The sequence below is a fragment of the Mauremys mutica genome, chromosome 2, assembly GCF_020497125.1.
Source record: "Mauremys mutica isolate MM-2020 ecotype Southern chromosome 2, ASM2049712v1, whole genome shotgun sequence".
In the NCBI taxonomy this organism is placed as follows: domain Eukaryota; kingdom Metazoa; phylum Chordata; order Testudines; family Geoemydidae; genus Mauremys; species Mauremys mutica.
The window spans coordinates 205,134,161-205,256,056 of NC_059073.1; the positions used below are offsets into that span (position 1 = coordinate 205,134,161).

General features: G+C 41.6%; 1 protein-coding gene across 1 annotated transcript; it reads left to right on the forward strand.

Moving 5' to 3' along the window:
• Nucleotides 1–18,213: 18,213 nt before the first annotated feature.
• Nucleotides 18,214–121,508, forward strand: DPY19L1 (dpy-19 like C-mannosyltransferase 1). The gene is made up of 23 exons (XM_045007557.1): nt 18,214–18,716; nt 21,634–21,702; nt 31,315–31,339; nt 32,591–32,678; nt 33,331–33,468; nt 37,357–37,477; nt 39,332–39,425; nt 53,689–53,746; nt 60,637–60,728; nt 64,788–64,887; nt 68,760–68,837; nt 75,253–75,339; nt 76,917–76,976; nt 79,529–79,609; nt 83,915–84,016; nt 85,038–85,109; nt 85,855–85,904; nt 92,681–92,705; nt 95,542–95,661; nt 107,955–108,129; nt 109,972–110,071; nt 113,965–114,090; nt 119,438–121,508. Exons 1-23 carry the CDS (start codon nt 18,407–18,409, stop codon nt 119,592–119,594), a joined length of 2,328 nt encoding a protein of 775 aa, XP_044863492.1. The 5' UTR covers nt 18,214–18,406; the 3' UTR covers nt 119,595–121,508.
• The last annotated feature ends 388 nt before the right edge of the window (nt 121,509–121,896 follow it).

The window sequence follows — 121,896 nt, forward strand, 5'->3', positions numbered from 1 at the left end:
CTCTTCTTACTGGGCTTCCAGAATAACAATTCAAAGAGCACATGAACTGATTGATTTACTTTGCTTGACCCATGGTCACATGACTCTGTGATCCTCTATACTGATGAACTGTTGTGACACAGGAAGCTAATTTTAAATCTGAATTTGAGATGGCTACCCTCATCTAAATCTAATCTATAAACCAAAACGTTTCATTTCAGAATTAAGGCAACATTTTCAAAAGCACCCAGTGTTTCCAACTCGTGATTTTTTCACAAGTCTTGTGATATTTGGTATGTTTTCTTAAAGCTGCAGCTGCTGGAACCAAGACTTTCAGTTTTCATTAAATACACCTCTACCTCTATATAATGTGACCCGATATAACACGAATTCGGATATAACATGGTAAAGCAGCGCTTCGGGGGCATGGGGCTGCGCACTCCGGTGGATCAAAGCAGGTTCGATATAATGCGGTTTCACCTATAACGCGGTAAGATTTTTTGGTTCCTAAGGACAGCGTTATATCAAGGTAGAGGTGTACTAAATTTCTAGCCCTCATAGTTGCAGAGAAATGCTGGAAAATGTGGACCACATGCACCCTAAATGTTCAGAAATGAGAAGGCAAATAAAAGTACCCCCAAATTATTATTTTTTAAATCTTGTGATTAAGATAATATCATGATTTTTAAGGGGTCCTGACTCATAAGTTTTGAATGCTTGGGATGCCAATGCTGAAGTAGAAAGAGTTTGCTGATATAGTTCAAACCAGTTTCCTGAACAAAATAAGCTATATCAGCAAAATAATTTTTTCTCTTATGTGTCTACATCACTTTTGAAAATGGGATATAAGATCCTAAATCACCTAGCCAAGTTTGAAAATTTTCCCTGTAGTCTGTATATTAACAGTTTCTTTATAATATTGTGATATACAATATAATAAAAAAATTGTACTGAACTACAGTTTTGTTTTTCGCAATGTGTGTCACAATAAATGACTGCTTTAGTGTTCATTTGTAATTATAAAACTAATAAACTGTAGGAAATAAAATCTCGGTATGGTATTTCTCCTTGCGTACTAATGTTTTCAAATTAACAAGTGCCCCCTGAAAAGGAATGAATAAATATTTTTAAATTACTATATTGTGTTTATGCAGTGTAGTTGTAGCTGTGTCAGTCCCTGGATATTAGAGAGACAAGCTGAATGAGGCAGTAGTATCTTTTATTGGACCAACTTCTGTTGGTGAGGGAGAGAAGCTTAGAGCTCTTCTTCAGGATTATTTATTTAACAGACTCCCAGTGCCCTCTGCTGGTTCCATAATGCCATTTCACATGTAATGATTACAGACAGACCTACAGAGGCTGTGGAGCATTCATTATGTAAGCTCTATGCATAGTGGATTAGGTGTGCAACTCCTATTTTTATTTTAAATTCTATTGTACACTGTTCAAGGGGGAGAGTGGGTAAAATATGTGCAAATAGAGGTGTTCCTGCACCTGAATCAAAAAATGAGCTCACCAGTTTATTACTAACAGTAATAAATATTTAGCAGAGTGCTACTTAAGTTCAAAGCACTTTACAAATGTTATCTAATTAATCAACCTTGAACAGCACCAAACAGCCATCAAATGTTTACTGTTCACTTTTAATTGTTACCTACCTAGGCCATGTCTGAGCCAATGATCAACTTTGTAACCAACTGTCAGTCCCCTCAATCATCAAGTCCCACCAAATGTACCTGTGCAGATTCTGTACCAGATCTTCAGCTGCTGTAAACCAATGTAGCAATGTAGTGTAGATGCGATAAATCGATCCTCGATTGCTCTCCTGTCAACTGCTGAACTCCAGTTCGGCAAGAGGCGGAAGCAAAGTCGACAGGGGAGCAGCGACCATTGATCCCGCACTGCGAGGATGCAAAGTAAGTGAGTCTAAGTCGATCTAAGATATGTCGACTTCAGCTACGCTATTCTCATAGCTGAAGTTGTGTATCTTAGATCGATCCCCCCTCCACCCCACCACCCCGTAGACCAGGCCTTAGTATAGCAAAGCAAAAATACTCAGAACTGACACAAAAGTGGAAGGCAACACAACAAAGGCACACATGCACTAGTTCATCAGATGGCTTAAATGTGAGATGCTCTAAGCTATGATGGTATGTATGCATTATTGGTGGTAAAATATTTGTAATTCTTGTACATTTTAGAAAATATTAAACATCTATAACAAAAGCTATTGAAAGATGTGTGAGGTAATATCTTTTATTGGACCAATTTCTGTTAGTGAAAAGCAAGCTTTCGAGCACTGAGTTCTTCAGGGCTGGTCTCTTTCACCATCAGCAGTTGGTCCAATAAAATATATTACCTCATGCACCTTGTCTTTCTAACATCCTGGGGCCACCACGACTACAACAAAATGGGTCTCCAGTTTGCCAGTCACTGCCTTGCTTCTTGTATCAGGTAGGACATCAACCTCCCAAAAATTGGAATTCTAGTCCACTGTAATCAAGTACTGCTTTTTCTTGATGTAAATCTGTCCTCTCCCACCTTTTCCCAAGATTGGATGGGCAGATCATGTAGTACAGGGTCTTTTTCTGCTGGCAGTTATCACATATAGTTATGTATTCATTCCCAGCCAGTAAACTCACGCTCAATCCTGTCTAAAACAGCTGTCCATGCCTAGGTATGGGGTGTGTATTTTTTGCATGACATGCATCTGACGAAGTGGGTATTCACCCACGAAAGCTCATGCTCCAAACCGTCTGTTAGTCTATAAGGTGCCACAGGACTTTTTGCTGCTTTTACAGATCCAGACTAACACGGCTACCCCTCTGATACTATTTTTTGCATGACATCCTTTTGTAATGAGGCAGGGACAACAGGTTTCTGTCCTTGAAATATGACTCTATCCTGCACACTCAGCTCATCTTTTATTTGAAAAAATGGTTTTGCTACTACTGGTACTTGGTTTTGTTTTCTGGTCACCCTTCTAGTATTGCTCTCATGACTGTCTGTACAGTAGTTGAATGTTCTTTTCAGTATCCTCTTTGATTTCCATCAGCTTCACTGTTGAAACTGGAGATAGTGCAGTGTGCTGATGGTGTCAATGTCCTGATCTCCTTCCCATAGCTTGTTGATGCTGGTTATGTATGCCCTGTCAGGGGGTGTCAGATAATACCATCAATTGTCCAGGACAGTATCCGATCTCTATGGGTAGCACTGAAGGGACATCCATATTGTGACCCTCAGAGCATCGATGTCAGATGGCAAAGATGTCCCCAGTATGTAACAATAAAACTCTGCTGGCTCTACCAGCTCAATAAACCTCACACACACTGTTGGCATGATATTTATTTAATGTCTTGTAATGTATCACTTGAAAACTAATAACACGCTGGTCAGCAATATCACTGCAACATGTATGTAATGATGCTCTATGTGAAATTAGGGATACACTCTGATACTATGTTTTGGAGATTGTAAACAGGCAAAGAAGGCAAAACAGTTTTTTCCAGACAAAGAGGAAGGCAAAGACCACTTTGACTCAGGTGTAAACCGAGCCAGGTGTGACCAGACACAGAAAATGGACTATTCATTTTTATCGCAGACTTCAGGATGATCATTTGCAATGTAAATCACAGAAGACTGAAATATTAACATGGCATCAGCTCCCTGGTCGGCAGAGCAAGCTGAGCTGAGTCCCCAGGAGAGCTTCCTGATTTTGAAGTCAAAGATAAACTTTGGGCATATAAGGAACTTTGGGGCTCCATCTCCTGAGGGAACAAAGAAATCAGCTATTTGATTTTGTGATGGCTGGATCCTGGCTGGAACAGCCAGTCATGCTGGAGAATGCCAATGACTTGGTGTGAGAAAGAAGTTATGTTAGACAAAGCTATATCTTACTATAATTGTTGTAGGCTCTGGAATGTGTGTTTGATGCTGGTGACCAGGAGCCAGCTCATGTCTTCTAAGCCCCCTGGGTCTAGGTAGTGACTGATCACTGTTCCTAGCTCTAAGGGTCTCAGGCTCACTCTCAGATGAAGGCCCCACGCCTAACACCTTTGTTGGGCAGGGGGACCATGCAGTCCAGCCAGCTAGACCCGGTACCCATGCCTCAGCCTTCCAAAGCCCCTCAGTTGATTAAAGACATTCTCCCAGAGTGATGGAAAGTGGGTCAAGTTGTTTTCAATAATGAATGTAATAAATGGGTGCAAGAAAACCAGACAAAGAAACTAAAGTAGTCCAAAGAAAAAGCCATATTGATAAAATTAGAGGACTATGTTGAAATCATGCTTAGTAAAAACAGAAGATGTGGAACCAGAAATTAATGAACAAAAATTGGTGTGTCAAATACGAGGCCTAATTGATGGACAAAATAATAAGGGAATGGACTAGTCAAACCATCACTCCTGTTTTTGGGTCCTTACAGAAAGAGACTTTGGGGGGATTATTCAGAAGAACACATGGAGACTACCAGCGCGAGTTTCACCCTCAGGGCTGCCACCCCCACCATTTCCTGGACCCCAGACCTTCTTCTTCTTAATCCAGAGGGATATCCTGACCAGACCAGGCTAGAAAGAGGGACTCAGATGACTTCACCACCCCTATCAGCTCCCGCTGAATGCCAAACACCACCTGAAATGAACTGGGATCAGACTTTAACAGCAGCAGCAACAACAGCTTCAGCTCATCTCAGCTAACTTCTCTTTTACCCTAAAGGAGAGTTATTACCATCTTTGATACCATCTAAAAGACTGTCCAACAAGGGAGCTTTTTCCTTCTAAAATTCTCTGAGCAGTGTAGTTAAGCCAACTTGAGTCCCTGTGTAGACAGTGAGGGGCTGACAGAAGAATTCTTCTGTAGGCCTAGCTACTCCCTCTCAGGGAGATGGATTACCTACACCGATAGGAGACTCCCTTCTGTTAGCATAGGTAGTATTTACACTGAAGTGCTATAGCATTTTAAGTGTAGATAACACCTAAGTAAATGAGATGTAGGTCTGACATATTTGAGAGCTGACTTCTATTCCCAGCAGTGCTTTATACAATGTCTGAGCTATTTTCTTTATAAAAGCTGTACAGTGTTAATTCCCTGCCATTGAAGTTGAGGTATGAAGTTTAGTCAGTTGTAATTGCTATGAGTGAGGTGCGTACAAATACTCAAAGAAATCAGATGCGTATTTTCCTTACATATTTTCCTTTGTGGGTTTAATTTAAAGTAGCTGCGATTCTGGCAAAGCATTCTTACTAGGTAGCAAATAAGCTCCCCGCAACATCCCATTTTCTGGACAGTAAAAAAATTGATAATGCTCTTCAAGTTAGGTACGTAGTTGCATGTAAATGTATCTTGAGACAAATATGGATGTTTTGTCCCAGAATATTTTGTATGCTCCTGCCTGTTATTCTTTATTGAGTACATTAATCACAAAATCAAAAGCTGCAGCACTCTGTTTTACTTGTAAGATGATGCATAACACTGTCTCAGAAATAAAGAGGATGCCTTTATCAGAAAAGGACACTCTAACTTCAAAGTACGCCTAGAAAGCAGCCAAAAGATTCTGTCTGTCAGCTCATTTTGCTGAGGCATTGACTCAGATTATCTCAGCTGAAAGAAAACAATAGATGTTTGGTTGTCTGTGGTTCAAGAAATTGCTTTATTGGTGGGAGAAAAAGAGAAAAGGCTGAATAGGCAGTATATTGGCAGACATTTGGACTTCATAAGGATAATAAGTAAGCTAATTGTTCCATTTAGACACCATAATGAAAGTGACAAAAATGAAAGTAGAAATGTGTTCAGACAACTTTTTAAATATATGGGCATAATAATTTTTTCAACCTGGCTCTAAGGGTTTGAATTGTTCAGGTCATGGGACCCATAATGAAATAATCAGCAAGACAATTCAGACACAGACTACCAGGCTAGTGAAAAAGATAGGGGGTATTTGTGGTGATGATGGATGAAACTGCTGACATTAATCATCAAGAACAAGAGTTCAATGTGTGTTTGATTTGCAAATAATGAATGGAAGGTAGAAAATGTATTGTCTGTAGTCATAGTAACTGAGGCAAAAGCAGCTGCACTTTGCAATGCCCAGATCAATGTTCTTGGAAGGCCAAGATTATGATAGAATCATAGAAATATAGGGCTGGAAGGGAGAATGAAGGATCATCTAATCCTTCTCCCCATGCTGAGGCAGGACCAAGTATAGTCAGACCATCCCTGACAGGTGTTTGTCTAACCTATTCTTAAAACCCTCCAATGATGGGGATGCCACAGTCTCCCTTACTAACCTATTTCAGTAATTAAGTATCCTTATAGTTAGAAAGTTTTTCCTAATATCAAACCTCAATCTGCCTTGCTGCAGATTACGGTGATTACTTGTCCTACCTTCAGTGGACATAAAGAACATTAGACCAGCGGTCAGCAACCTTTCAGAAGTGATGTGCCGCATCTTAATTTATTCACTCTAATTGAAGTTTTGCATGCCAGTAATACATTTAAATGTTTTTAGAAGGTCTCTTTCTATAAATCTATAATATATAACTAAACTATTGTTGTATGTAAAGTAAATAAGGTTTTAAAAATGTTTAAGAAGCTTCATTTAAAATTAAATTAAAATGCAGAGCCCCCCAGACTGGTGGCCAGTGTGAGTGCCACTGAAAATCAGTTTGCATGCTGCCTTTGGCACAGGAGCCATAGGTTGCCTACCTCTGCATTAGACCATGGTTCTCTATATAACAGCCCTTCAGTCTTCTCTTCTCAGGACTGAAAATGTCCAGATTTTTTAACCTTTCCTCACTGGTCAGGTTTTTTATTTTATTTTTTTATAATTTTTGTTGCTCTCCATTGGACTCTCTCCAATTTGTCCACATCTTTCCTAAAGTGCGTTGCCCAGAACTGGACACAATCTTCCATCTGAGGCCTCACAAGTGCTGAGTAGAGTGAAATAATTACCTCTTACATATGACACTCCTGTTGATATACCCCAGGATGATAGCCTTTTTTTGCCACTGTATCACATCGTGCTGCAATGAAAGCACAATGTGCAACTTTTTTAAAGTGCATATACAGCATGGAAAATAAGAACACATAACAAATGTATACAACAGTTGTACAGATTTGGATTGTTTTCCCCTACTCTGTCCTTAATTTGTTGATGGTCTTAGCTGCCACCCAGTTCCCCCACAAACAAATGGAACTGACAGTACTAGTGCCTATTCATCTCCCTGTGAGGGCCTGACAATATCCTGAATAAACTTTACTGAATTAAGTTAAACCTTATTGAGTTAGGTTTAATACCTTTGGGGTCCATTGTATTAAAAATGTAATTGTGTATGTGTTATTGTATGTACCTTCTCTAGTAAGAGGGGGATGCTAATGTAATTCTTCCAGTATCAATGCTTTGAAGTTACTCCCCACCCCCAGAGAGGTGTGCATATATTAGTTCAAACTGAATTCTCCAGGGAACAACAGATAAAGAAAGGATATTTGGATAAATAGTGCGGTATTAAACTGGTTCAGGGCTACCTTCTTGATCCAGCAAATGGACACGACCCCTGGTCCACAGATGGCCCTAGTACTTAAAGAAAGGTTGGAATGATTTGCCCTACGGAGGCCCATAAGACTGGGTGCTTGTTCTCAGCTGTTGCTATGATGAACTTGTGAGCACAAAAGAAACCTCTTGAGAGGGGTTTGGAAAGACTGTTCCAGCCGGAGCCCATGTTAGGGTTGGAGTGATCTCTGGTAGGCTTATTAGCATGTAGGTATTTTTTGTTTTTAGTATGTTGTCTCTGGAGAGCTTTTACTTGAATAAAATAGGCTTGTATAGAAAGAACTGTGGTATTTATAACTGTTGATGATCCCTCTGTTAGCAGTTTCTGAAGAGAAAGCAAGCGGGTTTGCTTGCATAGCCTGTCTCTCTGCTGGAAATGATAGGATGAAGGCAGGGAATTGTGCAGGCTGGAAATACCCTGGCCAGAATGGAGTGAAGTGCCAAGAAAGGTAACAGTTGAGGCGTTGGAAGCCCAGAGGGGGTGCCCTTGCTGGCCCACCGAGAGGAAATACAGGTGCAGTTGCCCTGAACTGTGATACACCCGGACTACTTTACTTGCATGTTGTATCCTGCTCTGCATCTTTTTGTTGGTTCCTTATTTGTTATAGATTGTAAGCCATTTGGGGTATGTACATCTTATGATGTACAGTGCCTAGCACATTGGAGCCCCATCTTAATTTTAGGGTCTCCAGTAACCCTCACAGATCAGATTAATAATAATTTTATTTTCTCATCTTTTACATCCACGGAGCTTCAATGAAACTCAGTGAAGCTACTCGTTGACTTAAATGGAGTTCCTCCTGATTTGTGCTCATGTGAGTGATTGAAGGAACAAAGGAGTTTCCCCTTATTCTGGGTATGTTGTTCGGTTATTATAGTTAAGATTGTTTTGAAATCACCTTGGCAAAAGGACTATGTGGCTCTTGTTAACCTTTTGGACCATTTGTATTTGCTGGAATCACTTTTTAAAAAAAATCAACTTTGGATAAAAGAGAGGTCCCATCCAAAATTACTTCTTGGGAATCCCAAAAAAACCATGTAATGAATGGTAAGCCGCTTCAAGACAATAAGATGCAGCGGGCATTGGATCAGGCACAGTAGCAGTACAGTACAGGTGCTGCTCAATTTAGACTGTATAGAAGAATGACTAAAATGTCATCTTGCTCAGATCTCTAGAGTCTAGCTGTAACTTGCACAATTCCCCATTGTAGATCATTATATACAATTGCCTTGAGTCTGCTAGTTATATCTGCTTAATGTGAATACCATTTTAGCAAGCTGACTATTACTAAGAACAGGTTCTAATGGTGGTAGTTGAGCATTAGAAAGACAAGGTGGGTGAGGTAATATCTTTTATTAGACCAACTTATGTTGGCGAAAGAGACAAGCTTTTAGAGCTACACAGAGCTCTTCTTTAGGCTAGTAGAGCATGACATTTCTACAAATTTGATACTTAATGCACTCACAGATCCATTCAACCTTGAAAATCTGACACTAAATATTTTAAAATATAAAGATCTTAAATGTAGAAAATTCATTGACAGGTATTTCAGTCAGTTTCATTTCCAGCTTTCATCCATTAGACTTGATTTATTACTGCAGGTTAGGGTGCAAATTACACCTGCAGTAGTAAATCAAGAGGGAGATTCACTCTCCAGGGAAAGATGCTGATGGTACTTTCCCTAATACAGGGAAATACAGTAAGTGGTATTTTCCCTAGTTACTCTTTTCTTGAATACAATGGGCTAAATTCACTCCTGATATCACTCTCCATTGGTATCAGTGTGGTTGCACCTGGGAAGAATTTGACCTAAATTCTATAATAACTGGAAAATCTCTGACTCAGTGGATTTTCATGCTAAAAGTTAAGCCTGTTTTATTTACTCATTAATTGAGGAAAAAAATCAGCTGCAACTCACTGATGAATTCTTCTTGCAGCTCCGGTTTCAAAAAGTTGGAAGTCTGGATCAAGAAGAGCACAGCTGGATGGAGGATCCCCACGCAGAAGAACTAGAGACCCCTCACTAAGCCAGGTAAAATGGGTACAGCCATCTTTGTTGTTATTATTAAGGATATTACAAGATATTTGGGCAGGTTTAGCCTATCACTCATAAATTCATAGAATTTAAAGCCAGAAGGGAACGTCAGATCATCTAATCTGAGCTCGTGTATATCACAGGCAATAAAATTTCACCCTGTTACTCCTGTATTAAACCCAAGAACTTGTATGACTAAAGCAAATTTTCCAGAAAGGCATCCAGTTTTGATATGAAGACATCAAGATATGGAGAATCCACCATTTCCCTTGGTAGTTAATTCCAATGGTTAATCCCCCTCATTGTTAACATTTAGTGCAGTGATACGCAAACTGAGGCTCAGGAGCTGCAAGTGATTCTTAAATATGTCTCCTGAAGCACATGATATTAAAACTGATTTAATTATTCGGCAATCTAAGTTATTCACCATTTACTATGTTATTAACCAATTGTAGAATTTTTGGTCAGTCATTTTCCTGTGAGAATATATATGTATGTAAATGAAATGAATTCACACAACTGTGGTTTTTTTTGGATAATGTTGATGGCTAATTTGGCTCCTGAACCACTGAGATCTGAGTATCACTGATTTAGTGCCTTATTTTCAATTTGAATTTGTCTGGCTTCAGCTTCCAGTCATTGGCTCTTGTTACGCCTTTCTCTGCTAGGTTAAAGAGACCCTATATTGCAGGGGTGGGCAAACTACGGCCCATGGGCTGGATCTGGCCCGTTAGGGCTTTCGATCAGGCCTGCGGGATTGCCACGCAGGTCCTGCATCGCTCCTGGAAACAGCTGGCACCATGTCCCTACAGCCCCTGGTGGAGGGGGGTGGGAGAGGTCTCCACGTGCTGTCCTCGCCTGTAGGCACCGCCCCCCCGCCAGCTCCCATTGGCTGTGAATGGGGAACCACATCAATGGGAGCTGCGGGGGGCAGTGCCTGCAGATGAGGGCAGCATGTGGAGCCCTCTGCCCACCCCCACAGGGGCCTCAGGAACGTGGTGCCAGCCGCTTCTGGGAGTGGTGTGGCATGGGACCAGGGCAGACAGGGAGCTGGCCTTAGCCCCACTGCCAGGGCCGGCTTCAGGCACCAGCTACCAAGCACGTGCTTGGGGCGGCACCTTGGGGCGGGGCGGCGCTCGGTTTTTTTTGTTTGTTTGTTTGTTTTTTGGTTTGGTGGGGCGGCGCTGGAGGGTTTTTTTGGTTTGTTTGTTTTTTGTTTCAGTCAGGCGGCGCTTGGGGGGGCGGGGCTTCGGGTGGCGTGGCGCTCAGGGGGGTGGGGGCTTCGGGCAGTGCTCCAGGGGGCGGGGGCTTCAGGCGGCATGGCGCGGCGCTCAGGGGGGGCGGAGGCTTCGGCAGCACGGTGCTCGGGGGTTTCGGCGGTGCGGTGCTAAGGGGGGCGAGGATTTCGGCAACGCGGTGCTCGGGGGGGGAGATTTCTATGGCACAGCACGGCGGGGGTTCGGTGCCGCAGCGCTATGGGGGGGGGGTGTTACGGCGGGGTGGTGCTTTTTTTTTTGCTTGGGGTGGCAAAAATGTTCAAGCTGGCCCTGCCTGCTGTGCGCTGCTGCCACCCCGGAGGCACTCCAGTAAGCGGTGCCGGGCCAGACCCCGCACCCCAAACCCTTCCTGCATTCTGCACCCCAACCCCCTGCCCTGAGCCCCCAACCCCTTACCCTGAGCCCCCTCCCGCCCTCCGCACCGAACCCCTTGCCCTGAGCCCCCTCCTACACTCCGCACCCCTCCTGCACCCCAACCCCCTGCCCATAGCTGCCTGCTGTATTCCACACCCCCTCCTGCATCCCAACCCTCTTCCCGGAGCCCTCTTGTACACTCTGCACCCCTCCTCTGCCTCAACCCCTTGCTCTGAGCCCCTTCCTGCACACCACACCCTCTCCCACACCCCACACTCCCTCCTGCACCCCAACTCCCTGCCCCAGCCCTACATTCATGGCCCTGCATGCAATTTCCCCACCCCAATGTGGCCCTCGGGCCAAAAAGTTTGCCCACCCCTGCTATAGAATCTGGTATTTTCACTTTGTTAAGGTACTTATATACTGTAATTAAGTCATTTACAAATTTTCTTTTTAATAAACTAAACAGATCAAACTCATCAAGTGCATTGTAAGGCACTTTCTCCAGATAGTTTTTGTGACGCTTTCCTGCACCTTCTCCAATTTTCAACTCTGCTTCTTAAACCGTAGACAACAGAATTGTACATAATGTGCCAATATCAGTCTCACCAAAGCTAGATACAGAAGTAAAATCACTTCCCTCCACCTGCCCTTTTTGCCACAGCATCGGACTGGGAGCGCATGTTGATTTACTTGTCCACGACGATCCTGTGGGACAGTGCATCAGCACAATGACTCTCCCTCTGGACAAGCATGGCACAGCACGGAGGCTCACATAGCCTAGCATGACTGTCAGTCTATTCCTGGTTCTCAGGAGTCTGAAAACTCGTTCTTCACTCCCAAGTCCATTAATAGGGGAACTCAGGCCTGCCCACTCCATTGGGTTCCAGCTCAAGACTCTCAAGCTAGATAAGTAGGATCAGTGTTCTTCGACTCTGACAGTGCCCTAAGCATCTTTCTACATTCCCCTGAGTTTCTGCAGATTCTCCGGCCTGTCGGTCAGTTTGCCCACTTCTGGGCAGCTCTTTAGTAGCTTGCTGGCAGGGGCTCCTTTCTCACTCCTCTGGTAGCCACCCATAGATGGCTGGTGACCCGGCCATTGGGGGAGGCTAGTCCCCCGGCCCTGCCCCTTGTGTCCGATGCCCTGCCACTTCCCCTCCCATTCTTTCCCCCTCCCCCGCAGAAGCCCAGAGCACCCTCCAGCCCCAGTCCAGCGCTGGGCAGCCAGACAGCGTGGTGCAGTGCCCCCAGCCCTGGTGCACCAGGCAGCCAGCTCCAGAGCACCGGGCAGTAGCACAGCCAGTCCCGGAGTGTTGGGTGGCAGCTCCCCCACCCCTGGAGTACTGGGCGGCATAATACTAGTGCCAGGCTGGCAGCGTGGCCCCAGCGCCAGCAGCTCCGAGTTTCTGAGGGAGGCAGGCCAGCCAGCCTGGGCCAGGGCAGAGTGCCAGGAACTATAGGAGGGGACGTGGGGGCAGAGTGTGGGCAGGGCCACACCAGGCTGTTTGGGGAGGCACAGCCTCCCCCAGCTGCCAATACCCGCTGCTCATGTAGCCACCCCATCTGTCTACTTTCCAGCCCTTTTTTCCCTGCTAGCTGCTGTGAGACTGCCAATCAGCAGTGTCTCACAATGCCCGTATTAACTCTTTGGTTGCTGGCCTAGTGTCGGGTACATACACCACATGACAGACCCCTTAAATCCTTTTTAGAATAGCTGCTTTCTGGGTACAGTCACCTACTCTGTAGATGTATAATTTTGTAATTTGGCTATATTAAACACATTTTGTTTGAATGGGTCCAACTTAACAAATGATCCAGATCACTCTGTATAACTCATCCTCATCATTATTTATCACTCTGACAATCTTTGTGTCATCTACAAAATTTATTAGTGGTGATTTTATATTTATTTCCAGATAATGTTGTATAGTGTGAGGCCTGGTACTGATACCTGTGGAACCCCATTAGAAATACCCCCATCTTATAAGGATTTCCTACTGACAATTACTTTGGGATGTCGTTTAATGTTTGCTTTATTGCTATTGTATTGTGCTAATTTTAAAATCAGAATATTGTATATTGCTAAGTCAAACACCTTACAAAAGTCTATTGCATCTAAGTAGTTTCCTTTATCATCCAAACATGTAAACTCAAAGAATGAAATTAGTAATTGACAGGACCTATTTTCCATAAAATTATATTGACCACAATGAATTGTATGCCTTTCTTTTAATTCTTTATCAACTGAATCCTATATCAGTATTTGAGTATTTTGATGAGACTGATGTCAGGCTAACCAGCCTATTGTTACTTGGGTCATCCTACTCATCCTTTTTGAATATTTGCATATTACATGCTTCCAGTCTTCTGGAATTTCCCCCAGTATTCAAAGATTTATTAACAATTAACACCAGCAGGCCAGTGATCTCTTCAGCAAACTCTTAGGTCTTTTGCATGTAAGCTGGAGCTATGGATTCTTCCTAAAAGTGTGTGTATGGGGGGAGGCCCCAAATCCCGCCCTCTGTGGCTCCACACCTGCCCTGCCTCTTCCCTGGAGGCCCCACACCCAGCCAAGCCAGAAGGCAGAGCTGGAGCGAGGCCATGGAGCCCAGGCCCCTCCACCTGCCTGGGTTGGGGGGCCAGAGACCAGTCCTCACCTCTCCCAGGGCTCTTAGAGTGTCTGTGGCTCCTCACAGCTGCCCGCATGGCTCTTACCTTGACCTGGCTCCAGCTTCTGGCCTGGGGGTGGGGCCTTGGGGGCCAAAGAGCCACAACTGGGGCATAGTAAGAGCTGCCCAGGCAGCTGTGGGGAGCTATGGACCCTCCACCTGCCCTGGATGGGGACCCGGTGGACACGAGCTGGGGGCTGCTCTTGGGCCATTTCACTCCCTTCAGGATATGAACAATTCCAATTGATTTAAAGGGGAGTTATTTGTATCCTGAGGGGGAGAATTGAACCCCAGGTGACTATGTAAGAGTGTTCTGATCTCTGCTGTCACAAATATACATAAAATTGCATCTCTCTGCTATTTCTTTTAAAATAATAATTGTGATTAGATCTATCGACAGATGGCTGCTAATTTAAAAAAAATCTGGCTCCCATTTTAAACTGATGGAATAGTGAGAGTGAGTATATGACTCAGCTGCCTGTGCACCAGAACACCCTCCAGCCAGAGGATTCCAGTCCCCTTTTTTTCAGGACTTCAATTTTAATTCTTCAGACTAGCACAATGTCAATTGTATCAGACATGTCCTTTTCCCTTTGACCTAATCAGTCATATATAAACTGGGTTCTATCACCTGACCTAGGAACTCCCGCAGGAATCTGCTCCTCCCTACAGTTCAACTGAGCTACTTGCTGGTTTTTATGAGGACCAGGTGATCTGGTCAAGAGCAAACATAGCTATGGTTTAAGGCAAAACAGGATGACAAAAATCAGATGACAGGAAGAGTAGAATAGAATTTTGCAATATTCTTTTTAGCTGTTTGGTTTCATAAATAGCCTTGTTTTATTTCAAACATATAAAATGCTTTAATTATTTTTCGTTTGTATAGGCTTCATATCTAATAAGTTGCAACCAAATGGCAGAGAAATCTATCTTTTGTGTTTGATGACCACAAGTACAATTTGGAGAATCATCAGTTTAAAATCTTAGGCTCCGAATAAGAGAAATCATTTAAAAGTCCTGGATTCCCATTTCCTGTTCCCCATCTCCTATGGTACAAACTGTTGGAAGCTTTACATAGCCATTAATATAGGTTATATGCCATCACTGGACAGATAAATGCATGTGCACAGAGCTAAGACTACCAGAACAAACAGCAAGTGGACAGAGATATAGGGAAGATAGGACGCAAGGATTGCTGCAATTGTCCAGGAGGATGGGTTTTTACTCCCTCTTCGGATACCCCTTACAGCACAGAAACACAAGTCCTTAGCACTATCTAGGCACAAATTTAAGAATAAAGAGCCAGAGTGTTATTCTGGGCTCTACTATGGCCCCTTACGCTACTGTGGCAGTGCATGGGAGCTGTAAAGGGCCTGTAGCGAGCAAATGGAGAGTTACTCCAGGGCAGACATTGCATACGGCAGCTGCAGTGTGCTCTATGTGGCTTTTCCCATAAGCTCCATGCTGGGCCCTGCCAAGGTTTGTTGCGGCCACAACACAAGGGTAGTACTGTTGCTCCTAGGCTGGGCTGATTAAGTTACACAGTGGGCCTAGAGCAGGCCAGAACTGGATGTGCATATATCCACCTTTGCTGCCTCTTCCCTTTGGGCAGGAAACTTCATGTGGTGTCCCTAAGAGCTGCAGCAGAAAACTGCACTCCCAGCTGGTAAGTAAACTGGTGCTCTCCAATGGTAAGGTCTGACACAGTGTCTGGCTGGCGTTCGGGTGTGAAAACAGGTTGCAAGGTGAATGGAATGATGGTAGGGAGGGAATGTAGTGGAACTGAGGCTGGAGGCCCATGAGGTGGGGGACTGAAGCAGACAGAGAACTAAAAAAATCAGCTAGGCAGGAGCTCTAGAGTCTGACATGGACAGACATGGGTTAGATCAAAGAGTTGCAGAGCTGAGTGAATTACTGCACCCCTTTGATGTTCAGATGAGCAAGGGGTTCAGGAGCGCCCAACACAGAGAAGACCCCAGTTGGCATTTGCCCACTATTAATTCTGCTCCTACCAGTACTCCATCTTTTCTTTCTCTTTTTCAATTGTCACAGAAACCGCTGGTCCCATGTAGCAGAGGGGTAGCCATGCTAGTCTGGATATGTAAAAAGTGAGAGAGTCCTTTGGCACCTTATAGACTAACAGATGTATTGGAGCATAAGCTTTCGTGGGTGAATACCCACTTCATCAGACACATGTGGTGGAAATTTCCAGGGGCAGGTATAAATATGCAGGCAAGAATCAGTCTAGAGATAATGAGGTTAGTTCAATCAGGGAGAATGAGGTCCTCTTCTGATCTGTTTCTTATTAAAAAAACAATGCTACCCTCCCACTCCCAAATATTTTCCTGCTATACAGTTAGACTCTAGAAAAGAGTTGTTCAAAGTATGGATGCAGGGAGTGTGTGATTTTGAAATTGAAACACAGAACTAGGAATCAGGAGAACTTAGCTCTGTGATGGATTTCCTGTTTGACCTTGGGTAAACCACATACCTTCCTGAGGCCTCACTTCACCCAGCTTCTCATCTTAATCTTTTTACTATTTTTGTTGTCTTATATATTTTTTTTATCTTTTATAATGTACTCTTTACCTTGCTAGCTGAGCCTGAGATGCAATGGTTCACTCATGTTGCAGATGATATCATGCATTGATGGAATTTATTGGTGAACAATATGATGTTGAAACCTTGAATTCCAACTATTTTGTAAGTTTTAGAACAGGTTGCAAAACTGCTGATGTGGAAGGAAAGAAGTGCAGGAACTAGAAAACCCAGAAGCAGGATATAGTACAGAGAGAGAAAGGGGACCAGAAGATAGGCTGAACAGAGATAACATACAGAACAGGACCAAGGAGTGTAAGTGGTTGGAATAGACATAAGTTACAGGATGGACAATAATAAGGGGTCAGAAAGAAACAATGAAAGGAATCTGGAGGAGAAGCTACAGTAAAGGGATATGTATTTGTGGGTGGGGGCCCTAGCCTGTGTTCTAGTTAATCATTCTAAGATGTAAATTAAACTATATATTTTAACATTGCTTTCAGATCTGATACTATTTGGCCTCACTAGTCCCCTGGCCAAATAAGCACAGTTGGTTGGGATGGAGAAGGAGAGTTCTGCTGCAACACAATCTCCTGTCACCGTAGTGCTATATTTGTGCCTCTGGAGAAAGAGGAATTGTAATTCTTAGTAATTGTAATTATTGGTGTAGGAGGTGCAGTGATAGCTGTTGTGATTTACTTAAGAAGACTGATTTAGAAAGTTGTGAAATAGTATTTCAGGTTCCAGAGGTACACATACACAGCAACCAGACAGAGACTATGTAGGATTATCCATGCCATGTTTCCAGGCAATCAGTTATACTGTGTGCTGCTGTTATGCTATTCTCCCCATCCCCTGAAAATGAAGGAGTCAGACTGCTTAGTAAAGAAGCCTAGAACTCAGATATTCTTTAATACGGTCTTCTTGTACCCCAACAAGTGTCCCAGTCCTACAGCACAGTACACACTATAAAGCGTTCTCTAGATGTGACAATGTGCATGAGTGGGATTTTTTTTTAAGAGAGAGAGGCTTAAAATGATTCACTGATACCCACTTGCAAATAAATAAAAATCAATTCCTTTAAATCCTGGTCCAAATCCTTAGCTGGTGTAGCTCTATTGGCTCCTTTGGAGCGCTGCATATTTACCCTAGTTGAGCCTCTGGCCCTCAGAAACCACACAAAGCTCTGAGCTGCGGGCGGACATAACTAGGCTGTTGCAATCGCTGTAACAAATGATCGTGTAAACCACAGCCAGCCATATAAGGGAGGGCCAGGGGAGCCATCTCCTGTGGCTGGGGAGCTATTGACCATTTCGCCCCAGGCCACATTTAAAAGCAACCCAAAGCCCAGCCCATTCAGGGTTGACCAGATGTCCTGATTTCATAGGGACAGTCCCAATTTTTGGGTCTTTTTCTTATATAGGATCCTATTACCACCCCACCCCCTCCTGATTTTTCACACTTGCTGTCTGGTCACCTTATAACGAAATCGACCAAGCGAGAGGGGGGCAGGCAGCGGTGTGGGGCAGGTGGGGAGGCGACGTCACAGGGGCAGCCCCAAGGCCGGGAGCGGGCCCAAGGCGGCCACGGGACCAGGACAAGCATCCCAGTAGCAGGACTGAGGCCAGAGGCTGAGGGGAGCAGCAGGGGCCAGGGCAGGCAGAGCCGCACTGGGGGAAGGCGGCTGGCGGGGTCAGAGCAGCGCGGGTGGAGCGAGAGGAAGGCGGGGGCAGAGCCGTTGGGCTCGCGGGCGGCACGCGCGCGCCCGCCCGTTGCGGTGACAGTTACCAGCAGAACGCCCGGTGCCCGTTGGGGGGAGGGAGCGAGACTCGGCTCCGGCGCCCCGCCTGCTCCACGTGGCCTGCGGGGCGGAGCAGGCGGCGCGGCCCGGGCCAGCACCAGCGCCACCCATTGAGCTCCGGCAGGGCAGGAGCGGAGCGTGACCGCCCCGGGGCGTCGCCCTTCCCCGGCCCCGCCCCCACCCCCGCTAGCAGGGACTATGCGGAGATGGTCGTGCAAACCCGAGGCAGACACAAAGAGTCGCCGCTCAAGTCCTCCGGCGCTCAGCCGCCCCCGCCCCAAGCCGCTGGGGCGCCCCAGTCCGGAGCCAGCCCCAGGAGCGGCCGCGGGCTGCCGCAAAAGCAGCCAGGCAGGCAGCTGTCCTGCGGGGCCGGCGCCATGCGGAAGGGAGGCACCGGGAGGAAAGGGGCCAAGAGCGAGCCCCAGAAACCCTGCCGCCCCCTGGCCCAGAGGGTGAGGGAATTGCTGGGCCTGGGCCAAGAGGGGACGCTCCGGGGCTGGAGACACGGGCTCCAAGGTGAGCGGGACCGGGGGGAGGGGGCTGTGCACAAAGCCGCTTCCATCTTGGGCCCCCGCTGGGAAGGGGGGTTAAGGGGATTTGCTCCCCGCAGGGAGCATCAGCCCCGAGGTCCCTCTCCCAGCCACGGCTCCGTGCTCCTGGCCCCGGCACACTGGGGCGCTGCTGGGCCGATGCTGCCCCAGACACACGCCGCCACCCGCCCTGGCAGGCAGCGCAGCCCCTGGGGCAGGAGAGGCTTTAACAGCCCCCATGCCCCACGCTGTCCAAGGGCCGCTGGCAGGTTGGAAACCAGTTTGCCTGGAAATTGTGTTTCAGGGTAACTCTCTAACTGAAAAAGTGTGTGTGTGTGTGGGGGGGGGTGTTTCTTTCTATTCCTCCCCCGTATATTTAACTGGAGTTGACAGCTGTCAGACGTGTGTGGTCAGTTTCACTGTTCCAACTCCTATGCGAGTCAATTGCCCAAGGAGAAAGGACCCCGAAAGTAGCAGCGATGAAACAAGAGGAAAAAAACCACAACCTTATAATGTTGAAGGTTTTTATGAAAACAATACAGGACATTACACACTGTTTATACAGCATCAGAAACTACATCTTTTAAAAAAATGCTAATTTTATTTAGCTTCATGACTATTGGGATAATCTACCTGGCACTTGACAGTGCCTCGATGAAAGGATTGGGGGAATTGATTGGTGCAAAAGACAAAAAGTCAAAACTTTATTTTACAAAGTTGGACAATTCAAATGTAAATCTATTTTGTTAACTAGTCTCTCTTTTGTCCAAAATGTCTTTAAAAACACTTCTGATGAACTCTGTAGAAATAAAATATTTATTGCAGTCACCTTGATTTTTGTTTTTAAATATGTTTATTCACTCTGTGACCAGTTTATCTCAGCTGTTTTGAAGTCAAGTCAAGGTGGCTATAGACTATTAATGGTGCAGCCTGCAACCAGTCTCTTTAAATGAAATTGCTTTTAATTGTTTGATGTTTAAATCTAAATACTGCTAAGACAGTTATTTTCTTTTTACAAAAAGAACAGGAGTACTTGTGGCACCTTAAAGACTAACAAATTTATTTTAGCATGAGCTTTCGTGAGCTACAGCTCACTTCTTCGGATGCATAGAATGGAACATACAGACAGGAGATATTTATACATACAGAGAACATGAAAAGGTGGAAGTATGCATAACAACAGGAAAAGTCTAATCAATTGAGATGAGCTATCATCAGCAGGAGGAAAAAAACTTTTTGAAGTGATAATTAAGATGGCCCATAGAAGGTGTGAGGAGAACTTAACATAGGGAAATAGATTCAATTAGTGTAATGACCCAACCATTCCCAGTCTCTGTTTAGGCCAGAGTTAATTGTATCTAATTTGCATATTAATTCGAGTTCAGCAGTTTCTCTTTGGAGTCTGTTTTTGAAGTTTTTTTGTTGCAAAATTGCCACCTTCAAGTCTGTCACTGAGTGGTTAGAGAGGTTGAAGTGTTCTCACACTGGTTTTTGAATGTTATGATTCCTGATGTCAGATTTGTGTCCATTTATTCTTTTGCGTAGAGACTGTCCGGTTTGGCCAATGTACATGGCAGAGGGGCATTGCTGACACATAATGGCATATATCACGTTGGTAGATGTGCAGGTGTACGAGCCCCTGATGGCGAGTCCTATGATGGTGTCACTTGAATGGATATGTGGACAGAGCTGGCATCGGGCTTTGTTGCAAGGATAGGTTCCTGGGTTAGTGTTTATGTTGTATGGTGTGCGGTTGCTGGTGAGTATTTGCTTCAGGTTGGGAGGCTGTCTATAAGCGAGGACTGGCCTGTCTCCCAAGATCTGTGAAAGTGAGGGATCATCTTTAAGGATAGGTTGTAGATCTTTGATGATGCGCTGGAGAGGTTTTAGTTGGGGGCTGTAGGTGATGGCTAGTGGCGTTCTGTTATTTTCTTTTTTAGGCCTGTCCTGTAATAGGTGGCTTCTGGGTACTCTTCTGGCTCTGTCAATCTGTTTTTTTTTCACTTCAGCAGGTGGGTATTGTAGTTTTAAGAATGCTTGATAGAGATCTTGTAGGTGTTTATCTCTGTCTGAGGGAGGGATTGGAGCAAATACGGTTGTATCTTAGAGCTTGGCTGTAGACAATGGATCGTGTGGTGTGTCTGGGATGGAAGCTGGAGGCATGTAAGTAAGTATAGCGGTCAGTGGGTTTCCGGTATAGAGTGGTATTTATATGACCATCGTTTATTAGCACAGTAGTGTCTAGGAAATGGACCACTTGTGTGGATTGGTCTAGGCTGAGGTTGATGGTGGGATGGAAATTGTTAAAGTCACGGTGGAATTCCTCGAGGGGTTCTTTTCCATGAGTCCAGATGATGAAGATGTCATCAATGTAGCGCAAGTAGAGTAGGGGCGTTAGGGAACGAGAGCTAAGGAAGCGTTGTTCTAAGTCAGCCATAAAGATGTTGGCATACTGAGGGGCCATGCGGGTACCCATAGCAGTGCCACTGACTTGAAGATATATATTGTCCCCAAATGTGAAATAGTTGTGGGTGAGGACAAAGGAATGGTTGGGTCATTACACTAATTGAATCTATTTCCCTATGTTAAGTTCTCCTCACACCTTCTATGGGCCATCTTAATTATCACTTCAAAAAGTTTTTTTTCCTCCTGCTGATGATAGCTCATCTCAATTGATTAGACTTTTCCTGTTGTTATGCATACTTCCACCTTTTCATGTTCTCTGTATGTATAAATATCTCCTGTCTGTGTGTTCCATTCTATGCATCCGAAGAAGTGAGCTGTAGCTCACGAAAACTCATGCTAAAATAAATTTGTTAGTCTTTAAGGTGCCACAAGTACTCCTGTTCTTTTTGCGGATACAGACTAACACGGCTGCTACTCTGAAACCTTTCTTTTTACAGTATTTATTGAAGAAAAAGGGGCCTTCCTCGTGAGAGCAGATAGCAAGATATGGTTCACTTTTATACTAGGTAAGGAGACAAACAACAATTCTTAAGGTCTCACTTAATGTACTATATCCAAGTTTGTCTGGAATGTAATTGGGGGGCGGGGAAATACCCTGATTCTTCTTTGCATGATAGTTATCATTCCTGTTGCATTGTGTGTATGTGTCTCTGGTGCCCGTGAGCCACTCACTCACAAATAAATATCTAGGATGGGCTTCTCAATAATGTTTAGTGTTGACTTAAATGAGAGCACAGTTAAGCCAATAATAAAATCCTTTATGCAAGCTAAAATGCAAATTTCAAAACAAATGTATTAGTATTCAACTGATACTTGTTACTTTTTATTAGGTGTGCATATATGTGTGAACATGTGCATATGTGTGTACACTTCTGATTTTTCATAATTCCTTAGAAATGCATCTGGAACTTGTAATATATAATTAATTATTCAGTCAGTTATATCTTTTTATTCCTAACATTACAAACATCCTCTTCCCCTAACAACTTATGAAAATTATTATTCTGTTAGTGTAGGAGTTCAGAATGTAACTTTGGAAAAGGAGGGGGAAATAGCCCCATATTTTTCAAATTTTTCAAATTTATGTGGTAGTAACGCCATTGTCCCAGGACACTTACAGGAGAAATTAATAACTGGCTGAGATTAATGGCCTAAGATGGAAGTTTAGGGTCATCAGCTTTCCTCTAGTCAGTCATTATTTTCCAAGACATGCCCTAGCTTGTGACCTTTATTGCTTCAATACCGTAATCTCTGTAACACTTTGTTAGTTGGCATTATTAGCTTAAGAGCACTTAACTATACATGGATATAATATCAAATTTATTATATTTTTGAGGAGGAGAGAAAGATGATTCCTTGATATATTATGCTTATGAGACAAAAATTAAATTTATTGCCACACTACTGGAAATGATTATAAAATATGTTTGTCATGTTAAATGAAAATGCTGGATCTTAAAGTTAAAAAAAGTAAAAAAAAAAATCAACAAACATATCAAATTATTTATTTGTTAAATATCTTTGAAGTTATTTGGTGTTAAAATAAGATTAATGTATTGAAAATTTTTGGGTGATATTGCTGATAGTGGTATTTGATCTTACTGATATCTCCTAAGGGCTCGTCTACACTACCGCAGGGGGGCGATCAGAGATACACAACTTCAGCTATGTGTCACCTATTCCCAGCTTCTGGCAAACAGAGACTAGGGACAGCATCCCTGCCCATCCTGGCTAATCGCCATTGATGGACCTATCCTCCAGGAACATCTTTCTTTTTTTAACCCAGTTATAGTTTTGGCCTCACAACATCCTCTGGCAAAGAGTTCCACAAGTTGACTTCATTGTGAGAAGAAATACTTACTTTTGTTTGATTTAAACCTGCTGCCTATTAATTTCATTTGGTGACTCCTAGTTCTTGTCTTATGAGAAGGAGTAAATAACACTTTCTTATTTACTTTCTCCACACCATTCATGATTTTATAAATCTCTATCTTATCCCTCCTTAGTTGTCTCTTTTCCAAGCTGAAAAGTCCCAGTCTTAAATCTCTTCTCATATGGAAGCTGTTCCATACCCCTAATACTTTTTGCTGCGCTTTTCTGAACCTTTTCCAATTCCAGTATATCTTTCCTGAGATGGGGCGACCTGATCTGAACACAGCATTCAAGATGTGGGCATACCATGGATTTATATAGAGGCAATCTGATATTTTCTGTCTCATTAGCAGAAAAATTTACATTTTACTGAATCCGTTTTTGAAGTTTGTATTAGTTGATAAATGCAAAATAATGCAGATTGGAAAACATAAAATGATGGGGTCTAAATTAGCTGTTACCATTCAAAAAAGAAATCCTGGAGTCACTATGGATAGTTCTTTGAAAACATCCACTCAATGTGGAGTGGCAGTCAAAACAGCTAACAGAAGGTTGGGAATCATTAGGAAAGGGATAGATAATGAGAAAAGAAACCTAACACATTGCATTAGTGTCTTTGCAGATTTTACAAATTTTATCGTTGCATGGGCAAATTTAAGTCCCCCCTTTTTCTGGTTTTTAGCCAAGTAATGGTTCTTATACTTATTAGTGCCAAAGGAAGGGCATCTGGCCACTTTAAGTTTGTCTCAGCACAAATCTTGGCCAGTTTATTTTTAGCATGTTAACTCATTCTTTTTCCTTTTCCCATTTTTTTCTTTAACCTATAAAGGAAACTTTTACTTATACACCTTTTGTTAACAATAAACACATACACAGTACATTAGTTTTATTTAATGTATGCCACATATACCCTTTTACTAAAATAACCTTATTACAGAGCTTTAGAACAACAAGCCAGGACAAGCACACCCACTTTGATGAGTTCACTTAATATAACCTCTAGTCCAATAGCTTTCCACCATCCCAGCCCTCTGGCTAGAAGTCTGAGGTAGCCAGAGGGATCCCATGTACAATATGGGGAGTGGGTTAACTTTCCATGTCCTTGCTTTTAAAGACTGTTAGTATGCAAATTTTAATAACAATTCTCAATTAAAAGATTTGGCTAATAAAGTTTCTTTCTCTTACTTAAGAAAATGTATTAGACTTTAGTATATCACATTCTTCTGATATATATATCCAAACACTTTGTATTCTAAGTAAAACAAAACAAGTATCTGCATTTCAATTTAACACTACTACTTGATTTTAAATCAGACCATCCCATAAAAATATTAAACACAACAATTTTGGCCACGAGACAAACACCACAAGACAGAACATAGAACACAAAACATAATTGTTACTCTGTCAGTAAATGCATGATATGTTGAATGCTGTTCAGCTGGCATTAGTTTTCTTTGATTATCTGAAAGACAAAACAAAAGTCTACCCCTTCTGGGCAGTCAATCATTACTTAAAATATACAAATACTCTTGTTAATTCAGGAGAATTACCCCATATTTTCTTTGCCTGAATTTATTTACAAACATTTGAAAGACACCAAAAACTTCTCTTTAGCATTTTTACAAAGTTTAACTGCTGTTCCCTCCAGCAATTAAAGAGTTAACTTTTCACTTTCCCTTAAAAATCACATGCTCTTCCCTTAAATCACTTGCTTTTTCCTTCAGCAGCCACTTACCAATTCAAATCATCATTCCAAATATCCTTCTGAGTATTTGAAATTTCCATGCTTATACTCCCTTACTCCTTCTTTTCACTACACCCTTAAAAGTTTCCAACCTGTTTTCCCATCTCTCTGTTGCCTGCTCTCCTGGGCCCGATCCTGCTTTTCTCGCTGAACTGTTCCTATCCTGGACACAAACTTATTCCACTACCAGTTTAGCTAGGAGGGTGGGCTTCACAGCTAGCCCCCACCCTTCTGGTCTTTTCCCTAAAACATTTTACTCCCAAAACTACTCAAGTCCTCCCTAGTAAGGCTTGCCACCTGGGCAAAAATACATGGCCATTGGGTAAAGGCCATTTACTTAACACACAATCCAAACTCCTAAAGGGGGTCTACCCAGAGACCCACCCATTTGTCTGCTGACACTTAAACAGAAAAGAAAATTACACAGAGAGCAGAGAAAATTACAGTCTAAGCCAGATTTTTCCTACTTCTATTACATTGTCCGTTACAGGGGGGTGCGGGACAGTAGGATCCCAATACAACCTCAGAGCTTCATCGCACACATGGCTTCCACCCTGAGGAATTACGAACGAGAAGTTCAGTTCCGCCCACACACCTAACGCCCAAATGAACAGAGCAGAAAAACAACAGTAACCGGTTAAACAGAACAGAGCTAAAACTAGATAGTGCACCAAAACTAGATAGTGTTTCCTTATTCTATTAGGGCTCACCTTTAATCATACAATCCTTATCATATAACACCAACAATACCAAATAAAGCAAACATAAAATAACAAGGGTAAAACAGATAGATGGTGTAAATTCTGCAGGGCTTCCCCATTCTCTATTGCTCACCAAACTGTGACAAATTTCTGTTACCAATTATTCCTCATGTCAGGTGATCAAACTGACACTGCATATAATCAAATTTTAAAGCTTCATTAAAAATAATAAAACAACAATGGAGAGTATTGGGAACACTCCCACACCACTCAGGAAAAATATGAATGCCCCAAGCCTTAAGCCACTTTAATACTTACACATATCCAGACTGGCATGTCTGTGTAAAATGTTCAGAGAAGGGAAATAGGTGGACGGGAGATTATCCTGTATACAGCTTGTCCAGAATTTCCAACATGCTTCCACTCTTGGGATGGCTGTTCTTTTACACCCTGGACTCTCCTGCGGCGTCTCTTTCAGAGATTCCAGTTCAGGTCAGCTGCCCTATGGCTTCGTGGTTGCAAAAACTGTTGGATCTCACTGAACCGTTAAGCTTTGCAAATGCAATCTCAGTTTTGTAACTTGAACTGCCTTTGGTTTGCCTGTCTCTATTTTCCACAACCAGCTGGAGCTGAAAGCAGTTTTATTTAGCATAGTCTGTGTGCTGGTTCTTGACCTTGTACGTAGAGCAGCTCTCTCTTTATCTCTGGGGTTAGCCGAGTTTCAAATTAACCCGTTCCTAGACAAATTGCTCACACTGTGTCAGAGGCTTTTCTTTGTGATTAAAAGCTCCTCTGAGATATATGATCTTATCTAGATTGAAGATACCTTCTAATGGGCACTGTTTAGATGGATTTTCACACATGTGAAGATTCCAATTCTCTAAATACCTGCAGGTTTTAGGACCATAATGTACGTACATGTACTATGCTGGGGTACCCTTAGGGGGTGAGGTAGAATTTTTAGACTGTCCCTTACCCACTTTCCACTTACACACACAGAGAGGGTACCCTGTCCGCGCTAGCGGCTCATAAACTAAGAATCTCTCCCTACAGAACACTCACACAGGAGAGATTAACGAGGATGACTGACTCTTCTACATCTCCTTTCAGCAAAGAGCGTCGGCTAGTCTCTGGGAGACACAGCGCCGCATACTCTGATTGCATTCAATGAGATGATCAGACTGTCAGTAGCCCACACGGAAAGGAAGGGGGGGAGGGAAGATGGGTTCACACATTCCTAGACCCAGGCAGCTTCCTCGCCGGACGATGCCAGGCTGAGTCAGCCCACCGTGGGTCGGATCTCCTAAAGATCCACTAGTTACTGGGCTTGCGTTAGACTACTCCTGATCATTAGCAATCGCTTCACAGGGCAATCTGGGCGTCTTCCAGTAACGAACACTCACACAGGTATACACACACACACACACACACCAAGGCCATTGTTTCCTATTGCCACGATGCATCTTATCTTGCTGCACAGTCAATAAATTCAAATGGCATGAGCCCAGCAGAGACAGACATTCCCACGGACAGTTCTCCTCCCAGTGCAGCTCTGGGGCATATGATGAGGGATTTTTACAAGAGCTCTACATACAAACAGCTTCAGAAGCTACCCATTCGCTGACAAAACAAAAATAATTGAAGGATCATGTTGTAATTAAGTGATCCTTCTGGTGGCCACCTTTCCTGGCTCTCTAACTGATACTGAGGCCAGTCTACTGTATAAAATCTTTTCAGTTCACTTTTAGTCATTGGATCCAAACCAAATACCTTCCAATTTGCTAGAATGCATTCTAGGGGCGTACACCTTGCCCTACTAACCTTACCCTGTCCTTGCCCCATACCATGGGCTTGCCCTTGACCCACTATAGGACGCTCTCTCGTCTAGTGGGAATTACAACGGCTGGGCGTCCCCAGCCTCAGGCAAAAGTCCACACCACTGGACTGTTCCTACCTTATCCACAGGACCGGTTCCTCCCCGTCGCCCACAACTGCTTCTCCACTATCTGAGTGCGTTGCACCGTTGTGTCCTCCAAGGTCAGCCTGACGCGTCTCTGCCGAGGCCCCCGGTAAAGACACCAGTGCGCGCTAGGCATCGGCTCTGACCATCGTCCACCGGCCATTGGAGGAGTCCGGGCAAGGCACAATTTTGCCTCGAGCCCACCCAGGGACGCCAAAACTGTTGCCGGCTCAAAGAGCCCGAGGCGGAGCAACAGCAGGGTTCGTTGCCCGGTGTGCGTCGCACTAATTATCACACCAGGGTGGAGAAGCAAAACCAGGTTTATTTGAGCCCAAATATGGTGCCAGGGAGAAAAGCATTCTCAAATCCTGCACACCCGCGCGCAGGCGGGGTCCCAGCATTTATACCCCACTTGTTTGTGTAAGCCTTTTGTTCGGTTTTCCCCCTCACCCCTCCCTTCCCAGCAGCAGCTACATTAGGCATTACATTTCAGTGTGTTAGAAAAGGTTCTCATCCACAAGCTTATCTGTGGCCTTGACAGAACAAACGCATACAGATTTTCCTTCCCCCTCTCCCCCTCCTCCCCGCCGCTTCTGCTGTTTCAAACTCCTACATTTGCAAGCTGAAATTGCTGACAGTTACACATTTTGCTTGCAGTCTGTTAGCATCTTAGGCTGGTTAAAGTTTACAGCACGGAAGACCTCTGGTTTACTCAGGCCTGCAGTCACAACTTTGGTTTACTCAGGTCTAGTGGCACCAACATTATGGTCACTATTACCAAGTGGCTCAGCTATATTCACCTCTTGGGTCAGATCCTGTGCTCCACTTAGGGCTAAATCAAGAATTCTCTCTCCTCCTGTGGGTTCCAGGACTAGCTGCTCCAAGAAGCAGTCATTTAAGGCATCAAGAAATTTCTCTCAACATCCCGTCCTGAGCCTGAAGTGACATGTACCCAGTCAATATGGGGATAGTTGAAATCTCCCATTGTTGTTGAGTTTTTATAGCCTCTCTAATCTCATTGAACATTTCACAAATTACAGTAAGGGGGCCTTTTTTATAAATATACTAAGTATGTATTTCTGATGTAATTTAAAATATCCTGGGCCAGATCTGTAAATGGAAAAAAAAATGTGTAAATCTAGAATAATTCCACTAAAGTCAATGAAGCTACTCAACTTACAATGGTATAACAGAGCAAAATTGCTCACCCCACCTTTTGAAATGAAGATATGGAGGTAATGACTGAAAGCAAGCATGATATTATTGACATAGTTTCATCATATACACACAACAAGTAATGGCATTTGTGAAGTTGAATAAAAGATCTATAAGAAATTCTTGTAAAACCTTATGTGAGTGAATGTATTTACATTTTAATACTAATACAAACTTCAAAAACGGATTCAGTAAAATGTAAATTTTTCTGCTGAACTAAACAACATGCTTCTCTATGAAATATATGTAGTACCTTTGATTGAAGTGAAACACAATTTCAATGCTTTGTTTTAATATGTAATTAATTTCAGTTTTAAAATTGAAATACTGTAAAATTGGTTTTAATGCATTATGAAAAACAATTAGAGGTTGTATGTAACTATGTGAATCTTTTCTCTTTTTACACTGCTCATTGTAGATGTATGTAAGGTTAAGTTAGTGGGTCTAATTATATTAAAAAACCTTTGCATTCTGCAGCATCACGGAATCTACTTTTTGTCATAATTTTGTTTCAGAATCTAAGCTTTCTTGTGAGCGTGGTTGAGGAGAAAACATTTTAAGGTTAACTGAATATACAGTAATGCAGTGTTGTCTTACTGAGTTTGCAAACAGACTGATGTTGTAGCTTGTGGAGTTTTGAACTGCCCCATTCCTCTCAGCATAGTTAACTCTGAAACATACAGTTGGTGATTTAAATATTAGCTGTTACATTCCTGACACACCTTAGGTATAGCTTCCCTTGCAATCAAAACTTCCAGTTTTCCACTAGAATGCATGTAAATATTGTCAGTACAAAAATCTGTGACAAGCTGAAACTGTAACATTGAATTTAATTAAAAAATAACACAGGGACTACCAGACTACCCTTATATGTAATTTACTCCAGAAGTATTTGTAAAATATTCTAAAGTTAAATATTTTTATAAATTTAAAGTGTAGTGTAAATTATATGACCAAACATTTAAGTTTTTATTAAAAGCGGTATGTAATGTTATTTTCAGATAAATGTTTTTTTTCAGCTGTATTTTGTTTACTGGGGAAGGAATGTTTTTCTGTGTCATTTACATTATAGATTTTTATAGTACACCTCTACCACGATATAACGCGACCTGATAGACTGTAGGTTCGCATACAACACGGTAAAGCTCTGACATGCTGCTCTGAGCAGTATGTTAAGGGTGTTGGGGCAGGGGTTTGATAAGGGGCAGAGGGTCTCGGGGGTGATCAGGGGCTCCCCCCAGGGTCTGGGGGACAGGAGCTGTGGGAGGGCACTTTTGGGGGCCCTGCAGTCCCAGAGTGGCCTGGGGGATTAGCAGGGGGCCGGGAGCAGCCCAGTCTGCTTCCCTGGCCCTGGTCCTCGCTGTGTCACTCGGGGGAGGGGGCTTGGGGGAAGGGATTCCCCCTGCATTCAGCAGTGGCGGAAGCAGAGCAGCCCGGCCCCAGCCCACTTCACTCCGCCAGCTCCCAGCTGCAGCGCTCCGCTTCCCGCCGCAGGTGAATACGGGAGGCATCCTTTCCCCAACCTCCCTGCACTCACCTGCGGCAGGAAGCGGAGCAGCCCAGCCCCAGCCAGCTCCACTCCACCAGCTCCCAGCCGTGGCGCTCTGCTTCTGGCCGCAGGTGAGTGCAGGACCTTTTCCCCAGCCGCCCCCCAGCAACACGGCTGGGGCTGGGACAAGGAAAGCGGAGCAGGCTGGGGCCGTGTCGCTTTGCTTCCCGCCACAGGTAAGTGTGGGGGGGCATCCTTTCACTGATGGCGGGAAGCGGAGTGCCGTGGCTGGGAGCTGGCAGGGTGGAGCGGACGGGGGCCGGGCTGCTCCACTTCTTGCTGCTGCCGGTGAGTGCCTGTCAGGGGGTGGGGAGGGGTGGATAGGGGTCGGAGCAGTCAGGGAACAGGGGAGTTGAGTAGCGGGTGGGATCCTGGGGGTGATTAGGGATGGGGGTCTCTGGAGGGGGCGGTCAAGGAACGGGGTGGGGGGGCAAAGCAAATTTGATATAACGCGCTCTCACCTATAACACGGTGAGTTTTTTTGTCTCCCGAGGTCCACGTTATATTGGGGTAGAGGTGTAATTGTAAGTAACTTTTTTTTCTTTAACATAATACATAGACATTGTGCTTGTTTTTTCCTTTAGTCATATAGGCTTTGTTTTGCCTCTAGTTTTTGTTCAATACAAGGTATCTTGTGTCATAAAAGATGCTAACTGTAGAATATATTACTTTTAAAAAATCTGACTAGTATTGCTGTCTTAGATGTATTAAAGTGTACTGTGTCAGCAAAGTTAGTTGTGACATTTGGCTTTTAACAGCTTATTTTTCTTTCTTGACATTTGAAATAAATGGCTTGAATTCTAATTGGTCCATTTGAATGATCCATGGTATGTATTGAAGTATTATGTATTAATACTGTCCATTTAATTCCAGATGTTTAAGTGTTGGCCAAAAAAGTTCATCTCAAAAGCAACACAGGTTACTCCTATTTCTTCCTTCTCCTAGAAGCTGAGTTGAGCACTGTCCCAGTGTACAAGCCCCTGATAACTGTTCTGTAATTATTTTGAAGAACATTGTTTAAGTTTAAATGTTTGATAATGAAGACACTCACCTCCTTTTTTTTTTTTTAAACAGCTGCTTTTGCAGGAGTTTTACACTGGTAAGATTATTTTTATTGGCTTAAGGTAATTAGAAATATTACTATGTTAAAACAAAGGAAAGTATCATGTATATAGATGGATGGATGGATAGATAAGCAACCGGAGTTACTAATTTATCCGTTATCTTCATATCTTTCCTTTCAGTGAAAGTTGTTGTTTTTAACATAGAATTGTTCTGTTTTTGTGATTCTGGACTTGAAAGATTTCCCCTTAAACGTTTTGCTCAAGGGCTAAGTCTATTGTCTGGGTGAAAAATACCTATATGGCCGTGACCCTCAAAGCCATGCATATTTTCACTAGCACTCCTTCCTATCATCCAGTCAGTTCTGAGAGCCCAAAAATAAATCCTTTCTGTTCCCCATTTAATTCTGCCCATTAATAAATGCACTAATTCTGTATCCCATTTTGCCTCTTTTCAGGGCTTCTCTGCTTATGCTCGCTCTCTTGTGTACACAGTAGGCTCTTGGCCTCCCAGTTACTACTGCTCTTCCTAAGACCTCAGCTCCAGTCCCAGTACCCACTTTTTAAAGGTGCAATATCTGTGAAAGGATCAGTGACTGCTTTTCTATGTGTCTGGAAAAAACGGTCGCAACTCCAGCCATTCTGCTACCCTAGTCCTTCTACTTCCCTCCTCCAAAAAAAACCAAAACAAAAAACCAACCCACCAAAACCTATAACGAAACCCCCAAAACTAACAGTATTTAGTGTTGTTTCTCTTGCAACCCCCCTCCTCTTAATAAAGGGATAGAGGAACTTGGCTGTTCTGCTCCTTTCTCCTCCCCTCTCAGAGAAGGAGCCAACCCTACTCAGCATGCTTCCTCTGGCAAGTGCCCCGCCCAAGACCATTCACTGATTTGGTGGGCATACATCAGAATTTCCTTCCCTGAAGTCAGATTTGTTAGTTCTAAGAACACTTAGCTTTTGATGCCCGTGTCTCTTGCACTTTATTTATTATAAAATATTATTTATATATGTATTTGATTTTTTTAAAAAATCCCTTTTTAATGGTATTGCAAGAGACACTTGTAGATTCAAGTTCTCTTTATTTTAGTTAACTCACTTAAAATGGGTAGTGTGAAGAGAGAGAGTGGAAAGTAATCATCAATATGACATCAGACTGAATTACAGTAGCTGCATTAGGTCTGCTGTGTTTTCTGATGTGAAAATATTTACTAAAGGTTTCGGTATGTATAAATCAGTGCTGGTTTCAAAACCTGAACATTGAAACTGAATAGGTTTTGTTCATGCAGGTGTCATATTACAACTCTTTTTGAAAATGACCGTCATTTTTCTCACCTCTCGACGCTGGAAAGAGAGATGGCTTTTCGAACTGAAATGGTTAGATCATTTTTTTTCCTCTAAATAATTTAAATAAAAAGAGACACTATAGTCTTGGAAGCTTGTCTGCAATTATTGATTGTATAACTTTCAAAATTCCACAGCAAGAAAAAATAACACATACAAATGCTTTGTAAGTAACATATTTATATGTTTGTTTTAAGGTACCAATTTCTATATAAATTGAGTTCCCTTTTAAATGGGTTTCAAAAATATTTTATTTTAAACATATGATATTGTGACCTAATGTACAATAAAATATGTACAATTTTAAATACCCTATTTCATAACTTTATAAAGTTATTAATTAATGAAGCACACATTTAAAAAGTGAATATTTACCCCCATGTACCAGTTTCTCTGTCACTTTGTTAATGAAACGTATATCTTAACTGCATGGGATATTTTTAACTACCTTTCTCTATAGTATTTCATGCTTCTTTTGAGACAAAATGGAAGTTCTCTGGGTGTTTTGGACAACTGAGTTTCAAAATGGTATTAACATGAAGAAACTTGGAAAATTGTGTAGTTGTCTTGACTAGCTTTGTCTTAGTCTTATAATAATGAATTCCACTTAAAAGAAGGAATCTTATGTAGGACAATACAAATAGTACCACCTGATTAATTTCTGCTAAATTATGCATCCTTTTAGGGCCTTTATTATTCCTATTTCAAGACCATTGTTGAAGCACCATCATTTTGGTATGGAATGTGGATGATTATGAATGATAAACTAACTGAATATCCTCTGGTGATTAACACGTTAAAAAGGTTCAATCTTTATCCAGAGGTAAGCCATATTTTGAAAGGAGTACCTGCTTCTGTGAAAACTCTGGTTAATGTCCTAGTGTTTTATTTAAAAAGTAAAGATTGTGCTGAAAAGGGTGATACTGCTATAGGGCAGAAAGAAGTATTCCCTGAAATAAACATTTAATTATATTGTAACTGAATTTAAGTATTATATGGTAACTTCTTTGTTTAAATTAGGTAGCTATTATATGTTTCTATGATTTGGTTTCCACTGGTGTGTGTGCCCCCTCACTGATTTCAAGCAGGTAGCAGTCAATCAAACTGTAGACATTTTTTTCACACCTTAATTTTCCACTCTTCAGTTGCAATCTGTTTTCATTCTTCCCTTGCTTTCTTGTTTTTCTTCCCTCTACTGATGACTGGCAGGTTGGTGATGCTGCTTAACCTCAGGGTAACCTGTTTCTTTCATATCACCAACCGTTTCTTTAAGAAACCGTTTAGGAGGCACCGTTAGTGAGCAGGTTGTGTGCATGTGAACAACATATCTTGAAGGACTACAGTTACTGTAGAGTAAATAACAATTTTTTATAACAATTCCTGACACACCTTAGGTATAGCTTCCCTTGCAATCAAAACTTCCAGTTTTCCACTAGAATGCATGTAAATATTGTCAGTACAAAAATCTGAGACAAGCTGAAACTGTAACATTGAATTTAATTAAAAAATAACACAGGGACTACCAGAGATCACTGAGTGAGGATTTTTGGCCGGTGGTACACAGGAGATTAGATTAGATACTGACCTTAATCTATGAATCATAGTTTAACTTCCATGTTGAGAAATAAATGCAAAACATGGAACTCTTAGGGAAGACTGCCTGCTATTACTTTGTATTTACTAATATTTGAGACTATTTAATTATCTGACTAAATCAAGTTTTTTATGAATCTAGCTTATATACAAAATAGGAACCTTATTCCTCATACATTTTCCCCCTCCTTTGGTTACAAAACATGCCAGTGTATAACATTTATATGTTGTTCTGCTTGAGTGATGCAAAGTTCCTTTCATTCTGAAGCAGTAGAGCATTTTGACTTCAGCTAAAGAGTGACCTAGTGAAGTCTAACCTACCTGATCAAATGTGTATACTTAAACTGCAATTAGTAGTTAAACTGAAAGATGGCAAATAAGTATCCTAAATGAGGACATCAAGACATGTGTCATTCAGATACACAGTGGTGGAGTTCGCTATAAGAGCGTGAATAGGCAACAGTGCAAGAAATGTAGACTAGTTTATTCATTCAAATCCTTTCAGAATCTTGTTGGCATAACTCAAATCCCAAGCTTTCATTGACAAAGTACTTGAACATGGTCCAGGTAGCTAAGAGGCTATTGATGTGTGATTGACATAGCAGTTTTCCTGCATCTAATTTTCCTCCATTTCCATCAATCATTAGTAATGCTGCGAGTTTATCACGGATTCTGTGACCCCCATGACTTTTTTGCAGTGGCCGATGTGCCTCGCTCATGGGTAGTTCAGGCAGCCCCTGCGTCAGTCGCATCGGCTGCCGCTGGTGCACTCTCGCCCCCATCCCCCCAGCAGCAGAGTTTGGGTGTGGGAGGGGGTAGGGGCTTGGGGCACGGGATAGCATGAGGTGGGTTCTGAATGGCCCCCCAGGTAAGTGCCACCCAGAGCCTGCCTCACCTGTCCTGTGCCCCAACTCCCTGCTCCCTCCCACACCCAGACTCTGCTGCTGTGGGAGGGTGGGGAGAGCATGGAGCCAGGTAGGGAGCTTGCAGACCCCGCCAGCTCCCCAGCACCAGTGGAGGTCCCAGGCTGAGCACCACTGCCTGCTCCCCCCTCCCCTCAGCACCAGCGGGGGTTCCGGGCCACGTGCTGCTGCCTGCATCCCCCAGCCCCCACGGTGCCCCTGGGCAACCTCCACCCCCAAGTCACTTAGAATTTCTTGTGAAGTATTGCTGAAACAGCAGGGTGCGTCAGACAAAATTTTCAAAGGAGCCTAACTAAGATACTTACCTCACCAAGGGTATTTGAGAATCTCCTCTGTAATATTTACTGAGTGTGCAGCAGCGCTCAGTAACATTAGCTGATAACTCATTTCATGATAAAAGTATATCAGTGGCTCTTTAAGGTCTGGTTGACCATTTAGTCCTTTGAGAGGTATTGGACTTGGTAGCTAAGGAATCTAATCCTCACAAGTCTCAGGTTTCTGCAAAAAGGGAAATGTGCTTTTTAAGAATTTAAGATGATTTGTTTCTTCTGGTGCATACAAAAGGGGAACCTGTGCTGAAATCCTAGCTCCTCTAAAATCAATGGCAAAACTCCCCTTGCCTTCAGTGGGCCCAGGATTCATCCCTGAAGTGCAACTTTCTTTGAACTACCTCTTATGTTTGGTCACCGTTCTCATTGCTTGGAACTTTAATTATGAGTGTACCTGACATTCTTGAACTTCAGAATTTGCTTTTCCTCTGGTCAGTTTAGATGTTCTTTGTGATGGCAATTGGATAAATGATGGCCTTGTGATTAAAGGTCACTTGTGATTAAAGCACAGCTCTCAGTAATAAATAGCCTAGGTTCTATTTTCACTTCAGCCAGACTTTCTAACTTGCCTTGACTTTTGTGCCTTAGATTTTTCTATCTGTAAAATGGGGATAATACTATTTCCTATCTCTCAGGAGTGTTGAGGCTTAATTCATTCTTGGTTGTAAAATTCATTAAGATCTTTGAATGGAAGGCAGCATTATGGAAGTGTGGTATTATGGCAAATTCTGAGGTCCTTAGTCAGATAAATTCCAATTCTCTCTATAGGAATTAGCCTGAATAAGAAGGGAGTAAAAACTGAATACGGACTCAGGATTTGTCCATTACTATTACTATTATTCTGGCCATGCCAAGAGGCAGCTTTATTGTGTTCTCCTTCTTACTTAGTGATCCATAAAGAACATTATGCAATTCTTCATGTCTGTGTGATTATTTTCCCTAAAGAGATGTCTCAGTTTCATGTTAACCATCTCTCTGTGTCAGATATCTAGAGGTGTCCTGGTCAGATGAATTCAATCTTATATTAGAGGGGTGTGATTAGGGTATTTGGTTGTTTGACAGCTCCTTCTATGCATGTTTTGCCAACTTTGTGGGCAAAATTTGGGACCATCTGAGACACATCTGCTATGCAAAGTTTGGCCCATAGAGTTCTTTCAATAAAATGTTCAAATATACTAATTCCTGCATGGTTCTGAATACAGTGGTTCTCAACCAGAGGTATGTGTACCCCTGGAGGTATGCAAAGGTCTTCTAGGGGGTACATCAAGTCATCTAGATATTTGCCTAGTTTTACTACAGACTACATAGAAAGCACCAGTGAAGTCAGTATAAACTAAATGTCATACAGACAGACTTGTTTGTACTGTGCTATATACTGTGCACTGAAATTAAGTACAGTATTTATATTTCAATTGATTTTTATAGTGTTATGGTACAAATGAGAAAGTAAGCAGTTATTCAGCAATAGTGTGCTGTGACACTTGTGTATTTTTATGTCTGATTTTGTAAGCAAGTATTTTTAATTGAGGTGAAACTTGGGGGTATGGAAAACAAATCAGACTCCTGAAAGGGGTACAGTAGTCTGGAAAAGTTGAGAACCACTGCCTTAGGTTGATGAGTATATAGACTTCTGATGTTAAGCAGGTATAGTGTTAACACTAATGCTGAGCAATAGAGCTATGTTGGTATTCAGAGTGAATCATCCCCCAAATGCTTAGTTTTGTAGAAATTAAAAATGTAGAGCCTTGGAAACACTTTCATGGCATTTTACTGGTTCCTGGCTGTTTGAAAGGCTGCCTTAGGTATTGAGATAATCTCTAAATCTAAGTTCCTACTTAGAAACTTCAAATCCTATTTTCTACACAGGTGGTCCTAGCCAGCTGGTACCGCATATACACAGGGGTAATGGATTTTATTGGTCTTCAGACCAAGACATGCTGGACTGTAAACAGAGGAGAAGGGCTTAGTCCTGTTGAAAGCTGTGAAGGCAAGTTTTTTTCACCTAGTGTATTCTTGTGGTTTTGCATGTATTTTGGAAACAGTAATGTTAGTGTCTTCGTCACTGACTCATTTTCATTTAGTTAAGCCTGTGTTTTAGTGAATTTTGCAACATAGCATATGAAAAACATGGAAAAAGAGGGATTTTGTGCTATGCGTTGTAGAGGTATAGCACAGAACTTGCAGCCCAGGTGGTGAGAACTACGGGCTTGTCTTCACTGCAGCACTAGCTTGAGCTATAACTTGAGTTTTGCCTCTAACCCAACTCTTGTCCATGTGCAAAAATGTCTAGCTTGAGCTAATGGGCCAGTTGAGGAGGATGAGTTGAAGCCGCAATGTTGCGGACACGGGAGTTGGTAATGTAGTGGGGATGCAGCAGCTCGAATTGTAATTCCTCAGCTGCTAACCAAATTCCACTGTGAAAGTGGAGTGTTTTGCATTTTGCTCCGTCTCACTTGAGCTAGGCTAGCTTGAGTGCAGTAAATCAAGTGTACAAACTCAATCAATTGTTGTAGTGGAGGTAAGCCTAAATTGGTTTTAAGCCATCTTTGAGCCCTTCCAATTCTGGGTTGCTCTGAGGGCCACAGTGGCCACTGGCATAATTTAGACAAGCTTGTATAAGTTAGGCAGCCTCCCTGGGCTGCTGTCTGGGTGACATTGCTACTCAAATATCTGCAGTGCTGCGGCCCTGCCCTCTACACATCCCATACACCAGAGCTTGTGAGGGAGTTTCAGAAGGCAGCCTTCCATAGTGTTTTCTGTAGTGATTGCACTGGGGGGAATCCTCTCCTGGGGTAATCAGGATCTTTCACGCAGTTTAAATGGGCTGGAACGGATGTGAAGATCTTGTATCTGATCTTTAGTTCCCATAGCTCGGGCATGACCAACTGCTGTTTTAGATGTGGAGGAATGTGCTTGATAATGTGTGATAAAGCTTTTTATAATACCTTACATACAAAAGGTGTCTTGTAAAACAGCCTTTTCATTTTGTCTCTTGAAATTTAGAAATATGCTATAATTTAACTGAGCTGTATAAATAAGATTCACATTTAATTAAAAAATCTTTAAAAACTTTTATGAAACAGACTTTAAATTCAATTTTACCTTAGGAGGTATATCCTTTGTTTTTTAAATAAATGTAAAGGTTAAAACTACTGGTAATGGAATAAAAAGTTAATTGATTAGTTTGAATTGTAAATGTATATTGTGGGATTTGTGCATGTATGAACTGCCCTCTATTAAGAGAAACCTAATTCACTTCTGCTGTAACTGTTTTAGTACTTCATTATTCTTAAGCTACCCCAAAAAATAATGACTCCATTCAGAGACAGAACAATTCACGTTTTATCTAACTTAATCAAAAGCAAGATATTTTGAATTATTCTCCTGACTTCTTTAAGAGGTAATATATTGATGCTTATCAGGGCTTCCATACATGCCAGTCAATTCATCCTCAGTTTTGAAGAAATTCCCTCCTATGTTTTCAGCACGTAGGGAATAATGTCTGCAGACCCGGGTGTCATCTTTTCCTTGCCAGCCCTTATGTATTGAACGTGGCTATTTAAATTACCTTTATTGTGGGACTCTTTTAGTTTTTGAATGCCTTGAGACTGCATCTGATTCACAGATTTTTCTGGTGGTGCAGTCCTCTTAACTACTCCCTCAGTTAGCTTGGAGATATCAAAAAATAAATTATTTTTGTTTTTCTCTATATACATGTAGTAAGATAACATACTATATAACATGTTGTTCTGACTTTTTGTTGCTAGAATAGATAAACATTTAAAATCTGTCAAATTAGTATATTTTTGTCAATATCTGTATGTTAATTGCTGTTTGTTAGGATTGGGAGACCCTGCTTCCTTTTATGTTGCTGTGATCTTTCTTTTAAATGGAGTAATGATGTCATTGTTCTTCATATATGGCACATACCTAAGGTAAGACAGTTATTCTTTGAAAGTAATTTCAGTGGTAACAAGTGTTTGTTTTTAGTAAAATTATAGTGCTTGTAAACATTTTAATAACTTTTTAAAGTAAAAATATAAGTGTTTTTTGGGATATTCAGTGAAGCAATTATTTTGGGGCATTATTTACATGTTAGTATTCAACATATACTGTTTTTGAAGAGGAGCTAGTTAATCCCTTAATTTGGATGACAACTAAGCAAATAGGAGAAGATGATAAAAATATCAATGAGGTAGCATTTGGAAATCAGTAAGCAGGATAGTATACATTTTAAATAACATTTGACATCAACTCAGTTATTAATGTAACACATTTTCTTTTTAAATGTAGATGTTCAATTATGCCTCTAACCCAGGGGTCGGCAACCTTTCAGAAGTGGTGTGCCAAGTCTTCATTTATTCACTCTAATTTAAGGTTTCGTCTGCTAGTCATACATTTTAATGTTTTTAGAAGGTCTCGTTCTATGTCTATAATATATAACTAAACTATTGTTGTATGTAAAGTAAATAAGGTTTTTAAAATGTTTAAGAAGCTTAATTTAAAATTAAACTAAAATGCAGAGGCCCCTGGACCGGTGGCCAGGACCCGGACAGTGAGAGTGCCACTAAAAATTAGCTTGCGTGCTGCCTTCGGCACCTGTGCCATAGGTTGCCTACCCCTTCTCTAACCAAATCCAGAGTTTTATTTTGCTTTGGTTGCAGCTATACTGTGCTCTTTTGACTTAAACTACTTATCTAAAAACCATAAGACTGAAGTTTTTCCTTCTCAGTTGTTGCAATCTTACAGAAACAAAGAGTTGCATACATTTCCTCTTGTTGTGAATTTCTGTCTTTATTTACAGTATCTGTACGCAATTCAGGAACCAAAATGGACTTGGTTACGCTTCTGTTTTTCTATTGAACATGATGTACTGGTACTTCCCTTTATTCCCATAAGACTGGTGCAAAAACAAATAATAATTGAGTGGGCGATGGATGAATTGGTCTCTTACTTTATTTCTCTGCTCTTGGCTTTTCTGCTTCTGTACTCTTCTGAATATCAGCTGGTGGTATAGAGATAATGACTTGTTACACCCTGGGCACTCAAATTTCAGGGGTGATATTGTATTTCCTGTGCTACAGAGGGTTCATCTGATTTTTTGTGTGTGTATATTTGATATTCTAATAGATGAATGCAGCATGTTCTGAGGCAACAGATAACCTTTATGTACAAGAGAGGCCTATCAGGTTGAGGATACTGCAGGCAGCTTAAAGTGAAATCCACATTTTATTTTAATGTCACTCAAAGCTCATTATTGTCTTTTAAGTTCTCAGTATTTTGTCTCCTGAGTTGGACTCAAAGATTTAGTAGTGAAATTAAATAGTTTAATTTAAATACAAGCCACCTGAAGTTCAAGTTGTATAGAAGTTTAGATTTCGGAAGTGTTTTCTATTGAGACACAAGATAGGGTAGGTAATATCTTTTATTGGACCAAGTGCTGCTTTTGAGCTTCAAAAAGCTGATCCTCTGGATTTTCCATTGTCCTCTATAAAGGAAGGTGGTATATCATTAGTGTAAAAATAATGCCAGAGAGAAAATAAGGTGCTCCTATTTTCCCTCTCTCATAATATAAGAATAGGAGATCATCCAGTGAAATAAAAAAGCAACACACTTAAAACTGATGAAAGGATGTTTTTTTAAAACCTCCCCCTTTCCCTAATAACCAACCAATTGAATTAATTGCTACAAGATATGGAAGCTAATAACTTGGTAGTATTAGACATTTTTATTGAGTATGAGAGCATTCATACTCTCATATATACATTTACACATACATATAAAAAAAAGAAAGGTAAAGATGAAACAAGGGTTTAAATTCCTTATTCAAGGCATAATCCAACCAGTAGCTGCTAGGGATTATGAAAAAAACTTCCCTATGGCAAATGATTCCATGAATGTCCAGTAGGGGTTTCTTTTTTTTCCCCCGAACCATTTGTTGTTGTCCAGTATCCTCTCTTTGACAATGGGCTAGATAAACAATTGGTAATCTAGTATTGCTATAATTCTTGACTACTTGGAGATTGAGGGGGCTTAGACATTTGCGTGAGAAATGAAAAATCAAAGGGCAGACCATTCTGAAGTGATTAGAATTAGGTTGGGTGAGGTAATATCTTTTATTACACCAACTTCTGTTGATGAGAGAGACAAGCTTTCATGCCACATAAAGCTCCTCTTCAGGTCTGTGTGGCATGAAAGCTTGTCTTGCTCACCAACAGAAGCTGGTTCAGTAAAAGATATTACCTCACCCACCTTGTCGGTCTAATATCCTGGGTCTGTGCATGGCTACAACTACACTGCATAGAATCAGGTTGGCAGTTTTGGCTAATCAGTGATTGAGGAATTGAGATCAGAAGCTCAATTAACCACCAGAAGAAGCTTATCAATCTTCCTCATGCTAACTTCTGTTCATGAAATAGTTCGAAGGAACTTTCTGGTTGTAGGATGCAAATGATTCTGTTTGTAGGGTGCCCCAGAACACGGAGAACCTGGAAGGACCCTGTTGATTTTGTTCCCGCTGCCCCAGCAGTGAGATCTCGGCTCTCTCTCTTTGCTGCTCTTTCAACTGACTGAAGAGTTGCTTTTGGATAATGAAAAGTACCTACTCTAGTGCCTGTGCAATTTGTAGGGGTTTCAGTCCTTCTACGCCTCTAGCCAAAGCGGTGAAGAACAGAAAATTTAGGCCTTGTGTTGTACCTCAGGAAGCTACCACTCTTTGTCCTACTCCCTCCGCTACCTCTAAACTATAGCTTATTTTTTATGTTCTTACCATTACCTTGAATAATTAATTATAAATAATTTTTCTTTAATTAAATGTCTCTGAACTTCAGCATGTCGTATCTAGGAAGTCAAAATAGCAGTCCCTTAATTGCAACCAGCAAGTGGCCAACTGAAACTTACCTAATCAGGTCTTGTTATTTCAGTACAGACCACTCATAAATATGACTTAATTAAATAATAAAACTAAAATTTCTAGGTTTCAGAAACCTGTAGTATGCAGCTTCTGGCTGAAGAGCCTATTTTTTAAAGTCAGAAAAAAATTAATTTTGTGCCTCTCCTCCTTCAACACTAGCCCAGTATTTGATCAAGAGATCCACAGTGTGTATAGTTCCTGTCCTTTTTTATGTGCATGTGTGTGCTGTCCCCCTTCTGCAACTTGTGCATAGTAGTATGGCATTGTTATCACCAAACCGCCAAGTTAGCAAAGTCTTAAATATAACCTTCCTTCTCTTCCTCCAAGAAACACCCCCAACACTCTTCCCAAACAAACCCTGTAATAACTTTTTCCAGGAAAAGATTATGCTTACTGGGAGTTCAATACTATTCTGTGCTTCAGTATTCTAAACTGTCTTCCCATGTGGTAAGGTAATGCTCCCGGTAAGCATATATAATGCTACAGCATGCGTTATGCAATTAAGAGTTGGTACTTACACTGTAGTATTATATCATGGATTGTTTACCTTCAGTATATTCCTTAAACTATATTTATCTTTACTTTCCATAGTTCTTATTTTTAATTTGTTTCTGAAGGCAGCACCTTTGTTTCTTTGTTAATCATGTGTTTTTGATCTTGACATTTATAGTATTAATATAACGGAAAGGTCATATCTTAGATGCAACATTGCGTAGTTCTATAGATTTATTTTTGTGACTGTTTCAGCACCCTGTTGATTCGTTTAATCCTCCCCACAGAGTTGTACCCGGAACTCATTGATTCTGCATGACTTACGGTTTTTGGTGGCTCCAGGATCTTTGAGTATTTATCTGATTTTTTTTTTTAACTCCTAACCACTTCTACAGAAGTTTTTTTTTTTAAACTGCATTATTTTATTGCTTTTTATTGTAACAAAAAATAAACTAGGATTTATCCTTTGTTTGGTCAGCAGAATTAGTTTTTGTATTTTAAAATTGTATACTGCATAACTTAAGAGCTAGTTAACAATTGGACAGAAAGTATGCAAACTAAAAACACAAAGGAAAATACTTTTACAGTTCTTGAACACAGTTCACACTTTAAATGTTTAATATCCTGATCATTTTTACAATAATTTCCCAAGACATAAGTCCATGCTGTGTGGACTAATTTTGCAGCTTACAAAATTTCATTTTTAAAATCAGCAATTTTTTGAGCTGTTTAAAGACAAAGTGCTTTCAAAATAACCACTGTTTATTCTTGGGCAGGTTTTGTACTCTTGTAACTTCAAAACTAATGTAAATAGTACTGGTTTAAAAAAAATTACTCCAGAGCTAAACCTTCCTATCTCTCTTTTGACCCACAACACAATTATATTTCTGAATTATAAAGCAGTAAACCTTAATTTCTAGTAAAATGAAGACCTTATTACTGTATAGCAACACAAGAGGGCACTGCTGTAGTACTTCCATATTTCCAGAAAAACAGAACGTACCGTGTAGCTGCTTAACACTGTTTTTGTCCACATCACATTATTTTTTAGTCAGTCTGTTTCAGTACTAGATTTAGTACTAACGTTTTGGTGTAACATTCGCCTACTTTAAAACAAATTTGTTTGGTCTTTAGGTTTGTTCAAGTGGTTTAATGTGAAGATGATTTTTGTCAAACAATACCATGCTAACAAATTCATTGAATGTTAGTATGGTGTTTATTTGCAACAACTTTGGTTTTTTTGGGGGGGAAATAATAGAGGGAATATAGAGTAACAAAATTATAACATAAAAGCAACAACTATGGGGACCATTCATGGTCCAGTTGATGTAGGGTGACCAGATGTCCTGGTTTTATAGGGACAGTCCAGATTTTTGGATCTCTTTCTTATATAGGCTCCTTTTACTCTCCACCCCCGTCCCGATTTTTCACATTTGCTATCTGGTCACCCTAAGTTGAAGGTACTGGCAACAACTCACATTGACTTCAATGAAGGAGGCCTGGGCTTCTGTCACCAAAAAGTTTGATCCTAGGTATTACCACTCTACTGTAGCTCACTGTTCATATTAATATAATATACTCACATATTAGTCAATTTATGAGGAAATTCCGTGATCAATGACTTTGGATATTTTGGGTGAGAAATTTTTGGTTTTTGGCTCAACTTTGTAACACTGAAAGTATTGGTATCAGGAGTCCATTTCAACACCCAGAAGGAAGTTTCCCTCTTAGTTAAAACATTGTTCATGTTTGGACACACAGTACTCCTTTCCTTTCTGACTATTCTGCATTGGCAATTTTCCTTTGAAATACTGTATTAGTATTCTGTTGGACACTGGCAGTTTCTCTGGGATATTGCAGGTAGGAGATACTTGTTCTTGATGCATCAGTAAGCTGCGTGTTGCACTGTGAGTACAGTGGCACTTCAATTATGTGCTGCTGTTACTCCACTGAAACCATTGGATTTTATTTCAATCAAGTCACTTTGATGTAAAACTGGAGTAGTGAATCAGGCCCTTAAGTTTTTCTGTTGAACAAATGAAACTCTAGAGCCAACAAAAGTCAGTTCAGTCAGCTATAGGCCCCTTCTAAATGGTTAATCACAAAAAGTAACTTCCATCTTAGCCTCAGGTTTTCAAGATGCAACATCTAAGAATTGCAAATGTACGTTGTGTACAAGAAATGTGAAAACTAATTTAAGACTTTAATTACAATGTTGGCTATTTTTCCTTAAGAGTGAAAATTAGGTACCAGAATCCTAGATTAGGTATAAGAGATCATTGGCACAAAAATGCTAATATTGAAATGTTGTGTTAAACAGAGAAGTTTAATTTTTTTTTATTGTTCCTTTAATCTCCTAGAAGGCAGTGTTTGAAAATTATCTGGTGGCTTACTTTCAGATAAGTACTCAGAAAAACTGCGGCCTTCCACATTTTTTGCTTTCCCTTTCAAATTGGTAATTCATCAGTTCAATTTAGAACACAAAACTAATATTGCACTTTCTATCCCAGTTTTATGGGATATAAAAGAAGGTATCAGATATTTGTCAAAACATTTAAAAGCTGAACTTGCAGACAGTTATTCCCCATAGATAGTTTGTAACCTTCCCCTTAAATTTTTCTGTTTGTCTTGTAGGAACAGAATATTAAGCATAGGAAAGTGTGGGGAGGGGGGAGGGAAGGAGAAGGTGTTTTTTTTTTTTTTTCAGTAGTATGCATGTTCTAGCAAAATTCAGTTGTGGATATAACAAAATCTGATGAGCATATGCAGGTGTCACATGAGTAGAAGGTGAAGGGTGAACATTAAAAATATTGTAGAAAAAGCATATTTAAGTAGCTCAAATGCCATTTTATGTTTGGACATTTGATTATTAAGTTTAAAAGAAAAATACATTTTCAGACAGCCTTTAATATTTTGGTTGTAGTCTTTTTTGTATTTTATTGATTTGTTTTTATTTACTTAATCTTCACATTATAACAGCAAGTACACCCAGGTGTTAGGATATATCAGACTAATGTTGATGGGATTGAAAAATTTTCTCACCTATTCACTGTGGGTTAATAGAAGGCTTTTCTGAATGGAGAGGAGGATCACTGCCACCCCTTTCCCAGAATTGTGTAAAGATTTCAGTAAAAATAATGTCTAGGCCTTCTGGTTGCAAAGATAACTTAGGAAATATTAACTGACTGAATATATACTTTATCATGCATCTGCAGCCACAATACCACCATACCTCTGCTACCGCTCATAGTTCTATGAAGTGAAACCTAATCAAAACCTTATGTGCAGCACTAGCATTGATAATCATGTCAGTTTCACTCTGCTGCTTATCCTTGGCCGAACAATGAGGAAGGGCAGGTACTTTCTCATCTTTGGTGAAAAAGATCCAAAATGGGGATTGGAAAAGTCATGTAGAGTGATGTGGACATGCCCCTTGTAACTGCTAGGCTGCTGTGGAAGAAAGGGTAGAGTTGCAAGACAGTGCCTTGGAGAAACTGGGAATCTCTGATATATGGAAGACAAAAATTGAGTTTATTCTCTCACTCAGAAGCCGCCCCCCATTTGTCACACTTACTAGGCAGAGACTGATATCACAGATAGACAGCATCCTCCTTCTTCCCAAGAGGTAGGGAGGAGGCATGTGTGTGAGAGACAGAGATGGACAGACATTTACTATTCTTTTGTATGTGTATTCATAAATGTTTCTTTTGTATTTTAATGTAGAGGAGCCCAACAGTTTGGAGAAGACTGTCATGATTTCATTAACTCTCTTTCCCTGTGACAAGGTGCTCCACTCGCTAATAAGCTTGAATGGCCTTGTCCTAGCCTCAGGGAATTAGCTCATGAGGTCGATGACCCTTCCTACAGTCTCACACTGTCACTCCATCTCTCTCTCTCTCTCTCTGGTCTGTAGCTCCTCTCTCGCTCCTGGAACCACAGTATTCTCTTCGTGACTTGGCCCTCCTGCCAGCTCACTCAGTGTTTTTCGTCCCCTACCGAGATATAGTCTTTCATAGTCTCTGTCACTCCCACAATGACCAAGGGAATCTTCAATTTCGCTGCCCCACCAGTGCCACTTCCCCAGTAGTGGGTAAGGGAGCCCAGGCCTGCCCTCTGCACCAGGTTCCAGCTGACCTACAACAGCAGACCTACAACACACAGCCAAGGTCTGCTCAGTCCCCAACCATGCTGTTTACTCCTTGGGCTGCATTCTTACCTCCTGGCTCTCCCCACTCTTCTGGGTTTGCTAGCTTCTCAACACCCTTCTCCCAGGGAGCAACCATGGGCTACTTTGTCTCTCTAGCCCCCAAACCCACCTCCCTTCTCCCAGGGAGTGACTGCAGACTACCTTCCTGTTGCCTCTTTCCTGCTGTCAGCTTCCTGGTTTTATAGAAGTTCTGCCTGTTCCCTCACAGGTGAGCGTCCCCTATTTAGGGCTTTCCTCTCAACCTTCAGCCTAATAGGTTAATTGGCCCATCTGGCCTCCATTAACCCCTTCAGGGTGAGTGTGGGGTGGAAACCCGATCACATTCTCTGAAAACTTACACATACATGAAGAGAACCATATGTAGTTACAATATTGTATACAGGGTGTTACTCTCTGCCCAGTATAGAGTTGTGGAAAACTTAATTTTCCTATTTATATTTGTTAAATCCATATTGGAATATGGTGACTTAAGTATCCCCAGATTCTACTGCTTTCTCTTGTTTGTCTTGTTTCCTTTAATCTTCTTTCATTATTCCTTTAACTGGTGAGAGAGAATTTAGCACTAATGAAAAGTACGGAAATAATGGTCCTGAAAACTGAAGTCCTCTATATAAGAGGTACAACTAAAGCATTAACAGTACAAGATCCCCTAATGCCCTGTCAGCTTGCTTCAACTCTGATTGGGACAGATTGCCTTGTGATTGAGAGGGTCTTCTGTATCCATGACCATTCAAAATTTGACCTTTCAATTGAGACTGGTATCAAGGATGTTTTTTTGGGTTTTTTTTTTTTTGTTATTGTGGTGGTGGTTTCTGACAACGTGATTAAATTTCTGTCAGAATAGGCTGTGACCACAAAATTAGTTTTGTAGAGGCCAATAAACAGGTCTTGGATTGCCTCTGGCTTTGAACTGACAACGTACAGTTGGTGTGTTGCAAAGTTCCTTTCTCCCATTAATATTCCTCAGAACCGTCCATTGCTTCATCCCATCACTACTGGCTATGCTATAAAATGTGAATATCTGTGCACATGGCTCAGTTACAAAATCCTAGGATTATTCTTTGCTTCAGTGCTATTGCTAGTTTTTCCTTTGTTTTTAATTTTTTACTCATGCGCTATATCATGAATGATAACACATGTTCTTTCTCATTTCTGCTTGTATACCTTGTTTCACAGAAAACTATATGGTTTGGTTAACTTTGGAAAGCCAGAAATCAATATTAATATCTCCTGAATTACACAAATTTTCCACAACAGGTTTGCAAAATAAACTTGTATTTTTTCAGAGTGTTGGTAAAGTGTACATTCTAATTTCCATTTCTGCTAATTTAGAAATTGTAAACCTGTTACTCAGGTTCTCAATAAAGCAATTTCTATTATGGATGGAAAATTACTCACCATTTTCAACCAGTTAGCTAGGAAAGTGGGGCCAGATCCTTCAGCTGGTATAAATCAACATAACTCTGCTGAAGTCAATGGAGCTACACTACTTGTATCTACTCAGTTGGACACTGCTTTCAATCATAAATTTTGCAAATCTTGTTGGTTTTTCAGATGCAGTCTTTGCTTTTTAGCTTCTGACTTAAAATATCAAACAAATGACAGGTTTTGACTAGTATTCTTTCTCAAAATATATCCAGATGCCTTTGCAAACACATGCTATCATTAATTGTAGCAGAAATTTCTATTAGTGTGGAAGATATCAATGTTATTTATATATATTCAGCACCACTGCTGTTGTTTTTGTGCTGACCTTTATACCTTTTAGTGTTTTGTTTGGATACATGTTTGTGAATGAAACTTTGAAGTAATTTAGATCTTCTGTGAGCATTTATCATGTTCTATGAACTCTACAATCTGTCTTCAAAGGAAAACTGTTTCCACTTTGCACAGTTTATCAGTCTGAATTTTCAGAAGGTATGCAATACTTTGAACCATGAATAAACCTATGAAATAATTTTGAATATAATTTCAATTGGCAGGTGTTCCAGAACCTTTGACTGGGTAGGCTTCAAGCTAAAAATGTAGCCTTATTTTTGACAATAGCAAGGAGTGTGCTAATAAAATTTGTGGATAACACAAAGTTGGGAGGTATTGGCAAAACAGAGGAGGACTGGAATATCCTACAAGAAGATCTGGATGACCTTGTAAACTGGAGTAATAAAAATAGGATGAAATTTAATAGTGCAAAGTATAAGGTCATGAATTTAGGAACTGCAAAAATTCTTGTTCTCTATAAGCTGGGGATGTATCAGTTGTCAGTGACAGAGGAGAAAGACCTGGGTGTTTTGATTGATCACAGGATGACTATGAGCCATCAATGTGATGGGGCCGAGAAAAAGGCTAATGCAGTCCTAGAATGCATCAGACAGGGCATTTCCAGTAGAGAGATTGAGAGAAGTGTGGAATACTGTGTGCAATTGTTCTTTCCCATGTTTAAGAAAGATGAATTCAAGCTAGAAAAGGTGCAGAGAAGGGAACAGATATGATCCAAGGAAAGGAAAACCTACATTATGAGAGGAGACTCAAAGAGCTTGGCTTGTTTGGCCTAACCAAAAGAAGGCTGAGGGGAGATATGATTGCTCTCTATAAATACATCAGAGGAATAAATACCAGGGAGGGAGAGAAATTAATTAACGTAAGTTCCCATGTGGCCACAAGAACAAATGGATATAAACTGGCCATCAGCAAGTTTAGGCTTGAAATTAGGTGAAGATTTGTAACCATTAGAGGAATGAAGTTCTGAAACAGTCCTCCAAGGGGAGCAGTGGGGGCAAATATCCCAACTGACCTCAAGACTGAGCTTGATAAGTTTATTAAGGGCATGGTCTGATGGGACTGCCTACAATGGCATGTGGCCTATCTGTGACTGCCAGTAGCAAAAATCCCTAACAGCTGGAGACGGGACACTAAATGGGGAGGGCTCTGAGTTATTACAGAGAATTCTTTCCTAGGTGTCTGGCTGGTAGGTCTTGCCCATATGCTCAGGGATCTAACTGATTGCCATATTTGTGGTTGGGGAGGAATTTTCCACTGGGTCAGATTGGCAGACACCCTGGTTTTTTTGTTGGTTTTTTTTGCCTTCCTCTGCAGCGCAGGTCACTTGCACTGGGGTACAGATCACTTGCAGGTTTAAACTAGTGTAAATGTTGAATTCTCTGTAACTTGAAGTCTTTAAATCATGATTTGAGGACTTCAGTAACTCAGTTAGAGGTTAGGGGTCTATTACAGGAGCTGGGTGGGTGGGTGTCATAAACAGATAGTTAAGGTCTCTTTTACCTGTAAAGGGTTAACATGCAGTACCTGATGACCACCTGACCAGAGGACCAATCAGGGACCAGATAATTTCAAATCTCTGTGGAGGGAAGCCTTTGTCTGTGTTCTTTGTTAGAGTCTCTCTTGGGAGTTAAGAGAGGCCAGTCATGTCTCCAAGTTCTCCTGGAGTAGTTCCTACTATCCAATAGTGAGTATTAATTAGAAAGGCGGATTAGTCTTATAATTTGATTTCTACATTTGCAATTGTGTGTTTGCTGAAGGAAATTCTTTATTTCTGTTTGCTGTTACTTTGCTTTTACTGAGAAAGAAAGGAGGGGGGGATTCTCTCCAGAGATTAATAAGTTTAGACCCTGTGTATTGTTCCATCTTAGTATTACAGAGACAAGTTACTTTCTTTTTATTCTTTAATAAATCTTTTCTGTTAAGGACTTGGTTGATCTTTCCTTGGGTGGATTCTCAGGGAAAGGGGAGGAGGGAGGCATCCCTCTGTAGTTGGATCCCGGTATCTCTCCTAGGAAAAGGGAGGGGGGAGGAAGCAGGGGGGAATGGTTTATTTCTCCTCGGTGTAAGAACTCCATGGATTTGGGGCTCTTGGGATCCCCAAGGATTTTGGGGAAGGACTGTGTCCCAATACACGTACATTATTGGGTGGTGGCAGCTTTTACCAGATCTAGACTAGGATTTAAGTTTAGAAGGATCCATGCAGGTCCCCATCTTGTGAACCCAACAGCTCCAAGTGGGGGTGAGACCCATGACAGTGGGGTACTGTGACCTGCAAAGGAGGTCAGACTAGATGATCACAATGGCCTGACTGAGCCTTTGTTACAGGTTTTCAGTTAGGCTTTCATGCATTCTGTCATTGCTGAGGAAAGAGATAATTTAGCTTATAGGCTGATGGTTTTCACATGACTCCACTCCCATGGAACTCTGTTTGTAGTATACGCCATTTAGAAAAAATGTGAAAGAATGATGAGAAGGCTGCGAAGTATTTAATGTAGTCAGAGCAATCTTAATTCTGCCCCTTGCGTATATTTATTATGACAATCTAATTACATCTCATTCAAGGCACAGGATGTACTGTGCTCAACAAAGGAGGCAGCTGGTAATGATTTCTCTTTATATTCTTTTTACTCAACCCATGCCTCATTTACTTCATGCCATCCAAATGCTGCGATGAATATGACATTGCTTTTTTTCATGAACTTTTCTGTGGTGTCCATTAGCATGGCCCCCTGAGTGCCTCCCAAACATTAATGAATTTATCATCTTAATACCTCTGAAGTAGGGAAATATTATCCCTCACTTTACAAATGGGAAAATGAGGTGTCATATCCTAGCAAGTGGCACCTCATGCCACTCACTAGGGCTGTTATGAGTGAAATCCAAGCCTCTGCTGCTCTGGATTCTTACAAGGTCTCAGTGGGCTGCAGCCCTGTTTCCTCCTTTGGCTCCTCTGGCACATTTTCTGGGCACAGACTCAATCTGTTATGCTTTCATGGAAAGGATGGATCTCAGTTCATCTGTCTTAGGCCCCTAATGAATGCTGGCCCCTGAGATAACCCAGTTACTTAAACATACCCTTCTCCAAGGACTCCACACAAAAGATGTGAAGCTTCTAGTTACGTTTTAACGCTCAGGAACGTGCAGCAGTTGTGAAACTGAACACACACTCATACATTGCACAGGGCCTAACACATTTATGCTCTTTACTTAATCATGTAGAGCACCAGATAGTACAGGTCAGACAAAATAACAAACATCTGAAACCACAATATTCCTCACTAGCTCACCCTTCCTTTGTGAGCTCTTGGGGAACCATATGGGTACAGAAGGCAGCAGGCATTTAGGAAGCCCCCTCCTCAGACTATCCATATGCAACAGCCTGCATTTCTCCCTCTTATATACCCAGCTTGTGCAACCTTCCTCATTCCCCAGGCTTCCTCTTCCTGTCACACCCTTTGTTCCTGTGTGCGTGTATGTTTAAACCCCTCCTGGTCAGCTGGCCTGTTCTTCTACTGGTAAGTTTGCACTGCTTCTCCCTTCCCCTCTCCTTTCTGAGGAGTCAGCTAACATGGTTTTTCTAAGGGTGCAGCTCACCCATTGTCCCAGGTGTTTGCACCTGAATATGGTCATTGATAAGGCTAAGATTTAGTCATGGGTATTTTTAGCAAAAGTCATGGACAGGTCACGGGCAATAAACAAAAATTCATGATCTGTGACCTGTCCATGACTTGTACTATATATGACTAAATCTCAGGTGCTCTGGAGAGGGAGCGCCACGGGTGCTCGGTGGCAGCCCAGGAGCGCTGCGGAGGTGGGGGTTAGCCCAAGACTGCCCCAGCAGTGGCTGGTCAGTCGCACTGGTGCCACTGCAGAAGTCACGAAGGTCCAGGATAGTCACAGAATCCATGACTTCTGAGACCTCTGTGACAGACTCACAGCTTTAGTCATTGAGTCCTAAGCATTCCTCATGGTATCTGTCTGGTGTGTACCTGCTATAGGACCTGTCAGCAGTGGTATCTATATACATATAGGTACTCATAATACATCAGTTTTTTGTAATAGAACTTCACAGTATCAACCAGAATTCGTAAGTTGTACAGAGAGAGCCCCAGTTCATCACAAGGCACAGATTCAGACCAAAATTTGCAAAAGTGTCCACCAACTTTGAGTGTCCATTTTTTGGGTGCCCAAACTGAGACACCTAGGACCCGATTATTTTTTTTCCCCAGAAGTGCTGAGAATCTGCAGCTCCTATTGACATCAGCTGAAGTTGCAAATGATCAGAAGTTCTGAAAATCAGGCTCTGGATATGTCAAATTTTGGACACTCAGAAAATGAGGAACACCTAAGTAGTTGCAAAAAAACGAGGAGTCCGGTGGCACCTTAAAGACCAACGGATAATTAGTTGCTTCCTCTAAAAATATTGGTCTAAGAGGAAAGCCTGCAGTAGAGCTAGGTAACCAGATTATTCCACTGCATGTGTATTAAAGGTAAGGAAAATTCAGAGGAGTTCTGCAGGGAAGAGATGCAATACAAGGGTGCAGAACAAGGGTGGACTGTTCTAAAACTAATATTGGTTGCCTATCTAGGCTCTTAACTGGTTTACGTTGTAATTCTCTCTTCTACCTCCTCCCCTCAAAAAATAAAAAAAAAAATAAAAAAAATATATATGTCTGTCACTGTAGGTTTAAAAGTGAAAGATTAAATATTCTGGGGTGTGGAGAAATCTTGTGATTTTGGGTTTCAGAAGATATTATTTGAACATTATGAAATTCTGTTGCACTCACTTTTTATTTTCTTTTCACAGTGGGAGCCGTCTAGGAGGTCTAGTTACGGTATTGTGCTACTTTTTCAATCATGGGGAGGTAGGTCTTTTAGACTTTGACATTTTTGATTGTTTTAGACTAAATCAGGTGTATGATTTTTACTTGAAAATAGAGAATTCTTGTAGTTTACATCTTAGCCTAAGCTTAAAGGTAAGAAAACATTATTGAAAAGAAAAATATGCAGTATTTTGAAAGTACCTGTGAATGTAAACTTTTTGTGGTATTTAAGATACCATTATAGAAACAGCTTTTTTTTCACTGAATTTCAGTTTTCACTTCCCATATACCTATGTGTGGATAAACTCTTAATAGAAATCTTTAAACTCCTTCATAACTAAACATCAATCTCAGTAACTAATAATTGTGCACTGATGTCATTTCTCTTTCAGCTAACTTTTTTTTTAACGAGGGAAGGTAGAACTTATAAGAAATGTTGGAACCTAGAAACATTTGAATATAATTGTGAGAGCTTTCCATAAAAGTGTAGTTGGTGGTTTTTATTTGAATAATATTCTTCTGGCTTCCCTTTTCTCCCTCTGAAATATAAAGGAGATGGTGTTGGAAATGGGTTGTGGAGAAACATATCCTGATGTATGTGTCAGGTTGAGATTTTAATTGCACAAAAATCAGGAAATTAAAAACTGATTTCCATCTCCACCCAAGAAGTAAATTCAGAAGACCATACTGTGTGTGAAATCCCTAGCCCCCATGAAGTCAGTGGAGAAAATTCCCATTGACTTCTCAGAGGCCAGGATTTCAAACTATGTTTGCATAGTTATTGTTGCTGTAAGAACAAAAATTGTAGCTTTGAATACCATCACTGGCACTCTTAAAATGTGTCCCTAATGTTGCATTAACTTTCTTGTACCGAACATAGAGATGTTTGATGTATATTCATACGGTTGTATTATTCTATACGGCACTTAGACCACATTTTCAAAGGTATTTAGGTGCCTAAAGATGCAGGTAGGCACCTGGTAGAATTTTCAAAAGCGTGTAAGTAGGTGAGGTGCCTCACCAGCATAGGTGCTTTTGAAAATGTCACTGAGAGCCTGCATCTTTAGGTGTTTAAACATCTTGGAAATGTGGCTTGAACCCTCTGGTCAGTAGAGATTTCATAAATAAAAGTGTTCATTCTGATGTCTAGAATATTTATTTCTCTTATTAAAAAAACTGCACCTTTCAATCTCGAGATGCATGTACAAACCTCTAAAAATGACTCACACAATGAGAATTTTTGTTTGACAATCACCACTGTTGCCCATCAGTATCCTTCCAGATACCTCCTCTAACAATCCCTCATAATTTTACAAAACAAAATATATCTTTCTTCAGAAACACACAAATAGAGCAAGTTTGCTTTACACAATATCATTTTAGTTATCTGAAAGTCAGGAAGGGTAGATAGTGAATACATAATAGATAATTCAGGGTTCAGATAGCCACAGTTGAATGTATTTTCTGTCAGTATACTAATATTTAGTCTACTATAGTCTCTCTATCAGGCAACATATCATTTAGAAACTGTCTATGTCTATGCAGAAAAATAATGCTAAGCTTTTGAAAAAAGCTTTATTCCTTTAGAAAAAGATTTGTTTAATCCAAAATATCTGATTTTTTTTTCTACCACTATTGTCATCTCTCTTGTGTTTTGAAAGAATAAATGATTTTAAGTGCCCTTTGGCTATGTTTCTGGTTTTTTACTTAGAAACATGTGGTGTTCTTTGAGTGATTGTACGTGTGCATTCCACTGTAGGTGTTTGCGTGCCCTGAGCACAGAGATTTTTCCCCTCAGTGGTACCCACTGGGGCAGATCAAGTGTCCTCTGGGGTGCTGTGCACACATAGTGCCTGTATAAAGCACCCAGCCGACATTGCACCCCCTCAGATCCTTCTTACTGCCCATGACAGTCACTGGAATTATTCTTGCTTCAGCAAGCTTTCTCCGTGGTCTTCCTTTTCCTATAATTGTATATAGTTGTAAATAGTCAGTCAGTTTTTAGTCAATTTGCTGTAGCTTGTGTCAGGGTCGGTTAGTTAGCAGAGTTTGGTCCGTTATCTGGTGCTGAGGCATGGCTGGTCACTGGGCTTCAAGCCCTTTGCCTCCTGCAACAATGCTATATCTCCAAGTGACCCATACACTAGTTGCCTGAAGTGCTGGGGAGAGGCTTACATCAGGGACGGCTGCCAGATCGCACGAAGAAGGACCAGGAGGCCAGGCTGAAGTTTTTACTCATGGAGGCGGTGTTGAGACCTTCCTCCAAACTGAGCTGGTCAGATTTGGCACTGAGTACCTTTTGGAACCTGTGGAGGTTTCCCTTAATTAAGTGATCCTATTCAAGATCCTTCTATTTGGTGGCCTCCAAAAGAAGAGCATCACCCCCCCATTGGGCAACGCTCAGTCCAGACTTGGGTACTGAACTCAGTGCTGAGTTTCAGGAACTGTTTCTGCAGGACCCTCCGATGTGGAAAGAGAAGAAGAGTGTCCTCAGCTGGTGCTGGCCTCCTCCTCCTCCCCTGATGAGGCTGTGTCAGGAGCGGGCATGTCACGTCCCCAGGATGACTATAGGGCTCACCAAGAGGAAGTGAAGGAGTCCTCCCATAGTCTGGTTGATGTTTTAGTGGTGGCAGGCCCATCAAAAGTAGCCCTACCTCTTAATGAGGCCATTATGGACCCCATTAAAGCCCTGTGGCAGACTCCTGCTTCCCTTTCCACCCCCATATTAAAAAGAGCTAAGCGGAAATACTTTGTGCCTGCCCATTGCTATGAGTTCTTGTACACTCATCTTACCTCTCCGCACCTGGCTCCCTGGTGGTATCTGCTGCCAATGGAAGAGAAAGGCAAGGTCATCAAGGTGCAACACCTATAGCAAAGGACCCCAAGAAATTGGATTTATTAGGTAAGAAACGTTTATTCTACTGGGGGGTTTGCAGCTTAGGATTGCAAACCAGCAGGCCTGCTGGGCAGGTACGACTTCAAGATGTGCAACACACCTTGAAGAACAACAGGTACGGAAGGTTAGTAACAGTTTTTTGCCTGGCTTACCTTTGTGTCTTGTTGTTCAGATTGAATCTAGTTGCAGTATGGCTCCATCCTGAGTTGAAACTAGTGTTGCCTTTTCCAGTTCAGCTGAGCTTGGTAAAGGTCTTTGAGTATGTTCAATTACATTTAATTGCATTAGAGCTTCTTTAACTACTTGATAATGGATGTCAGATGTTATTGAAACAGTCTTGTTTTTAAGAGTAATTAAAAACCTGAGGAGTTAAATGGCTAATAAAATATCTTTCAAATGGAAGTTCAAAAATAATTATTCTTTGAAGATACCATTTGTGCAGGATTCTCACTTGTGTGGGACAGGCACAGCTTCCCAAGTTCTAAAAACATCTGATTACTAAGGCTAGCAGACAGGTATAAATGTGCCACACCCCACCATGGAAGTTAACCATTGTCGTTTGACTTTTCCAATTAGTTCCTTCTTCAGAGGTGCACACAGAAATTTTTCACAAAGTTCATAAAACCAAACCCCTTTGCGTCTGCCTCCTTCAGGCCTCCCCACCACCTTTCTCCTGGCCAGCTCCCCTGTGTGGGCACTCACCACATCTCCCTGTACTAGCAGGTCTTGAGGCTGTCACTAGTGAGTCCTGCGGGAAGAGCAGAGGGAACACAGCCGCTGGAAGTGGGGCAAAGCTAAGCAGGCCCCTGGTGTAGGAGCCAGCCCTCTGGTTGTGGTGAGGAGGAGCAGTGCTGGTTACTCCACTGCCAACTCAGTTTTGGCCCTGAGGTCTGCCTGTCATGATAGAGAAGCCACGGGCCAAACCTTAGTGGCACTGTGACTCCCATGCACCAGGTTGCAATGCCACTCACTCAATATTGATCTGATCGTCCGCCTCACTGTCATGACGGGCTGCAGGGCCAAATCTGAGTGGGCAGTGAGGTAGCCAACACTGCTCCTTCTTTCTGCTGCTGTGGGCCTGGCTTCTTTGCCAGGGCTCCCCATTGGCACCTTGCCCAGCCGCACCTTTCAGCAGCCTGAGCCCTGGGTTCCCTGCCAATGGCATGCACCATGTGTAACATGCATACAACTGTGGGTGCCACTGTCCTTGACCACAGATTAACAGTGTTACAGCTTCAACAAAATGCTAAAGGAGTCACATACATGTGTGTGTGTGGTGTCTGTGTGTTATATCAAATAGCTGTTTGGCATAAAATAAAATATTAATGTGCTGCTTTGGGCTATCTTGAAAAAGAAACATTTACCTTACAGCAATATTACATTTCAAGCATAGGAAAATGGCACAACTCATGGTAAAGTCAATATAGCAATAAGATAAATGCTCCCTTTTTTTGGTTGCTCATCCTATGTATCACTTTTTGCTTTTACTACTTTTTTCTTTCTGTATCTTGCAAATTAGGTACATTTTAAGTGTAGCTGTACTTTCAAAAAAATAACTAAAAAATGAAATCACGTAACAGTATATGTGCTTTTAACATAATATCCACTTACTTCACCAAAAAATAAGCGTTTTGTGCTGCAGAGTCAATATAGCTGAGAGTGAGCGTGATTCAGTTCCTGCTTGCTAATTCTTAAAAGAATTGTTTACTAAGTTCCAGTTGATTACACCTGTTAAAAATCATTTTGAAGACTAATGGGGTTATACAGATATTACTGAGGGTTTAATCTGAAGGTAATCTGGATGAACAGTTATAAACTGGGAAATAAATTTCTCTTAAGATTCTTTTATTACTTCAGTGATGCAAGAGTAAGAGAGAATTCAGGCTGACCCTGATCAGGAGTTGTTTGCGTGGCTGACAGTTAAAATAAATAAAAAGGAGAGGGGGGTGGAAAACATCTGTCAATTGAACACACTTGATTTGGAAATTAAGGACAAACATGGAGCAGCACAGTGTTGTGTTTAGTCACTATACTGAGTGGAACTGCACTTTAAAATGTTTTTATTATTATCTTCTTTTCAATAAACTTTTTATTTTCTAGTTTTGCCTCCGTTTTCAACAGCTTGTTCCTACTACTCCATCTGTGTGTGCTTCCTTTTTTCAGCTGATGTTTTAATATTTCATAATAATTTTCATTCCTTAAATCTGGATTTTGTTCTCTTCCCTTGATTAAAGCACTTCCTCTGTTTAAATTCTCTACCTTTCTCCTGCCTCCTTTGTACAGCATCTGTCCTTTGAACTCTGTGTCCTTCTCTCTTGCATGTTAGTAGAGGACATCTAACGACTTAAATTTGGTCCTCCACATTCTGCCAAGTTTGAGCTGCCTTTGGGCTCGTACTCTGTTTCACTGTTTTTTCTGATATTGGGAATTGCTGCTGTGTGGGAGCATAGTACATATAGCACTAATTGGCCTCTTAAGTGTGATTGGAGACTATCGTCCAATTTAGGGGGGAGTTTAGGCCCCTGTTGGTTAAGATACACATACTCTTGCTGCAGACTAAATGCTACCATACCTTATGCAGTCTAATCAGTTATTGATCAAGACAGACATAGATGGGGGTAGAGAGAGAATATTGCTGATACGTAAGTTAACGTGAGAATAAAAGTCCATAGAAACCCTTTGATTCTACCAGCAGTTCCTCCGTAAAAGTCTCGGTATTAGAAGAAGTCCACTAAAGTCATTCCCCTTCCACTGCCACAGTAAATGCATATAAAGGAGGGATGTACTTTTTCTGTTCAAGATTACTTTTAAAATTTTGGATGGGAAAATAAGTACCTGATAGGTTTAATTACCAACAAACAGCTTTCTTCTAGCTTTGCTTGTATATTTCATGTTGTTAAAAGGTTTTATATTTAGATACTGTATTGAATTTGTAGTACATCTTACAGCAGGTTTCTTTCAAACAAAAATTTTCTAACACAGTTAAATTGCTAATGTACAAGAAGGAACATCTTTCAAAAGTTGAAGTAACATGAAGCCTCTTGTGCATAATTGCACAATAACATTAATTTGAAATCTAAAACTTTATATATTTGACTTAACTCCTGGGTGGAATTGACTTTTGAAAACCAAGGATCTGATTTCTGCAAATCCTTGTATAGGGCTGAACCTAAAGGCTCAACCTAGCCCATATGGGGTGGCACATGCTTTGCTACCCCAAGAGCATTCTGAGAAGAAATTGTGGTTCAATCACAATTGGTTTGCCTTCTAATCACTTGCTCTGCGATGGGGGGAGTAATTTACAACAGCCATGTAACAGGTACACTTAGTTTCAGCTGCTCAATGTTACTGGCTTGTGTGTTGGTGGGCAGAGCCAAGTTTCTGTACATTCCACACAGCTGTTGGGTGCAGTGTCTGCTTTCTTCTCTCCATGCCTGAGCCACAGTGTGGGAGACTTAACGTAGGCATACAGGTGTGTTGGCCTCACCTTGTTCCCCTGCACTCTGTTATGTGTAGCTGTATTAGCTAGTCTTGCTGTTTGAGTAGTCCTTATTCACATGCATAATTAATTGATTTCAGCAAAGACTGTTTTTGTAAATAAGGGATTGCAAGATATGGCCATAATAAATAAGTGGAGGTGAGGAGAACCTGTGTTACTTTGGCATCTTTGTTCTTGGTGGACAAAACTGCTCCCAAGCTGTCAGATTTTTGTTTTTGCAAGAGTAAGATATCATTCCCACTGTAGTTCTCTCATGTCAAGAGAAGGAGTCAGTAGTAGTGGTTAAACCCTTCCTGCCCTCAACCATTACAGACCCAAAGCTGCATCTTCACTCAAGCATGCATGCTCCTTTCTTTCATCTCTTGTATCCTGGCTTATGACACACTATTTCGTTGACTTATGACTGAGTCTTCATCTAATTTGTTTTTGTACCATTTCAGTTTTCGTAGTTGATAATTTTAAATCATAAAATCATTGCGGGGGAAAAATGAAAATGTAGCAGAACATACTATGAACTAATTCAGTTCTTATTTTCAGTGCACGCGTGTGATGTGGACTCCACCCCTCCGTGAAAGTTTCTCATACCCATTCCTTGTGCTTCAGATGTTGCTTTTGACCTACATTCTCAGGTAGCTTCCAATTTATGTGTGGTTATTAAGAGTGAAGAGTTAAAAAACAGAATCCCTGAGACAATGCATTTATTTAGAGGCTATGGTCTTGTATATACAGTCGAACCCATTTATCTCGACCTCGGTTAACTTGCCAATCCTATTAAGTCGACGTTTTAGAAGTGGAACCGCCAAACTCCCTCTTTGTCTTATCGGTTTCTCATCGGTTATGTCGATTCTTTAATCTCGCCGAACCCTAATATCTCGAGCACAGAAGAGCGCCGAATTTGCCACTAACCGAGGTCGAGATAAATGGGTTCGACTGTAACTCCGGCGGCGGCCCTGCCCGGCTCCTGCCGCATCCCTCCCCGGCCACGCGACTCCTGCCCTGGCCCCGGCTCCCCAGCCGCGTGGTTCCCCAGCCGCCCGGCTCCCCGCGTCCCCGACCCACCGTGTCCCCAGCCGCCCGCTCCCCGGCTCCCCAGCTGCGCTGTTCCCCAGACGCCCGGCTCCCCGCGTCCCTGGCCACCCGGCTCCCCACGTCCCCGGCCGCCCGCTCCCCGGCTCCCCAGCCCCGCGTCCCCAGCCCCGCGGTTCCCCCCGTCCCCGCCCGCCCGTCCCCGCTTCCCCGGTCCCCGCTTCGCCGCCCGCCCGTCCGCCCGTCCCCGCTTCGCCGCCCGCCCGTCCGCCCGGCCCCGCTCCGCCCGGCCCCGCTTCGCCGCCCGGCCCCGCTTCGCCGGCCCCCGCTTCCCCGGTCCCCGCCCGCCCGGCCGGCCCCGCTTCCCCGGTCCCCGCCCGCCCGGCCGGCCCCGCTTCCCCGGTCCCCGCCCGCCCGGCCGGCCCCGCTTCCCCGGTCCCCGCCCGCCCGGCCGGCCCCGCTTCCCCGGTCCCCGCCCGCCCGGCCGGCCCCGCTTCCCCGGTCCCCGCCCGCCCGGCCGGCCCCGCTTCCCCGGTCCCCGCCCGGCTCTGGGTCCCCGTCCACGGCCGCCTGGCCCCGCTTCCCCGTCCCGCTTCGCCGGATCCAGCCACGTGCAGGCACCGCGGTAAGGGGGCAGGGAGGGGGTGTTGGAGAGAGGGCAGGGGAGTTCAGGGGTGGGGGGGTGGATAGGGGTTTATCTCGATCATCGGTTATCTCGACGCTTTTTGGCAAACCCCTAGGCCGGCGACATAACAGGGTTCAACTGTACTAGTTTTTTCCCCTCAGACATTACCCATTATTGCTAACACCCAAGGGTCTCCACCACTGGTAGTAATAGTGATACTAGTGGTTTAGGCTAGGCTCCCATTATCACAACATTTTTAACACTGCGCTAGTGGAGCTACATTGGTGTTGGTAACACTGGTAATGAAATAAACTCCTAGTTTAGACACAGCCTTACTGTACAAACCAGAAATCATATATATGATTTTTTGAGTGTTTGCCCTTGTCATTCCACCCTAGATGTGTGGGCACCAGTGCACTAGAGTTGGATAACTTTTTTCCCGTAGCATTACTCTTTTGGGGGCGCATGAACCCTCTGTGTGCTTTTGCTAATTGCCAAGAGCATAAAGGAGGAGGGGGACAGAGCTGCCCTTTCCCCCCCACCCTTCTCCACCCATCATCAGTTGTCATAACACGTCTGAATGCCTCACACTTCCCCTTTGTGCTTTAGAGACCTAAATTTCAGAATAAGCTACTGGATAAAGTGAACAAGGAATTTAAGGTTTTTATAAGTGAGGGTTGTTTGCCCACTCCTCTCCAGAGGTTGTGCTAGATGAAACAGACTCAGCAACTCGTGACAGCCATCACTATGCACCCTGTTTCATGGCACCAGGTATTGAGTGTACCAGCTGAAGTCCCACACCCTCTGAAGTTCAGATTTGTTTTGGGGCAAAACGGAGGAAGCTCTGAACACTAAAAGATTCCAGGATAACCCTAAAATCAATCAGGCCCAGCAGAGGTATCTGTACTACCCAGTGAGACAGCCCAAAAGCTCTAGAAGGCATCCTAGGTCTCAAAAGAAGAGACCACCGTCTCGACCTCCTTCAACTTCTGCGACCTTGAGACAACTTTAGACTTCCAAGCAGTCTTTTTGATTCTTTGGTTGAGGAAGGGATTTTGTTCCTGATATCTGTTTATTCTGAAGTCCAAAGGAAACTTCATTATGAAATCTATTGCCCAACAAAAGAGTGTAGGGCCAAGACACAGCCCTTCATGACACCAGATACTAATTTAAAAGGTGCTGACATCCGATTCTCCAGATGTACATGGGCAGTGGTTCTAGCTCGCTAATGAAGTCCAGCAGAGTGATTGGGACACCTACACCCTTTAAGGCCTTCTATAGTACGACTTGGTCAGCTGAATCAAATGCAGCCGTAAGGTCGACATATGCTACGTGCAGGGGTTTTGAACTCATGGTGTATCTCTGACAACAAGCGGAGGGCTGGTGGCATCTAATGTGGAACTGTTCCTCGTAAAGCCTGATTGCTGGGGGCAACACTGAGCAGGGGCTCCAAACGTGCCAGCAGAACATTTGCAAACACCTTCCCTGGCATGGACAATAAGGTGATCGGCCTATAGCTCTTACATTCACTGCTCAGTCCGTTGCCCTTATAAAGTGAGATCACAATACTGTCCTTCCAGCTTGTTGGCAAGGTTCCATTTCTCCACAGCAGATGAAAGATGGCCAGAAGATGGTTCTTCCATGAAACTTTAATTGGTGGTCCCTGTCACTCAGACAGAAATCCAGGGGGGCATTTTGAAACTTTGATGCTTTTTCATTATGAAATATTTATTTGATCACTGAGGTAATTGAAAAATGGAGTCCGAGGACACCATGGGTCAGTGCAAATTCAGATGAGAGTATTAGAATGTGTCAACTAGATACAGTTATTGCCTCACCTGCCTCGTAGCCTCATATATAATTTCATCCCCAATTGTCTTCTTGTGGAGGAGTGGAAGCATGGCAGCCATTTGTGGCCTACAGGGCTCTGCTCTCAGGAGTCATTGGCATCACAAAGGGGCATGTCTGTTGGAGAAGGAGTAGAAAACTTTCCTGCTGACTTGCAGCAGTTTGGGAAAACGGGAAACCATCCAAGAGGTTCAAGAACGTCCAAGGAAGGACATATGGGTCAATTCACACAAGTGATTATAACTACAATCCTCCTAATAGATGAAATTAAAGATGTTTGTGACATTAGACCCCAATATAAAGTCTGGCTGCAGCTGAGTTATCTAGTTTATTTCCTGTCTTCTAGCAGATGGAACAGTTTAGTCTGAATGAGCTGGGCTTTCATCTCTTTTTAGCATTCTATCCCATGGAAGCATGCTATCCCATTTATGGAACTGATTGTCCTTCCTTGGAAGTCTTCGAACCTCATAGGTGGCTGCCTCAGTTTTCCCAGACTGTTACAGATTGGCAAGAAAGTTTCTACTCCTTTTCCCATAGACATGCCTTTTTCTGATGCCAGTAACCCTTGAGGACAGAGCCCTATATAGTCCCAAATAATTGCCATATTTTCATTTCCCCATAGGTGGGTAGACAAGTGGAGATTAAATTCTGAACTGTTGTCAGCAAATACCATTGATATATCCCCTGTGTTTATTATACTGTACTAGAAGTATTGCACAAAATATGTCTGTGTCACTTGAGTAATGCATCTGGCTGTCATGTCATCAATGAGAATGAGGCAGTCTGGGTACCTTTAGAGAAATCTGAAGAGTTGGAACACTTCATAAAGCCTGAAAGGAATTCTAAACTAAATGTTACAGTTTTTAAGATGAATGTTCATTATGGCTTGCCTAGTGGGGCCACTCAGCACTTTTTTGTTTACTTTAACTTCTACTTTTATTTCAAAAGGTGAGCTATGAAATAGCAAAGGTCAGAATTAATTATTTTAATTATTCTTATATATTCTCATGGAAATTAATACAAAAGTTACTTAAACTGTTTTGTTCACCGTTGTCAATTTATATTGCAAGTCCAGTTACAAGGCAATTTTTAATTTTTTGATACTATTCTCTGATGCTCTTTTGGATGAAATGCAAAGGCCTATTATAGTTTAACTTACTGGTATGTATTCTATTTCTTTTTTCCTAAGGACTCCGAATATTAATAGAGGAAGCTTGATTGCACTGTGTGTTTCTAATGTCTTTTTCATGCTTCCCTGGCAGTTTGCTCAGTTTGTCCTTCTGACACAAGTAAGACAATTTTTATTGAATATCACCAAAATATTCATGGATATATTAAACACACCTCTGTTCCTGTACATGGGATGATAGCATAGTGTGTATGTAGCTTCAGAATAATAAGTTCAAGCTTTATAGTATTACACTATACACAGTATGTTTAGACAAGTGTGTAGGTCATTGCCAAACTTCGATTCAGGTAGAATCTTTATCTTATTTAGATAAATTAACTGCTTTCTACAGTCAAATGAATTCATAGAACTTCTGATGTGTTTTAGCTACCATTGTCATTCTGTAGCACAGTAACCAAAATTTGGTTTTACGTTCATTCTGAATATCTGTTCTCTAAACAGAGTCCAGAATGCAGCAGCCAGACTTCTCTTGCTCCCAGATTCATATTGCACCATCACATTCAGTGCTGTCCTAACAGCTCCAAAGTTATTTCAAAATTGTCCCCTTCTTGTCCCACAATCTTAACTGTGGGGTTTTTTTTTCTCTGAGGTGATGGAAAGTATACCAGAATGTTTGTCCTTATTTGAGCATAGGCCTGCCCATTTTGAGCCCTTCCCAGATTTTTCTGCCTCCAGAGAAACAGAAATAGTCCAAATGTAGTTTTGCAAAACCATATATGAAAACAAATGTTTTTGTGATAGTAATAAAATATTTCAGTTACAAAAATTTTTAGGCATGGAAATTTAAGTAATTTGCCTTTTAGTCCTAGAAATGCATATATTAAGAAAAAACTCCCCATCGTTAGAACCAGAAAGTGAAATTAACACGTTTAGTTTCACTGCCCAAATTGTTTGAAGTCTAAAAAGTAAAAATAAAAATCTGAGTACAATCAATTTATTAAAATTACAAAATTATGTTAATAAACTAAGGTGATTAATACAAATAGGGAACTATTTTAAAATGTCTTGGACATTTTTTTTATGTTTAACATATAATATTCCAGCATGAATTTTACGTGGATAGTGTTGACTTTTGGTGTACCTATTGCTACCAGGTACAGTAATTACTGTCTGAGAGCAGCAAAGAACTCGTCTGATTTAAGTACTCCAGAGGGAATTCTATGCCAAAAAATAAAAATTCTGTGCACAATATTTTAAAATGCTGCAAATGTTATTTGTTAATAAATAGATGTGGAGGCTCCAACATGGCAGTGGGGAGCACAGGCCACTGGCTGGATGGAAGTGGAAGATCACCCTGGAGCCCTCCCTTCCTCCCCCCAGGACAGGGACTGGGTGGTGAGGGTGCACCCAACCCTGACACAGCGCAAGGGTTGGGCCTGTCCCAGTAACACCCCGGGGTCCTGCCCCTCTGCACCAGGCACTCCAGGGGTGGGCAGGCTGGCTCAGCCCACCAGGATACAAGTGTGGCGGGGCTTAGTTTGGGGGAACCCAGGTGTGGGGTGAGAGAGTTCTGTGTGGGACAGTCTGGGAATGGGTGGCTCAGTGTGGGATCTGGATGCACAAGAGCTTGTTGTGGGGGTTCGGTGCAGGGACAATGGGACACTGTAGGGGATCCAGGTGAAGGTGGGTTGGGGCTCAGCAGGGGCCGTCTGGGTGTGGTGGGATTGTGCTTGGCAAGGGTGGTTAAGGTGTGGGGGCTCAGCCAGGGGGTCTGGGTGCTGGGGGAGTGGGGCTTATTGGGGTGGGAGTCTGGGTCTGGTGGGGCTCATTAGGGTGGTCCAGGTGCAGGAGGGGTGGGGCTCGATGGGGTGGGGGTTTGATGGGCCTGCTTAATGGGGGAGCTCTAGTGCTGCTGCTGAGGGAATGCTTCATGACGAGCTCCCCCTCTTCCCCATGTCCTATCCCTTTCCCCTTCCACTGCCACTATCCCTCTCCCTTAACTCCCACATTCCTCTCCCACAACTCCTTCATCCTCCTTCCTTCCCCAATGCCTATTCCCACCCCTTTCTCCCATTTCTCCTGCCCCAACCCACCTCTCTTGCCCTGTCCCACTGTGGGAACTCACCATTGTACAGAAAACAAGATGGCTCCCAGCATGCAGAAGGGGAACCCGACCAGCACTACGACTCAGGAGATGGCATCCAGCTGCAGAGTCAGCTAGCCGTAGCGGAACCCTCCTTCATCCAGGCAGCTCTGTGCTCACAGAAACGGGGGGTGGGAGCAGTGGCACGTGACCCCGCATACCCCCATGCCTTGCATCTGAGGGGACTATGCCCCCCAAACTATGCCCATGGGCATCCCCACCCCGACCCCTTTGGCGATTTACCTCTCTGCCAGCTGTTCTGGGCACTGGAAACCATGCTGGCATGTGACCGCTCTTGTGGCTTCCCTTTGCTTCCCTGCAGAAAATAATGGGGAGACAAAGAAATCTGTGGGGGGAATGAATTCTGTGCATATGCAGTGGCACAGACTTCCCCCAGGAGTATATAATGTAGTTTAAAAGTGTCTGTTAAATATATCTCTAGTCAGCACATACTTATCTTTATGCATTTGAATGTAAGCCCAGAAGTGCTAATTAGCACAGATTTAAAAAAAAGTTCTGTAATCAGGGCTTTTAGGAATTTTTCAGTCAATAGGAGGTAGATTAGGAAAAGTAAGGGCTTAGATTTCACAACACAAAGCATTGGTCATATCTAGCTTCCCCACTGAAAAATTACTCTTTGTGTGTAGCTTCTAAGTGCAAGTGCGTTGATTACCTGATTCAAAGGGTTGCTGCAATCACTGATCTCATTCTTAAAAATAAATAAAATATGGGGACATGGTGAATTAATTACTAGCCCATGTCAGGTTTTTTGTTTTAAACTATGTGTGACTTTTAATGCATTCTGGAGTCTTTAGGTAATTGTCCCTTTTGGAAGCAGAAGTCTTGCTCCCTATTTGGGTCTGCAGAGAACAAGCTGCTGTGTTAAATATCATCCTGAAGAAGTTGGGGTTAGAATGAGAGGCATAGAAAAAGCACTCATACCTTCCTAAGCATCTGCTATCCTGAGCTAGGGTGCAAAACACCCATGACTCTTAAATTAAAAGCTGGGAAATGAATGAATAACTGGATAAAAGGATAATGTGGAAAAGTAATTGGCAGAATTATTCCCGAGGCTCTCCCCCACAAGTATTTGTGTCCTCAGCTTTTCTTGTATTTTTGAGGAGCAAGGATGCCCTTCTCTCTCTCCTCTCCTTGTCAACCCAAGGTGCCTGGAATGCACGAGCTTTTCTTCTCTCCCATCTACTTTGGGCTGCTGTATTTTGAAGTAGCAGGTGCTGCTTTTGAATGAAACAATCTGGGCAGGGGTGGATGGGTCTCCTAACCACAAAAAAGAAAATTAGTTGCAGGTGGCCACCAAAAATGTAAACTACAGAATCATGTTTATTTTTAAAATGTTTGATAAAATGGCCCTCGTTTTTCAGAAAATCAAGGCAGAGGCAGCAGGGGTGCTCTGCTGGTTAAGACAGTGGACTGGAACTTTGGAGAGCTGAATTTGGTTCCTAGCATCACCATAAACGTTATCCATGACCTTGGGCAGTCACTTAATTTCTATGCCTCATTTTCCTCATCAGTGAAGTGGAGATAATATTTCCTGATTTTTAGACTAATAATAATGAATGCTCTTTTATCTGAAAATGGGAGGTACTATCTAAGAGCAAATTATTAATACAAGTGGGGATCATTAACATTAGTAAAGCAACTTATTCTTTTAATTTAAATCTTATTCTTGAAATGTTTACATGTTGTTTTGTATTCTTTGGGTGTTATACACAGCCCCACCTTCTTTCAAAATAAGCCATTGCAAAAATTCATAAGCCTTTAGCCATTAAAAGGAGCTACAGATGCTTGTGGGTTATTGCTGAATAATGTATTTATGCTGTATGTATGTATAGTTTTCAATTAGTTTAATCTTCTCTTTTTAATTCCAGATAGCCTCATTATTTGCTGTGTATGTTGTGGGTTACATTGACTCTCTCAAGTTACAGAAGATACTTTGTGCACATATGGTAATACTTCCTTTTAAAAAATTAATCTAGTCAAACCAGCTAGTCAAGAGAAGCTAGTTTTAGGTATTTTGATTAGTTGTGAGTGTAAAGAGTTACTGTCAGACTAAGAGTGAAGGGAAAAAAGGAATAGATCCCTGTCCATACACATACCTTGAGATGCACAAAAATGACTTTTTAAAATAGAACACTATCTGCCTTTACTAATTGTGTATTGGGGAAAAAAAGAAAAATCTACTGGTTTTAAAAGAATACTGTCAAACTTGGTAGACCAACATTTTCATCTGTCATAGAAGTAGATATTTTCTAAATTTCTTGCTAATAAATAAATATTTTTGTGATTAGACAAATATGTAAATGTAAACCAAGTATTTTAATATCCTAAATCATTAACAGTGCGCTGACTTGTTTTCCCTTTAATGAAAGAGCTAAGTTCACTTCTGCTACAATATCATGGCCAGTTCAAAGCTGTTAATTGGAACAGCTCATGAACAGGGCCACGGACTAACACGGGGCTTTAGGGGCTGCAGCCGAGGGCCTCTGACTAAGGGGGCCCCGCAAAAAATAAATCCATAATTATATACAATTCAGTGGTCACCAAACCGCCGATTGCCATCAACAGGTCAGTCCTGGAGCCTCTGCCACTCAATTGCGATCTCCGGGCCACTAAAAGTCTTGCGACGCAGCAGGGCTCAAGCAGGCTGCCTGCATGCCTTGGCCCCACGCCGCTCCCGGAAGCAGCTAGCTACTGGCACATCTCTGAAGCCTCTGGCAGTGGGGTGGAGAGGAGGTTCTGCGCGCTGCCCCTCCCCCCAGCACTGTTCCCGCAGCTTCCATTGGCAGGGGTAGCGCTTGCAGGTGCGTGCAACGCATGGAGATGCACTGTCCCCTCCAGGGACATGCAGAGACATGCCCGCAGCTAGCCGCTTCCAGGAGCCAGCGTGGGGTATGGCAGGCAGCCTGCCTGAGCCCTGCTGTGCTGCCAGCCTGGAGCCGCCTGTGGTAAGTGCCTCCCAGCCGGAGCCTGCATCTCGCACCCTCTCCTGCATCCCAACTCCCTCTCAGACCCCACACTCCCTCCTGAACCCCAACCCCTACCCCAGGTCAGAATCCCCTCCTGCACCAAACTCTCTCCCAGAGCCCACATCCCTCGTCCTCTCCTGCACCCCAACACTCTGCCCCAGCCTAGAGCCCCCTCCCACACCCAAAATCCCTCCCAGAAAGAAACTAATATAACAGCTGTTCTAAGATAAGTAGGCTATTTTGAATTAACTATATTCTTCATGTTTTAAGACTGATAGGTAACCATAGAATGGCTTTGCTAATGAAAAGGCAAGTTGAGTATAGTGTTCATACCCTCAATGCCATAATTGTGATAATTTTGTTTTAAATTAAGGAAAAGACTTTTGTATACAGGGGCCCCAGAGAATTTAATAGCCCCAGACTCACGGGAGAGTCAACCCAGCCCTGCTCATGAAGATGACTTATCCATATGACAGCCCCCAAAATGTTCTGGCACATACTTCAAAATAAGAAATGAGAAAATATTTTATGATTAAATTAGTCCTGAGCAAAATCTCAGGATGTTTTAGCTTGAGAAAACATGAAGGTAGGTGTTGATGGTCCTTCGCTTCTTTTCCTGACCACTTCCTGGTAGTTCCAAAGCATATAAGTAAATTACCTGCAAGCTTAATTTATTAGTTCTTATATTGCTCTTCCCAGATGCCAGGTCGGTCACTGCCAGGCCTCCTGCTAACCTCCCAGGCTGCCCTGGACCCTGTGTCCCCCTAAAGTGCAGGGCCTCCCAAGCGTGGGGTCCGGGGCTGTTGCCCCGGTCCATCCTATGGACGGGACGGCTGTGCTTGGACCTGTTCTGAGTACCACCAAAAATTATACAAATCTGGCACCCATGGATACTGGTCATGCATTTACAAGTTTCTGTGTTTGTGTATTTTGAGAAATAGCTGCTACCACATGACTTTCTGGATTTTTCCATAGTGTTCAGGCTCTTCCTGAAGAGTCTAATTGCTGTAATACACTTCATTGTCTGGGTATACCAAAAGAAGAACAGGAGACACTTGTTATGGATTTTAATCAGGCCTCAACTTTATTATATAGAGGTCTGGAACTAGCAGGCAGATAAGTGTACAGTGCAGGCAAATCCATATTTATTCAAATCATTACCTGGGGCTTCCATCAGCACCCTTCATTTTCCATCCAGGTCCCTCCAGCCAACACATGGCTTGGACCTTACTATCCACCCCTCTCATAGGAGGGTTAAGGTGGCTATGAGACCAGGGGAGGGGAGAGTTGGCTCCCTGCCGTACCAACCATAGGCGTCCCAACCCTCCGTCCCCGTTCTGTTCCTTTACCCGGTACCTCCTTTATGAGTACTTTTATCAGACCATTTATCTGGTCACTGGATGTCTTCCCTATGGAGTACCTGCACTGGACATCCACTCCACACTTACAAAATAAGTTGCGACATACAGCCTACTACCCTTTCTTCTTACCAGAAAAGGTCATCCCTGACACCCACTGTGGGGAAGGCGAAAAAACCTCACTCCCCACCGAAGCCAATCTGGTGTTGTGGGAAAAATTCCTTCCCAGCCCCCCTTAAAAAGGAGTGACTAGCACAATGTCCACAGCAGGTCCTAACCCAACCCGATATTTGCCTCCACTAGGAGAGGGAGGGTGGGTGCTGCCTTGAATGCCTCATGGAAAAAAAGGGCTTCCCACGCCAGGGCTTGCTCCTTCCAACCTCACATTCCTGGGAGGTGAGTCAGCACCACAAAACTAACCACCGTTCACCTTTTGCAGCAGTCTCTAACCTCACTCCCCATCCCCTTCAGCCATAAAGCACAGCTGCCCTCCCTCGGCAAGCCCAACCAACATTTCCTTTTAAGTGCGGTGCAGTCATTAGGACTTAAGAAATGCCCTATAATGCATTCTTGAACAATATTCTGGTTAGGAGGAGATTATTGAGAATCCAAAGATCTATAGCTCACCTACTAGAAGAAACAACTTAATATAGGCTTATGATTATCTTTCCCCAATTGGTTCTTTCTGTCCTTCTCTTACACACCTGATCTTGAATTCTTTTCTCTCTTCCCAGCAATTGATTCTCAATCACCATCTTCCACTTCTCCCCATTCCAATGTGTTATAGTGCCTCCCCTATCCCTTCTATGGCTTTAATGGTTTACTTTGTTACTCCATCCAGTGGATTTTAATTTATTCTTAGAGATTGTTTCCTTGCTAATTATGGTCTCTCACAGTGGGTTCAACTGATTCTTAAGGAGTCAGTCTCCTCATGGATTCTGTCCTTTACCTTCTAATGGATTCTGGAAGCACATCCCCTATTCAATATCAGCTGCTATAGCTTCTGAGACATTGGCTGGGCCTGTGAATCCATACATTTTTGTAAAATCCAGAATAATACTTGCCAGAACAGTATAGTTGGCAACTACAACTGCATAAGAAAATAGTGGAGAAAACTATGGTATGGTTAAGTATGTCTATGACCAAAGAAAATGCTTCATCAAATTTTTGGTTTACCAGTTTTGATAGTGTTGTTTATTTGAAATTTACAGCTTTCTGTATGGCAGAAATATGAAGTTGTTCTTTGAGTGTCCCTCTGGGTGCTTCAATTCAGGTGCAGATGCACCCTGTGCCTTTGATCAGAGATTTTTGGTAGTGTTACCTGTCTGGCCTGCTCATGCGCCCTACAAATACTCCTGCCCCATACCCAGGCTATATAGGGCTGTGTGGGCAAACAGCCTTCAGTTCCTACTAGTGATGCTGGAATTAGGGGTGCTGCCACACCCCCTTCTTGAAGTACTAATAAACACCAAATACATTCCTTCAGCAGCACCCCCACTATAAAAATTGTTCCAACATGCTTGGTTCCTTCTCAGCTGCCTTTGGCCAGAATTGGAATTTAGTGTGTGCCTGTTTTCTATTTAGAGTTATAGTACATAGTTTAGTACTTTATAGGATACTTTATATTTATTGGAACTGTTCTCATTTTCTTTCTCCCCTCCAAAAATTTTTTTTCTCATTCTGAGGAGTCCAAATTTTGTTCTTGAATATGGGATGCTGGGCTACATGGGTTTTAAGAGGTGCCTCTCCTTTCGAGGAGCCATTCCTGTCAGTGAGGAATTTTCCCCTAAATTGCGAATGAGACTTGGACTCTCAAGTCTCCAACAAAATAGTCTTAGCTTTGGAACCTTTTTGCCATTGCAGGCAACATGGAGTGAAGAAAATTCTGTTCTAAAGGACGACTCAGGCATCTCTATGGGTCTCTATGGGTCTCCACCAACTCCATTGCTTTTAAAGGTTCTCACAAGATCAAACACAACCAAGCCAGGGTCATTTTGATTACATCAACTTGGCCAAGACAAGTTTTGTTTCCTTACCTTGTCGGACTCACCCTCTGCCCTCTGTGACAACTCCCCATCAATTCTTGACTCTCTCAGGATGTGGGTCAAACACTTCACCCCAATCTGAACATTCTGCAACACCAAGCATGGATCTTCAGTGGCTCTCAGGATTAGAGGCATCCTGTTCATCAGGAGTACAACATGTGCTGTTAAATGGCAGGGAGAAATCTACAAGACACACTTACCTCCAGAAATGGAGAAGATGTCATCTTTGGTGTAACCTGTGTCATTTTTCACCTGTCCAGTCATCTCTTTCCAGAATCTTGGATTACCTATTGGAATTGAAAACATCAAGTCTCTGAATTCCATCAAGGTTCACTTAGCATTAATAACAGCTTTCTACTCACCATTAGGCAGTTTGTCAATTTCACACATCTGATCACAATGAGGTTCTTAAAGTCTTACAAACCTTTTTCCACAGATTAGTGATCCTACTCTCCTTTGGGATTTCAACCTTGTTTTTAACCATCCCATGAAACTGCCTTTTGAGCCACTAGCTGCATGCTCTGTTACATTTGTCCATGAAGACAGTCTTTTTGGTGACCTTCACTTCTGCACAAAGGGTTGGAGAGATTGGGGCTCTAATGCCAGGTCCTCCATTGAATATGTTCTCCAAGGAGCAGATATAATTACAACCCCCAGCAAAATTTTTAGCTAAGGTTTCTTCTATTTCATATTAACCAGACTATTCACTTTCCAGTTTTCTTTCCTAAACTGCATTATTCATTTACACAGGAAGCTATCTTCCATACGCTAGATGTTAAGAAGGCGTTGGCCTTTTACTTGAACAGAGCCAGAACGTTCAAGAAGTCCCCATGACTTTTTGTTTCTATTGAGGATAGTGTATTCCCTAGACCTATCTCCCAAAGAGACTCCCTGGATGTATTATTGCATGTAATGGTTTGGCTGATGTTCAAACTCCCCTGCAAGTGATTGCATGTTCTGTTTGATTGCAGTCTATGTCTGTAGCCCTACTCAAAAAGGTTCCAGTTGCTGAGAGTTCTGCAAAGCTGCAACATGGAGTTCAGTGCATACTTTTTCCAGCCGTTATGCTTTGATTCATGCTGCTAGATCAGATGCTGCAGTAGACAATACAGTTCTCTCTTCAGCGCTGGACTCTGTTCTAAACTTCCTGTCTCCTTGACCTAAGGAGTCACTTGAAGTGGAGCACCCACAGGGACACTACTCAAAGAAAGAGCGATTACTCACTTTGTGCAGAAACTGGAGTTCAAGATGTGTCCCCCTTTGGGTGCTCCACTACCTGCCCTCCTTCCCCTTTGCTTTGGAGTTTCCTTTGTGGGACTTTGCAGTAGAGAAGGAACTGAGGGTTGTTCCCCGTACGTGTCTATACAACCTCTGTTCGAGGTATAGCATGTGTAGTGTGCATGTGCAGGCCGAACAGGCACTGCTACCAAAAATCTGTGGTCAAAGGTATAGGGTGCATGTGTATCTGAAGTGGAGTACCCAAAGAGGGAGACATCACAAAGAACTCCAGTTGTTGGACAAAGTGAGTAACCTCTCTCTTTTTTTCCTCCTCAAAATTTCTTTACTACTTTGTCCACAGGATTCTGAGAGTCTGACTATCAGCATGTATAAGTGACCTAGTAAAATAATGTGAAAGAATGAATAAAACATCAGGAATAGCATTTAAAAAAATGAAAAAAGAATATCATTAGGGGTCGAAATATATTCTGTTCTTAAATATTTTAGTCCATGTTACTTACATCATCATAGTAGTTCACATTTGCTACATTGCCATCATTTAAAATCTTTATTACTAACCTTTCTCAATACAGTTCTGTAAGCTGGGTCTCTAGCTTAGAGAGTTGCTGCATAGTATATAGATATTGATATATTTAAAGAAAACCATGGTATTGCTGTCAGTTATCAATTATTTTATTTATACTATATGTTGTATTTGAGAGAATTACTTGATGATTTAGATATTTGGAGATGTTTTGTATTTTCTTATTTCAGGCATCTCTTGCACTGTGTTTCATTTTGATGTTTGGCAACTCAATGTTATTGACATCATATTATGCTGCCTCTTTAGCAGTTATCTGGGTAAGTTTTGGAAGAATTCATTTCAGATGCTTAGGAATGTATTTCTGCACTATTATCTATGGATTGGCACATTAAATGGAGAATTGTAACTTTTTTCTAAATAGTTAGAAAATATTATACTTCCATGAGATTGATAAGGTTAGTCTTGGGACATGTTTGGGGAATGGGGAAGTGTTAATAAAGTCAATAAAATGTTGACACATCAAAGCTTTGACATGACAGAAACTCAACATGGGCTTATATTTTTTCAGGTGTAAGGCTAAAACAATCATGTTTTACAGTGTACTAAAAGTTATTTATATGCTGGCAAATTTTGTAGAACATCTGACACAAGCTATACGTGATTAACTGATTGGACTTTAAAATGAAAGCTGTGGCTTAAGTAAATTTCTGTTTGAAGCTTAAGCGGTATTAAAAAAAAAATCTTAAAATGGATACTTTTTCCAAAACTGCAAATAGAACAGAACAGAATGACCACTAACAGAAGCAACAATAATCAGAAATTGTAAGTCAATATGAAAACAGTCTTGGAAAGTCCACTCACTCAGGACCACACTCCAAGCATTATTACAATTATTAAAGGTTTGTCATCTTCCTCACCCCCTCTTTTTTACAGAAAAAACTCACCTAAGCAAATCATGTACTTACTCCAGTAAGGAAGAAGACAAAAGAATTATTAATCAAGGCTAGTAGAAGGACACTAAAGAGAGTATTTCCACCTCAGTCTCTCTTGATGTTCCATTCTGGAAGCATGGAGGGTAGCCCAATGTCTTAGTCTTTTTATTTTAACTTTTTGTCTCTTAGATCTTTTCTGAGAAATAACATAACTATACTATAGGGATTCTGAGCCATGCTCCTGGCTCCTTCATTAGCTAGAAGCTAAAATGCCCCTACTTACAAAAAACCTTTCTGTTGTTTGACCATTTGTAATGAAATCTCAATGTCATGTGGACATTAGTCTGGTGTAGAGTAGGCTTCTTACAGCTCTTCAGTTAATGCCTCATTTCTCATTTTTATTGCTCGTAACATCCACTGATGGTAAGGGTTCTTGTATCATAAGATGGTGAAGAGGGCATACAAGAGGAAAATTTAGACCTTAATAACAAATTTGTAACTTAATAACAGAAAGCAGGGAAACTTAGTGATTCTGTGTTTAGTAATGTTTTTCTGTCATTCTACCTCATCTTCCCTTGGGGATTCTTTGTGTACACTTTTTATGCTGTAATTTAGTAATTATTCCTCACTTTGAAGTTTCTTGTTGCTGGTGAAAATAGCCAAGCTTTCTGTGCTTGTATTGCCTTTGATGTTTTTGCAGAAACTATGTAAAATAGATTCTCTCCCGGCAGAGAGAAGAGTGGCTCTAATTCAGTGTATGGAAACTGCAATAATAAGAGTATCAGTTCTTCTGATATTCAGTCATGTGGTTGACAGGTTACATGGGTTTGAACTATAATTTTTAAGGATGTTCATGTGGTGACATGTCAAGCTCTGTATAAAAAAATCCCTTTTTTTTGCATTACTGGAATATGATTGGAAATATTATAAAATGGGTGCATTAATTTTTAATTATTTTTTAGGGTATTCTTGAATTGAGTCCAAAATTTCTGAAAATGAGTAGAAGAGAAGTCAGTTTATGGGTAAGGATTGTAAAATAATAGAATTTATCAGAAAAGAACTACCACTTATTGGTCGGCCAAATCAGGAAATTATCCATGTATTTTTATGCAGTGAATATACGAGAACTGATCGTTTGAAGTAATATTTTGAATATCAATAAGGAAAACTGACACAAAAAGGAATAAAGTTAACAGAAGTTAAAAATACAGGAATTTTCTAATTAGTTACAATATTTACAAAATCCTAAGAATTGGACCGCTTAAACTAGGTTTATCTCCAAAACAGAATTATGGAAGGAAATTGCAAAATAATCCAATTTCTGATTTAAAAAGCAGATTGTATGCACTCTTATTTTAGAACTTCAGGGCAATATTGACAAAGTGAACTTAGTTTGAGAAACAGATCTGAACAGCAAATTTCTCCAGTGGATTGAAAGAATGATAATAGTACAGGTTTACCATCCTGGAGAGAATACCAGTGGAAAAGTATGATTTAAATATTTGCTCCTACCAGAGTTGAAAAACAAAATAAACACAGTAAAATTCTGGAGAGGATATGATGATATAGGGGATCATTTGCATATCTTAATCCCAGTCTTAAAGGATGCTGGTTAGATTAAAAAATAACAGATGTAAATTCCTGTTACTTTGAGGCTTAAAAAAAACCTCCCAATTTGTGGAAGTTAAACAAATCTGTTTAATTTCTTATAACTGCAATAAAAGTTGTGATGGGTTCCCCCAAGTTGCCACCTGGAACTGGGGTACCATTGAGCCCCCCTGACCCACCATCTGGGCACCCGTTACACTGTACAGCTGTGACCAGCCTGCCAAACCCTCTCCCAGGCTTCAGCACACATACAGGTAGGGACACACCCAGTTGCAGTACATACAGATGGCTGTGATCAGCTCTGCATTGGGGGGCTACAGCTAAGGAGCTGCTCAAGTGCCCATCTCCCTCTGGAGTGTAAACCCAAAATTATACCGTCTTGTGCTGCACACAGATCTGTAGAGCATAAGCTCATGAAATTCGCCCCCTCCCTAAATGTGGAGAGGAAATATACAACAGCTTTTTGCCCCAAGTTATGACTCCCACATACTGGTTTGTGATAAAACAAAAAATTATTAACTACAAAAGATAGATTTTAAGTGATTATAAGGAATAGCAAACAGATCAAAGCAGGTTACCTAGCAAATAAACAAACGCAATCTAAGCTTAATATACTAAAGAGGTTGGATATGAGTAGCAAATTCTCATCCTAAATGATGTTTCCAGCAGGTTGCGGAGATTCCTAAGGGACCAGCTGCACTTGCTTGAAAAACCCAGGTGTTACTTTCACAGGCTAAACATTCCTTCAGCTTGGGTCCAGCACTTTCCCCCAGTTCAATCCTTGTTCCTCTAGTGTTTTCAAGAGTCGTCTTTGGGTGGGGAGTCAGTGAAGAACCTCTGATGTCACCCCCTGCCTTAAATAGCTTTTGCATATACTTTGTCTCCAAGCATCGTTCCCACGCCAGTCAGTGGAAAAACACTGGTATTCCCAAGATGGAGGCCAGTACCAGGTGACCTGATCACGTGACCTTATAGGGTCCTAACAGCCATGGGTCAGAGACTGTTTACAGCGTCCTCAGGAAGGCCTCCCGTGGGAGATTAACCTCTTCCTAAGGCCTATTGTTTTCTTCTAATGGCCCATTAACCTGAATGGGCCCTTCCCAGCCAGCCATCTAGACTGAGTGTCTCTTGCCTAGGGAGCGTTCCCCAGGTGTAAACACATTTGTAATACAGATATATAGTCAATGTTCCTAATTTCAGATACAAAATGGTACTTGCATATAAGTAGGATAATCATATTCAGTAAATCATAACCTTTCCACTGATATCTCACATGACCTATCTTGCATAAAATACATTGTGATTGTCATAATCATATCATATAATCTCTATGAAGAATATGGGATGCAGTGTCACAAATGTATTTCATCCTTTTGAGAAATACCATCTCTAGAAAGGTAGTTAACAAGAAATAATTTTAAAAAATGGAAAGACACGCTACCTACATTAGATTAACAACTATTTCAGGAAAGGTGAACAAAATGGGATATATATCAGTTTTTAAAATTACAATATGTATGCCTCAATTCTGCTGTTTTCCATTAGCTTGTATATCATTCATTCTCTTTTAATACTTACACTGTTAACCATTATGTTAATGTTTTATAAAAAGTAGGTAAAAATAAGTTTCTGGAAACCTCATTTCTGCTGACTATACTCTTGCCGTGATATTGTTTCAATGCACTAGGAGAGAAGAGGGAGTCTTAACTGTAGTGCTTGGGGCAATGTGCATAAAGCAGTAGTAGATCTTTCAGTTTCAACAGGAAAAGATTTAATATTACTACTGTGTTCTCTAATTATTGGAGTGTACCTTGAGTTACAAATCAAACTTCTTGTGATTGTCTGTTGCTTTATTCTTGACCCTTTCCTAACATACAAGAGAACTTTTTCCACTAACTGCCCAACTCCAGTATGCTTTTTTCTTCTGTTCTCCTCCTTCAGTCTGAATGTATCCTTTATTTTGTAGGCCATTGAAGGATTTGCTTGGTTATTTGGGACAGTCACCTTGAAATATTTGACTTCTCTAATATTTGGAGTAGCTGATGATGTAAGTGCTGCTTTTTTAATGTTAGTCATTGTTAAAGGTTTTATTTTAGACAGTTATGTTGCTTCATATCTTATTTAATCCTTTAAATATTTTTTCTTCTCTGAGAAATAAAATATTTAAACTGCACAATATTTAAAATGATTGCTAAATTATTATTCCATTTTCCTTTCTTCCTAAATGAAATGGACTTAAACATTAAACCAAGCCAATAAATGAACGCTGTTACCTTTTGGTGAGCCAATGTAATGTTCCAAGAAATTGAATTAGCATGGAAAAGTGAAACTTTGTTCAGCTCTTAACTGACCGCCATTGTTGTAGGACTATGCATTTGCTAAGTAAAATTTTTGGTACATGGCAAACAACTTAGTAAAACTGTCTTCAGAGTTTTAAAAAAATTTAGTGACTTCTTTTTAAAAACCTATTCATGCTTTATGGGAAACCATGGGAAAAACTGAATTTATAAATTCTACATTTAGATTACATCGTTCTGCACTCCTACTTTATCATTAAGAGGTTTTGCATGAAAATGGAATTTAAGCATTTATGTTTTATCTATTTAGCATGTTTTGATCAGAAGCATTGAGGAAGGAAAAGAGAATGATGCTGTAATAAAACAGTACATTAAAATAACCAGCAAGTAACAAATTGGCAAATGTCATCCAGAGCTAGAATAAATTAACAATACAAAGAAGAGAGGAGATAGTAAGATTTATCTACATCTTCAAAAATAATGTTGAAGTTTTGGTTAAGATAATTGTGTCCCAAAGCCCTTACAAATTTTCTTAACGTTTCTATTTTGGCTTTATTATCCTTTATTATATTATATATTTGGTACTGTATTGTCATGAGATTTCTAGGATTACTTGCACAGAAGTGGGAGAGGAATTATCACTCCAGGGTTTTATGATTTCCATAGCTATCCTCCAGGCATTTGGTACAGAAGCTGATTTAAATGATGATTACAACCCACAGTTAGTAGTTCTGCAGTTTCACATTTGAGTTCCTTCAGAACTCTTGGGTGAATATCGGCTTAGTTTATCAGTTTGTTCCATAACCTCTTCTAATGACACCTCATTCTGCAACAGTGCCTCAGATTTGTCACTGAAAAAGAATGGCTTATGTTTGGGAATTTCCCTCACATCCTCAGCCGTGAAGACAAATGCAAAGAATTCATTTAGTTTCTCTGCAATGGCCTTATGTCCTTGAGTGCTCCTCTTCCATCTTGATCATCCAGTGGCCCCACTGGTTGTTTAGCAGGCTTCCTGATTCTTATGTACTCAAAAAAATTTTGCTATTGCTTTTTGAGTCTTTGACTAACTGTTCTTCAAATTCTCTTTTGGCCTTCCTAATTATATTTTTACACTTCATTTGCCAGAGTTTATGCTCCTCTCTATTTTCCTGACTAGGATTTAACTTCCACTTTTTAAATGATGCCGTTTTGTCTCTCACCGCTTCTTTACTTCATTGTTTAGCCATGGAGGCACTTTTTTTGTTCTCTTACTGTGTTCTTTAATTTGGGGTATACATTTAAGTTGAGTCTCTGTTATGTTGTCTTTACAGAGTTTCCATGCAGCTTGCAGGGATTGCACTTTTGGCACTGTACCTTTTAATTTCTCTTGTGCTAGTTTCCTCATTTGTATGTAGTCCCCCTTTCTGAAATTAAATGCTACAGTGTTGGGCTGTTATGGTGTTTTCCCCACCACAGGGGGGGATGTTAAATTTAATTACATTATGGTCACTATTACCAAGCGGTCCAGCTATATTCACCTCTTGGACCAGATCCTGTGCTCCACTTAGGACTAAATCAAGAATTCTCTCTCCTCCTGTGGGTTCCAGGACTAGCTGCTCCAAGAAGCAGTCATTTAAGGCATCAAGAAATTTCTCTCTACATCCCGTCCTGAGCCTGAGGTGACGTACCCAGTCAATATGGGGATAGTGGAAATCCTCCATTATTATTGAGTTTTTTATTTTTATAGCCTCTCTAATCTTCCTGAGCATTCCGCAGTCACTATCAGCCTCCTGGTCAGGTGGTCAGTAATATATCCCTACAGCTATATTCTTATTATTAGAGCATGGAAATACTATCCATAGAGATTCTGTGGTTCAGTTTGGTTCATTTAAGATTTTTATTTCATTTGATTCTATGCTTCCTTTCACATATAGTGCCACTCCCTCACCAGCGTGGCCTGTTCTGTCCTTCCGATTTATTTTGTTCCCTGGTATTACTGTGTCCCATTTATTATCCTCATTCCACCAAGTTTCTGTGATGACTATTATATCAATATCCTCATTTAATACGAGAACTCTAGTTCACCCATCTTATTAATTAGACTTCTAGCATTTGTATATAAGCACTTTAAAAACTTGTCACTTTCTGCCATTGCATAATGTAATTGAATGGGACTCTGTCATTTGATTGTTTCTCATCAGATCCTACCAGTATTTTATCGTTTTCCATCCTCTCATCTTTACTAGTACATAGGGGAGGATCTATTAATGGAGATTCTCTAAGGGATGCTTCTGTCTGAGCCACGTGCTCCTCTGCACCTTTTGGCTTTCCACCAGCCCTTAGTTTAAAAACTGCTGTATGACCTTTTTAATTTAAAGTGCCAGCAATCTGGTTCCATTTTGGTTTAGGTGGAGCCCATCCTTCCTGTATAGGCTCCCACTTTCCCAAAAGTTTCCCCAATTCCTAATAAATCTAAACCCCTCCTCCCTACACCATCATCTCATCTACATATTGATTCCCTGCAGTTCTGCTTGTTTAACTGGCCCTGCGCATGGAACTGGAAGCATTTTAGAGAATGCTACCATGGAGGTCCTGGACTTCAATCTCTTACCTAGCAGCCTAAATTTGGCCTCCAGGACCTCTCTCCTATCCTTCCCTATGTCATTGGTACCTACATGTACCACGACCACCAGCTCCTCCCCAGCACTACACATAAGTCTATCTAGATGTCTTGAGAGATCTGCAACCTTTGCACCAGGCGGGCAAGTCACCATGAGGTTCTCCCGGTCATTGCAAACCCAGCTAACTATGTTTCTAATGATCGAATCCCCCATGACTATTACCTGTCTCTTCCTAATAACTGGAGTTCCCTCCTCCGGAGAGGTATCCTCAGTGAGAGAAGGTACCGCAACATCATCTGGAAGGAGGGTCCCAACTATGGGATCATTTCCCTCTGCTCTAGTTGGATGTTCTCTTTCCCTGCACCTTTCATCCTCTTGAACAACACAGAGGCTGTCAGACCGGGGGTGGGACCATTCTATTGTCTCATCTATGTAGCTCGGTGTCCCTGGGCTCCTCTAGTTCAGCCACCCTGGTCTCCAAAGCCCGTACCAGGTCTCCGAGGGCCAGGAGCTCCTTGCACCGAATGCACACATACGCCATCTGCCCACAGGGCAGGTAATCATACATGCTGCATTGGGTGCAATAAACTGGATAGACCCCACTCTGTTGCTGGTCTTCTGCCTGCATTCTCTTTTTACTCCTGCAACTCGTTCCTTAGTTGATGTTTTGTTTTTATCAGGGGGTGTTTTGGCTTTAAATTTAAAGAATGTTGTGTATCTAGCCCCCCCGACACACACACTTCCCCCTCTAAACTCCCTCGCAAAACTCCCCTGTTAGCTGCTCCTGTTCCCTAGCTCTTCTGGTTGCTTAGGAGTAGGCTTTTTAAAGCTCCACCCCCTGGTTAAGGGTTAATGGGTGCTAAAGGGTGTAGGGATCAAAGCCTCTTTAAGAAGCTCTTAGTCTAGTTTAGGAGGGCGCTAGGCTCAGCACATGGTCCCCCAAACAAACAGACCATATGGTATATTTCAGTCAAGCAGCAAGCACACCACAAACACACGCACTACAGACAACAAACTTACCCCAAGGGTCACGTAATTGTTCCTCCTTTACCTGGAGAACTCTCTTGCAAAGCTCCCCTGTTAGCCGCTCCTGTTTGCTAGTGATGTATTCCAAGATGTTCCCAGAGTTCACGGGTACTAGATGAAGAGAGAAGATAAGAAGCAGGTATCCCCTAAGTATGAATATGCAAAGCTCTTGATGAACCACAGTTACTTGGTAATCAACTTTTTTCTTGTAATCTTCTGCTGTATGTATTTGAGCAAACCTAACAATTTTGTACCTGAAAATCTCATTTAATCTGTCCAAATAATGACTTGGTGCATTTACATTTGTACTATTAATAAAGAGTTTTTGTTGAACTAAATAGGAAAATGTTTATGAAAAAAGAACTTTGTTACAGCATATGAGATCAATTTCTTATTTACTGATGTTTTTTGCTTTATATTTCCTACCAGGCGCATATAAGTAACCTGCTAAAATCAAAATTTATTGGCTACAAGGATTTTGATACGTTAATGTACACCTGTGCTGCAGAGTTTGACTTCATGGAAAAAGAGGTAACTTATTAAAAATTGATTTACAAAAGAGATAACTTGTTTATATTTTACCTCAACTGTGATTGCTTCTACCAACAAATCTGAGAGCTGTTTGCTGTCATTGTAAGACTTCTGTTTCCACACTCAAGTGGAGCTAGATTTTCGTGAGGTTAGAAATAGGAAGTGTATGATTTCAGACTTGAAGGAGCTCTTAGATTTGGATGCGAGAGTAAGTACTGTATAAGGACAGATTCTTTAAGTTTTGAGATACTACTTGTTTTATATAATTAGCAATACATAACAAAAATGTTGAGGAGATGAAAAGTAGGTGAGAACCATATCTTGAGGTCCAATGTCTTGTGGTTTGTCTGCGCAGAGAATCACTTTGGCTGGACGAGTAAAAATGCTTTTAGGGCCATTAAACGTGTCTTGGTGCAGTCATAAATTTATGAATGTTAAAAAATGAATTGGCGAGTGTTTGAGATGATCCACAATTTAGTTCTAGCCTTATGACTGATAACTAAAGAAAATAAGCTAGAGATAAGATTGAAGCCTCCAAAAAGATGCTAAAGGCAATTGTAAAGTAGAAATTGAAAAGAACTTATAATAAATAATAATAATTGGAGATATACCAATCTCCTACAACTGGAAGGGACCTTGAAAGGTCATCAAGTCCAGCCCCCTGCTTTCACTAGCAGGACCATTTTTTGCCCCAGATCCCTAAGTGGCCCCCTCAGGGATTGAACTCACAACCCTGGGTTTAGCAGGCCAATGCTCAAACCACTGAGCTATCCCTCCTTACTTAAACATAGGAGGACTAATTTATAAATGCTGTATCAGTGTTATGAGTACTAATTAGGTAGCTGGATGGGGCTTGATGTCTTGAATCTCCTTTCAGTTCACCTTGTTTTTGCTATATGTTGAAATTTAAATCTACCCAGAGGAAAAATATTTCAGATATAAAGCATGGTAGCTTTCAGAGTGAGAATGGTAGTAAATTAAAACTAAATTTGAAGGAAATAAAAGTTTCTTTGCATTTCAGACTCCAATAAGATACACAAAGACGTTACTACTTCCCGTTGTTCTTGTGGTTTTTGGGGTAATCACCATGAAGGTAAGTGATTCATTTAGTGAGTTAACTAGTTCCTCTTTTGGTTGTGTACTGAGGGAGAGCAGTAAATTCATTCAAATGAGGAAGAGCTAGGTAAATTAGAGTAGAAATGATAGCCAGATTTTTTTTGGAAGAAATGCTGTACTGTCTTCTGTATGATATGGTTCACTGACCTGATCCTGCACCACCTGAAATGGATGCCAAAACTTCTGTTTTGCCTTATAAAAATCATGCCTGTGAAAACACCCATTTAAAAATTAGTGGCTAGTTTTTAACACATAGTATACATTTAGGACTAATTTGCCCTCCCTTATGTACCCCTTTTATTCTGGGGGCTTGTGGGACCTTTATAGTTGGGTGGGGCCAGAGTTATTCCTAATTGTCCTGTTCAACTTGAATATTTTTATTCTAAACAATTTAAAAATGAAATTTTATTAAAAATGTACTTTAGTTCTATTTTGCACTTATTCTGTACCTGATTGACAGCCTATATAACTAATTGTTTTTTGTTATTGCACATCGCAGTTTAATTTACTCAAGAACAGACAGGCTAGATGCAGGCTGCTTGTCTAATAAGAATTATTGGTTGGCATGTGTATCTAAAACATTGAATGAAAACTGCCTTTACTAATGTTTTAACCATACCATCTCGAGCCCTCTTAATTTAATTTTAGAATTTTAAAATGTTCAGAAATGCTTTAGAAAGATGCTAATTTGTCATATTTGTTAACTTTCTTTCTGTTAACAGGCAATTAAATATATTGTGTGGGTTTTATCTCAGAAAGACCTCTGTGAACGGTAAGTATTGCCTTTAAGATGTTAAACTTAATGATGATCTTTGAGTGGCTCTCCATATTCCCTCTTATAGGTACTGTGCTGCCTATTGGTGCCTAAAGATAGAACCTTCTCCCAGTAGTGTCCGTTAGTGTCCCTCCTACCTCTCCTCCCATATCTCTGAATGTTCTGAGGGCAAGGCCATATAAGGATGCGCAGCATCCTCTACCACTTCAGTTCCTTACAACCATGTGCCTGGATGGAAATGAATGATTCCGGTCCCCTTGGATCTGGCACTCCATGAGTGTTTGTTGTTAGTTGTTTAGTGATTTGTATAGGTAAGTAGTTAATTTGTTAGTATCTTAATTCCAGGTTATGGTGGAACTGAAGAGGATAAAACTGAGAATGAAGCGGTGTGTTTCATGCCCTGCTGTTTTCCCAGCATCAGACGTTAGGTGCCTGAAGTATCTGGGAGAGAGCCATTCTCCTTCTGGGTGTTGCATCTGCCTGACTTTTACACTCTGAGCTTACCAGGAGAGGCAGAATAGATTCCAGGTGCTGCTGCTTCTTCAGGCTAAGCCCTGTGGATCTGGACAGTTGTTGGATCCAGGGTCCAAGAGGCCAGTTTTGTCTCCTGTGATTTCCATCAAAGCAGTTGAAGGATTCCAGGAAGTCAGAACCGTGTTGGATCTGGCTTTGGTTCCCACTACTCCATCCGTCAGGCCCTCGAAGCTGCCTGTGTCGGAATCAAGGATTATGCTATCAGTTCTGGGTGTCTTGGTTCCAAAGAGGAAGAGGTCTGTGGATAAGAGAGACCCTGTTAGCAGTGCCGGATCATGTGCCTCATTATCAGATCCATCTGATTCCAACAGAGTCTCTATAGCTCCAAAATCAGTCTGTTCCGGTCTTGGCTTCAGGATCCAAAAGGATGGATTTGAGGATTGTGTCAGATCGGTCCCATTTAAGTCTTTGGGTCTGGCTGTAGTCCCATTTTCAGGTCCGTTTTCAGTTCCAAAGAATACTGTGATGGTGGTAGCTGATGTGTATTATACACCTTATGATTTTTCCTCAGATCTGAGTGAAAAACCAGAGGGTCTTGAGAACAGACGGGCATTGTCAGTTCTGAGGTTTGCATCTTCTTCACCTGACTAAAGGAGAAGAACAGAGGAGATTGTCTGTCAGTCTTTCTCCTGACCGTTTATAGCTCTTCCTTCTCAGACTTCTACACGAAGATCTTTCTCTCCACTTGTTTCTGGCCTCCCTCTGTCTCCAGTGCATTCTGTCATGGATGCAAGGCCAGGTTTGAATCTGTTGCTGGGGAGACTGGCAATCCTGGGCTCCGTGGCCTTACTGGGGACCACCATAGGAATTTTTCAGTTGTCCTGCATGTTGATGGAGAATAGTCGTGTGGCAGTTTTCCAGAATGGGCCATATTTTGGAATTTAATGTAACCACCATATGCTCATTACATATTCTTAATTGTCAAAGTATCTCACAAGTGATTATAATAACTTCCTTTGTTTTCAGTTGAAATTTGCTGACCAGATCAGTCTCACACTGAAGGTTGTGCACCAGTAGAAGTAGATTGTGTGCCCATTGTTTGTACATTTGTGCATAGTGGGTCAATATAAATGTACATGAATTCCTAATGTAATGCTTCTCCATTTGTAAGCTTTTGTATATATAGAAGAGCATCTAGTCTACTGGTGAAGGTAATTTTGAATCTGTCAAACAATGGTTGGTGAGTGCATCTGAGTCATCTTACAATTCAGGGTCACTGGATTTCTCAAAAGAGAAGCTTGCACCTTGTTTTGGAGTTGCAACACATCAATCTGGCCCTCAGATCATTCCTCCCTCACTTTCATGGGAGGGTTGTGCAACGAGTAACAGATAATACATCTGATATGTATTGTGTCAACAAACGGAGGTGCTTAGTCTGCTCTCATTTGTGCAGTGACAATCAAATTATGGAACTGGTGCATTCTTCACAACGTTTATTTTGTGGCTCTGCATTTGGCAGGAGAGAATAATATAATTGCAGACCGTCTCAGCAGAAACAGTTCTAAAATTCATGAAGGCCACTGAAGGATCAGTTGATTTAGGACATATTTTCCAGTTGGGATCACCCAGATGTGGACTCATTTGCAATTAGGTTCAACAAAAAGTGTTGACTCTTCTGCTCCAGAGCAGGCAAGAACAGTGAATCCATATCAGATGCTTCCTTCTGCACTGGGGAATTTTCTGTATGTTTTCCACCTTTCCTTTGATCCAGAAGGTGGTGAGGAAGATATGTTGGGATGGGGCAAAGATAATTCTCAGTGCCCCAGTTTGGCTGCATCAGTGGTGGTTTACTAATCTCCTTCAGTTGTCTGGTGGAGCCTTCATACATCTTCCTTTGTCTCCAGATCTGCTGTCTGAGATTCTCAATTTGGATTCACAGTCTCTTCATCTGATGGCTTGGATGGACAATTGGACTTAGACTCTGTCTACTCTTGAGCAGTCAAATTTCTTAACTCTAGAAAACTGTGTACCAGAAGGTGCTACCGTTTGAAATAGACCAGGTTTGTGGCTTGGATGAGGGAAAAATCTGATTCTCCTGTCTCAGCTTTTATATCTTGTATTTTAGAATATTTAATGCACTTAAAATCTGAAGGGGGTTATCTAACTTATCTTTGAACGTTCATTGGGTAGCTATCTCTGGTTACCATTTTTTAGTTGATGGTAGATTGTTTTTTGTGTATAACACAGTTAAGAAACTTATGTAGGTCTTGTCTAATTTGTATTCCCCTCAGGGCCGGCATTAGGGAAAATGGCGCCCTGGGTGAACTTGTGTTTTGGCGCCCCTGGCCCCCATGGGCATGGCTCATAGGCTCCCCAACCTCTACATCCCCACCCTGCGCCCACTTTGCCAGTAACCCCTTCATTGTGCCCCCTTTGCCCCTAACCTCTGTATAGTGCCGCCTTCACCCCAACCCTTGTACTTCCCTCCCGCCTGCGCCCCCAGCCCTGCTCTGCCAGCGTGTCCCGCCACACTGCCCACTTCCCAGTACCCTCTGCCCCCTTATGTCCAGCAACACCCATGCCCAGTGGTCCCTCACCCAGAGATCTCCACCACAGATCCCTATGCCCAGTGCTCTCCCACCCACAGACCCCCACCCCACTGCCCATCGCCCCTCTCACAGCCTCCTCCCCCCCCACAACTGCCCAGCACACCATATTCCTGAGGGATTTCAGCACCAAAAAAAATAAAAAATGCTGTGCACAATATTTTAAAATTCTACAAATTTTGTTTGCCAATAAATAAATGTGGAGGCTCCAGCATTGTCGCAGTGGTAAGCGTAGGCCACTGGCTGCACAGAGGTGGGAGATGACCCTGCAGCCTTCCCCCTTCCCTCCCCTTCTAGTATAGGGACTTGGCAGTGAGATACCTCTGTGCACATGTCAAAAGGCCACAGGGAAGCATTTTACATGATGGCTGGGATGTCATGACCCAAAATCTATTTGAATGACAAAAAAGAAATAGCAGATACCAATGGCTGAATCCAGCCCTCATCCAGGCCCTTGGCTGCCACTGCTCTGGCCATCACCTCCCAAATGGCCTTTAATTCTCCCAAAAATAGCATGTCTCTCTAATCCTGAAAAGTAAAGAGGTGCTTGGGACATGCAGCTTAATAAGAAAGGGAACCAATTCATCCTTCCTAAACATATACAAGTAACAGCACAAAGAGAATAAAGCAAGAAAACCTCAGTTTCCATCCTTCCCTTCCACACCTGTCTCCCCTCCCTCCCCCCCATTTAAGACTTCAATGCCCAGCCCATCCTCCCCACCCGCTCCCTGAAGTCCCTGCCTGGCTCTACCCCCTGAGCTCGGCTCTGCTCCACCACTTTTTTCCATGCCTCTCCGGGTATCCCCTCCCCCCTCTGTTCCCAGCCTTGCCCGGCTCCCCCTTCTCCCTCTGCCTGGCCCCGCAGGCTCCCCCTGCTCACTCACATGTCACGTCACATGGAGAGTTTCTGTCCTGGCCCCGGGCCCTGCCCCTGCTGGAGACTGAGTGGCTCAAGGAGGGTTGGAGGGACTCTGCTCCGCTCCAGGTGGTGGTGGGCCAGGCCGCCACACCACCAGTGATGGATTGCGCCACTCCGGACTCTTGGGGAATGGGGGACGGGTGGAACTGGAGCCCTCAGCTGGCCAACTGAGTGAGTGGGCGGAGGAGAGGGGCCAGGAGGGCGGGATTGGGGAGAAGCCTGCCAGCCCAGCACTAGGGAGGGGCCAGAGAAGAGGAATCCACGCTGAGGCCAAGTGAGGTCCCGCTGCAGCTAGCGAGGGGAAGCCTGAGCCCCGTGGGCCCAGTTTGCCAAGCCCTACTTTTCTTCTTTGTGATCTCAGTTTGGTTTTGGCTACACTTATGAAGTCATGTTTTGAACCCTTAGCTGAGTGTTTGTTATATTATTTTATTATTTATCTCTTAAGACATCATTTATTATTGCCATAACATCAGCCAGAAAGGTGAATGAATTAAATACCTTGATGGCTCATCTTTTACATTCCACCATTCACATCTTTTCATAAAGATAAGGTGATTCTTAGACCTGAATCCCAGGATTTTTCCAAAAGTGGTGTCAACTTGCTGGTATTTTTTCCAAAGCCACATACTAATGAGGATGAATCACCTTTATATACTTTCGGTGCAAGAAGGGTTCTTGCATGAAAATATCTAGATTAGATTATTCATATTTTACGCTAAGAATCATATGGGTTGTATGGTGTCTTTCCAGAATACATGTAGATGGATTAAACAATGTATTGTTGGATGTTACATGGTAGCAGAAATTCTTGTACTTACGATCATATTCCATTAGAGCTGTGGCAGCTTCTCTTGCTTGCCTTAAACAAGTGACTGGTGTTGAAATTTGCGGGGCTGCAGCCTGGAGTTCCATACACATTTAATAAGCATTATGCTCTAAATGTGGCCTGTAGGCCTGATGCTAGATTTAGTAGAGCTTTGCTTCAGTTTGTATTCAATTAGAACTCTGTTCCCTCCTCTGGGTTATTTTCAGCACTGCTTATGATACTATCCCATAAGTGGAAATATTCAGAGTCACTCGTTACTTACTAGTAACTGTAGTTATTCAAGGTGACTCTGTACCAGAGCCCTCTTTTTATCTCTTGGTTGGTGATGGAAGGAACTGAGGTGGTAGAGGGTGCAGCACCCCATTTTATGGCCTTGCCTTTAGAATGTGTTCAGAAACACTGAGCAGTTCAGCAGAAGGTTTTGTAGTTGTTGAGAGAGCACTCTAGAGGAGGGGTAGGTAACCTATGGCATGCGTGCCAAAGGCGGCATGTGAGCTGATTTTCAGTGGCACTCACACTGCCCGGGTCCTGGCCACCGGTCCAGGGGCTCTGCATTTTAATTTGATTTTAAATGAAGCTTAAACATTTTAAAAACCTTATTTACTTTACATACAACAATAGTTTAGTTATATATTATAGACTTGTAGAAAGAGACCTTCTAAAAATGTTAAAATGTATTACTGGCACACAAAACCTTAAATTAGAGTGAATAAATGAAGACTCGGCACATGACTTCTGAAAGGTTGCTGACCCCTGCTCTAGAGTCTAAGGGCTAGTCTACACTTACCGTCCGGGTCGACGCGGTGAGTTCGACTTCTCGGAGTTCGAACTATCGCGTCTGATCTAGACGCGATAGTTCGAACTCCGGAAGCGCTGCGGTCGACTCCGGTACTCCTCCACTGCAAAAGGCGGTGGCGGAGTCGACCTTGGAGCCGCGGACTTTGATCCCGCGGTGTCTGGACGGGTAAGTAGTTCGAACTAGGGTACTTCGAGTTCAGCTATGCTATTCACGTAGCTGAACTTGCGTACCCTAGTTCGACCCCCGCCCTTAGTGTAGACCTGCCCTAAGGGACACTGCTTGGAGAAGGTTTTACCACTAGGTGGTGTAATACCAGTAAGTGTGAATATGCAGAGCCATCTCAAAGAACTGTGGTTACCAGTAAGTAGCCTTCATTTTTGCTACCAAACAAATGTTAGGATTCTTTCTTTTCATTTGAATTGATATATGCCAGATGCTTTAGATCGAAAAGAGTGTATTGACCTGTTTTTGGAGAGCTGTTTGCTATTTACTAAATTGAACTTTTTTCTTTCACTGTATAGCATTCACAAAATAATATTTGTATTTGTGCTTATTGATAAGTTAAATTACCATAATTTCTGTTCATTTGCTCTTTTTTCTCACAAGTATCCTGCAAGAACATTAGGGATACGTGCATCAGTTTAGGAAAACAGACTTACAATAATTCAATAGCAAAGTTAAGGTTCTCTGGAAGTATCTCTTAAGGTCTCAATAAGCTTCATAAGTTGCTGTAAAAACAATGTTTTGTTTACACGGTTTCCTCCTAAGGAGCCAGAAACCATACATGTCATAACTAAGTAAATGGTTGTCTTGTTTTAACAATACATAGTAGGACATATTCTATGTACTTATCTTTTGTTAGGGAGTTTTTAGCTCTGTGTCCAAATAGCTAATCTGCTGTAAAGATTGTAGAAGTAATTGAAGTATTAAAGTGCATTTTCAGCATTGGAGATAAGCCAAAACATAAATATGGGACAAAGATATTTATCCAACTTGTAAAGAGCTTTGAAATCTGTGGCTGAAAAGGGCTATATAAGTGATATATATTTATCAGATCATTTCATAAATGTAAAGGAGCATTCTGTAGAACATATTAATGATTCTGTGCTATGAACAAATGTATTTGTGTGGTTTTTCTTTTTTATCCAGAGAGGATCATTTTAACCATGGTGAGGTAAGACTTCATCTTTATGATTTCATGTGTGACTCTTTAACTTGAATAAGTACTGGTACATTTTAAATATAATTTAAATGAGAATTCTCTTTGTATGATGATTCTCAAAAGTTTAGTTTTTTTGTCTAATTCCCTACTCCTCGGTTAGTTTCACCAGAATAACTTCTTCAAAATAACACATACAAAAGACATCCTATTTGTAATGGGGAAAAGTCTTACATTTTGTTTTAATGATATAAATAGAATATCCTGGATTCCAACTTTCATTTTTTTCTTGACATGTTTGAAGACTACCTCTGTAGTCTTGTTTGTTTGTAGGATTTGTGTGTGGTAGTTAAGCCTATTATTTTACTTTCTGCTCGTTGTCAGTTATTCCTAACATTTTATTAACATAAGTAATTGTAATTTTTTCAGTATTTGGTTGATTTTGTTGTTCTTGAATGATCGCTTTTCTTTGAGATTTTTTTCCATTTTAAGTTCATAAAGTCAGCCCAACTTAATATGACAGCTGCTTGATGAGGGGTGGAGCCATCAAAGTTTAGGTAGACAAGCTTATATCCCATCTTGGCATTCAAATCCCTAAATTCAAATTCTTTAATCCAGGAGGCCAATTGAAAGACTAGGGTAAAATGAGGGGTCAGATCACTAGAAATTAAGCAGTTCCTGAGGAAATGAAGTTTGCACTGAAGAAGCCTAGACTGAAGTACAAAATCCTTCCATATTTACTACAGTTAGAAAACTAATTAGAATCTAGGGGTTAGCATATAGATAATACCTTCCAATAAGCCTACACCCCGTAGACAGTTGCTTCCAATTTGGAGGAAGGAATCTCCTTCCATGCACAAAGAAAAAAGAAAAGTTTCCTAATGAGCTGCTTGGCACCCAATTATTTATTTTCCTGATTTATTTTGAGGCATCGTGCTGTTTTGCTCTTTAGAAACATCTTAATTTATCCAAAAATATTAAAATGATTCAAATAGGTAGAGATGTTGATTGGAGTGGCTGCATTTTTATCACAAGTTCTCAGGTAATGTGTGTCTGAGGTTATATGTATCAAGAGGTAAGAGTGTGGCACTGATACTCTGCTTTGAACTTATTGATATTTGATTTTAAGATCAATGCATCCGACGAAGTGGGTATTCACCCACGAAAGCTCATGCTCCAATACGTCTGTTAGTCTATAAGGTGACACAGGACTCTGTGCTGCTTTTACAGATCTAGACTAACACGGCTACCCCTCTGATATTTGATTTTAAGAGTATCAGAGCACTATGATACAAATAACTGGCCTTTTCACTGGATGCACAATTTTTAGTAATGGTGACAACTGTATTTGTCACACCTCTCATCTCTGGATCACTAAGTATTTTAGATACAGTAACTCCTCACTTAAAGTCCTCCCAGTTAACATTGTTTCGTTGTTACTTTGCTGATCAATTATAGAACATGCTTGTTTAAAGTTGTGCAATGCTCCCTTATAAAGTCATTTGGCAGCCGCCTGCTTTGTCTACTGCTTGCAGGAAGAGCAGCCTGTTGCTGCTAGCTGGCGGGGGCTTGAACCAGGGTGGACCGGCAGCCCCCCATCAGTTCCCTGCTCCCCTAAGTTCCCTGTGTGGCAGCCAGCCAGCAGGCTATCAGTTGTCTGCAGTTCAGCTGTCCCTCCCCCCCACTGCCATGTGCTGCCCCTGCCTTGGAGCTGCTCTCCAGAACCTCCTGCTTGCTGTGCAGGAGAGAGAGGGGAGCTAATGTCAGGGTGTCCCCCTCTCCTCTGCTCCCCACTTACACCATCTCCATAAGTGGGGAGGGGAGGGGAACGACACGACAGGGCTCAGGAGGAGGGAGCTTCATGGGAGCAGCTACTGTCTCAACTTGCTGATCTACTTAACAAGGCAGTGTACTTAGAGTGGTGCCCACATACTTCAAGGGGCAATGCACCTCTCTCACACGGTGTGTCTCTCTGACTGCCATGTTGTCTCCCCTCCCTCCAATCCTGCTGCCTTGTAGAATGTGAGGCTACATTAACAACAATGGATTAACCCTTGAGGGCTCAGCCAAAAGCTAGTTCATCGTTTAGCAGTAAGGCATTCCCTGGGAAATATCCCACTCTCTGACTTCACCACTTCAACCAAGCTTCACAATCATCAAAATAATCTTTTGTCTGGTGAAAATAAATGTCCTTGGAACCTAATCCCCCTCTATTTACATTAATTATTTTTGGGGAAATTGGATTAGTTTACCATCATTTCACTTAGTCACATTTTTCAGGAACATAACTACAACGTTAAGCAAGGAGTTACTGTATGTTAAATAACTAAGCCTCTTCCTGCCTATGAGGTAGGAGATGTCCATGCAGGGAACATTGCATCTATCATTGCCTGCCTGCCTGCCTTGCAGTTTTCCCTCCTGTATATCCAGCCATCTCTCCAGCTAGCCCTTCTATGCTGCTTTTCCTCTAGAGTGACCAGATGTCCCGATTTTTATAGGGACAGTCCCGATTTTAGGGGATTTTTCTTATATAGGCACCTATTACCCCCCACCACTTGTCCTGATTTTTCACACTTGCTATCTGGTCACCCTATTTTCCTCCTTCCTTTCTCTATCCACATGTAAGCATACTTAAAAAAACAAAAAACCTCTCAATCCTCAGGGAGGACAAGTAAAAAAACCTACTTATCCATTGCCATTGCTTAAATTTGGAAAATTATTTTACTTTGCAATACATAAAAAAATCTCTTAAGTTTTGCATTTTTCAAAATGTATTTTGAATATCAGATGAAAATGTATCAAAATGGTAGCTTATGCTTTTGTGTATGTGGTTGTTTTTTTTGTTTGGCAGCTGGTATACCATGCATTGCAGCTATTGGCATATACTGTACTTGGTATTTTAATTATGAGACTGAAACTGTTTCTGACACCTCACTTATGCGTTATGGCTTCCTTGGTTTGTTCAAAACAGGTAAGATGTTCTTTAACCCTGCAATTCTCTCAACCCTTAATGTTACCATAACACATTGTTCTGTGAACTCTTATCCAAAATTATATAAACTGCTCTATTATTGTTCATAACTGCTGAATCTTTTAACTATAATATTTATTAGTTAAAATGAAAACACAGGTTCATTTTAAAAAAAATCAGCATTCCACTTACAGTATTACAACTAAAACAAACACTTGGAGTAGTGTAACTACAGCATAAGTCTGTCTTATTGTGCCTTGTACTGAGCTTAGTTATAGCACGTTACATTTTGCTTTTAATTGTACATTTCATTGCTATTGCTGGTTTTGTATCACTGTAATTTTATAAAAAATTAATGTTGGTGTATAATCGCGTTCCATTTTTCCCTGTTAGATTCATTGCATACATATCTATTCTCAGTGAAAGTTCAGTTTTAGATAGGCTTGAATGTTGAAACCATATTGTTGCTTTGAAGTTGAACTGGGATGCAAAATAAAGATGATTCTTCTAGTTTTAAATCACCTATAGTGGAAGAGCAGACCAGATTTCTTCAGATGTGGAATATTTGTTGGAACTGGCTATTCAGACAAGTATTCTACATTTTTGAAGGGTGATCCTCACACCCAGAATACAGTTTGTCTTTAGAACCACAGCTAAATATCTGTTAAATGGACTTCTGCCTGATTGTCGTCATGTACAGTACACACAGTACTATAGTATGCAACTACATTGTTTTTATATGTGGGACATGGCAATTTCCAGTATATACCCTCTTTTCACTTGCTTATAACTTTGTCAAATTTTAATTGTTAAGATGAAATTTTCCATGCCTGAGTGTCTGTCTCAGGCTGTTTTTGAAAAATTTCCACCAAAACAGTTCAGTGGTTTCCAAGAAAAAAAATCCATGTTCAAAAATCCTGGCAAGCTGTAGCACCTCCATGCATTGAAACATGTCCATTTTGGGGCAGGGGTGGAGGGGTGGCCTTTTGCCATCTGTCACTGAGGGGCTGTCGCTGCACCCCATCTCCAAGCATGCACTGCCGCACCTAGTCTCAGTTAAGGAGATTTATGCTTTTATAACAAAGGTAAACAAACAGAAGGCAGACTTAAATCAATACCTGACCCCCAGACTTCAGGGCCAGCCCTCCCAGGGTCTTTGGCTCTCTAGTTCCTGGCAACTTCCTTGCCTCCTCTAACTCCTCTTGTTGCTGCAGCCATTGGGTTGCTTCCTTGGGTCCCTTAGTCCAGGGACCCACCACAGGAGTTAGCTTCAGTCCAGTGTGGCCTCTGCTGACCATGGCTCAGCCTGTCTCAGTTCTTCTTCCTCAGCTGTCTACTAGCAGCCCTTTATATAGGCCCAGCTCTAGCCCAGGTTCTGTAATTAGCCAGATTACGCTCACCTGCGCCAGTACCGGGGAGCTGGGCTCAGTCTATTCGCAGAGACCAGCTACCCTGTGACACCATCCCTGTGAAAATCTACCCAAATTTGACTACTACTATATTTGCCTTTGAGAAATCACAGTTCACACATAGAGACGACTTAGATTTTAGCAGTAAATCTCCAAAGATTTCATCTTCACTGAGCATATGTCTCTCTGTTTCTTGTGCTGACCAGAGTGCACGCTTCCTCCCTCACAACTCCTGTGTGTGACTCGACTGCACATGTGCCATTTCCACAGAACAACCAAACATGCCCCAGCTCCTCACAGCTTCTGTATGTAACAGGACTGCACATACGCCAGCCCCACAGAGTGACAGAATATACTTCAGTGCATGGCAGCAGGGTCAAAGCCAGACTTTCCCAGTAATGTCTGCTCCCAGTGCTCTGGGCTGGGCACTGGAACTAAGAATGGAGTGTCTGTGCCCCCTGTCCTATCAATGACCCCCCCCCCCCCCCGTGGGCACTCAGGCAGTATGGAGAAGGAAGCTGGTCTGATTCAAATGCAGAAGGGAAAAAAGCCAGCCTGGGGGGTGGAAAGGAATAAGAGTGTGGGACTAAGGGTGGTGGAGGAAGAGTAACTGTGACTGGGAGTTGGAAGGGAGAGACTGGGACTGTTCTGGCAAGGAGAATGGAACTAAACCTGGGAGGGAGGGTAATGGGTAGAGGAGATGGATCTGAAAAAGTGTTGGGGTGCAGGGGGAGAACTGGGATTTGCTGGGTGAAGAAACTAGGACTTGGATGTGAACCCTGAGTAGTGGAGGCAGGGACTAGGATAGACAAAGAGACTAGGACTAGAGCAAGGAGATGGTGTGGGAAAGGTGGGAGCAGATAGGGCAGGGAAGGCCTCAAGCTTGAGGGAAACAGGTCTGTACCCGTTAAAGCACACTCACTTCCAGAGCCTGGAATGGAACCCATGTTTCCTGAATCTCACCATTCCACTGCTATAAGCGCAAATATGTGAAACATACTGGCAAAGTGTGTCTCTCCTCCCACTCTAGTGCTGGTGAATGTAGTGATTAACAACCTAATTATTTTGATCAGTTTCTCTCCCAGTTTAAGTGCCAGAAGTCTGTGTAGTGGATCTACGTGTTCCAACCCTACTGATGAATCACATGGGTGTCAGTATATGGTATCACATTTGGAATATTTTTTTCCGTTTGTTTTTTTAGGAAACCTAGGCAATTAAACAGTAAAAAAAACGGTTAGAATATTATTCGGGTTTCAAAGTCAATCACTCAATTAGGAAGTGCCAGTATTAAGGTTGCTTATAATTTTAATTCAGCCCCATTGTGCACATGCATTATGATAGTCTTTTCTTTTTTGAGTGATTGCACATGTCCATTCCACTTCAGGTGTGTGCATTCCCAGGGCAGTTGTCAGAGATTTTTTTTCCCCCTCAGCAATGCTCATCAGGGCAGCACAGGTAGCTTCTGTTCCCTCATGCTGCTGTGCAGTGGTATAAAGGACAGAGCCATCCCCAACCCCATCAGTTCCTTCTTACCATCTGTGATGGTTGTTGGAGAGTGTGGTCTTACTATCACAAGTCTTTTCCTTAGTTTAGTAGTTTATAGTGTTAGGTAGTTATAGAAGTACCCATTCCTGGGTACTGCTACCTCTTCCGGGGCATGACTCAGTCACTGGGTTTTAAGCCCTGCCATTCCTGCAAGAAACCAGTTCTAGTGAGTGACCCACACTCCACTTACCTGAAGTGTCTTGGGGAGACTCAGGTCCATGTTTTGGTGCCCACCTTGCAAGGATTTTGAGCCAAGAAGGACAGAGAGGCCAAGCTTAAGTTTCTGCTGATGGAGGCAGCCCTACACTCATCCTTGGAGCTGTTTCACTCATAATGAGTACCAAACACATCTGCATCCATCAGAAGTGCTTCTCGTGGTCTTGCTAATTCTTGGGTCCATGCTCCTTCCCCAGTACTGAGAAAGAGGCACAGAAAGATGGCATCTAATCTCAACAGGGCGGTGCCAGAGTCAGTGGTCCTGCCTGAGCAGATGACTGCTTTGAAGAGCGCAGTGTCTCACCATCTAGAGATGATGCCAAGTTTGAACATGTGGTCCTTCAATCTGAGGGTGGATCGAAGTCTACCTGAATAAAGATTGAACTGCTTGTGAGTCACCAGAAGTGGAATGCACATGTGCAGTCACTCAAAGAAAAAACAGTTACTAACCTGTTCCCTAACTCTTGGTCTTCAAGATGTGTTGCATGTGTCCATTCCACCACCAGCCCTTCTGTATTGGAGTCTGTCTGGTAAGACAGAGGGGAGAGGTTGGAGCAGCTCCACACTTTATACCATCACGCAGCAGCATGAGAATAGCAGAGGGCTTGTGCGCCACCCCAACAGGTACCACTGAGGGAAAAATCTCCAACAGCTGTGCATTGGGCATGCATGCAGCTGAAGTGGAATGAGCATGTACCACACTTCTCAAAGAACAACAGTTAGGGAACAGATTAGTAACTGTTACTTATTATGTGACCACTTTTTGTGTTCTTTCCCTTCCTGCATTCCATTGCCTTGTTCAGTAAACAGGATAGACCTGCTCTGGGGGTTGTGTAGAAAAGGAGGTGTTTGTCTGTAAGACCCTTGCCTTGTTTGTTGCCAGAGTTGGAAGGTGTTAGTAAATGAGTCAAGGAATTGCAGGAAGATAAAAGATGATCTTGTGATTAAACCAGTTTCATGGAGCCCTGGAGAATTGGCTTCTTTTCTTGCCTCTGCCACAGAGTTCCCATGTGATACTGGACAAGTCACGTAAATTATATTTTTCATAGGTGGTCACTAATTGTGTCTTCCTTATTTTCTGGGTGCCTGTCTTGATATCCTGGGGTCTGAGTTGATTAAGTGCTGCACACTTTCAGCTGGAACTGAAGTCAGTGGGAGCTGTGATATGTACATAGAAAGTGCTATATAATGCTAAGTACCCTGAAAAATTAGGTCCTAGGCTCAAATTGGGCACCCAAAATGAGAGCAAAGTTTTGATCTTAATCTCTCTGTGCCTCTGTTCTCCATCTGTAAAGTGCACTGGCAACGTAATGTTTTTAAGGTGAGGGGGGGGTTGGGTTTTTTTGTTTTTTGTTTTTTTGTGAGTAATAGTATTTTAACAAAACTTCCATTAAGAGTCTCAAAATAGACATTCTAAAACTGTATCTTCAGGGGTCTGTAAATTAGCAATAAAAATGTCAGTGTATTGTAATTTGACATAAAAGTTGCCCTTTGAACCAGGAAAGCAATAAAATAAATGTTTAGTCTTTTTTCTCTCTCTCTCTTCCTACTTCTAATGTGCCCATCGTTGTGATATGTAGGTGGTGGTTAAAACATTGATTCATAGTGAATTCTGTACAAAATAGGCCTAAATTCTTCTTCATTCTTCCCTTATTTTATTTGTTGATTTCTGTTACCCAGGAGAATGTTGTTGGGCTCTTCTGCTGCTTTGTTATTGTTGGTTGGAAAGCCTGTGTAAGCAGATGGATCTTTGTATCTTGCTCAAATCTTGACAAGACTAGAACTCTGCTATTAGAGCGTAGGAAATGTGTGCCACAGTTTAGGACCTTCTGCTACACCTTAACTCAGAGTTAAGGGGCTAGTCTGCTGTGAACCTCTCGTCATTCATAACTGCTCTGGTAGGGCATGAAGAGAGAAATGGTTTCAGAGAGAGAAAAAACAGTACTTTGAAATGGATCAAGAGTTGAATGAGGAGCTATTTAGGGTGTAAAGTACTGGTGATATGTAGACACTTTAGCCTTTTGATTTAGTAGGTGAGCTAGTTGAAGTTTTCATATGATAGTTGCCTTCAGTATTAGAGCGAGGGAATGGCAGTAATTCAGTCTGGATCATTGTGGGTTATGTTACTTTACCAGAACAAAGATCTCCTTGTCAGTTGAAATGAAAGATAGTGTTTCTGATGCCATTTGGATATTCAGGAGCAATGAGTCCAGCAGGAACACCTCCATGCCTTCACTTGTTTGAACATTGGGGGGATGAGTTTAATAGTATCTTATCATTAATATCAACAGCTTTCTGTGATTTAGTTTATGCCAGTGGCTTTCATCCAGTTCCAACTTCCTTTGAACACTGAGACAGCTGGGAGCTAGCATTGTTTGCACTAGATAAAATGTGCCTGTAGAGATGTGTCATCAGTTTACTGATGTAGTCAATTACTGTTTCCTTCACTGGTAATAGTAAGAATGAACCCTGCAATGCTCCATAGGTGGTGAGAACCATCAAGAAGTTGCCCATCATGACCATCTGGGATCTGTTGGAGAAAAATGAATGAAGCCAGCAATGCAACCCTGTCAGCTTTTTAAGTCTTTTTTTCTTTTCTTTTTCTTTTTTTAAAAATCTCATGGTTGGAGAAAAGACCAAGGGGTTATTTATTCATAAGAGTACAAAAACATTTCTGTAGAATCATCTTCCCCCACTTTCCCAAAAACTTAAAAATGGAGACAAAATTCATGACACGAGATTTTTTTTCTAATTTTTTTAACTCTGCAAGTGCCTAATATATTACATTCCGCCCTTTTCTTTCCTTGTGTACAGTTCAGACATTTGACAAAATTATGAACAACCTCTTTAAAAAAAAAAAGTAGCATAAGAAGAAAGAGTTCAAATACATAAAGGAGACCAAGAGAAATTGCAGTTGGGTCGGAAAATAGCTATTAAAGCCATAAAAATAGGATACATATTGTTTTCTTGGAATGTAGTAATTCATTTTACACGTAAACAGTGTCCAGTCAGTTAGGACTTCCTTTTTCTTAAGTCCACACTCCATACGAAGACTGCTATTTTTCTTTGGCAGATTCACAAGAATAGTTGTTTGGTCTTACTGTTCCATACCTTTAAGAAATTATTAACAGATCTGTTTAAATTAGGGCTGTCAAGCAATTAAAAAATTAATCACAATTAATCGCGCAAATAAAAAAATTAATCGCGTTCAATAATGAAATACCATTTATTTAATGATTTTTGGATGTTTTCTACATTTTCAAATATATTGATTTCAATTACAACACAGAATGCAGAGAGTATAGTTCACTTTATATTTTTTATTACAAATATTTGCACCGTAAAAACAAATAGTATTTTTCAATTCACTTCATACAAGTACTGTAGTGCAATCTCTTTATCATGAAAGTTGAACTTACAAATGTAGAATTATGTACAAAAAGAACTGCACTGAAAAATAAAACAATGTAAAACTTTAGAGCCTACAAGTCCACTCAGTCCTACTTCAGCCAATTGCTAAGACAAACAAATTTGGTTACAATTTGCAGGAGATAATGCTGCCATCTTTTAGTATGATGTCACCTGAAAGCGAGAACAGGCATTTGCATGGCACTGTTGTAGCCAGCGACGCAAGATATTTCCATGCCAGATGCACTAAAGATTCATATGTCCCTTCATCTTCAACCACCATTCCATATGACATGCGTCCATGCTGATGATGCATTCTGCTCAATAACGATCCAGAGTAGTCCATACCAACTCATGTTCATTTTCATCATCTGAGTCAGATGCCACCAGCAGAAGGTTGATTTTCTCTTTTGGCGGTTCAGGTTCTGCAGTTTCCGCATCTGAGTGTTGCTCGTTTAAGACTTCTGAAAGCATGCTCCACACCTTGTCCCTCTCAGATTTTGGAAGGCACTTCTGATTCTTAAACATTGGGTTGAGTGCTGTAGCTATTTTTAGAAATCTCACATTGGCATCTTCTTTGCATTTCGTCAAATCTGCGGTGAAAGTGTTCTTAAAACAAACGTGCTGGGTCATCATCCGAGACTGCTGTTACGTGAAGTATATGGCAGAATGCCGAAGACGTATAGTTCTCCCCCAGGAGTTAAGTCACAAATTTAATTAATGCATTATTTTTTAACGAGCATCATCAGCATGAAAACATATCCTCTGGAATGGTGACCGAAGCATGAAAGAGCATACAAATGTTTATCATATCTGGCATGTAAATACCTTGCAACACTGGCTACAAAAGTGCCATGCGAATGCCCGTTCTCACTTTCAGGTGACATTGTAAATAAGCAGGCAGCAGTATCTCCTGTAAATGTAAATAAACTTGTTTGTGTTAGCGATTGGCTGAACAAAAGTAGGACTGAGTGGACTTGTAGGCTCTAAAATTTTATATTGTTTTGTTCTTGAGAGCAGTTATGTAACAAAAAAATCTACATTTGTACGTTGCACTTTCATGATAGAGATTGCACTACAGTACTTGTATGAAGTGAATTGAAAAATACTATTTCTTTTGTTTATCATTTTTACAGTAAAAATATTTGTAATAATAATATAAAGTGAGCACAGTTCACTTTGTATTCTGTGTTATAATAGAAATCAATATATTTGAAAATGTAGAAAAATATCTGAAAATATTTAATAAATTTCAACTGGTATTCTATTGTTTAACTGCGATTAATTTTTTAAATCATGATTAATTTTTTTGAGTTAATCGCATGAGTTAACTGTGATTGACAGCCCTAGTTTAAATCAAACAGTCTTTTTCCTTCAGCAGTTAGCTAAATGTTTGTGCTCTGCAAATTTAATTAAACTATAGCAAAACAGATATTTTTGACAAACTTGTGCATGGCTTTCAATTTTCTATATTTTCCAATTCACTCCTAAGCCTTGCTCTCACACAGTATGCTCATGTCTTTCTTATTTAAAGTAGACGTGAACAGAGCACACCAAAGTTGAAAGCTTAGGTACTGCTGTTTGTAACTGGTAACTAATATTGCAGTATGTTACAATTTAGTTACCAAGCAAGTATTCCTGAATTTTAAACATGGGTATAGGTTTGGTTTCATAATACTAAAAGTATGTGCACTTCAGTGAACGTTATCTATAAATGCAAAGTGACCTCTGTTGCATAGAATGTTTATCATCACAGGATATGAAACTTGGTAATTGAGTCTTACTTTTCAGTGCTTAACTGAAATATGTTTATATTGCTTATAGCATCCAAACTAGAAATGTGCAGAGAATTCTAAGAATGTATCATTAGGTGTAATATCTTTTAAGTTAACAAAAACACTAGATGCATAATCTTGCATATGCTATGTAGCTTTATGTCCTGGCCTTTCTTTTTTTAATCAGTGGAAGTTGAGATTCTTAAACTAATAAATTAACTGTTTCGTAATGTAATATATTTTGCTTTAACTATACATTGCTCATCTGCATTATCCAGTTTTGAGCATAAGAACTATGATCCTGATCTGACCCGATCAGATTGCATATATTGTTTCTCTGGTTGTTTTCAGATTGACTAATTGAATAATTTAGCTATTTGCATATTAATTTGAGGTCCAAATACTACTCTCTATAATGTTCTGGGTAAGTGAGCAGTTGAAATAATCAAAATTTTATCCACTCATCAATTTAATTTGAAATCAGTGTTGCAACATGTAGGGGAAAAGCATAATGACAAATATGCTTCCATTTTTATAGTTACTCTGCAAAAGTTAACATTTTATGCATACTAAGTATAAAACCTTTCATTAATTAAAAGGTCCAGGGTATGTACTTATTCCATTTATTGTATTTACACATTCAGAATAGGGTACTGGGGCTTAGTACTTAAGTCTGATACACGGAGACTAGCTTCTTCCTAGAGCATTTTTCTCAGGCATCAAGAGGAGGAAAAATCTTTGATAATTTAACCCTTAGAACATTACATAATTTGAAGGTGGGTGGCACCTGGAAAATGTGGGCCAGATTCTCTGTTCCTGGCCTAGCTTCTTTGCCCTGTTCCTGTGGCACAAAGGCGCTGCACATCTGATACATGTAGGGGACAATGATGGCATTAAATCTGGTGTTAGCCATAATCTTTTCTGTCAACATGCCTTACACTGACTGGAATGATACCTAATAAAATTAGCCCAAGAAGGTCCAATTATTTTTGAATTCTGCGTATGAATGGCCCTAGGAGCTCTTGCATCCAGCATAGATTAGAGCAGACATGAGGTTGCCCTAGTTTACACAAAGGGGATGAGAAGACCTCGCACTACCTCCAGGACCAAGGAAGTGTAAAAGTGGCTTTCAGCCTGCCCCATTGGGTTCTCAGCCAAGAATAGCTCAGACGGACTCAAGAATTGGGCTATATATGTATAAAAAGGACCAGAAGGAATAATTGTTTTTTGGGCTGACCAGGATTAGAGGGGAGTCAGGACTAACTGATTGTCCAGACTTGTCTAGAATAAGGTTCTGGGAGGATTTGATATCTGTGGGATGGATGCCAGGATTAAGCAGTTATGAGAGTGGTAAGGGTGAAAACATGTTCCTAAATCTTTGTAAGATAAGTCAGAACAGCAAGGGATCTGGACCATCTGATCTAGTCCCCAAGACAAGCCAGTAGGAGGGAGATTGTCAGTGAAGATAAAACCTCAAAGGTGGGGTTTTTTTACAGTGAGATAACTAATGCATGATAGTTATCTTGCTGTAAACTCCTAAGCAGAAACAAGGCAGTTGTTTTTGCTGTGAAATAGCTAGGCGAGGTCAGCACTATAACCCCATCCATGGTTAACCTCATCTAGGTTGCCTCATGGTAAAACTACAATCTTTGTTGCCACTAAGAGTTTTACAGCATGATAGCTAACACACACGAGTTATCCTTGCAGTAAAAACACCTTTTTTTGTCCAAGAATACACAGCCTGAGACTGGGCATCTGTGGAGTGGGATTAGTTCGGCAGATGATTGTTTTTCTTTCAGGCCATCACATAGATGATTATACCCTTCACTATCAAACTGAGCACAGTTTGCTCAGTGCAGCATCTTGCGGGGTGGAACACATTGCTGTTAAAGCTTATGTTGTTTGTGTGTGTTTGCTCTCTAAATTAGGAGGAATTACTCCATGCTAAGTGGAACTTTAAAAGTTAGCAGAAAACATTCTGACGGACTTGAAAATTAAGAAAATGTTCCTTGCAAACATTTAAAGATTTATTTGGCGGAGCATATTTATGAATCATGTACCACATGAGAATCATCCTAATCTAGTCACAAGCTCATATAAAAGAAGATGCTTTTGTTGCATTTTATGCATGTTCAATCACTTTGGTTGTGCATATGTACAAAATACTGTTAATTTTATCAAGTTTTTATAGAACCATTATGGGACTGTGGTTTTTCTTCACCTGAAAAGTAGCAAACTGACTAAGGAGTTTAATGTTCTAACACATTCTCACTCAAACTGAGATTGCCATATAGCTGTTAGTATATCTGCCAAAGAGCTGCCAAGTGCTAAAACAGATCAGCAGTCAAATTAGTGGGTCAACATCATATTATATTTATATAAAATTACATTTTAATTTTTAGAGACTAGTAAGATTATAAATGTCCATAAAATGGTTTTGTGGTATTCTGACTTCTACAAATTGGTCTACTTACATTTGTTCTCTGTTGTAAACATGGACCCCTCAGAGCAGTTACTTCCCTAAGAAAGTGACATAAGTTATGACCATCTAAATGTGGTTATAAAGTTTTTTTCATTCTTCCAAATAGAAGTTTTTAATATTAAAACAATCATCCCAAGCCCATAGAAGAAGCTCCTTATGCTACATTCATTCATCAGACTGCAGGTTGCTCCCTTTGGGTTATGTAAACTAGTGGTCTGATTAATGCCCAGATTTGTAGAGAAGCACTCAGGAGGAGAGAAGAAACAAGAAGCGTTGACGGCCCTCCTGCTCCTGTGCTGCAACCACGCTGGGGCTAGATACACTCTGTACAATGAATGCTCCAGATTAGTGTCTGGCTCTTCTGGGAAAAACAGTGGAGTATATGTTGTACCCTGCAGGAAGATGATGCTTTGGCCATGTTCCCTTTCAGCTGTCAGAGGCACTGTATTATATAAATATTAAAATACTCATATGGCACACGTTTAATTGATATTGCTGGCTTATTGGGAGGTCTTAATTGGAAATTAAATAATTTAGCCTAACAGGGATTGGTAATTCCTGCTGCTTTAATAGTACAGTAGTTACATAAATTCTGATTAATGAGAATGCATTTAGCTAGTGCTAAGCAGTTAAACAGTGTGTACCCAGGTGTCATAAGCATAAAGTGTAAACCCTTGCTTTTTTAATTCACAAATTGCCAATAAAAATTAAGGGATATGTTTTATGGGTACCTGTGGGGTTAGGTCAAGTGTGGCTGGGATAGGTTGTCCTTGATCAAGCCAAACAATAGAGCAGTAGAAACAGAATTACAATCTATCTCCACAGTACTCATTTTACTGAGGTGCGCACTTCAAAGTCTGCTTCAAACCACTTGCACTGTTGTTCAAACAAAGCCTATCTCTTTCAGTGTAGAAGAGGGAAAGAGTAGATGTGATGTAACAGTAAAGTTCTACCGTTAACTTATGCCTTTCTGATTTGCTTGTAGGTTCTTAAAAAAAAAAAAAGTTGACTTATCTTGTATCTTGTTATGAAATACATTTAACATGACCAGAAATATACGGAACTGTCCATTTGACAAGAATATAAAATACTACATATGTGAGATTTAGAAGTTGACATTGCTGAATGAATCTTAACTGCTGCATTCCCTGACTTTATTTTCACTGCAAATTTAAGGTTGCATTAATGCATATTGTCTTATTTTATAGTATAAGAAAAGTAGGAGTAACATACTACAGTGGAGTCAACTTAATATTTAGGGTCTTAATCCTACTCTCACTGAAGTTAATGGCAGAATTTCTATTGATGTCAATAGAAGTAGGACTGGGCCCTAAAAGAACAACTTTTGATTGATTGTAATATGTGTGACAGGTTTCTACTGGAGAAATTAAAATCATAAGACATGAATATTGTGTAATACTCTCGGTATCTGGGAATTAACTGGCTTTTATATTTCAGTTGTTTGGATGGCTCTTTGGCAAAATTCAGCCCAAAACATTGGTCTTTGCTATTTTAGCAATAATGGCAATAGAGGGATCAGCAAACCTTCAGAATCAGTGGAACATCATGGGAGAATTTAGCAATTTGCCACAGGAAGAACTTTTAGAATGGATAAAATCTAGTACAAGACAAGGTAAACTATTTAGTTGTGTGTGATGATGTCCTTATTTGAGCTGTAACTGAAGCAATTTTTAACAATAATCTGTCAAAATGCAGTCAGTCAGGAGCAGTTAAACCTTATTAGATGCTGGAATTGAATCAAGATTAAGCCAATTAAAATGCTAACTGCATTTTTCAAAATATTATTGTGCTATTACACATGATATGGTTTTTGACACACATTAAATTAAACACATTTTTTAATTAACATATTTGGAATGCTGGGATACATTCCTTGTATTTCACTTCGATTTAAGTGAGAATCCTCTGTTCTGCAAGTGGCAGACATGTATTCCACTCAGGTGTGCGCGTACCCAGTGCACCAAAGCCAGAGAATTTTTCCTAGAGGTAACTGTAGGTGCTGCACTTGTGTCCTCTGGCCCCTTAGCTCCTTCTCAGGCTATTTAAAGGTGGTGGCCCCCTGACCTCCATCAGTTCCTTCTCACCATGCATGGCTAGAGTTGGAGCAATCGGTGTGATAGTTTACTTCAAGCTTCTTTATCTCACTCTTTCTGAGATTTTATTGTTAATATCCAGCTCCAATCAGTCAGTACCTCACTGCATGGATGCCGCGTGGTTAGATCAGGAGGAGCACTATTCCACAGCTGTTCAACAGGTTCAGCTTAGTAGTAGAAAGTCCTTTCAAATGCCATTGTAGCCAGATTCATGAAAGGAGTCACTTGTCTCTTTCCATTGGTAAAGGAAGTGATTTGTCAATGGGACCTTAGCACTATATTGGCTGCCCTCATGGGTTTTCCATATGAGCCCCAGGCAACTTGTTTTTTGTCTTTTCTATGCCAAAAGACAGTGTTTCGTGTGACCATGACTACTTCAACGAGGTCCCAAGTGATATCAGTTGCATTTCTCGGTGATATTTTAATACTAGACCTTTGCAGGGCTGCTATTTAGTCTTCCATCCATAACTTTAAAAAGCATCACATATTATGCAAATTTCGGGAAGGCAGTCTTGCAGTTGCTCTCAGAATAGACTGTGAGCCACATGTCCTGATACTTCTTGTCAGTCACCTAAGTGAAATACATGTCTACACCCACTCAAAGAAGAAAGGACAGTTATTTTACATATACTGTTACTGTTCTTTGAGATGTGGGTGCAGACGTGTATTCTATGACACACCCTCTGGCCCCTCTACATAGAAGTCTCAATTCTTGATGTTTGGTGTGAAGGGACTGAGAGGGAGGTTGGGGCCGCACTGCCCTTAAATAGCCTGGGGAGGGACTAAGGAGCTAGAGGATGTGTATGCCGTGTCTATGGGTACTGCTAGGCAAAGTTCTCTGGCTTAGTGTACTGGGTGCATGTCTGTACCAACATCTCAAAGAACAACAGTTACAGTACAAGTTAGTAACCATCTTGTATGCCTTTTCTCTTGAAGACAATCACATTTTAGCTAAAATCTTAGAATAATTCTATTCAGAAGAAAAAGATTCCCAAAGGAAAGTTCAATATTTGTCTCAAAAGTTTCTCCTGAAATATGAACATATTTTTTTGAAAATGCTTGTGTTCTTAAGTGCAACAGCATTCATGTACTTGGGTGCTTATCATCCCAAATAAATAGTTAGTTTTGAAAATCGTTGGCCTTTGTCTTTTGAGCATCTCTTCACAGGCTATTTGAACCAAGCTTTCAGAGCAATTACATTTAAGGATTTTTTTTTTAAAAGTGCAACATTCTCTCCTTCCTTACCTTTATTCTGTTGTATTGTCCTAGAGCTATGCTGGTTTGGCTATCTGAAACTGGAAATCTTTTCTCCCCTTTTTTATTATCCTTACTTTAAATAAATCTTTCATTATATATTTCAGATGCTGTTTTTGCAGGGGCGATGCCTACAATGGCAAGTGTCAAGTTGTCTGCCCTTCGACCTATTGTAAATCATCCCCATTATGAAGATGCAGGGCTGAGGTAAATTTCGAAGTTCAGTTTTATTCCTCTAACTATTTTATCCTTGTGATGTACAATAGTAATGATCGTCATGTTGTCTAGTACAATTTTTTTAAAATCCATGAAGTTCTAGACCATATTTTTATTTGAGAAATCAACATTGTTTTAAAATAGTCATCAACAAGTTGAAGGATAATAGTCCATTGTGGGATAGTAGTAGTAGAGACACGGTAATGGTTCAGACTTAAGACTGGTCTACACTAAAAAGTTAGGTCGACTCAGCTTTGTCGCTCCGGGGCATGAAAAATCCATACCACCATGTTGCGTAGTTAAACCAACCTAGCCCCTGGTGTAGACAGCTCTAGATCAACAGAAGAATTCTTCCGTTGACTGAGTTACTGCCTGTTGGGAAGGTGGATTACCTACACCAATGGGAAAAGCCCACCCGTCAGCATAGGTCGTCTCTACACTGAAGTGCTACAGTAATGCAGCTGCAGTTGTGCCACTGTAGCATTTAAAGTATAAATATAGCCTTAGTAATAAAAAAAATGTGTAATTATGAAGTCTGAAGCAACATCCTGCTACTAAATCTACCTCTTGTTGCTCTGTTTTCCCATGGCCCAGTGAACAGACCAATTCTCAAGACTGCAGCTTTATTGACTTAGATATTACTGTAAACAAGGGTTGTGTTTTCTTGATGTATTAAATCATATTATTTAAATGTTGATTATTAAGTTAGGAACTTCTTTTATTAAGACTGATTGAAATTCAAATTTTGCACAGACTTTTTTGGTCCATTCATTTCATATGGCATTTGATGGCTTAATTTGTTTTCCTTGCAATTTTCAGAACCTGAACTTTTTGTGTAAATTGACTTCTGAAATTCATTTATTTAAAAAGTTTAACATCTTGCATCTTATCCACAAGTATCATTGCAACAGTCTTTGGCAACTCGAGTTTGTGGAAAGAGGGTAGGGGAAGGGGAGCACAAGATATTGCCACATGTTAATAGTATGTTTATATTCAGATGTAAGACCAAACTACAATCATGTTGCTCTGTCTCCAGACAATCCCCTTCAACTGTACTTGGTATCAGAGCCTTAATATTTTGGGACAAGTCTGCAAAACAGCTATTTGCCTTACTTCCCCACCTCACAATCATATGAGCACTAGACTGACAGGGTTTTGTGGAGAATATTCTAAATGATTCACTGCGTGCCTTCAGACTTTCACTAACCTTCTCTTTTAAGGACAAATAGAATTCTGTTAAGGTTATTATATGATTATGTACATTACTCCAGTGCATTGACAGTAGATCATAATGCCAGGCTTTCCTTTTTGGTGATTCTGCTCACCCTTTCTTGTCTTTAAACTAAAATCATGTTCTGTTCAGTCTAGTGGGAAATGGAAAGAAACAAGTTCTGTCTCAAATCTCTCTTTACAAATCTAAGGGCAAACAGGGGTCCACCCAGGACATTCATCTTGTTTCTCATTAAACCAGAAGAAACGTAACCCACTTCAGTCAAAATCTCTGGAATGAATCTGAGTGAAGTTAGAACAAAATGGCTGGAACTGAATCATCTAAAATATAAATGTGTCCTAAAGGCCAATTCAGTAGAAAGTCGTTGCTTCTCTCCCACAAGTGATACACAGTCGGTATGAAATAATAAGCTGCAGTGTTTCCTGGTGCCATGTCTAAAATACAAGGGCAAATAACTTAAGAAATGTTAAACTTATATTTATGTTAGAGTACTTGGGTTTATTACATACTTTTCTTACAAAGCGGTCTGCCTTTTTTATACAACCCCCCTCGTTATAGTATCTCAGGGTATGTCTACATTATGGGATTATTCCAATTTTACAGAAACCGGTATTTGGAAACAGATTGTATAAAGTCGAGTGCACGCGGCCACACTAAGCACATTAATTCGGTGGTGTGCATCCATGTACCGAGCCTAGCGTCGATTTCCGGAGTGTTGCACTGTGGGTAGCTATCCCATAGCTATCCCATAGTTCCCGCAGTCTCCCCCGCCCATTGGAATTCTGGGTTAAGATCCCAATGCATGACGGGGCAAAAACAGTGTTGCAGGTGATTCTGGGTAAATGTCATCAGTCAATCCTCCCTCTGTGAAAGCAACGACAGACAATCATTTCGCGCCCTTTTCCCTGGATTGCCCTGGCAGACGCCATAGCACGGCAACCATGGAGCCCGTTTAGCCTTTTTTCACTGTCACCGTATGTCTACTGGATGCTGCTGACAGATGCGGTATTGCAGTGCTACACAGCAGCATTCACTTGCCTTTGCAAGTTAGCAGAGACGGTTACCAGGCCTATTGTACCGTCTGCTGCTCTGGAAATTGGCAATGACGGTTACCAGTCCTATTGTACCATCTGCTGCTGTCATGGGTGCTTCTGGCTGGCCTCAGTGAGGTCGACCGGGTGCGCATGGACAAAAATGGGAATGACACCCCAGGTCATTCCCTTCTTTACATTTTGTCTAAAGGTAGAGTCGGTCCTGCCTAGAATATCAGGCAAGCCTACTAAAGAACCAGAGAGCACAGCCGTTCTGGGTCAGAACCCCAGACATCCTGCAGAAATGATGAGCTGCATGCCATTCTAGGGGGTGCCCCTGCAACAACCCCACCCGTTGCTTCCCTTCTCCCACAGCCCTCCTGGGCTACCGTGGCAGTTATCCCCCAATTTGTGTGATGAAGTAATATAGAATGCATGAATAAGAAACACTGACTTTATTGAGATAAAACGGGGAGGAGGCAGCCTCCAGCTGCTATGATAGTCCAGGCAGGACTGAATCTCCAGGAGACAAAGCTTAATGAAGGGAATGACCCAGGTGCCCCCGGCCGACCTCACCGAGGCCAGTCAGGAGCACTCACGGGACGATGAGGACGGCTACCAAGCATATTGCACCGTCTGCCATCAGGAAGGAAAGGGGAGGGGATGCTGCTGTTCAGCGCTGCAGCACTGCATCTACCAGAAGCATCCCGTAGACATACGGTGACATTGAAAAAAGGCGAGAACTGATTTTTTTCCCTTTTCTTTCACTGGGGCGGGGGGTGGGGAGGAGATTGACGACATATACCCTGAACCGCCCGCGACAATGTTTTTGACCTTTCAGGCATTGGGAGCTCAGCCAAGAATGCAAATGGTTTTCGGAGACTGCGGGAACTGTGGGATAGCTCGAGTCCTCAGTCCCCCCTCCCTCCCTCCATGAGCGTCCATTTGATTCTTTGGCTTTCCGTTAGCTTGTCACGCAGCACTGTGTTGAGTCCCTGCTGTGGCCTCTGTCTATCATAGCCTTGGAGATTTTTTCAAATGCTTTGGCATTTCGTCTTTTGGAACGGAGTTCTGATAGAACAGATTAATCTCCCCATACAGAGATCAGATTCAGTATCTCCCGTATGGTCCATGCTGGAGCTCTTTTTTGATTCTGGGACTGCCTGGTCACCCGTGCTGATCAGCGCTCCATGCTGGGCAAACAGGAAATGAAATTCAAAAGTTCACGGGGCTTTTCCTGTCTACCTGGCTGGTGCATCCGAGTTCAGATTGCTGTCCAGAGCGGTCACAATGGTGCACTGTGGGATAGCATCCGGAGGCCAATACCGTTGAATTGCGGCCACAATAACCCTAATCCGAAATGGCAATACCGATTTCAGCGCTACTCCCCTCATCGGGGAGGATTACAGATACCGGTATTAAGAGCCCTTTATATCGATATAAAGGGCTTCGTTGCGTGGACAGGTGAAAGGTTAATGCGATTTAACGCTGCTAAATTCGATATAAACGCGTAGTGTAGACCAGGCCTCAGTCTGGCTATTTTATCCATCCTAAATAATTTGGTTCTCCCCACCCTTCCATCCGATTTGCTAACAACTTTTATGGATTTTTTCTTTTCAAAGGGCCAGAACTAAAATAGTGTATTCCATGTATAGTCGAAAACCAGCAAAAGAAGTGAAAAAAGAATTGTTAAAACTAGGAGTGAGTTATTACATCGTAGAAGAGTCGTGGTGCATAAGAAGAACTAAGTGAGTATTAGTATTCAGCATCAATATTCTGTCCAAAGTATAGCTGAGGATATACTGGATCTTGTCTTTGGATTGTGGAGGTTGATGGGAGAATTATAGTAACCCTGTCATTAGAACTTGCAGATTTATTTCACATTTAGCACAAGTTCTTAAACTATATGAATTGAATTAATACAGACAGAGCCAGGCTCTCTATCTACACAAACAGATTTGAGATGTGTGAATAGAAACACAGACTTTACAACTCTGAGAACTTTCACAGTCACTGAGCCTCTTTACGTTGGGGTATGTTGTTCAGACACCCACAGGTACATGAACATTAGATATTAGCTAATTTGTGTTAGATATGCCGTTTGAATTTACATTTATCCTTAACCATAATTAAGTACGAGAAACAAATTTGGGCCCTGATCCTTCAAATGCACATGTAACTTTACACACAGTAGTTCTATTGACTTTATTCATATGTGTAAAGTTAGGCTTGTGTGTGAACATTTTAGGATTATAACCTTAATCCTAATTGTAGAACACAATTAAAGTTAATGCAGAGCAAGCAGATCACTATGCTATGAAGGCAGTTGCAGATGTGTATGTATAATGAAGTCCAAAGGTGCTGAATTTTTTCTGCAATTTTTTTTCTGGAAATGAAATAGATGTTACAAAACCCAAACAAGATTTTTTTGACTATATACTTTTTTCTTTTATCTTGTAATATAATTTCTTCTTTGGATGCTTGCTCATGTCGATTCCATTCTAGGTATGTGCGCGGTCATCTGAGTTTTTTGCCTTAGTGGTATCCGTAGGGTCGGCTGTGGCGCCCTCTTGAGTGCCGCGCTCATGCGTCGGTATATTAGGCACTGCCAGCCCTACGCCCTCTCAGTTCTTCTTACCTCTCGTGGTGGTTAGTCAGATTGCCTTTTCCTTGCCTAGCAAGAGCTATCTGTTTAGTTTCTACTGTCTTCAAGCCTTAGGGCCTTGTAAACAGTTTGTTCAGAGTTGTTAGTGTTTAAGTGGTCGTTAAGTAGCGTAGTTAGAAGTTAGAGTCCCAAAACAGACTTCACTCCAGGTGGAGCATGCCCCGGTCTCCAGGTTTTACGCCCTGCTCTGATTGCAACAGGCTTATGCCTGTTAGTGACCCCCATAGCAGCTGCCCGGGGGAATTGCATGTGAAAGACAAGTGTTGCATCTGTAAGAACTTTCAACCAAGGACCCAGAAAGAGTGTGACATTCATTGGAGGGCCCTCCTTATGGAAATTGCTCTCCACCCGGCTTCCAAGCCTTCCCAGACAGACTCTACCCCTAGCACTTCAGCCTTGGTGCGTAATGCACCCCTGGCACCACTCTCCAGCACTGGTGCCCAAAAAGAAGTCCAAGAAAGACGGCTCCCCAGCACCGAACAAGAAAGGCCCTGGGGTTTCAGGCAAAGGACCCAGTTCGGGCAGCACTAGAGCCACATGGATGTGCCTCCCCAATGGGGGCCCTGTGCCCCCCAACAGATCCGCTACCAACTCCTGGGAGCAGTTGGGAACGCAGGTTTATGGCGGGGTTGACACCTTCCAAGGCTTTCCCGGTGCCCAGAGTGCAGAGGCCTCTATCAGCGTCGCCGGTGCCATGTGCTTCTCAGGAAGCAGTAAAGGCTCCCTACAAGGTCAAGCCAGCCGTCAATGGTGTTAGCCACCAGATGCAGGCATCTACACCCCACCGTGGTCACCAGAAGGGGATTCCTCTGGCACAGAAAGGGAATTCAGCCCCTCACTGAGGCATCACTGGCACAGTTGGGCACCTGAGGCTGCATCGATCTCAATGATGCCATCTTGGCAACACAACCAGTGGCCAGGACAGTGGCCCTACTGGAGTGCGTGTGGTATGCCTATGATGCCGATGCCCCCTTCTCACCATTCATTGGCTGCCTCCTCAGAGCAACAGCTGGCAGCACCAGGCTCAGTGCGCAAAGTGCACTTAGAAATCGGGATAGAGGAGTGAGTGTCCACCCCAAAACCCTCTTCCCCTCGGGGTATGATGCCCCAGGGCCTCCCCCAATGGTCCAGTCATTATCCCCATTCCCGAATGAAGGGGGGCTTGAGTGCCAGCCTGCCAGATGACTTCAAAGAGCACCAGGCCCTGCTTCAACGGGTGGCCAAGATCTTGTGCCTGGAGGTAGAGGAGATGACTGAACAGGCAGACATCCTGTTCAGTATGCTCTCGGCATCTAGCCCTGCCCTTATTGCACTACCAGTGCACAATGAGGTCTTAAAAAAACCTAAGATTCTCTGGCAAACCTTGTCGTCCATCCCAAGAGGGCTGAGAAAAAGTACTTTATGCCAGCCATTGGGTTCGAGTACTTATATACCCACCTGCCTCCAGGCTTGCTGGTCGTCTCAGCAGCCAATGAGAAGGACAAACGGGCACACCAAAAATAAAGAGGCCAAGAGGCTAGAGCTTTTTGGAAGGAAGATTTATTCAATGGCCAGGCTTCAGTTCCAGGTGGTGAACCACCAGACTCTTTTCAGCAGAAACAATTTCAACTTATGGGAGACTCGCCATAAGTTCAAGGAGTCCCTGCCCCAGGACTTGGCCCAGGAGTTTAGTACCCTGGTGGAGGAGGGTCCTGCAGCAGCAAGGTGCTCCCTCCAAATGGTGTGGAATGTGGCCAATTCGGCGGCTAGGGTGTTTGCCATTGATGGTGGTCGTGAGGTGCAGCTTCTGGCTTCAGACCGCTGGCCCATTGTAGGAAATGCAGGCCTCAATTCATGATCTCCCATTTGATGGGAATGGTCTCTTTGTGGAGCAGACTGATGCAAGGCTGCATGGGCCACCCTTCGCTCGCTGTGTCTGCATATGCCACAATTGGCGAAGAAGCAGTTTTGGCCACCACCGCTGCCAAGGTCTTGGCAGCCTCAACAGGGGTCTGCAAGGAGAAGGGATAGAAACATGAGCTTTAGTTGTTACCGCCTTTCCTCCTCCTGCTCACTCAAGCAACCCAGCCCGGCAAAGCATCCTGGGGGCCAGAAATGCTCATTTTGAAGGTGCGCTTGAGAGTGACGCCCCCGTTAACTCCCTGGATCCATGTCATTCTTTCCTCAATTGTCTTCGTCCCTACCATTCGCCCTGGTCATGGATCACCTCGAACCGCTAGGTGCTAGAGATAGTATCTCCAGGCTACACCCTGCAATTCTCGGCTGTCCCTCCTTCCCACCCCACCCATTCCCCGTCCCTCTTCAGGGACCCGTCTCACAAGCAATTCCTTGTTCAAGAGGTCAAGAACCTCCTGCACCTGGGGGCGGTGGAGAAGGTCCCTTGGGACATAAAAGGAAAAGGTTTCTACTCCCTCTACTTCCTAATCCTGAAAGCAAAATGGGACCTTACTTATTCTGGACCTGCGACACCTCAACAAGTCAGGGAGCTCAGAACGGTTCGCCTGGCCTGTCAGGCTTTCTTGCCCCACCTGAAGGCAAGGTGGTGCAGGTCCTGATGAACAATACTGCTGCGATGCATTACATCAACATTCACGGTGGAGCCATGTCGTTGGCCCTTTGCCAAGAAGCTCTCCGCCATTGGAACTTCTGTGCACGGCATGCCATTCATCTGGTAGCCATGCATCGCCTAGGACCAGGAACATGTTAGCAGATCACCTCGGCAGGACCTTCTCATCTTGCCAAGAGTGGTTTCTCCAGCTGGAGGTCAGTATGATCTTCTGGGGACTTCCTAGGTGGACTTGTTCCTGTCCTGTCAGAACAGGAAATGCCACATGTTCTGTTCAATCTGGGGTATGGACAGGGGCTCCCTGTCAGCTGCCTTTCTGCTCCCATGGTCCGGGGCCCTGATGTGTGCCTTCCCGCCAGTGCTGTTGATACACAGAGTCCTTGTGAAGATCAAACAGGACAGGTAAAGGTTATCCTGATAGGCCCCACGTGGCCTCAATAGAAGTGGTTTGGCATGCTGCTGGATCTTTCGGTAGCCGTCCCGCTGCAGTTACCTCTCTGGCTGGACCTGCTGTCTCAGAAACATGGAAGTCCTCTGCACCCAAACCTGGTGGCGTTGCACTTTACAGCATGGCTACTGCATGGCTGAATGCGGAAGAGCGGGAATGCTCGGCCCGGATTCAACGGGTCTTGTTGGGTAGCAGAAAACCCTCCACCAGAGCAACTTACCTGGCCAAGTGGAAAAGGTTTATGTGCTTGGCCTTTTATGATGTATCCAGGTCTCTCTGGATTATCTTCCACACCTCAAACTCCAAGGATTGTCCCTGACATCTATCAGGGTCCACCTGGCCACTATTTCAGCCTTCCACCCTCTGCTTCAGGTCAGTCTTCGTTCAAAACATGATGGCCCAGTTTTTGAAAGCTCTGGAGCATCTCTACCCTCATGTCTGGGGTCCTGTCCCTTCTTGGGACTTGAACCTTGTGCTGTCACTGCTCATGGGGCCTCCCTTTGAGCCTCTGGTGGTGGCAGACAGGATGAAAAGTCATCCAGTGTCTGCTCAGAGGATTTCATTCTGGATCACAGCCTGTATCCGCTACTGCTATGAGCTAGCAAAAGTGCCTGTGATGGCACACTCGACTAGAGTGCAAGTGTCATCAGCGGCCTTCCTGGCAGAGGTGCCAATCCAAGAGATCTGTAGGGCCTCTACCTAGTCATCTGTCCATAAGTTCACGTCTCATTATGCACTTACCCATCAAGCTCGAGACGATGCTGGCTTTGGCAGAGGAGTGTTGCAAGCTGCAAGACCAAGAACTCCGAGCCTACTTCCATGTATACTGCTTATGAGTCACCTTGAATGGAATCGACATGAGCAAGCACTCGAAGAAGAAAAACGGTTACCTACTTTTCATAACTGTTGTTCTTCTAGATGTGTTGCTCATGTCCATTCCATTACCCACCCCTCTGTTGGAGTTGCTGACAAGAAGGAACTGAGAGGGCATAGGGGTGGCAGCACCTAATATACCGACATGTGAGCATGGAACTCTAGGGCGCCACAGCCAACCCTATGAACACTGCTAAGGGAATAATCACCAACCACGAATTTGGGTGCGCACACACCTAGAATCAAATGGACATGACCAACATATCTCAAAGAACAATGGTTATGAAAGGTAGGTAACCATTTTTTCACTTATTCTCCAATCTGATTTGTATTTCCAACGTAAAGACAAGTGAAAAAAACCTTTAAAGAAAACCTAAGTGCTTTCTGTAATTCATCATAAAGAAGCAAGAGTTCTTTTTTCCCCTTTGTACGTCAGTCATTTTTAACCCTTAGTTTATAAAACAAACTTGCCATATGTTTCTTTGATTACATTTCCTTACCTGTCCTTCTTTATTTTTGTTTACATATTCAAATATTTTCTAGGCCCGGTTGCAGTATGCCTGAAATTTGGGATGTGGAAGACCCTGCCAATGCTGGCAAAATTCCTTTATGTAACCTTATGAGTAAGGATCCCCGGCCATATTTCAACACAGTATTCCAGAACAGTGTTTACAGAATCTTGAAGGTTACAAGGGAATAACACTTCAGTGCAAAGAACTGTCAAACTTTTTCAACTTTTTAACTGGTAACCATATAAAAATTCTAAATCAGAAACACCTTTTATACTAAACTTAAAATGAGGAAATGTGTATTTTTAATTTTTTGTCATTTAAAAGGAATTCTGATTATAGAAGTACCTTAACCTGACAGTTTGGATTTCTATTTCAGGGTCAGTCTCTTAAGGTTTGCTATGCAAATGATTATATGTTTGCACACTCTTTAATAAATACTGATCCAAACAAAAGTTAAGTGGCTGTAGAAAGTAACAACAGTTCTCAAAGCAAATCAAATTGTGAAACAATGCTGTCAGTCTGTCTTAGTAAAGCAAGATTATTTAAACCATTGGTGCTAGTAATTATGAACTAATGGATGGCGCTGTAGCATCTAGCAGCAGACTTCTTAAATCACCATCACAGTATAATGATCACTCCCCGTATTCCTCTTTGGATAACATGATACTGATCACACATTTCTGAAGAAGTCACACAATTTCTTTAGCCATATCTGTGTGAAGGATGGTTTTAAGAGAAACTGAAGAAGGGTTGCTGATAGCTTTGGATCACTTTAAAAACGTCAGGCCTTAAGTTTGTCTTTTTAAATGGAAATAGTTTTTAAACAACCTTGAAACTGCACACTTTAGATGATGTGCACTTTGCATGTGCTTGGAACCTTAACTTCAATATTAATTTTAAAAAATAATTAAACTAATGCAACTGACCGGTAGCTTAACCTCTGCCCAAGGATTTTTAACATTCTAGTACATTCAAAACAACCAGACATGCACATGTGAAGTTTAAGAAGGGAAAATACTTTATTCAGGCAAAATCTGTCATTTATTCTTGTTGTTGTGTAGCTTTAGTAAGGTAACAGAATAAACTCTGCACTGCCTTAACAGTGCTAGAGCTACATCTTAATTCTGTAGGAAATGCTGCATCTAGTTCATATCACATTTTCTTTCCCCATCTATTAAAGCCCGTTTAAAGATTCTGTTGTACATTGGACATCTAGCTTTATTTAACTAATCCTGGTTTTTAAAAATAGTTTTTAAAAGTATCCAAATAATATTGAAGAAAAACCTTGTAACAAAATCAACCTGACTGTACTATGATTATGGTCAAAAGTTTGTGTAAATTTAATCACTAAACCGAATGTTAAATATACTCTTCTTGAATTGTCTGACCATGTAGAGTGCAATTATCCTTCCTGCTTTGAAGTTTTTTCTTATTTCTCTCACCATAATGTGGCCCTGACATTGTGGATACAGGACTTAATTTCACAGAGGAATTCACTTCCCAGTATAGTAGAGAAAGGATACCGTACAGACTATTAACAAACAAGATGTTATAAATTCAATATGTTACAGCCACTAGAAAACATCACAAGTAATGTAGATTTGTAACTTTTGAGACTATATAAATGTTAATTGTTCAGTCAGCAGCCTAATGATATGACAGTGGTCTAGGTGGCTGTACTGGATATTCAGCCTTGACTGCATCTAGCAGTAATAGATGCTGTAGAAATAAACCTTTTACAGCTGTGACAGTAGTAATAAAATGTTGAAAATATGTGAAAACTGTGGAATAAAAGCTGATCAGTATTTTATGTATTTGATTTTTTTTTTAAATTGCTTTATTGGGAGGGTGCAGATAAAGGGTTGAAAATACATATTAACTTTTTAACTTTTACAAAAATACATTTTGGTAAAGTTTCTATAAGGAAACTGGATCACTAAAAAGGGCTTAGGAGAAGAGAATTTTTTTAAATATGTTGATGAGTTTCAAGAAAGCAGTAAAAAGGATATCTTTCTATATAAACATTGTGACTAAATAGTGTTACAGCACAAAAAAGTACTGTATTTTTATGGGTTTTATGCCAATTGTTCACATGTACTTGTATGTAGTTAAATAAAAAAATTCATGCAATGTGTTTTTGTATTTTTACTCACCATAAACATCACATTTTATAAAATTTATTATAATCATGTCAGGTACAGGTATGACAGCTACATAGATTAATAGTCTTTGCCAAATGATATAGAACAGATCAGGAGTCTCTAATGCTTTAAAAAAATTCTGCCAGCCTCTATTTTCCTTTCCTTACAAATCTCACTAGTAATGTAGGTACAAAACATAATCATGAGCCTAACCCCAAAATGTTGATTGGAGTGGAAATTCATTCCTAAATTTTAAGTTTCAATTATTCAATTTACTGAGATTTGTTCTTAATAAATTGTAAAAATTAGTCTTCCAAGAGGAAGCTGTAGAGAGTGTCAGTGACTATAT

What these genes read in the sequence shown, in the direction of transcription:
- DPY19L1 (XM_045007557.1), top strand. Translation starts at nt 18,407, where the DNA reads ATGGTCGTGCAAACCCGAGGCAGACACAAAGAGTCGCCGCTCAAGTCC. An exon ending in TTGACTTCATGGAAAAAGAG is followed by an intron (nt 84,017 to 85,037) that starts GTAACTTATTAA and finishes TTTGCATTTCAG; the next exon opens with ACTCCAATAAGATACACAAA. An exon ending in TTGGGGTAATCACCATGAAG is followed by an intron (nt 85,110 to 85,854) that starts GTAAGTGATTCA and finishes TTCTGTTAACAG; the next exon opens with GCAATTAAATATATTGTGTG.